The following is a 139,978-nucleotide window of genomic DNA, read 5'->3' as shown; positions in this document are numbered from 1 at the left end:
CTGAAGGATCTAGAGCCGAGAAAATGTTAAAAAACAGTACTCCAGATCTCCCGAATTAGAATTTACAGGTGGGTTGAGGCATCTGTCGTTTTTTTTATTTTTTATTTTTTTATCTCTTTCAAGAACTGTCCGGTGCACACCTCGGATCTCTAGACAGGCCCAAGGAGACCCTGAAACGCTAGCTCACAGGGCTTCCCTCCCTTTGCCCACCCCTGATCCCCCCACCTCCATTTTATGAGTAGTCACCACCCTCACCAGTCTCCACTGCCCTGAGAGAAATAAGGGAGGCAAGGTCAGAGAAGCAGAGGGGAAACTCAGGGACTTATGCAAAGACTCTGGAATCTCCTTCAGAGATGGGGTGGGTGGGAGCCTTTCCGCCCTAAGGCCGGAGGTCAGAACGGCCTGCGGGGTCCCCCGCCCCACTGCAAACCCACGGTCAAATTCTGGGAATTTCCAAACCAGTCGGCGGTGCTGCGGCAGATCTTCCCGGACGTCAGCGTGCGGTGCCGGCCGCGGCCGCTGGGTGGCGCGGCGCCGGGCGCCGAGCGTGGGAAGCGCGGGCGCGCGGGCGGGCTGAGCTCACACACCCGGGAAGCGGCCACGGCAGAGCCGGAGTCCGCAGCGGCTGCGCATCTCGCGCCTCCCGCGGGGCGCTCAGGGGGCGCCGAGGAGGTTGTGCGGTCCCCTGGGAGGGATGCGGACGCCGGAGGTAAGAGCGGGGCCCCGGGCGGGTGTGTGTGTGTGGGGGGGGTGGGCGCCGCGGCCGGGCCTGCGGGAAGTCTCCGAGAGCCCCGTGCAGGGGTGGGCCCCCTGGGGACGATGCCCCGGGCCCGCCGGACTCGGGTCGTCCCCCACCCCCGCTGCGGCGCGGCCTTCCCGCGCAGCTGCCCTCGCCGCGTGGGTGGGAGCGGATCCGGGCCGGGAGCAGCCCGGGCCGGTCCCTGGGCTCTGGGGCCGGGGCCAGCAGGGCGGGGGAGGTGGATGAGCAGCCCCCTGGGCCCGGCCCGGGAGGAGCCCCTGCCCGCTCCTCACCTTCCGTTTCTCGGCTCCGCAGTGGGCGTGGTGCCCCTCTGCTGCAGAGGGGGTGCCCGGAGTTGAGGAAGGCAGTGGGGGAGGAGAGCGCAGAGACAGGTGGTTGAGGGGGCGAGCGGTGGTGCGCGGAGGCTCGTGATATTAATGCGTATTTCTTTCTCCCCCCTTCTTCAGGGGGCGCGGAGGTGCGCGTGGAGGAGGAGGCGGGAAGGCCAGAGGCTTAGCTCGGGCGAGGCAGGCGCAGCCGGAGATGCCACTGGGCAATGTCTCTGTTCAGGCCCCCCCCCCAAATTAATAAAGTGGGTGTGGAGGTGCGGGTGGGGGAGTTTGTTGAACTGCCCCAGGCCTGCCGCCTGGCTCTCTCGTGCATATCTGGGAGCCGCTTGCATTGAGCACTCTGCAGAGGTTGGGGGTGGGGGCTGCCGTCGAATTGCAGAAGCTTCAGCAGCAGAGACAGTTGCAGAGATAGGGGCTGGGAGAAGGCCTGGGGGGTGGAGGGGCGGTGTCCGGAGGTGAAAGGGAGTCTCCAGGCCTGCAGACTAAGTTCATAGGTGCTGGGTTGGCCAGGATACGGTGGGAGGTGGGAGAGGTAGGGAACGAGGGTGATGTCCTTAGGACCCCCTCCTTCCAGCTTTGTTTGTAGCCATAGACCAGAATGTGGGATTCGGCATTTGCCAAATGTGCTTAATTTTTTTTTTTCTTTCCCTTTCGGTTTGTTTTGTTTTTTAGAGGAATGGCAAATGACAGAGCAGAGGGAAGGCTGGCCCAGCCAATCCTGGAGCCGCTGCAGCACTGGTTTCCCCAAACAAACACATTCTGGTGCAAGGACAGAGAGGAGGGGGCTGCTGGCCCACACCCCTCCCCTGCCCTTGGCCCCCTTGCTGCTCCCCTGTGAGAAGGGCAGCTGGACAGAGGCTGCCTTGGGCCAGGGTGGTGATGGTGCTGCGGCCCCTCCCTGCTGCCCAGCGTGGGAAGAAGAATGCAGAGCCAGGCAAGTCTCCCTCTGTGTCCTCTGGGGTGGAAGGAGCAGGTAGAGACAGGGCTGGGGCAGCCAGGGCCTGGCTGGCGTTGCTTTGGCATTGGTGGCGAGAGGGCTGTACCTCCGGCCCCTTGGGTTTGGTTCTCTCGGCCTGTCCCTGGCACTCGACAACTGCGTCTATGTGCTCATTGGTGCCACCATGTTATATAACGCTTATATAATCTCCCAGGGCGAGTGCTGTGTCTCCACTCTCAGGTCACACAGACACTGTGTCCGTGCGGAAGTCAGGATCTGTGGACGCTTCTACGCCGTCATCTTCAACCTGGCTCCTTCTCCTGATCCCGACTGCAGGAGGGGGAAATGGGAGAGCAGGGGCTCACTCTACCCCAGCTGTCTGGGGCTGAGAAAGAGGGGTTGGCTGGGCAGCCGTCCTCATGTTCTTGCCCAGTACACCTTCTGGTGGAGTGGATGCCATTCTTGTGCTCTGAGGCCAGTCTTTTGTTCTTGAGGTCCCCTGGCGTGGCAGATGGGTGTGGTGAGATGACCCCCAGAATGTTCCAGTGGAAGAATACATGGTACATAGGGTTGGATAAAGAGAGTGAGAAATTAACTCTGCCTTTGAGGTTTTGGGCAAGAGTGGCTAGAAGGATGGGATGGCGGTGGCATTCTAAGAAATTTGGAGCAGGCCTAAGGGCTAGAGGATGGTCAGGGAAGGGTGTACAGGGAAGTGGATCAGACAGCAAAGATAAACATGGTGTTCTTTTACTGTACTCTCCACTGGGCTGTCCCTGGTTACCAGGGCAACAGAAGCAGTGATGAAAATCATGCCTTTCGTTCAGTGGAAAAATCTGGCTCCTCCTCCCGCCTCTTCCTTCTCTAATTGTCTGCAACCTATTGGGAGGGTGATGGCTCTAGGGATCAGAGACCCCAGCGTGTTCATATCAGGCACCCCCCTTCCCCATTTTTTGTCATCTTCCGCCTTCCTGCATCCCCTTTCTCTCCCAGAGCTCAGTAATTGGCAGTTGCGTAGGAGTTGGACTGGATGGAGGGGGAAGGGCATGGACGTCATTGCAGGGCAGGGTGAGCAGAGCGTGGGCAGAGATGTGGATACAAGAATGACTGGCACACGAGGAGGGTCAGGCATTGATTAGCTGGATGGAGCTTGTTTCTGGGATGGTAGGACCTGGGGTGGGAAGGGTGGGTGAGATGATGGAAGGCCTGCAGAACCTGGCAGTCTGGGCTTGCAGTGGTGGTAGGAAATAGGAAGGCCCTGAGGTTTCTGGTGTGGTCGTGGGTCCTGAGGAAAGTTAGAACTCATTCATTCAGCACTTTTTGGGTGCCTACCATGTTAAGTAAGGTTCTGGGAGCTGGGAAGACACAAGTAAGTAGGACTGGGCTTTGACCTTGAAGAGATCATGGTAGATGAGAGGAGGATGGGTATATGGGGGAAGATCAGCTGGCATTGTTACAAGCCTAGAATCTGGGACTCCAGGCAGGAGATTGGCAATATTCCAGACTGGAGGTGATGGATTAGGGTGGAGCACATGAGAATGCGGAGGAAGAGGTAGTTCAGAGAGCCCCTTTGGCTTGGGGACAGGACATGGGGAAGAGAAGGCGCTGACGTTTTGAGCCTTAATGATTGACAGAAATAGAAAAATCAGGGTTCATACTTATTTGGGGGAGTCATGTTTGATTTGCTTTTAGACATATTGCCCAAGACAGTGGCAGAGTGTCTGGATGGAAATGGTTATGCTCAGGCAAATAAAATTTGCGATGGAAGTCAGTTCTGGGAAGAGGTTTGGAGGACATTGTATTATGAAGCCTTGAAGGTATGAGGTTGTTGAGAAGGTAGTGTAGAGAGAGATCCCAGGGCCTGGGGCATCGGCCTAGAATTGGGTGAGGCTGTATGCCTTGTACTTGTTTATTATCCCAGCGCCCGCCCAGACTGCTGGACCAGTTTCTGCTAATGCACACCCACGTCTTCTACCAAACCGCACCCCATTTTGAAGTTCAGGTTTCTGTTTAAGTTTTCTTCTCGCTAGTACCTATGTCCAGGAGGATATGTCCTGGAAAGATAGATATATGCATTTACCTCTCCAAGCTCTCTCCTTGACCTTTGCTATACCATTCACTTATAAATTACTGAGAGGCCCTGGGATGTGCTATAGGTCCTTAGCCTCCACCAGCAAGGCTGTTTGTTCTGGTTCCTTTCCAGTCATCACTCTAGAGGAATAAGAGCACTGGACAGAGTCAGGAGGCCTTTGCCAACTACCTGATCTTGGGCAAGTCACTTCCTTTTCCAGGCCTTAGCGTCTAGTCTAAGGGTCTAGTTTCTTCCAGCTCTAAAGCCTTCAGATATGATTTCCAAAGTTTTTTCCGCTTTTGCCCAGGTTTCTGATGCAGGCGAGGCTTTTGAAACCAGCAGCCCAGATTTCTTTGGAGTCTTGTGGGAGGGAGTAGGAGGAATGGAGGCCTGGTCCCTAGAGCAGGCCCCTGTCTCCAGAGTGGGCGGGAGCCCTCCAAGTAGAGGGTGACCCCTGTTCCTCTTGGGAGCTTGGGAATGCTAGAAGAGCTGGTTTTCCCAGTGTCCAGGAGTTGGCAAACTACAGCCCATGGGCTGATTGATGCCTGCTTTTGTAAATAAAGTTTTATTGGAACACAGACATGCCCACTGTTTACGTCTATGGCTGCTCTCATGCTACATTGGTATAGTTGGGTAGTTGCAACAGAGACTGTATGACTACAAGGTTAAAGTCTTTACTGTCTTGCCCTTCAAGAAAAAAATTGCTAATCTCTGTCCTAGACCACCAGAAAAGTGCTTGGATCACCACTGGGGATGCTTACTATGGCCGGATTCCTAGGGTTCTTGAAGATTCTGCCTTGGTCCTTCCTTTGTGATCCCATGACAGGATGATGTGGCAGTTGAGATGGTAGATTCTTAGAGTCAGCCCAAAGATAGTGGTCCTGGATCTGGGAAACCCCTTTCATTTTCATCTGTTTTCCTGAAGCCTGGAGGGTGCCTGTCCCCCCCGTCCCTCACGCATATACTTCTTTGAGCCCGGAGACCTACATTCCTCATCAGGGAAGGCTTGTGGCCTTGGTGTGACAAGCTACCCTTCCTCTCATTTCCCAGGCCTATGCAGAGGAGAATGGACCAACCCAAACCCAGTGTCTGGTGAGGAGAAGGAGAGGCTCATTGGTTCTGTCAAGTCCTGCAGCATACTTCCCTTGATACCTTTGCCTTGTCACTTCTGGCCTCACTATGCCCTTTAGTTCCAAGGCCCTGGAGATGCATCTGCAGAGAGAGCCTGCAACCCAGCCTGGTTTGTCTGCCTGAACTTGGCACTCATCCGCTGTCGGAATAAGGCCCCGCAGCCTGGGGTTTGTGGGGTGTGTGTCTGTGTTGGCTTGAGGCCGGAATCAGTACTCAGGATTCTTGCAGCCAACCTTACAGAGTCCCCCTGTGTCCTGATTTCCACCTTTTTTGACTCGGGCCTCATGCTGGAGTCTCGGTGAAACTCCTGGCTAGGAACAGGATGAATTTCAAGTTCTTGCTTTTATAAAACAGTAGCAGCAGAGCAGTTGGGTCACTTCTGCTCAGGGCTGAGGTAGGAAGTGAGACACTTTGGTAGCAAGAGGAAACCGCGTGCTCAGAGCCGTGCAGGAGCGGGGCAGGGGGTTGGTAACTGAGGTTTATTCCCATTGCAGCTGGAAGGGAGGAGGCTGGCAGTGAGAGGAGGGAGCAGATGACCCAGAATAGCAAAGGAGACAGAAGCTAAGCACACCCAGAGCTGCTTTTAGCTGGTAATGGTAAGCCTGGCTCTAGGAGCCTTACTTCTCACCTCCCCTACACACATTTTCCCCAGAGGCCGGGCCTCTGACTGTTCTCATCAAAGAAAAAAGTAAAAAGGTCTTCATCAGAAATCCTCTCTAAATACCTTTCAGTTTAGGGTGACCCCAGACTACACGGGTTTACACGAATGTTTAGACAAGTGCACTGACTTGGAGAAACATTCATTTACTACGGATTTATTAAGGATCTGTTCTGGGTTGGGCATTGTGCGAAGCTTGGAGGATACAGAGGTAAAGAAAGGATTCACAGTGTGGTCTGGAAGGTGTATGGGCAGTTGAACCAATTTTAATAGAACCTGTGCTAGATCATAAGCTTCAGATGAGCACATCTGTGTGTGTTGTGTTCACTGCTGTGGCCCCGGTGTGGGGTCCTGTGCTCGGCACATGGCAGGCACACACACGTTTAACTGGCTGACCCATCCCTGTTTGGTGTGTGTCCTGGAAATGTGCAGGAGGGATCTGAGGAGGTAGGTGGAGCAAGAGAGGAGCTCACGGCAGCGTGTGTGACAAATGTGGGCAAGGATGGACATACCTGGACGGACTGGTTATGTGAGTGCTGTTAAGGAGAAAGGATGTAGACGGGTTGACCGTGTGGGAATGAGAGATACTGTTGGCCTTAGGACAATGAGAAAGGAGGAGAATGACCTGGTACAAGGGGGTGGGTAACCAGCCCCACATCACTGGATAAAGCCAGGGGCTGGGGAAGAAAGAAGAACCAGCCAGTGGCAGGGAAGGTAAGATTGAGTCGGGAGAGTAGAAACCAGCATGAGAGGAAGCCTGGAGTCGCCTCAGGCCCAGGGTGGAAGCAGAGCTGAAGCAGGTGAGTCCCAGGTGAAGATGGTGACAGTGACTGTCAGCTCTGTCCTGCAGGTCTCCTCCGAAATGACCATGTCCAGGTATGACCCAGAATACCACATTTCCCCGCACTGGGGCAGACACAAGGAAATTAACTGAAGTTTGAGATTATGGTTATTCTCCTTTCTAAAATTCTTAGTATGGAAATTTTCACATATCTATGACGGTAGAGAGAGTATAAGAAACTTCAGTGTTCCCGTCACTCAGTTTTATCTTGTAATCAACACATGGCCCCTTTTGTTTCATTTGTACATTCATCGACCTTATTCCTTACTCCCTTCTTGGATTATTTTACAGCAGATCCCAGACATCATATTTCATCCATAAATACTTCATGATGAATCTCTAGAAATGTAATACCTTTTAAAAAACATAACCCCAGTAGTAGTATCACCCCCTGCAAAAGCACCGTTATTCTTAATGTCACCAATCATCCATTCAGTTATGTTTCCCTTGCTTGTTGCCATTTTTTTTTTAAATAGTTGGTTTTGTTTGAATCAGCCTCCAAACAAGATCCACATGTTTCATTGATTGATCTCAACGTCTCTGTTAATAAAGATTATGCTCATTCTGAAAAGAATGATGCTTTGCAATTCTGCCTTTAGATTTACTTAGCTGTCCCTGCTCTATCTCCAGTCAGCTGCCATCAAAAGCTTTCCTGAGTTTTGTTGAACCATTTGGTGATTTTTGAGCATTCTTCATTATTCCTCATCTTTGTGGTTTAATGTAACTAGTCGTTTTTACCTTCCTTCAATAAATATTTCTTGGGAGCCTCCTGTGTGTCAGGCACTGTACCAGGCACCGGGCATACTGCTGTGAAAAGACAGGCTGGGCCCTGCTCTCAAGGAGCTTACAGTCTGACCACATGAGAGCTGTTGTGGGTCTGCTTGTTGTCCCCCACCCCATGTTCATCCCAGCCAAGTTGGGTGACCATGACCATCACTTCTGTGCTGACACATTTGCCATGTCCTAGGGCTTGGTATTCATGTTCTCATGCTGTCCTTTCATGTGGTTGATAAGTGGTGTCCCCAGTACTGATGGAGAAGCCAGGTGTGGTTTCTGTGGCAGGTCCCTGTTTCATAGCCATGCCCATGGATTCTAGCAGTGTCACCAACTGACTTTGCGTGTGTCCATGTGACACTCTTGGGCTTGAGCCTTTATAACTAGGCGAGTTCACGTGGAGAGCTTGCTTAACTGGCGGATTTTAGAGGGGTTGAGTAAAAACATCTGGAAGGTGCTCAGAACTGTTAAAGAGCTCAGCGCATGCCATGGTGCTGGTATGTTCTTTGAGCAGGTCGGATGTTTCTGTGTCTTTGTGGACTTCCAGTTGCTTTGGGGCTTTTGCCCATAATGATTAGGCTACCTGCCTAATTAGGCCTGCTTTCTCGACCTGCTGTTTTTTTGCCAAGCAGTACGGTATTGGGTGACTGTGCCGCCTCAGTAGCAGAATCTAATGGTACAATTCAGGCCTGTCTTGTTAATAAGACATTTCACTGATTTGCATTTCTCTGTGAATAAATAATCAGACTTATTTGGACACTGTGACTTGATTTTGAGAGTAGTCCATGATTCTTATTGTATTTTTCCAGTTCAAATGCAGCTATATTGCAGTTCCTGGATTATACTGTCTGAGCCTTTTAACAAAAAATCTTAGTTAATAAAAATGAGTATATTCCCAGATACAAAGACTAGTATTCTTTCACCTTTCCTAGGTCTTTTATTCTATAGTTAAAATAATAATACAGAATATATGAATATGCCATGATATACATGTCCTGTTACTGAAGGCTACATAGTTTAGAGTTTGGTGTTATGTTTGTATTTTCTTCTAATTAAGTAATCTTTAATTATTTTGATTATGCACCGGTGTTGGTTAAAACTTTTGAACAAGTTTCCTTGCGTGTGTGTGTGCGCGCCTGTATGTATACAGCATCGCTGTGCTAATACATTATAAAACACAGAAAGTTAAAAATGGCTGGATATATTGTATTTCTGTCTGAACTACTTACGGTCCTGTGGGAGCCCCTCTTCTTTGCACTAAATTTCACCCTGCGACGTATTCAGGACGTCGCTCCAGCACCTCCCTCTCCTTCTTGCATCACCATTTCCCCCCTCTCTCCTGGATCATTTCCATATGCTGCTGTTTTTCTCATCTTAAAAAAGGCCTTCTTTGACCTCACCTCTTCTAGCTACTGCCCGTTTCTCTGCCCCAAAGAGTTTCCAGTCCTTGCTCCCTTCACTTCCTCTGTCGGATCCCTCCAGTCAGGCTAGTCCCAACCACTCTGGACAGCAGCGCTCTTGCCAAGGCCAGCGGTGACCTCCATGTTACTAAGTCTAGTGGCCCCTTCCTGGTCTTCATCGAGGTAGCTTCAGCGATATTGGCACAGCTGGTCATACCCTTTTTCTTGAAGCTCTTTCTTCACTTGACTTCCAGGGCATATATTTCTGGTTTTCCACCCGTCTCATTGGCCGTCCCTTCTCAGCATCTCGTCTCCCTGACTTCTAGATGTTAGAAGGCCTGGGGCACCTGCTGTCCATCTTCTTTCTCTTCGTGATCCTCTCCCAACTCATGACTTTACATACCACCTGTATGGATGTTGTCTAGAATTTACTTCAGAGTAATCCCACGAGATAAACAAGACTGACCATGAGTTGATATTGGTTGAAGCTGGGTGGTGGGTACCTGGGGGTTTATTCTGCTGTTCTCTCTGGTTTTGTTTACATTTGAAATTTTCCATAATGAAAAGTTAAAAAAAAATCTACATGCTGATGACCCCCAATTATTTTTCTCAAGCCCAGCTCAAGCTCCTGAAGTACAGTCCTATGTGTCTATCTGCCTACTTAACATTTCAACTTGAATGTTAATAGACATTTCATACTTAACATGCCCAAAACTGAACTTCTGATTTTTCCATGCAAATATATTCTTCCTGCAGTCTCCCATCTTGGTTATGAGAATGCCAACCTTCCCTTTACTCATCCAAAATGCCTATGGTCATGCTTTACTTCTCTCTTTTATGTCCTTCATTCAGTCCATCAGAAAATCTTGTTGACTCTACCTGCAAAATATACGTAGACTATGACCAGTCAGAACTGCTTCCACTGCCATCACCATGGTCCAAGCCACCATCATCTCTCACCTGCTTCTCCTTTGCGCCTTACAGGCTGTAGTCCTCACAGTAGTCAGAAGGATCCCACGAGACATAAGTCACATCATGCCTGCCATGCTCAAAACCCTGCTGTGGCTTCTTTCGGCACTCAGTGAAAGCCATGGTTGGAGTGGTCTGCAAAGACCCTGCAGCTTATGAACACTGTCCAATAGAAATATAATGAATTACACAGGAGCACCACATGTGTAATTTAACAATTTCTGGTAGCTAAATTTAAAAGGAAAAGGAAGTAGGTGAAATTAATTTTAATAATCTAACCCAGTATGTCAAAACTGTTTTCATTTTTGATGTGTATTTCGTTGTTCTTTTTGTACTACGTCACACCCATAGCACATGTCAGTTTGGACCAGCTACATTTCATGTGCTCCGCAGCCTCATGTGCCTAGTGGCTGCCTTATTGGGATTGCAGGCCTACCTAGTCTGGCCCCGCTTGGTTTCTGTGTCCTTCCCTCCTACTACTCGTCCCTTCTTTCACTCTGCTCCAGCCACACTGGCCTCCTTGCTGTTCCTCAGATAAACCAGGCATTTCCTGTGTTAGGGCCTTTACACCTCTTGTTCCCTCTGTTTGGAATACTTTTCCCCAGGGAGCCCCATAGCCGACTCTCGCTTCCTTTGGGTCTGTGCTCAGATACTACCTTCTCAGTGCCCTGCCTACCCACACACGCTTGCTAGCACTTCCTGCGTCTCTTCCCTGCAATGTTTTTTCTCCATAGCACCATCACCGTTTAACATAACTGTGCACTTCTGTTACTTCATAGATTTTCTCTCTCTCTCCCCACTGGAATGTGAGCTCCATGAGGGCAGAGGTTTTTGTCTGTGTTCCCTGCTGTATTTCCAGAGCATGGAACAGCGCCTGGCACATATAAGAGGTGGATTGATGTTGCTGAGGAATTAAATGAAACGTATTATTGAGAATGATTCTTTTTTAGTAAGAACCATGCAATTGAGTGTATTTTATTATTTCAGAATATCATGGGTCATATTTTGCAATATGGCAGTTTGAAGGTCTGGTTCAAGTCACGGTGTTTTGAAAGAGTCCTCTCTATAAAGATGTTATTATGGGTTCAACTTATAATTTAAATGGATTTAAGACCCCTGAAATACTGTATTTCGTTCACTTCATTGAGAGATTTGAAAACAAGTTGGTGTATCCTGTCTTATGGGTGTTCACAGGTACAAGGTTTTAGAGACAACGTCTTTCCGTCAAATTTGGTAATATCATCATGTAATGGTGGAAATGATTTCCAAATACCAGTTTTTGAAATGCTCTTTCCGTGACATAAGTCCCTTTCAAAAAGTAAAGGCTTTCTTACCCATTTTTAAAATGTCACTTTACCTTAAAGGGACAGATTAAAATGTCACTTTACCTTAAAGGGACAGATTAAATATTTATTTGTTTGTTTAAAAAATAGTCATTAATCGGCATTCTCCTGATAGGCACTCATTACAGAAGAAGTCAGCAAATTTTGGAACCTTGTTTTCCAGTTTAAAAAGAAATATAATTTCTGTTTAAGTTGAGCCACTCTTTCAGGTCTTCCACCATGAGATGATCATGGCAGTGTGGTCCAGTGCTTTGCAGATCCCACCCTCTCATTGCAAAGGAGTCATTTATTGTATTGAAGAGGATATCCTTAAAGTTGCTTGACTGGGCACATGTAAACCGTACTCAAGTACACAGACAACTGGGCTGCCCTTGTCCATCCTTTGGTGTTTTGTGTCTCCTACCTGGACCCAGGATGCAAAGGTGGTGGCACCAGCGTGTTGTGAGTTAGGAGGTAGGTGGTTGTGCTCAGAAGCTGCTCTGGAGGTGAGCATAGCAGGGATTGCTGGAAGAGATGGCCAAGGTAGCTAGGGTAGCTGGCTGTCTTCTTTTTTTTTTTTTAATTGAAGTATAGTTGATTTACAGTGTTGTGTTAATTTCTGCTGTACAGCAAAGTGATTCAGTTATACATACATTCTTTTTTATATTCTTTTCCATTATGGTTCATCTCAGGATATTGAATATACTTCCCTGTGCTATACAGGAGGACCTTGTTGTTTATCCATTCTATATGCAATAGTTTGCATCTGCTAGTCCCAAACTCCCAGTCCATCCCTCCCACACCCCCCCCTCCCCCTTGGCAACCATAAGTCTGTTCTCTATGTCTGTGAGTCTGTTTCTCTTTTAGAGATAGGTTCATTTGCATCATATTTTAGATTCCACATATAAGTAATATCGTATGGTATTTGTCTTTCTCTTTCTGACTTAACTTCCCTTAGTATGATAATCTCTAGTTGCATCCATGTTGCTGCAAATGGCATTATTTCCTTCTTTTTTATGGCTGAGTAGTATTCCATTGTACATATGTACCACATCTTCATTATCCATTCGTCTGTCGAGGACATTTAGGTTGTTTCCATGTCTGGGCTATGGTGAATAGTGCCAGCTATCTTCTTAGAGAGAGAGGTGGTATGCCTTTGAAGCATTGTGCCATGTCTTCCATCCATTCACCTATGTATGGAAAATGCTTGTGCAAGTACGCTTTCCTTCCATTTTGACAGTCTAGGAGGTATGTCAGCTGGATACGTGCACGTGGAGTTGTTTTTCCAACTGCTGTGACCAGAAGTGCGATTTAAAAGATGAGCAGCTGGATTGAGAACTGCAGCTCCGGCTGGGAACAGAGGCCCTGGTTACTTTCTGCTGCAGTAGAGATCATCTCCCGCGTGCCCTGGACCCGGCATCGATGAGCAAGGCTTGTCTCCAGTGGGCCAGCCTTTGCTACTTAGACCACCGGCCAACCCGTCAGCTTCTCTTCTTGCCACACGTTTGTACAGGGCCTCCTGTGCAAAAGGCTCTGTGTTTCTGGATGAAGTGGGGTGGGCACAGGAAAGGAAGGAATGTGCAGTGTGAATGAGACCTGGTCTCTGTCCTCAGGGAGCTAATGCTTAATGAGGGAGATAGACACCCATGCTAAATACAAGACAAAGCATAAAAGGGACATGGATGGAGTGTGAGAAAGTGTTCTATTAGCCAGAAGTGGGAATTGGAGGGGTGGTGAGGAACATGAGCAAGGAGATTTCATCCATCTGTTCGTGGCTGAATCCTCAGAGCCTAGCACAGTGCTGCATCCCTATCGGGTGCTCAGTAAATGTGTATTTGTTAATAGCTGGGTGTTGAAGGAATGGGGCTTCACCCCCAGGGACGAAGGAGGAAATGTCTTGTTGGGAGGAGCTGGCCATGTGCCCTGAGTGGGTGTGTGTGGCAGGAGAGGGGCTGTGTTCTGGGAGGGCCAGCCTCAGGGCAGGGCACCTGGACCAGCTTTTTCCAAGAATTTGATTTCGGTGGTTCTTAACCTCTTTTTGTGCCAGTTCTCATTAGGAATTGCATGGAAACTGTAGTCTCTTGCTCTAAGAAAAAAAAAATCATGACAGCACATGATTTGACATATACCATCAGAGGACTCACAAATCCCAAGGTATAAAGCCCTGCCATAGGCTGGGGAGCCGTCAGTGCTTATTGAGCTCTTTAAACACGGATAAGACACTTTTTTTTCCTGGATTCTTTGGGAATTGACACAGATGAGTATATACCGTGTAGGCATTCTGGGTTTTAAGGGCATTGGTAAGTGACAGCCACAATAGTGGCCCTGATGAGCTTAAGGAAGCAGTGGGGAATTGGAGCGGGGTGGCGGTTGGCGGGCTCTGTGTACTGATACGGAGAGATCCAATGTTTGCTCCACTGAGCAGGGGATGAAAAAATTTACCTGAGAGAAGATAGAAAAAAATTAACTTTTAAAACTTACTAATTCAGGGACTTCTTTGGCAGTCCAGTGGTTAAGACTCTATGCTTCCAATGCAGGGCGCATGGGTTCAATCCCCGGTCCGGGAACAAAGATCCCATATGCCGCTGCATGGTGCGGCCAAAAAAAAATAAATAATTTTTTTTTAAGATTAAAAAAAAAAATTAAACTTACTAATTCAGAATATGGAATGCTTATGCTAGTTTTTTTCTGTGACATGTTTTCCAGCTCAGATACCCAGCCAAGCAGTAATTACAGACACAGAGAGGCAGCGTGTTGCATTTCTGGGAACAGGGAGAGTGGAAGGGAGTTATTAGAGTTTTATATCACCAAGGTATTGGGTTCAGAGAACTCCTTAGCAATCCTGACCCATCAGGGAAGGCTGCCTGGAGGAGGAATGTGGCAAGATTTCATGGGCCCCTTGGAAAAGCAGAAAGAGTGGGCTGAGGACTGGGCTTATTTTAAAATTATATGGTTTTTGTTTCTGTTGTCATAAAAATTCCTATAGAGTATCTGTATACCTTCAGTTAAAAAATAAATTAAAAAACCAAACTTTCTGTCCTCTAGCAGTTTGTAGTGTATCTGCTGTACAGATAGGCTGTCTGGAGAGTTAAAAAACCCAGTATGGGCAGCACAGTGTTGCCATTTCTTCCTTTGTATGTCATAGGTAAGTTCATTCATGGAGGGGTGAGGTTGAGGGGTGGTGAGGCCATGCTTTGTCCCAGGGGACAATGTTGATTGAACACTGGCCCTGTGCCAGGCTGGGTTAGTCGCTGGCCGGCACCGGAAGGCACCGCTGGAGTGGGAGGGGAGAGCCCTTGCGCTCCTGCACCCGAGTGTAGCAGGGGACAGACTCGGGGGTCTTGGGAGTCGCATTGTCCGAAGCATATGGCGGGGAAAGGACTTGGTGGTTGCTGTGCAGGCTCTTCCACCCCTCTGCTGACGTCCCCCACTCATGGGATTTTGCTTTGTGGGAAGGTTAGTCTGTGACAGAGTTTTAAAAGTTCTTTCGAAAAGAAGAACCCCTCCTGTTTTCCCCAGAGAGGTGTTCAGACTGCAAGACCAGACACCTTAACGGGTGGTGAAATCAATTTAGTGGGTTGGGAACAATGTGGAAAAAAAAAAGACTGTAACAGAAAATATTAGATTGCATAGTGTGTAGTAAAGATGAGTATGATTTCATGAAAAGTCTCAGTCATATATATATATATATATATATATCTACAGATATATGTATCTGTATACACACAAGTGCACATGTATGTAAGTGCCAGGCCACCTTGTAAACTTTCTTTCTTACTGTGGGTTAGGGTCCAGAAAGTTTGAGAAACAAGCACTGGAAGGGTTTCTTTGCTCTTAGTGTAGAGAACGGGTTCCAGCCGCTTCCCCAGAGGCCATGTCTATGGAGACTTTTTTTTTTAAGAGCAGCAGAGTCAGGCTGTCACAGCATGATCTGAGGTTTGTCTGCGGCTGCTTACCCACTCCTGCCCCCACTTCCCTGTGCCTGGTGTTTCCTGCTGTGGCGAGCTGGGGAGAGAGGCCAGGCAGACCTCACCAGGGGTGGGAGCAGAGGTCACCTCCCCTCCCAAGTCACCAGGTGTGACCCCCTGGAGTGCAGCATCTCCAGCCCCATGCCTCTTCTCTGGCTTCTTGACTTGATTAGCTATTTCCATACCAAGGGCAGGGAGAGGAAGGCCATCCTGACTTACTACATTGCCCTGTTGTTCTCTGTTTCTCAGGGGCATTGGGTGGGGAGGTTAGAGTTCACACTATCTGGGAGGTGGATTCCTGGTAGGCTGAAGTGAGCCAGCTCTCCCCTCAGAATGACCACTTAGCTCGGTAATTCTCTGGCTCCATCTTTCCCACAGAGGAGAGGAGCCTTTCTCGGATCGTAGTTGCTTCTTCCATCAACTGTGCTGACCGGCCTGCAGAGCGCTGACCCACTTGTGGTACCTCAAATAGAGGTTTAAATTAGGACCTTTAATCTGTAAGAGGCTTACAGCATGTTGGGTGGCCAGCTGCTCTGGACTTCTCTGTGGGCAGAGCTGGGCTTTGCCAGGCTGTTGTTGGGTTGAGGGAATCATGGGGGTCGGTGGCTTCCTTGCAGGAGTGACCATACGTGTGGCCTCACTCATGGAGGCTTGGGAACAGCAGGAGTCCCAGGCAAGCAGAGTTGTTTGCCCAACACTCCTTTCGCTGTCGGCACTTACACACACAGTCCCTGGGAGTGGGTGGGTACCATCTTTGGTTATGGGAGAGGGTGGTGGTCTGTCATTGTAGTGATGGAGTGGAAAGCCCAGAATTCCATGGGCCTTGGGTGCTGGTGCTGCTTCTTCTGGGCACTGAGCCTGGCTCCTTGCCGATGTGCAGTTAGCTCTGCTGGCTCAGTGTGTGTTTCCATCCCAGAGATGCATATTAACAAAGAGCTGTGTGTCCAGTACGGTGCTGGGTGGCATAGGGGCACACAGAAACATGAGACTTGGGGCCTCCCCCAAATCGCTCATTGTCTTTTTGAGGAGACCCGACTAGTACATATCAAAGCATTCATTTGTCCCACAGACACATACTTACTTGGCTGGTAGCTGTTCACAGTAGCAAATTATTAAGTTCCAAAGTAATAGGCATGTGGGGAAGTTCTGTGGGAGGCCTGGGAAGGGAGAGAGCTATGGGGTGGTGAGAGCTGGCCCTGAGTGGTGGGATTTAGCAGGATGGGGAGAGGGGAGGTGGTTGAAGGTGGGAGGAACAGTGTGAACAGAGGCCAGGAGAGTGCGTGGTCCTCCTCTAAGTGCAGGTCGCTGGAGCCTCTTCCTCCCCTCTCGCTTCTTGAAATAGTCCCAGTTTCAGTCCTAGAGACTCTTACTCCTTCAATAAAGTAGAGACAGATCTCAGGTTCCCTCTTTTTTCTCCTGTCTATCATTATAACAACAATAATGACTCCTGACTTTTATTGAGCGCTTACTGCATACCACTGTTCTGTGTGCTTTACGTGGATGGTCTCATTGTCTTCCCAGCAATGCTCTGATATCACTGTTACATATTATTATGTGCATTTTACAGTTGATGAAACTGAGGCATAGAAAGGTTAAATGACTTGCCCACGGTCACATAGCAAGGTTGTGGTTGGGTCAGAAGTCCACCTGAGGCAACCTGAAAGCAGAGGCCATGCTCTTAACCCGCTGGTTCCCAAACTTGTCTGAACATTGAAATGACCAGGGAATCTTGTAAAATTTCCAAAGCCCCAACCAATTACATTACATGCAGACCAGTTACATCACAGTCTTGGGGGCAAGGGGGTGGGGTGGGGAACTCTGGTATGAGTAGTTCTTGAAGTTTCCCAGGTGATTGCAATGTGCCAGGTTTAGAAACCACTATCTTAACCTCTGAGTTTTAGGGCCTGTGAGTATTTGATTGAATACATTTTTATACTCAAGGCAGAGGGGCCTTCCCCCAGGCCTGTATCACCCACCATTCCATAGGGAGTAACTCCAGCTTCTTGTCTGAGGGAGCAGGACCCCTGTCACCCCACAGCATCTGGGACTCCCCAAGAGTGAAGCCTGGGTGGGCTGGAGTGGGCAGAGGGAAGACTGGTCGCTTGGCATCAGTGCCGCCTTGGGGCAGAGACTGCTTTCAGAGCCCTGGAGACCTCCGACCGTGGTTTCTCACGTCTTCTGCTCCCCTGGGCCCCTGACTTCACTGGGGAAGGGAGAGGGTCACATGAGGGCACATCGCTTCTCGACAAGTCTCGCTCCTCTCTGCCTGTCCCCGGGTGAACCTGAAATGGACACGAAGTGCAGAGTCCTTTGGGTGACTGGGAACAGCACTAAATTTAGCAAAACTGTAGCTGGTGGGTGGCCGGCCTGTAGTGAGCCAAACCCAGCCCCAAGTGGACTAGATTTTATAGTCAGCAACGCAGCCAGTGTAGTCTGTGCTTGGGCAAGTCTGTGGTTACACGGGGGGATCTTTCCATTTCTAAGGCCCGGCAGCTTGTCTGCCATCCTGCAGGATCCCAGGCTCTGCATCTGCGAGACTTGGGTCCACCCCCACCCCCCCTTGGGACTGGTCTTCCATCCGTCCCTCCCTCATGTGTCTGGAAGTCCCACTCCAGTACCTTTGCCTTGGCCTACACGTTCTTCTAGGCCTCTTGACCAGTGTTGCCAGCCTTCATTCCCAAGGCCCTGGAGAGCAGGTACTGAGCTTCGGTCAATTTTTCATAGGATATCTGGCATCTTAGGACACTTTTCGGTCGGGGTTGTTGAGTGGAGGCAAGGAAAGAGCTGGGATGGTTAGTTGAACAAGGTTGTGAGGGACTGAGATGTTCCTTCCTCCCGGAAGCTCAGTCAAGTACATGGCACCAGAGTGAATTACGATGTGGAGTGGCTGTGGGTGGGCTTTGATGCTCTTTGATGCTTGGGGCTCTCTTTGCTTGGCTCAGTCTTCTGCCCTGTTGTGGACCATATCTGGGAGGAGGTGGGTTTTGTGGAGTTGGGGAGTAGTGGTCTGCTGGTGACAGAGCATCTTCCCCTTCTGGGCCTCCTCCTCCCCCGTCTCAGATCTGACAGTGGCGGCTTGCCTGGCGGTGCCTCTATTGCCTTAACGTCCTAAGAAATAATGAGCAGGCTACGTTTTCTCAGCCCTTTCCAAGGCAGACCATTACACTTTGGCCAGGGCTGGGGTCTTGTCTTTGTGACATGATTTGTTAGTATAAGGCAGCAGTTCTCAACCAGGGGCAGTTTTGCCTCCAGGGGACATTTGGCAGTGTCCGGAGGCATTTTTGGTTGTCACGGCTGAGGAGCAGGAGGGGTGGTATTGGTGTCTAGTGGGTAGAGGCCAGGGATACAGCGAAGTACTGTATAATGTACAGGGCAGCCCTCCCCACAACAAAGAATTATCCGGTCCAAAACGTTGAAAAACCCTGGTGTAGGGGGACGGTCTTGTAGAAATGGCCCGAAGAGGTCATTTCATCCAGATCCCTGCTTCCATTGGAAATGACTTGAGACCAGGAGCTGTGTAGACATTGCCTTCCCCCTTTGCCCCCCGTCTCCCTCTCTCCTCAGCATGTACAGTGCCCTCTAACAATTGTGTTCAGGAGGTTGTTTCCAGGGAGTCGCTTAAACCGCATAATGGCCCAGTTTCCCATAAAATCCCACCGTTAAGCACCCACGTGCTCCAGGTGGTCATCTGGGAGGCTTGGTGCAGCTGTACCCTTGGTGCGCTTGCACGAGCTCTGAGATGAACTTCAAGCACACCAGGGAAGCCATTCCATGCAGACATCACGTGTGAGTGATAGGAGTCTATCCTGGAGCTGTTTTCCTTCACTCTTCTATCACTCTCCTTCGCTCTCTGCCTTGCAGAACCAAGTTCCACTTGCTAAAGTTCTCTTAAATGCAGGAAACACATACTCATTGCCCTGGAGAACATGATGTTGCTTCCCAGATAAAACATCCAATCTGTTGCCAGATACCTCAGCAGCCCAGTGATGGCTCATCTGCCAACACCATCCTCCTGTAGCTGGCAAGGCTGCCTTAAGGCCAGAACGGGGAAATGAGACATCCCCCAACGTGAGGACCTTAGCTCACTCTACATGATGCAGGGAGGGCAGCTGTGGGTGGATACGCTGGCTTTTTACATTTCAGGACAAGCCTCAGGGTTCTTCCCATGTGACTTCACTGCCTGCACTCTTTAGTTGTGATGCCAGAGAGTGAAGGTATGATGTGGGGGAAGAAGTGGCGGAGGAGATGGGAAGGGCAGAAGCCAAGGTAAGGCCAAGCAACCTGGGAGATGTACAGATGCTCTCCTGAGTGCATTTGACATCCTTGCCCCAGTCACTTCTCAGTGTTGTTCCCCTGCCCCTGACACAGTCCCTCAGTTTCCATGAGTTCGAGGGAGACCAGCATATTTTTGGATGGGCTCAAGCCAAACAGTGAGGAAAGTAATGCTACTTAGTGGACTAAATACCAATGATGTTGGAGTCACCTGCTTTTGGTTGTTGTTTTTTTGTTTGTTTTGAGTTTTCTGTCTCCTTTTGTTCATAGAAGTCACTTGGGGGATGGATTATCTGATAAATCCTGGTGTTCTTGGAGTTCACGTTCACTGCTTCCCTTATCCTCATATGAAGGACTAGGATGATGATTGTGGGCTCCGGAACCATGTTCTAGATTATTGCTGTCTGAGCCAGCAGCCAGGACAGTCGAAACCAAAAGCCTCTGAAGTCCTGTTCAGCGATGGTAAACATTTGAAATGGATTGAACGGATGACTGTGTGTATATTTAGAGAGTCACACCCAGTAGAGAAAGAACCTCCGGGTAAGCCCAGCTTGCTCATCCCAGCTGCAGGTCTGAGCACACCCAGGGTCACATCCTTTTATTCCATGATGGGCTGAGGTCACTTCCTTATGTACCCAGGGCTGCCCACACCCAGCCACTGTTTCCTGCACTGGGTCAGGGCGTGCACTTCATTCTCCTCATAACCTCTTCGGTGGCTTATCGTCACCTACCAGCCTTCTTTGGCCTCAGTCCCTGAGCGTCCTTTCAACTTAGTTGCCATCTTGCTCTAGGTCCTGAGCATGGCTTTGAGTCTTTGGCTTCTGTGTGGACTTCCTGGCTCCTGGGCCCAGAGCTACCTCAGTGCTCTGGCAGCCACTGGACACGTAAGCCCTGGGTTGCTGATTTGGAGCCCAGCTCCAAAATCAGTCTCAAAATCAAAATCCTCAGTCGTCTTGGTCTTCACTCTGTCAACCCTGGCCTCCACCACTTCTGTCTCATTAAAAAATCTTGTTTCTCATAAAAATTACTCCATATTTCAATATTCATCTAAAAAACCCAAATGCATTTTCAAACTCAGTCTCAGAACATGAAGCTTGACAAATTAATTTGGAGTTTTGAAAACGTGTTTATTTAGCATGGTTTTGAAGTGTTGTAGAGTAACATTTCTGCCATTTATTAAAAGGCAATAGGAAAGTGATCAGAAACGTATATGTATCTTTTAGATTTCATGAGCAGAGATGGCAGGCACTGAAATCTGTTGGTGTTGGGGTGACCACCCATTTGGATAAAAGTCCATTGTTCTTAATTTTTTTTTCTCATTAGCTATTTTTTAAGGAAATTTTTAATTGACATGTAACACACATACAGAAAAGTGAGCGTATCCTAAGTATTAGGCACAAAGTGCCCCCAGCCTGTAACCAGCACCCACGTCAAGCAAAGGAGCAGGATGTACCACACCCCGTTCCAGAATATGCCTTGTGCTTCTTTCCAGCTGCTGACCGTGCTTCTGAGGGTAACCACTATTTTGACTGCTAAAATTACAGATTAGTTTTGCCTGCTTTTCAGCTTTATATATATGGAATCAGACAGTATGTTCTCTCTTGTATTTGCCCTCTTTCACTTGTCATTTTATCTGTGACGTTCATCCTTGCAGTGTGCCGTTGTAGTTTCCTGTTCTTGTGGCTGTATGGTATTCCGTTTTATTAATAGAACACAGTTTATTATTTATTGTATGGTTGATGCATGTTTGGGCTGTGTGCAGAGTTTGGCTGTTTCAAACAGTGCTACTATGAATATGTTCGAATATGTCTTTTGGTGAATGAATGTATGCACGTACACACATATGTCTGAGTGTATGTATGCATAATTTATGTGTGTGTTTCTGTTGGGTATGTACCTAGGAGTGGAACTGCTAGATCATAGTTTTAGCAGATAGTGCCAAACAGTGATACCAGTTATACTTCCGCTAGCAAAGTAGGAAAGTTCTGGTTGCTCCATGCCCTTGCCAGTATTTGGCATTATCTTCTTTCTTCATTGTACTCATTCTAGTGGGTATGAAGTAATATTGTACTGTGGTCTGAATTTGCCCTTCCATGATATTGACCATTTGGGTATGCTCTTTTGTGAAGTGCCTGTTCAGGTCTTTTACTCATTTTTCTATTGCCTCTCTTTTTCTTATTGGTTTGCAGGAAGCTGTTCATACATTGTTGAATATATGCATTGCACATATTTTCTCCCTTCCATAGCTTTTGATGGCCATACCTTTAGTGATATCCCCAAGGTTAATCCACATGAAAGCAGTAGGATTATATGTAATACTTTGCATGGGGATCTTTTGTTCTTTGTTAGTGATATTGAAGTTGGGGCTGCAGTCTTTCAGTACTTGTCTACAAAGGCACTATTGCGGTATTAGCTGTGTAGAGTGGGACAGGGACTCTTGAAGTTCTTGGTGTATGTAGGTGTTGGCACCTTTGAGATCACATAAAAATAAAAATTGTTCATATCCAAGTGCTTGCTGTCCTCCATATACTGTTCTAAGCTTTTACATGGACAATCTCACTTATTCCTCATACATGCTTATCAGTTGTCACTCTTTCTTTTTTAGAGAGAGAAAGTCTTTTATTTATTTATTTATTTATTTTTATGACTGTGTTGGGTCTTCGTTTCTGTGCGAGGGCTTTCTCTAGTTGTGGCAAGTGGGGGCCACTTCATCGCGGTGCGCGGGCCTCTCACTATCGTGGCCTTTCTTGTTTCGGAGCACAGGCTCCAGACGCACAGGCTCAGTAATTGTGGCTCACGGGCCTAGTTGCTCCGCGGCATGTGGGATCTTCCCAGACCAGGGCTCGAACCCGTGTCCCCTGCATTGGCAGGCAGATTCTCAATCACTGCGCCACCAGGGAAGCCCCAGTTGTCACTCTTATTAGACCCATTTTCAAGTGAGGAAACTGAGGCTCAGAAAGGTTTTGTAATTACTGAAGGTCACATAACTGGGATTTTGGCTGCAAAACTCATGCTCTGTAATCAATTGTATTGCATAGAAAATTGCATTTCCTAAAATCGGTGTTTTATTAGAATGCCTGGCATAGTGCCTGGCACATAATAAGTGCTCAGTAAATACCTGTTGAGTGAAAGGATTTGACAGTGGTGAGTTGGATGATGTCTTCATTGAGTAGGGAAGTTTGTTCTGGCAGTGGGATATGTTGGTATGAGAAGCAGTTGTTTTCCATCCTGATGTATCTCTTCCCTGATGTATCTCGTGATGATGTCACAAGTAGACATCATAGTGGACATTTGTGGAGTGAATGACTCAGTCTCAGACAGGTTGTAAACCCTGCTTAGCGGAAGGGGTACATTCAGAGGACGCTGCAAGGAGGGCCCAGGGCCAAGACAGGCACATGAGTAGGGGCCATGGCCATGGCCCAGGGAGAATTCAGAATCCAGCTAGCAGCATCCTGGTTGTATAGCCACAGGGTAGCCCAGTTTGTGGAAGCAGAACAGGGTCCAGTGTCAGCAGGCAAGGCTGTCCCAGTTACAGGCTGTCGGGTCAGAAGAGGTCCCAGCAGCAGTGCAGGGCTGGCAGTCTCCAAAGTCAGGTAATCCAGAGTCACAAGGTTGCAAGCAGTAAAAGTTCAGGCAGGCAGGAAAGAGAGCCAAGGAGCGCTTGCAGGGAGCCATTTCCCGGTCGACAGGTATTTATTGCAGGGAGCCATTTCCTCCTGAATGAGGCCTTTCTTCTCAGGCCACTGAGGGCCTGTGAGGAATACATCAGACCTCAGGCCGGGCCGGGTGGGGTGACCCAGAGACCAGCCTGTGCTGGAGCCAGAAGGAGCTGTCATGAACGTCTTGTCAAACTCTTCATTTAATGGGCGAGGAAATTAAAGCTTAAGTGTGAGATTACTCAGAGCCAGGGGGAGAGCCAGCCTTGGAACCAGGCACTGCAGAGTGTTTCCTGCTTCCTCATGTTTTCCATCAAAAATTAAGAGGTGGAAGGACGAAGGACCATGGTGAAAGCCCTAAAGAAGCAAGATGGAGAGTCCTTGGATATGGGGGGAGAAGGAGGAATCAAGTGACTACAGTACAGAGCCTGGGCGAATGGCAGTTCCAGTGATGGGAAAGTGGGAAGGAAGCTGGCTGGATGATGATTGCGATCTCAAGTCTAGAATGTAAGTTCCAGGAAGACAGAGGTTTTTTCATTGTTATTGAAGCATAACATACAGAAAAGTACACAGAGAGCAAGGACGTTTTTTTTCTATTTTTTTTATTGTGGAAAATACATATAAAATTTACCATCGTAACCATTTTTAAGTGTACAGTTCATTGGTATTAAGTACATTCATATTCTTGTGCAACCATCACCACCATCAGAATTCTTTTCATCTTGCAAAATTGGAACTGTACCCGTTAAATAGTAACTTTCTATTCCCCCTCCCCCCAACCCCTGGCAAACACCCATCTACTTTCTACTACTCTAGGCACCTTATAAAGTGGAATCATACAGTATTTGCCTTTTTGTGACTGGCTTATTTCACTTAACATAATGTCTTTAGGTTTATCCGTGCTACAGCATGTGTCAGAATTTCCTTCCTTTTAAAGGCTGAATAATATCCCATTGTATGGATATACCACATTTCATTTATCCATTCATCTGTTGATAGACACTTGGGGCAAGAACTTTTATATGGTTTGCTTACCAATGAATGGAGTAGATCCTGGCCTTAGTATGTGCTCAACAAATAATTGTTGAATGAATTTTAGTTATGTTGAATGTGAACTGACAGTGGGCTACCCAGGTGGGCTGTCCAACAGGTGTTCCAAGATGACTCAGGACTAAAGGTGAGGTGAGGGATGAGGCCAGCAGTGAGAAGGTGCTCCCAGGGCACCGGGGCCGAGATGGGAGCAGGGGCCTGGGCTCAGTACAGGTGGGAGCAGAGCAATGAAAGATGCAGGAAAGGTGGTCTCAGGGAAGGGCCATGTACTTTAAAACAGGAGAGAGGTTTTAAGAAGGGGCTGCTGAGCACCATCCGAGTCAAGAAGGATGGGGTCTGAGGAAGGAACATTAGAGCTGGCAAATAGTGATGGAGCCAAGATGAACTCGGCTCCGTCTGATGTCATTGTTGGCCTCGGAAGGAAATTTCTGTAGCGTGGTGGTGGAGGTACAGGCCAGAACATGAGATAGGGGGAACACATGTGAAATAGCCAGAGCTATTAAATGCTGGGCACTAGGTAAGGCACCAGGATGAGCAGCAGGTGAAGCAGCAGCAGAGGAAGATGCATGAAGCACAGAGCGTTCTTAGGCTTCATGGAAGTCTTGAACTTGAGTGTGGCCTTGGAGTTGGGCTCTGTGCAATAAAGAGGAGAGAGAAGGGCATGCCAAGTAGATAAGCAATGAGGAAAAGAGCTTGATGGAAAGAATGGGGGCGTGCATGGGGACAACAAGGAAGCCAGATCGATGAGGCAGAGGATATGTGGGGGAAAGTGGGAAATGTGGTTGGCATTTCTACCCTTTCCTCCCTTTTAAAGTTAATTAAGAGATGGCCATTGGGAAGCTTGAGTAATCTACATCTAGACACTACATCTAGCGTAACTTAGTAGTCACACTTACAATTACTGGACACTAATCCCCAGGACAACCCCGTTACCCTGTAAATATAATAGAAGATTTCATCATGGACACTGGTAGTTGTAAAGAATTGGTTGCATGTGACAGATACACCTGGCTCAAATATGAGTGTAGCTGTTTCTGAGTTGTGTACTAGAGAATCAGAGCCTCCATTCAGTGTAACTACTGTTCACTAAGCTCCAGCTGACAGCCGTGCCTGATACTAGATGCTCAGATGTAAAGACAAAAAGGTTGAGATCTAAAAAGTAAGACTTGAGCCTGAACTGTGGCTAGACTTAACCTGAGTCTTAACCTGAGTCTTAAAGGCTTTCCTTTCCGCAGAACCTGGGGAGATGTTGAGCTGAAGACTGAGAAGTAGATGCCACATCTGCCACCATCTCACTCTTCAGCAGTTCCACACAAATGCTGAGCGGCCACTCCTCTTCCCTGGGGCCAGGCAAAAGCCTGTACTCTCATACAGAGCCCCCTCTGAAAAAGCAGTTTGGTAAATTCTTATGTACACCCAAAAGGTTGCCCCAGATCTCAAGGAAATATTTAGCAATGGTTTTTAAAGGTAATATCCAGCTAACTCCCCCAAATCCAGGATCCCTGGAAGCTATTTATCTCAAGGAAAATGCCTAGAGCATTCCCATAGGAGATAAATGAAGGATCCAAGTGTGTGGGAACACATATCCTCTGTACAGGGTACCAGTCAGATGCCACCCCCGCCCCCCGCCCCCAGTGCAGGAGCCAAGGCAGATGGCGTGAGGCAGGAGAGGCCAGAGTCCTTACCTGTTTCTGAGTACCAGAGTTTTCCTGGCAGAGCTGGGAAGCACGAAGCATCTCCCTACCTGCCTCCAGCTCTGAGTTGCTGAAAGGGAAACCAGGACCCTAAAGGAGGTTTTTGGATCTCTGCACGCTTGGCCTGCATTATCTGTGGCACCACTGCTTACTCCAGCCCCATAGCAGGTTCCCTTAGCACCCAGCCTAGTCTGGCCTGACATGGGTTTTAGGGAAAGTGGGAAACAATAAAATAATAATGATAGCTAAATTTACTGTGTCCAGATGTGGTTCTGTTTTCTATGTATTAGCTCATTTAAACCTTATAGTGACTCTGTGGGATAATTGCTATGTTTGACAGATGAGGAAACTGAGTCACAGAGAGGCATGGTCTCTTTCCTGAAATCACTCAGCTAGTAACAGGTGGAGGTCTAAATTGAACCCGTGTGCCTCCAGAGCCTGTGCTCCTCAGGGAAGACGGCCCCTGTGGGATGTGTAGGAGCCACCAGAGGTCAGAGCAGAGAGGTCAGCTGCTGACCAGTCAGACTCCGAGATCCGGTTTCTCCCTGTTGGAGCCGGCTGCCCCCGCTGCTTCAGGGAGGGGACTGCCCTGTTGTATTACCCAAGTTTGCCAGGAGGATTAGCCTCTTCCTCGTGTCAAAACAAGCCAAGCAGGAAAAAAATCAACAAACAACTCATGACTTCCAGCAGAAAAAGCTCTGCAGCTTCTCCAGCAGGAGGGAGATCTCTGCTGCGGAGGCTCAAATGTCCCAGGTTACGTCCTAGCTGTAGGTGTGTGCCGAGAGGGACTGAGACCCTTGGTTTTACAGGTCAGTGCCCTGAGGCCTGGCCCACTTGGTGCTCAGTCCCTGCCAGCAGCCCTCCTCCTCTGCTCCCCGTCACGCTACGTGAGATTTGCTGGTGTCCTGTCGCTGAACCTGACTGGTTCTGTTTCCATGCTTTTCTGCACATCATTCCTTGCCCCTTGGGTTGCCTTTGCTCCTCCATTTTTATTGGAAGTTTTGGATTCTTCAGAGCCCCCTTTAGCTTCTGCCTCCTCCATGGAGCCTCTTTGCCTCCAGTGAATCCTGCCCCCTCCAGGTTCCTGTTGCATTTATTAACTCTTTTAATCATTGGGCTCCCCAGTACTGCCTAGTGGTGGCTTCAAAAAATTTATGTGTGTATGACATTTGCATATTTGTGTATGCACACATCATATATTTGCATACACATTTGCATGTATGTATATATATGCATATTTCTTATTTATAAGGTGGGGGATGGTAATGCATGCCTTCCACAAGTAATATTTATTGAGTGCCTGCTATATTGCAGGCACTATTCTAGGCTCCAGGGATTTAGCAGTTTACAAAGCAGACAGAAGTCCCTGTTCTCATGGAGCTGACATTCCAGCCAGTTTCAGGAAGAGCCCCCGCCCCCTCCAGAGTTGCTGGGAGAAGAGGAGGAGGCAGAGGGTCCCTGCTGATTGGTCAGAGGTGGAACCACAACCTGGGTGGGACTGCAGCAGGATGGAGGCTGCTCTGGTGGCCTGCACGGGGCACAGGGACTCCCAGGGTGAGATTTCTGCTGTGAAAGAAGAGGAGGAGGAGGAAGGGCCACCTGGGTTGCCCTGAAGGGGCAGCATATCTCTTTCCCCCTCCCCAGTCATAACCCGTGCCTGACACTCCCACCCCCTCACACAGCCCCAGCGGGCAGGAGGAGTGGCACCAAGTAGAGGCACCCCGGTCTCAGGGCTGCAGCCCCAGAGCCCTGTGCCTCAGAGTTGTGCCACCTTCCCCACTCCAGCCCTCCCATGTGGTGGTGAAGGCTTACCTGGCACAGAGGCAGCCTGGCTGGCAGGGGCACATGGAGTCTTCCTGGCCACGCAAGGCCACTGAAAGAAGAGGTCATTCGACAGACCCCAGAGACCCCCCTCCCCGGCTTGTGCCAGAGGCAGGACTCTGGAGTCACTGAGCCCCCAGCAGATCTGGGGTCAAGTTCCCCCACCTAGTGGCCTGGGGTAAATGTAGATGTTGAGTGGATTTGCCATGGATTTGGGCTTCTCATCACCTCACGCTGTGACCATTGGCTATTGCTCATGCATAACATCCCTTCCTGCTTTCTGTTTTCTTCCTAGGATGAGGGAGGGCAACCTTGAGTGATGTTTTATCCCTCCATGCATCTCTTTTCCATGTGGGAAGTACCCATTTCCAAGGTATCTTTGGGAAGTAGAGAGAGGGGGCCATGGCTTTGGCCATCCCTGCATTTGGCTCTACCCGTGGCTCTGGTCACCTCTGACTGCCCTGCTGGGCCTCAGAGCCCACACCAGCCTCTCTGCGAGGGGCAGGGTGATTTTGAGTAAGTTTTACTTGACCTTTGCTTTGCTTCAGTTTCCTCATCTATAATATGGGACTGGTAATAACTGCACGTACCTCATGGAGTTATTGAAAGGATTAAATGAGCCTATAAATGAGCTTAAAATAGAGTCTGGCTCACAGTAAGTGCTCTATGTCTGTTAATCCTAGATTACTCACCAGTTTGTGAAGTGGTGGTGGGCTTGTTTGCTTAGCTCTGTGACCACTGAGCTCACTGTGGGCAGGACATGTCTTATGTGTTCCTGTAGTCTCAGTGCCTAGCGCACCCAGTGCCTGGCACTTGGTAGGCATTCAGCAAACATGTGTTAAGAGAACAGTGACCTCTGGATTTGGGCCAAGGTGAAGGGCAGACTCAGCATATGTGGAGGCATACAAGAGGGAGGCCTATGGAAGGGCAATTAAGCAGGATCAGAGGGTGCAGAATGGGAGAATGTGAGAACAAGTTGGAGGGATGGATTGGGACCAGATGTGAGGGGGCCTGGAACGCTAGGAGAAAGCCCCGGCAAGGCACTGGGGAACTGTGGAAGGTTTCAGAGCAGGAGAGGGACATGCAGGTCCAGGATTTCAGGGAAGATCCTGGTAGAAGAATCTAGACTACACTGGAGAAGAGAGAGCCTGGAGCTAGCAGGGCGACCAGTTAGGAGGTGCTGGGGACACACGGCTGAGAGTCACAAGCCATGTGGGCAGGCGGCATGCTATCTGCTCCCCTGCCCCCCTGGCTCCCGGCGCCACGAGGAACCAGGCCAGCCTGTTGCGACCTTCTCCATCCAGCCCTGACTGTTCCAGCCCTGACGCTTGTCTATTTGCAGCCTCCTCTCTCTGACACACCTTGCGCAGGTTGCCAGGTTACGGCAGCCCGTGCTGCGCAAGTCCTTGTGCCCCAGCTCCAATGCCACTTGCTTCCCCCTCACTCTCCAGCCTCTGGATGTCGGTGTTTATTGTTTTAATCTTAAAGTGAGAAACAGTGAGGTTGCTGGAAATAGGCCATGTGCTTTTATTTGTTCTTCTAACCAAGGACAGGCATGTTTCCCAATCCCAGGAGCAGGACCTGGAGCCCAGGATGGAGATGCAGGCAGAGTGCGGAGGATTCACCAGGGAGGGCCGAGTGCTCTGGGGGTCTGGACCAGGCAGTGACTATTTGGTCCTGTGGCGGGAGCCTGTGTCTGCCTGCTTGCTGGTCCCGGAACAGGTCCATCAGGGCAGATGATGCTGTTCAGAGCCACCATGGCAGGGCTGGGTCCCAGCCTGGCCGGCGGGAAGGCACAGGTCTTGGCCATTGAGGACACTGGCTTATCCTTGCGACCTGTGCCCTTGAATCTGGGCCACACTCTTATGAGGTGCTGGCTTGTATAAGGAAGTTGCTTGTAGCCAACCTGTGTTAATAAGCACCTGCTGCATAAGGTGTTGTATCTGGTCTCTGCTGTAACAGCCACCTGGGAAGCCAGGGGACACTGCAGGCCTGCCTGGGCAGTGGAGTGCAGTGACAGTCCCTGCCATTTAATGAGCGTTTACTACGTGTTGGCCATTGCGCTGAGCACTCCGCATACATTATCTCATTTAATCCTGAGGATAACCACATGTCACAGTTGTTATTAGCACTGTTTTTTGGATGAAGAAACTGAGACAAGAGGAGGTTAATTAACTTGCCCTGGGTCACACAGCCAGTAAATTTGAGTTTCCCTGAATCAGAGCCCCTGCGGTCGGTCCTGATGGTCATGCGATGGGCACCTAGAACTCGGGGCTTATCGTTGGGAAGACCTAGGGTCAGTTTTTTGCTCTGCCTCTCGGTTACTGGCTGGACGATCTTGGCCAGCTCCCCTCACTTTTCTCATTTGCCCATCTGTAAAATGGGAATAACTGTGTATACTTCACAAGGCTTCGAGGGGGGATAAAAATGGCATAATTTGTCATAAAACTTGTTTGTGCACAAGAAGGAGTTATACGTACATTACACCTCACTTAAATGAGTCGATAGTAAAAACTTAAAACTACTTACAGAAAAAGGTACATGTTCACGTGCCTTTTTTTTTTTTTTTTTAAGGAAATGTGGTTGGTCCCACCTTTGTCCCTGGAGTTGTCAAGCATGAAAATGGGGAGGAGTTCATCAGGGAAGGACAGAGTTCGGAGGAAGTCTCCTAAGAGGAGGATGTCACTAGCTTGCCTAGCACAGTGGTTGGGAGTCTGGTACTGGCTGCATCCCCTGCACAGGCTCCTCAGCCCCTAACCTGTAAAGTGGAGGTGATGGTCATCCCAGCTTCCAAGCGCTGTCGTGAGGACCGACGGAGCTGTGGTACATGCATGGGGCCGGCACCAGGCCTGATGCGTGGTGAGCGATTAGTGGATATTGAGGTCCACGTTCATGATGAGGCGGATGCTGTTTGGACAGGTAAGAGGGAAGGGACGTCCTGGTTTGGGGGCTTAGCCTTATTTGAAGGCTGTCTCTAAGGGGGACGGGGAGCACTCATGTCTGGTGGGAATGAGGACCCAGGCCCCAGAGCAACCTTGAGAGGAGGCCAGACCCTTGATAAGGACTCTAAGCCAAATGGAGGCTCTACGTCTCCTACCCCTCATCCCCCAAAGCTGGGGTCAGTGGGGGTCAGGGCTGTGGGAGAGCAGGTCGCAGTCCTCCTGCAGGCAGCGGGGAGATGGCCATGTCCTAGAGGTCCGCTGGCCGGCTTCCAGCTTGGGCCTGAGCAGGTTACCAATCAGCGGGAGGAGGGATGCATTCCACGGTGTAGCTTGGCTTTGTCGTCTCGGCTGAGGAACAAAGTTTATTCACAAAGGGTTCCTGCCATTTTTAAACTTGTTACTTGGTTCTGTGTGTGAGAGAGTGAAAGGAGATGGGAGGGTAAGAGTTGGGGTGGGGGTGAGAGGGAGGTTAACGTTGGAAGTGACCCGCTGAGGCCCCTTTATCTCTTTCTTGCATGAAGGTGATGTAGTAACTTTGGGTATAGCCTAAAGGTACACAGTGGTCAGTCAGTATCTGGGCATTTTATGATTTAGAAAATGAGAGGTAAACACTGATATTTCAGGTATTTAGAAGTAGGCCCCGAAGAAGTTGTACTGTGTTTCCACTCTTGCGTTCACTTGTTGGTTCGGCCAGCAGACGGTTACTGGAAGTGGGTGTGCCATCCGTGGTGGCGTGAAGAGCTGTAAGAGGCAGTCCAGGTCCACAAGAAGCTTCCTTGCAGTCAGGCTGTTTTATAACTGTTCCCAAATCATGTTAGCTCTGGAATCTATTTTAGGAACTCCTTTGGTTATGAACCATATCTTATATTTAATTTTGATTCTCTTTCTCCTCCTGTCCTGGATTCAGTAGCCTCATCCACGAACACTGTGTGCCTGGCGTTATCATAGGTATTGGAAGTATTTAGGAGAAGCAGAGATACTTGGTAGGAACGTGTTAACTAACTAGAGCTGCTGCCTAGAACGGCCTCCCGAGGACTTTAGGCCTTCTCTGTGCAGTCACCACTTCCATGTCGCAGAGGACCCTGGAGCCCACCAGTATTTGTGAGATGCCTGGAGCTGGGCATCAAGGCAGAGGGCGTTGCTCCCCTTTTCTTTGGTTGGTGAGTGTTCATAATGATAGTAGGAATTCCAACCCACCCCAGGGGGTGCCTGAAGGTAGGTGAGGCTCTTGAGATCTTTCTGCCTACCTCTGAGGGCTGCGATGGCCCTCCTTTGCTCCTTTCTCTTCATTTGTTCCTGTATCTGGTGAGGATGGCGTTCTGCTCAGATCTACAGTGAGTAGCCACGGGGCGCTGTTAGAGTCTCTGGTCTTTGATTCTCTGGGAGAGGGTGGGTTTGACAGTGCCTTCCCACCTCTGAGATGAGGACAGCTGGATTCTATCTCCTCCGTCCTCAGCATCGCGTGGGGCCACACCGAAAAGAAAACCTCATGACTGATCCCAAGGTCCAGAGTTGACACTGCACTGATTTCAGCCCAGAGCAAGCCACCCTTAGCATCCTCCGGCCAGAGGGTGTTTGTGAAAGCACAGGTCGGGTGTCCCTTTGACATTTGCTTGGGGATCCTTTCCAGAAGCTGGAGTAAGAGGAGTAAATTCATGTTTGACAAGCCTAGATCATGGGAAGGAGAGAGCAGCAGGAGCCTCACAGGACCAGCGTGTGCAGGGAAGGGACGCACACCAAGTGAACCCGTTTCCAGTGTGTTTGTCAGGGACTTAGGGTGGTGATGTTGACAGGGAGCCTGATCAGCCAGTCAACAAGCATAGATTGGGTGCCTCTGGGAGTTTCGCATTGGAGAGAATGAAAGAGAATTCTAAACCTGGCACAGGCCTTTGAAAAGTTCAGACTCTAGTGGGAGGCACAGATGAGCACACGTGACAAGACATGACAGTGTATTATGAGGCTCCAGACTGTAACACAGGGTTACACGTGCTGTTGGCATTTGGAGAAGGGAGGACAATCATGGCCATCTCTCCTGCCTGGGAAAGACTGGAGAATAAAGGTAGATCTAATGCTTCGTCTAGTAGAGACCGTGGGTCTCTGGTCCTAGCCCACATCAGCAGTGTCAGCACGCCTTCTCCTTGAAGGAGCTTGGTCAGGTGGAAAGGATCCAGCCAGGGAGCACTCAGGACAGGGACAGGGAGCTCTGGGGTCAGAGAACAGGGTTCTATTCCCAGCTAAGGAAAATTGAGCAGATTAGTGGACATAATATATGTGAAAGCATCTGGCTGAGTGTTTTTCATGTAGAAATAATTCAGCAAAGGTTTGTTGATATATTCCTAAGATCACGACTGAGAGATTCCCAAGGAAGATACCACAGCAAGGTTTAAAAAGAGTGTAGGGGGTGAGGGTGGGAGTGGAGGGGCGGGCCAGCTGCACTGGTGGAGAAAGCAGGAGGGAGGGAGGGAGAGCTCCTGTGGGAAGAAGGTTCTGCTGGAGGTCGGTCTGCTGTCCCTCCTGCTCAGGCCACTTTTGGAGGGTTGTTCAGTTCTTGATGCCAATGAGAAGGGAAATGTCAAAGTAGAACGAGTGCAGAGGAGGGCTGCTGGCATGTGAGGAATGGTTAAAGCATGGGCATATATACCCCAGAGAGGGGAAGATTTCAGCAGAACGAGTTTGCTGGGCAGAGTTTTGTGTATTGAAAGGACTGTGACGTGATGTGGGTGTCGGGCTTACTCTGTGGCAGTGACAGGGAGGCCGATGTTGATGCAGGGAGCTGGGTCATTGTCCCTCCCTTTGAGCTGCGAAGGACTCGAGAGAGGAAAGATGGGTGGCCCTCTGAGGTAGTGAGCCCCTTCAGCGGCGCTCTTGGTGTTTACAGGTAAGCTGAATGGCCACGATGCAGGGATGCTAATAATAAAAAGCCGTAATAGTTGCCACTTCCTGAATGCTTGCTGTGTACCAGGCAGTGTGACCCAGTGCTTTACTTGTATGGACTCACTTAATCTCCTACAACACTGGGCAGGGGTATGAGTAGCTTATTAGCCCTACTTTATAGATGAGAAAACTTAGCCTGAGAAATGAAGTAACCCACCCAAGGTCCCATACATTGGCCTCCAGCCCAAGGCCAGTCTTCTTGTATTGGTGAAGGGTGAGGCCGGATGACCTGTAGGGTGCCTTGCAACACCAGATTTCTAAGTCTCCATCTGGTGGGTCATCCCAGCCATTTGGATGGGGTTGGGCAGCTCTCTTGGGTCCAGGGCAGGAATGGCGGTTACTGCTCTCCTGGTGACCTCACTGGGACTGGGAGGTCAGCAGGGGTATTCCGTTGGCTGTTAGGAACTGGCCTTGCCAGGGAAGTGGCTGGGGAGCCCCCAGGCTTATCTGAGCATCCCAGCTCCTTGCATCCGGTGTCCTCTAACCCTCTGGCGACTCTGGGCTCTCGGAAGCACCAGTGGTCCTTTTTTGTGTCAGCTTCCCCAGAAGCTTCTTGACTGTGTTGTCAGCGCACTCAGCCTGCGGGTGTCCCCCCACCCCTTTAGCTCTGTCACTGCAGAAGGGCACAGAGTGATGTCCAGGGGCCAAGACCTACCTTGTTTTGGGGGGCCAGAGTGGGATTAAGGAGCCAACTGTCCTCCTACTGTCCTAGTTCTCCAGGCTCTGGCAACCGGGGAAGCCCTTGCTTCCATGGGCAGAGTTCCCAGAAGAGGGCCTAGCACCAAGCCTGACACATAGTCAGCCCCAGGCATGTTTTTTTTGGAATAACAAATGTGTAGGACTCACCTGCCTTCTCAGTGCTCCCCCTAGGCCCTGAGGACTTTGGAGATTTTAGAGGGAGGGTGTTGGAGGGTGGTTGGCTGCTCCTCTCACTCCACATTAAATGGCACTGGGAGAAGCTTCTCAGCATCATCCTTTGTGTTTTAAGGCTGTTACTGTTTCTCTGCTTCTGGGGCAAGAACACTGACCTTCCAGGCCTGAACCAGATCCTAACCTGAGAATAACGGCTGCCCGCCAGGCCCAGAGGCCTTCAGAGAGCTGAACCTTCATGTGTTGTTCCAACACCTTCCCTCTGTAAATAAAACACTCACAGGACTGCCCTTTATCCCATGGTTCTGGTCATCAGCCCCTCCCTACTCTTGAGCTCTCTGTATGCATAGGATGTACTCACATCATCAAAAATTTTGTGGGACCTTACTTTTGTTAAGGCTTAATATTATGAAAATAATGGAAAATGCATCCCCGATATCGCCCCCAAATATGACATTAAATATTATGTTTTAGACTGCCTCAACCCCTCGCCCACCCGTCAGATGAGAGCCTTGTCCCCGCTCCAGCTCCTGACAAGGCCGGCGCTTCGCTGAAAGTCCAGACCTGTGCCCTGGTGTGCACAATGGCTCCGAGGTCTTTCCTGTCCTTCTCAGGCTGTGGGCAAGGTCATGGGCATGGGCATGCCCCCTGTGTGGGGGAGAAGGCAGTATGGAAATTAAAGCGCAAGTCAGAGTTGTTTGGGGAACCCCCATCCTACTTGTGTTTGTGACAACTGCTCTCTAGTTCTGACTCAGCTGAGTGAAGCAATAATTGGTTCCGGGGCAGGAAAGAAACTCCATTTTTGAGACACATGGCACTCATGTGGTCATGCAGAGGTCAGTACAGCCCCGTGAAACGTCAGTTGCCCAGGTTCTCCATACCCTAGATATGTCTGCTCTTGCTCAGCACTTCCCTCTTTGATCAAGAACCCCAGGAGCAGCGGTAACATCTAAGGGTCCTAGCCTGTGCCTGGAGGGCATCTGGCCAAGACCCCTCATTTCCCCAGTTGCATCTGGCCGGTGGCACAGACGGCAGGGTCCGCCGTGTAGGGATGGGGTAGAGCTCCCTTCAGTCCAACTCACGTGGCCCGGCCACACTCCATCTCTCTGGAAATTATTTCCATCCGTTGACGGCCAGGATTTCAAGAACAGCCAGCCAAGAGTTGCGTTGGGTTACTCCCTGAGTCCCAAGAAGACTTTGCCCCCTGCATTTCAGGCAACCCTAGAAGCCCCTGGTTCAGGGGCTTTGGCTAGTGGAATGACCATGTTTACTGAGCCCCAGCCCATTGTCAGAATAGTAGGTGCCCATCCCATTGCCAGCCTGGGTTTTGCCTGAGGCTGAGCCATGAGCCCTCTGGGGCAGTAGCTTAGATTTAACGATCAGTGGCCTAGGGTAAGGCAGACATTTTGGCCTTACCCATTTTCCCAGGAGGTGGTGGGAGCCAGCTTGGGCAGGACACTTTGGAGCCTGGATTTTTGGCCTGAGAGGCAGACTGACTCAGTCTGCCCAGAAGAAAGCATCTACTTATGAATAGGGCATACTGGTCACAATATCTGCCACCCTAGGCCTGACCTTCCCCCTAAACAAACATGCCCCGTCACTACACTGCCCTTGGTGTATTCCACACGGGAGGCTCTGTCGGTGCTGGGGCTCACTTCTGCTTGTTAAGGAGCTGACTTGGCCCTCACTCATCTTCTTTCACCCTGTAGTCAGGGGAGTCCTGTGTTCTCAGGGCCAGCATCTGGCAGGCCACTTACTGTCTGCTGCCTGGTTCCAGCTCCCCGCCCGTGGCGGCATTCTGTGTCTGCATCTGTACCTCACCTCTGCCAGGACCTCCCCTCCAGCACAGGCTGTCCCTAGCCCTTGTCTCTCGGATTTTCACTTGGCACGTGGTGCTGCATTGTGTCCTTGGAGTGTTTGTTTTCACTGCTGGGGCCTTGTTTCACTTCAGCTCAGCAACCTGGGCAGAAGTGCCATGGCCCTTTGGGTTGGGAATTTGATGGGAAAAACTCCTCAGTGGTTCTGGGGTAGCTGTTTCTGGAGACTGACAAGATGCGGTCTTTAAGGCTGTTAGACGGACCACATCATGGTCATTATTGTTGATCGAAGCTATTAACGGCACGGTTCTTTCAGGAACCTTTTCCCCATGGATAACATCAGATGTCTAATCTACAAGTACCATTTCTGACACCCCCCCCCGCCTCGACTCGGCACATTTTCAGACTTTTTCTAATTGTATATATTTATAGATTGTGTGGTTTTATTTCTTCTTAAAGTTCCCTGAGATTAGAATTTCCTTACTAGGTAGTTAACTGTCCCAGCAACTTGGCTTTTACTTGGCTCTCAACCTTTTTCCTCAAAGCCCCTCCTCTGTTGTCAGCCTATCACCTCAGCATGCTCCACCTTGTCTACTTGGTCTTGTCAGTATGAAGCGAGGTGTGGTTGTGCCTGATTAGTACTTGGTTGAAAGACTGAGATTGCCAGGTACTATAGGTCTCTTGAGGTGTCACCAGGCCTTTTCTTCCAGTGCCTGGTATGGTACCAACCACAAAATCATCATTGTCCATCATCACCATCATCATCATAGTGATACTGGTACCAGTTGAACATTAACTCTGTGTTGGGCATTGTGCTGAACGCTCCTGTATCTCATACCATCCTCACCAAGAATACCCCTAGGAAGTATGGATGAAGCTGAAAATAGGAACTTAGGAAGGTCAAATAAATTGTTCAAGTCTGTATAACTAGTAGAGGCTGTATTAGGATGCACATTCAAACCTGTCTCACTTTAGAGTCTGAGTTTTTCACCACTATCTGTATTATCCTTGTTTAGTAGTATGTACTCACGAAATGTTTGTTGAATGGCAAGATTGTTCCCACAGTCTGGCTGGTCTCTGAGGTATCACTAACCATGATGAGGATAGCACCCAATATTTTTGAATACTTAGATTGCTAGGCTCTGTAATAACGTGATGTAAGTGACATACATCAGGTTAATCTATGTAATCTGCAGAGCTCAATGAGGAAGATTTCCCCCGTTTTGCAGATTAGGAAACCGAGGCTCAGAAAGACTGAGTTAACTTGCTCAAGATCACACAGCTAAAGAGTATATAAGTTGGGATTTGGCTGCCAGTTATCTCTTGAACAGTGTGAGTCTCTTCTCTTGATCACTATGTTATTGTCTACAAAAAAAAGATTAATTTCTTCCTCTGTCCCTTTCTTCTTGCTGCCCCCTTCCTTAGCTTGGGATGCTTTTTCTGTGCCTGTTTCTTTTCATCCTACTCTTTCTGAGAGGCCCAGGCTGGGCTCAGACTATGTCTGTCCACATTGAACGTTGCAAAATTAGTTCTTCGATTTATATTTTCTTAAACTTTACTTGTAGACATATCCTCATGTTAAAAATCACCTGATTTAAGATTGGTGCTCCATACTATAAGAGTAGATCTATTTGTCTATCTTATTTCTGACCAAAGGAATGGAACAGAGAGCCTAGTTATAGACCCATGTATATCTGGACACCTGATTTATGACAAAGGGGACACCGCTGGGCAGTAGGGAATGAACGGTCATTTTAATAATAAACAGTGCTGGGTCAGTTGGATGTCCACAAGGAAAGAAATAATCTTGACCACTACCTCACGTCATACACAAAAATAAATTCCAGAGAGATCATCAATCTCAATGTGAAAGTTAAGACAAAATAAAACTTCATTTACAAGGTCACATAGAGTATCTTCATAACCTTGAGGTAGCCATACATTTTTTTAAAGAAGACACCAAGAGCACCAAAAATAAAGGAAAAGATTGATAAGTTGGGTGACATTAAAATGAGGAACTTCTCATCATCAAAAGACATCAATAAAAGAGAGAAAAGGCAAGCAGAGTGGAAAGGATACATGTAATACCTACAACTGGCAGTGGATTCGTATCCAGAATACGTAAAGAATCCAACAGACACATAAGAAAAAGAGCCCCTCTCCCCCCAGAAAATGGGCAAAAGAATATTCCACACTTATAAACTGAGTTGTATACAGTTTTCTTCTCCCAATTCCAGGTTTTAACCAATTTGTCCTGGGTCATTGGCCCAGCCTGGTGGCTGGCCTTGGGAACTGTCTAATCCCCTGGCTCATCTTGACATTTTCTTTTATGTCTGGACTGTGGACCCTTCCTTTTGCATGTCCTGTGTCACTCAGCTGTTTTTCTGCCGCAAGTGCATCCTTTCTCATGAACACATAATACATAGGTCTCTTCCTCTTTTCCTTTGGCTTGTTAACTTTTGACCAGCTATTTTAAGGCTCTTTCTCTCCGGCTTCTCCCTCACCATCCCTCCTGCCTCCACCCCCACCCCTTTTTCATTTCCCTTTTTGTACCTCCTTGTTTAGCCTAAAGACTTGTCGTTGTAATGGTTATCCTAAAATACCTGAAAGCCTTTGGGGGAGCAGGCTCGTACCTGGGCTCCAGAGGCAGAGCGAAGACTTAAGGCGGGTAATTAGCTACCTTGAGAGTGATGTCATCTCAGTTATGTTCCATTGTCTGAGTCCTCCAGAGGTGGGCCGGGGGGGTTACTGAACGAAGTAGAGGCTGGGCAGTGCCTTGGTCTTAGTGTTGTTTATGGAGGGCCCTATGCCTTGGATGGGCAGCTGGATTACGATAATCCTTTCCAATCTTATCAACAAAGCCCCAAATAGAGCCTTTGAGGATGCCCAGAGCAGCACCTCTCATCTGGGAGAGAGGGCCTGTGTATTGGAATGATTGTTTTGTCCTTCTGGTGGGTCAGGATGGGGCACAAATACTAGCACTCTAATGGTATCATTCATAGTTAAAAATAATTCTGATGTACCCCTCCACCTGCAGCCCTCAACATGGGGCTGGTTGACAACCACTGACCTGAAGGGTAGGATTTCCCTTATTTCCTTCTGTGCCATTCTTTTCCTCCAATAGCAGCATCTGTGAGGTGAATCTTTTCGGTTATCTTCTTCTTTGTTTCTTTATTTTATTTAAATCCTCACTCGGGCAGTGCCTGCTCCTATAGCATATTTTGGACACATTACCACAGAGAAAACACAATGGAAACTCTGCAGGTACGTTTGGACTTTAAAAATTGGGGGACAATGTTTAAAAATCAAGAGTTTAATGTAGTAAATGTAGATTTTTGCCTTCTCCTGAAAAATTGGACGATCTGGGTCTCTACTCCCAGATGGCCCCAAGTGGGCAGAGTGGGGGAGGGGCTTGTCCCTGCTCCTGACACACTCCCTCCCCGTGGCTTGCATCCTTTGCTACCTGCCGAGTCCCCCAAGGCATTGGGGTTTGTCTCTTCCTGAAGTGGGTAAAATAGGCTTTTGTGGGCTAGCCTGGGAACCCAACCAGTACATTTAATATTGTTTCAGTGAAAAAATGAGTTCCAACTTTTAAAGAGCAGACTTTGGAAACGTCAGAAATGCCAATTTGGGAATGCTTGTAGGGTCCTCTAACAGAACCTGTATGTCTTGAGGTGATGGCCTGTGTCTCGTACTTCTCCTGCGCTGAATGTGGCCTTAGCATGTAGTAGGTACTTAATCAGTGATTTACCTCCTGGGGTTACTGAGTGCCCTTTGTCTGCTCCCTTCCAGGCGGTAAACAGAAACACCTTCTCCCTGTGGACCCGAACCTGTCAGCGCTGCCTGAGACCAGACCGCTGCCTGATTTATCTAGAACACCCACTCGAGCCCTTGATACTCGTGTAGAGTTTGGGATCAGTCCCCTGCACAGAGCTCCCTGTCTTGAGAGAAATGACTTCTTTCCTGATGAAAGATCCAGCCCCTGTTCAGGAAGCCCTAATGAGGAAATGGGAGGACAGAGAGGCCTGCACTAAGCCTGCGCTCTTGGCTGATGCCCGCCGAACTGGAGTTTGTGGCAATTACAGAGTGCTTGCGTTCCAAACTCAGGGCAAGGGCTGGGTAAAAGTCCAGCTCATCCCCTTTAAAGAAAAAAATTCTTCCTCTTTGACATTTCGAGGTTTTGACCCAGATCAGTAAGAGGCCACGGAGAGCTCGCAATGTCTGGAGAGTGTGTTTAGTTCCTGAGGCCTGGAGCTGCAGAGAAGCCAGAGCAAGGCAGTGACCTGCTGGGCTTGAGTTGAAGCCCTGCCTTTTCAAGTGTGCCCTGGCCCAGCCTCCCCAGACCTCACAGGGTGGACGGAAGGAGCCAGCACCTTCCCCTCACTCCAAAGTTATCTTTACCCCCTGAAATCAAACATCGCATGCAGCACCCTGTAAAACTGCTTCCTTGTAGGCTTGAGCGTGCTTGCTGAGTAAACATCCTCCCATGTTTTTGGAACTGAATCCATTTCTGCTTCCTGGTCATCCCACGTGGGTTTTTCTGTTCTGGGTGCCATGCAGAATCAGGTTAATAGAAGGCAGACCTAGAGTTGGGCAGGGGCACCTAAAACGACAGTTTCAACCTTAGTAAATTGTAAGGAGAGTAACAGGGTCGTGGGAAGAAAGAGAAAAGACTTAGATGAAAAATGAAATGAAACAGAGCCTCCCAAACATAGTGCTGCCATAATGCTTTGCAAGTCAGAGTTGGTTCCTGCCGAGCCCTGAGATGGGGACCTTCCTTTGCATGGGCTCAAGCTCCGTTGTGCTGTGGTTGAACCACAGTCAGCCTCCGTCTGTAGGTTCTGTGGCTACGTATGGCTCTCCTGACCCTAACTTGCTCCGTCTCTCGTGACTTATTTGCCTCTTCTCTCTCACTTCCACCCACCCGTGGCATCTCCATCGCCATGGCATTGAGCAGCCACGTCATTCACCAAGTTCACGGGGTGATGGGCCAACTCTGTGCTGAGCCCTACTTCCTTCTAGTTCTCCCTCCTGAAGCAGGAGGCTCCCTGGCAGAGCTCAAAGCCCTTTGTTTATTTGATCCTGGGCGTCTTGGATAAATCAGGAATGTCCTGACATGAACTTAGGCATGTTTTTCTTCCATGGAAAAGGGAACTACGGCAAATGGTATTTAAGTAGGCAGAGGACCATTCCGGGGGACTTGCGTTGGTGCCATCAAGGCCACATTCCTTTGGTCATCAGACCAGTAGGTGACTTCTTTATTGGCATGCTCTACTCTGGAGCCCAGAAGGTGTGAATTTGAAGCACTTTCTCCCCTGCTGAGAGCTTGGCACAGATGCTCTGGACTTCTTTTAAAGCCATGGAGTACCATGGTTGTCTTCCAAGTGGTCTTCGTTCTGCTGGATGAAACCTTGGCCCAGAGTAGTTGCTTGAAGAAGGCTGCTTGGGAGTTGGGGTACAGGATAAGGTTGCTGCCTGGCCTCTCATTCTCAAGCCATCTTGAAGTTGCAATGATCTCGATGTGATATACTTTGAGTCAGCTGCCCCAGGACCTAAGTACATCTCTCACTTCCGATCAGGGCTAGGCTCTTGTGGTACAGCTGGTCGCCAGAAACCTTTGCGGGTCTGCATTCTTTGGATGTGGCGTTGTGGGAACCCAAGACTTCCTGAGTCTGTCTAGGTATATGGGGTCCAGTGAGTTAGCATCTGAGTTGTTCTGGAACTTTTTTTGGGTCTGGGGGCAGGAAAATGTTGGGAGCTATGTGCTTTGCTGCAGTGGAGACCTGTCAGTATCCAAAAACAATCCCAGTCAGTCTCCAGAGAGTTGGTGGGAAACCCCCCCTCCCTGTGAGAGTTTCCAGGTGTGAATGCCCATGTGTTACCATGGCAGGGGCAGTGCGGGGTGGGCTTATGGGTGCTCATCTCACTTGGCCACCTGCCCTGGAGAGAAGAAGCCAGTCGTTGGCCACTGCAGGTCCAGGCTTGGCTGCTGCTCTGTTTTGCTGCTTTTCATGTTGTCAGAGGATCTTCTTGGGAACAAATGACTCAGCAACCTGAATCTCTGGGACTGAGTAGCCTAAGTGCCTTTTGAGAAGTGATTGGACCTATCTACACAGGCCCTAAAATTCTGAGCCCAGGAAGAGTGGAGATCCGGACTGGTTTTACTCTAGATTCTTCAGGCTGCCATTCAATTTGGTTTCTCCAATTCCTGCCCCAATAGAAGGATCTCACTCATGGGGTAAGCAGGCAATGTTTTAATTATGCTTTTTGTCCTTAGGAAATTCCAGGAAGAAAAAAGATCCTGGTTTGTGGCCAAAAAAGCAGAAAACAACAAAAATCAGCTACGGCTGTAATTCTGGACTTGTCTGTGGCAGAAAGAGTTAATAGGACGGTGGTCTCAGGGTGGGGGCCATTATATTCTCGGGTCCAGGAGAAGCTCATATGGTTCAAGAAAAGATGACGCCACATTTAGTGTGGGACAGCCCTGTCTGGGTTCTGGGCGCTGTCACTCAAAGAGTTAAGCTAGTCTTATGGCTGGGGAGCCCTCAGGGAAGGCCTGAGCCTGCAGGGACCAGGCCCTCTATGCCCCAGAGCAGTGTGGTCTGGGGTAAAAGAGGGGCTGAGAAGTGTGGCCAGGAAAGCAGAGTGTAGGCCCAACTTTTTTTTGCCTTGTTTGACCAGCCTTGGCACTGCCCTCTGGCTCTCCAGGGGAAAAGCTGCAGTTCTGCTCTTGCAACACAAGGAGCAGACTGGAGAATTTAGATCTGCGTCACAGAGCTCAGAGAGAGAGAGAGAGGAGAGAGGGGAGAGAGAGAGGGAGAGAGAGAGAGGGAGAGAGAGAGAGAGAGAGCGCGAGCGCTCCGTCGATAGGTCTGCTAGCAACAGCCGTGCTGCAGCAGAGAGAGAGAGAGAAATCAAGAAACAAGTCATAGCAACACCGGGCACCAGGTTCTGCCAGCTCACTTGCCAAGCGTTCAGAAATCTGTCAGGGGCCGGAGGCCTCTGGGTAGCCTAGGCTAAGGAGATGACACGCAAGGTGGCACGGGCGGTTCCCGCGGGGAGGAGGTAGGGTGGCGGTGGGGGGCAGGGGTGGGAGCAAGAGGTTTCGGGGCGATGGTGGAAGGTTTAATGGGACCAGTTTCTGGAACATTCGGGACTGCGGCACCTTACGGCCAACCGAGATTTGGGTCTGCGCAGGCGACGATGGGTGGTCCGATGGGCTTCAGGACTTGATGGCGTAACCCCCGTCTTCCCCCACGTACGTATTTGCTGGGATCGGGGGCGATGTCTCTGCGTATGTGGGTGCTCTGTCTTTCTCACCTTCTTTCTTGCTTTTTGCTATTTTTTTTTTTCTGAGGGAGGGGTTTTTTCCACTTTAATTTCTTTTCCCTTAGTGTCAGCTGCTCAAGCCTGACCGAGGTAGAGGAAAGAGGAGCAAGCCGTCCCTGGTGTCCCACCTGACCTCCCAGCCTTTACCCCCATTTCCTTCTATCGGGCAGACAGACAGACAGACAGGCTGGTTTTCCAAGTTGTTTGGGTATCAGTGTCTGTCCGTCCGTATGGTTCTCAGGTAGAAGGTACGGAGTGAGGAGGAGAAGTGTTGAGAGGAAGGCGAGAGGGGCAGCTTTCTAGGGGTTGCCTTGTTGAAACATTCGGCCCTGGGAATCTGGGGCTGTTGGGGAGCAGGTGGGCAGCATGGGGCGTGGGCTGCGAGAAGTGGGGTAAAGCTGGTAGGTTTGTCACTGCGTAGTTGGGGAAAGTGGGGAATGGTGACGCAGTCACTCTTGGATCTTGTTAGGGGCTCTGGGGGTACAGGTAGTGAGGGTCCCAGGATCTGTAGGGCCAGCTGAGAGGGGTTGATGATGAGCTGAGAAGGGAAGCTAGCATTTAGAGATTAAATGTCATCCTTTTGGCTTTGGAAAGTTGTTTACCTTGTGCTCTCTGTGTCTCCATGTTGGCACCCTTCCAGTTCACATGTGATGGCCTTCCTTGTACTGCTGCATCATTAACTAAGTGACTGAGCTGGCCTTCCATTGGCCAGGGGAGGGCTCTCACTCCAGACACTTCCTCTGATTGGTGGGTGGACCAATGGCAGGTGAAAACCTGTTTTTGATTGGCTGAGGGAAGGGTATCAAATCTGAATTTGCATTTCACTTGCTTAAAGGGGAGGGGGGAGAAGCCCAGCAGCTTTCTAAAATCTGTTTAGGGGTGTGCGTATGCTCCTGTGTCTGTGCCTGCTTCTGACTGACCAGTTAAAGCCTCTTCCTGTGCCTTTTTAACTTCATGCACTATAAGGAAGAGGAGCTGAGGGCTCCCCAAACTTTTGTTTTGGAGGGGCAGGGGTTTGGGAGATGGGCACGCAGAGGGTTGACCAAACTGGAAGAAAAGACTTGTTCTTTAGTGGGAATTTTCCGATCAGCCACACCTCAGCGTTGCGGCAAAATAAATCTTGGCTCCCCTGGAAACGCATGGGCAAGGTAGGGCAGAGCTGCTGCTGCTGTTGCCGCCACCCTGGGCTTCCTGCTGACTCCGGGCTCCTCCCCGGGGACATGAGATTTGCATTGACGTCCCAGGCTGTCCAGAGCTGAGATCATTATGGGAAGGACCTGCCTTCTGGAAGCTGCCGCTCCCCGGTGCTTGGAAAGGTGAGGACGGGAACGGACCCCAGGACGCTGCTCAGAAACTGCGTATTTGGTGGGATTTCCGGAAAGCCACGGGGCCACAAGAGGCTTGGAGGTCCCAGGTTAGAAGGGTTTGTCATCCTGGGGAGTGAGGAGAGTAAGAGCAAAACTAGGGCAGCAGGCTGCTCGCCTCTGGGGGAGGAGGACTTGGAAAAATCAGGGTCCCAGCTCCCCGTCTGGTCCTTGTTGCAGTCCCCATGTCTGTGGGGAGGGGGTTTCTGAGCCCTGCACCTTGCGCAGTGGCCCCCGCCCATGACTGCGCATCTGGGAACGCAATGCGCCCTGGGTCTCTGGCCTAGGACAGCATCGCCCTTCTTATTACATAACGGAGGGCACGGCTGTGCCTTCTCGGCCCTTTCTTGCAACCCTATCTCCTGGCTCCCCAGGGCCCACAGAGCTGGGGAGGGTCTGGTGGGTGAGCCGTGAAAGACTTCACTCCCTTGGAGGGCTAGCTCTTGTCCAGTCAGCGATAGGGGCTGGGTTTGAAGACAGAAATGGACTGCTGACCCCCATCTTGGGATATGAAACGCAGAATGTCCTTCTGAATGCCCTATGTCACCTATGGCCCCCAGGACCTCTCAGGAGGATGGGATGATGCCCTTCTTTCTCTCTTATGTTTTCTGCTTTTTGAGAGGAAGTTTCTGAAGGGAAAGATGTGACAATTGTGAGAGTAAGGGTTTTGCGGGGGGGGGGGCAGTTGGGAGGTGGTTGACAGTTCCCTCCCCTTGTCTCTGGCTTCCCTTTCCCTGGGTGGGTTGATAATATTTTTGGACTCCTTTTTATCATAAGGCTGCCATTTTGGAGGCATTTCTGCTGGTCTCCGACATGGTGGCGTTGGTTTTTCTGGTCCTGCTGTGCCAGTTCCGCAGAGTGGGCGGGGGGCGGGGGCTATGACGGAGGCGGCGGCGGCGAGGGGGGTGCGGGGGGGCAGAAGCGCAGCAGAGGCGGGCACAGCGGTGGCTGCCGCAGTGAAGGTGGCTCCAGGGGCAGGACCGCCCAGTCCCACCCTCGGACACAGCCCTGGCTTTGCCAGAGCGTGGGCATTGCTCACTGAAGGCCTGGGTCTCCCATGCCTTCATCGGCCTGAGGCTTAGAGCAGTCCGGGGAAAAGCCGAGTTTGGGGCGGGAGGGTGGAGGCAGAGATACGGCAGATCATCTCAGACGTGTCCGACCTGTGGTTTGTGTTCCCCAAATAGGTTCTGTCTCTGGCAGTCTCCCCGTGGGGACAGGGGGTGGGGTCCATGGCAGCTTTGAGGATTTGTTTGGATGGCCCTGCCTTTTTCCCGTTTTTTCCTCTCTGTTCCTCCGCACGCCCCCTGCCAGTGCCATGGTTCCAGCTGTAGTCCTCCAGTGAGGCTCCCTGCTGCCCGTCCCTCTCCTCTCCAGGCCCTTCTGCGTGCAGTGGCCATCTTGTCTTTCTTGCTCAGAAATTTAAAATGGTTTCTCATCATTTCCAGAAGGAGATTCCTTCCCTTTAGCAGGATGCTGGAGGCTGTCTGTAACTAGTCTTGTCTTAGCTTTCCTAAACTCAGTCTCACCTCTCTGAGTTTCCCTACGTGGACCACGTATTCCAGAAAAACCAGGCGACTTACTTTTTCTTGCTCTTTCTCTCTGTTCTCACTAGTGATATTCTCCACGCCTCCTCTCCACTGCACCCACCTGCGGCAGTCCCACCGTCTTCCGTGGACCTCTCCTGATTACCTTCACAAGAAGCAGTCCTCCTCCCATCCGGCCAGACTCCCATACGCTTCATGCCTCTTTTGTGCTACTGTAGATGTGCTGTGGTTCTTCGTGTATAAGTCTTATGTCTGTCACCTATTAGATTGTGAGCCCCAGGAAGCTCGGGAAAAGAAGGGAAACATGTACCTGTGTGGTGCTTTCTGTTTGCCAGGTACCATATCCATCTGGTTCACGGCGGTTATTTCATTTATTTCTCACCGCAACCCTGCGAGGAGTGTCCCATGGCTGGTAAGTGTTCTGATCGTGATTAGAACCCTGGTCTGTCAAAGCCTTTGCATTTTTCTTTTCTCAGCCTTCAGTGTCTGCAAAATGCCGCTTGCGAGGTAGATCCCCAAAATGTGTCTATTTCTGTGAGAGTTTGGGTGGCTCATCTTCCTGCGCCCAAGGTCTGGGTCACTTGGCTCTTCCATGCCACCCTCCCTGCTGCCTCATTAACTTTCTCCTCTTTCTTTGAGGCTAGGTTCACCCAAGACAATGGGGATTTTTTTGTAGCTGAAATTGATGGACTAACAAACCTCAGTTTTCCTGGTCTCCTTCCCCTCGAAAGAGGAGGCAGAGGTGGGATAGGTTGTAGCATCTTCAGAGCAGGATAAGCTCCGGAATCCAGAGATCAGTGGAGACCATAGAAGCAGAGACATGGCACTTGGGCAGACCTAGGTTTGCATCTTGACTCTGCCTTATCTTAAGTGGGTGGTTTTAGACAAGTTACTTGATTTTTCTAAGTCTTAGTGTCCTCCTCGGTCAGTGAGATGGAGCCTCTATACCTACTACACAGAAATGCCTAATATATTGCCAAGCAAATAGGTTCCCAAGAGAAAGTGATGCAGCTCCATTCCCCCTGCCCAGTTGTCTCGTGGGGACTTAAGAAAGGAACATAGCAGGTGGCTCGAGAAGAACTGGGGGAGAAGGAAGCTTATGTGCATTCAGTGGTATCATAAGCAGGGGCAGGGGAGGAGGTAACCAGGCAGTATGCACCTGAAGCCTGTGAGGTAGTGCCTTTCTCCCACCTGGAGTAAATACTCTCTATTGCATTAGGAACTTCGGCATCAGGAAAACACCATGGAAACGCCATGAGCATTGGTGGTGGCAGAGTGAGGGTTAAACAGTGAGCTTTCCTGGGATCCTTTTGATGCCAGGTTAGTTTCCCTTCTTTCTGAACGCAGCAGTGGCTGCCTGCTTCCTGATGCTGTTGCATCCCGTGGGAGGGGAGTTGGGCACCCTGAAGCCCCCTGTCACCAGTTCCAGGGCTGCAGAGCAGAGAGTGACGACAGCCCGTGAGTCGTCAGCCGACGGCAGCGGGGACCCTGGTGACGGCTGCTTTGTTGTTTTTTTCCTCTTCGGATGATGACTCAGTGTGTCGGGAGCTGGGAGATGGAGCACTCAGCCGAGTGGCCAGGACGTTCTGTCAACATGAAAGCAGCAAAAACAGTTTGTCGGGGCTCAGCGCTGACCCTGGGCTGGGGTCATTTTCAGGAAGGGCTTGGCACACGAAAGACCACTGCCAGGCACGGGATTGGGGGCGACGTCGGATAACTCAGTAGGACCCTGTAGACCCTTGAATTTTAGAATCTGAAAAGAAAATCAGCTGTTTGTGTTTTATTAGATGAGCTTGGCAAACAGGATCACTTCTTGAACTCCTCTCACCGGTCCCCAACAAGAGACATCTTCCCAGGTTCAGAAAACCCTTTGGGATTTCTCAGTTGTGGCTTATTGCCTTGGATGGAGGGCAGGTCCCTTCTAGGGGGCAGGGGTGGGCCTGGCAGTCCTAGTGCCCGTTATGGGGATTTGGAGTCGTAGGTTTCCTCTGCTGGCATCACGTGAAGATGGTGGATCCACATCACAGGCCTTGAGCTGAAGACCGGCTCTTGGGCAGCCCACTTCAGCCTCTCCTTTCCTTATTATCCCAAATCAAAGCCTTATCTTCTCCCCTTCATCTTCCTCATTTCCTTCTTAGGCGCAGTAGTGGGCCTGAAGTCCTTGACCTTTGCGGCTGTGTGTGCGTCATCATGGCGGCTCAGGGTTCTAGGCTTTTCTTGAATCTGCAGCATTGCGCTTTGTGCGCGTGACACCCCCTGCTCCGCCCCGCCCGTCCGGCCCCGCCCCGCCCCGCCCCGCCATGCCTTCTTCGGAGCAAGAGAGAACATGTGCCTCCATTGCCACTGAATCTCAGCCAAACCGTTATCCCCAGCATCTGGCCTCCCTTCTCTCCTCTCCCGCTTTCGGCCAGTGTCTGGGGGTGGAGGAGCAAACAACTTGTGGGAGGGGATGGAGGGACAGCCTGGCCTGGAGCTCTCTGCCTCCTTTCCTCGTGTGCCATTTTTCAGCCTCACGCTTTCCTGCGGATGGATGATGCCAGTACTGACATTTGTCGCCGCGCACCTCCTCTCCCCAAGGACTTCCCTGCGCGACTCTTTTGGGATCTGGAAAGAGTGGCTCTGGGGCCTCGGGAGCCAGAGGGGACAGGGAGACCCGGCCCAGGTCACAGCGGACTGTGCGACGGGCGAGGGGTGGGAGTTGGCCGACCCCACCCAAGCGCAAAGGCAGCCCCGGCCCCTTTGCGTCATATCTTTTTCAGCCTGAGTAGAGAGCGACTTGACCTAAAAAAATTGTATATATGTGGGTGTCGGATCCTTTGTGTCTCTTTGTCCAGAAGCTGTGCATGTGATGAGAGCCCAGGTTCTGTACTTCAGGGAACTGTTGTCCTTCAGGTTTGTTTTCAGAAAGATGTGATGGATGGGCCCTCCTTGATGAGACTGCGTGCCCTCTGGGACTGGCCTTTCTCCAGGATGCTGGGCCCGGCGTGGTGTTTCTTCTGTCAGTGGATGGTGAGCCACAGCGGAGGGCCATGTCTGGGGGCCCAGAAGGGACCCGGATTGGGGCTTGCATGTGCATTGCTTGGTTGGCCCTGGGAACTGAGCCCACCTTTCGCTTCTTCCCCACAGAGAACTCAGAGGAGTTCAGCTCCATGAGTAGGTGACAAACTCCTGGAGACTCAGCTGACGGTTGTGCTGGTGTGCAGAAGACAGTTGTCATCCTGTGGAATAAGTGTGTGCCCGTTTGCATTTATTTGGAACAAAAAAAGGAGCTGCCTGGCAGCCTGGCTTTCTGCAGTAAGTATTTTTTTGCATTCTTTTATCCCTTCAAACGTCGGAAGTGGATAGATGTTTATTGAACCTAGCCAGCTGCTGTGCCTTCTCCATTCTTTCCTGCACACTGCCGCCCTTGGTCCTCCAGAAGAGAGGACTGGATCGATTTCCTCGTGCTGCTGGAGAGCTGCAGAGAGGCTAGAACTCAGTGTTCAGCCCCCGCACATCCCCCTCACATTCAGGAGAAGTCGATTCTCCCTAACACAGAGCCAAAAGGCCGGGGCCCTCAGAGCAGGGTGTTCATGAGCTGAATGGAAGGGCCCTGCCTGCGCTCACTGCCCCCAGCAGGGAGGTGAGGCTCTCAGTTGGCTGGCTGGAGGAGCTGGGGGAGTGGGGTGGGCCTTGCCAGCATCTAGCATGGTTCTCTGCCAAGTTCTAGCTCCAGATCTCTAGGCCGCTAGGAACCTAGACTATATATAGCATTGTGCTAAGCAATTCTTATCAGACGTGTCTGCCCTCCCCTGCGGGAGAGGAGCGCTTCTATCAGAGAACCAGAACCTGGAGAGTGTGAGCCATCTCCATGGGGCCTTTTATACTGGGGAGGGTGTGTGTGTGTGTGTGTGCGTGTGTGTGCGCATGCACACACACACGTGCATATGTGTATCTGTGTATACGTGTCTGTGTCTGGTTCAGGGCTGCCAAGCTTTCTCTCCTTCCCCCTATTTCAGATGCTAGTAGATTCAGAATCTTGTGGAGGAGGGCGCTGATGTAGGCTGAGGGCCAGGAGGGGCTGGTGCTTCTCGAAGGATCCTGGATCCTGGGTTTGGAGGAGAGGCTGGGCACATGATGTGGCTGAAAGCACAGTGTGGCCTCCGGTGTGTCTTCCTGGTTTCCGGTTTGCCTTGCTTTGCCCGAGGATGTCTTTTGACCTCTCTCTTCCTTCTTTTGAACCTGCTGCCTTTCCTGCCTTCCTCCAGCCCTCCCTCGTCCTTTGATTTTCTTTGGGATATATGAGGCAGACCCAGCTATGGGCATCCGGGAGCTTGTCTGCTCCCCGCCCTCACCCTCGTTTGGGGCTTCCGGAAGTCTGGCTTGACCGGCACAAGGGGCCAGCTGTCCTCAGAGGAGCTGGTGGTGAACGAGCATGAGCGTGTCATGCTGGGAGGTACAGGGCAGAGTGGGCTGGGTCTTTGCCTCCTCCCTTTCAGAGGTGCTGTGGAGCCCCCAGTTTGTGTGGTTCTGTGACCACAAGTGCTGATGGATGTCATGCCATCCCAGTCTTGTCGGTGAACCATTACCAGGCTGCTTATTGGAAACCAGGTGCAACGAGGAAGATAGGATTCAACGCCCTCCTTCCCTGCCTCCCAGGTAAGTCAGGTGTGGGCCACCCGTTCCGGGCCCTCCCCCACCCCCTGCTCTTCCCACGAGGGCGTTTCCCTTACTCAGTGGAGAAGCCTCAAACTTCTCCATTCAGAATCTCCCAGACAATTGCTCCCTTCTTTCCATTCTCCTCCTCCTGGCTTTTCTGTGAATGGGGTTAGTAACCAGCGAAGGCTCGGGGGCAGGGCGGCCAGCCTAAGCGATCAGGCACTGGCCATGTGGGAGATGGCAGGGTGTGGTAGTTGGCAAAACAGCTGGGCCTCCCGCAGTAACTGACCAGCCGCTCTCCCTGACCCCCTATGAATAGCACGAGATTCTGAGTGCTGATCCCTCAGAGGGGCTGGAGCCTGCCTGGGAACTGGGCCTTCTCTTCCTGTGTCGTCTGGACACCTTTAGCCTCGCTTAGTCTAGGGCTGCGGTCTGGAGCTTATAGACTGTGGGCTGGGCAGTGGACTTTGGGGCTCTTTCCCCCTACTTTGGGTTTTTCTTGTTTTGTTTTTTTTTTGTTTGTTTTTTTGAGTGAATAACTTTTTTCCTCTAGGCCCTCATTGCCTTTACTTTAAAAAAATCCTGGCTCAGTAAACCATTGCAAAGATCTCCAGGCAGTTTGACGTACAAATGTTTTTTTCTCTGTGTCACCTGTTGCTGGTCACAATAATAGCGATCGTGATTAAAAACGATGAGGGCCTGCAGAACTGGGGAGGTCCGTCACATTACAGAGATGGTTTAGAAGGCAGACTGGAGGCACTTACCACATTACCAGGAAATCTTTCTCCTATCAAGTAGATTCCTGCCACATTCTGGGCCAATAGGCCCGGTTGGAATGAGCTGACAGCAGATTGTCTGGGGTCTAAAGATAAAAGGGATGGTGCTGGGTAATTTTATGACGCTCTCGGCTAATGTCAGGGGGCACCTGTGGGATGCCAGCTCTCTGCCGTTGCCTCGTGGATGTGGCTATTGTTTCCTCCCCACTCCCCCCGCCCACCCCTACCCAGGGAAGTCTGATGTACCCTGCCTCCCAGTGTTTCATCTTCTCCTCTTCCCATCTGAGATGAGTCTCTGAGTTGGCTGTGAGCAGCCTGAGATCCTCGCTGAGTGAGGAATCCAGGGCTGTTTGGAAGAGTCCGCTGTCTCTTCCTTCAAGGAATTTGACAAGTCTCAGCCCCTCCAGCAGTAACGAAGGGAGGGATGGCTAGGGGTGTTGGACCTGGAACATGAATAAAGCAGACAGATCAGCCTTGGTGCAGCTGGGGAGATGAAGAGGAGCTGGCCAAGTCCCTCAAGATGTGTCAGCTAGAGTCTGGCCAGCACTGGCTGTCAGGCTGGAGCCAGATGGAGCTGCTGGCCATGCTCGGGAGCCTTCGCTGTCCTGTGTGCAGTACGTCCCCGGGCCTGGCTCCAGGTGACCGCTGCCTCCATTCACAGCCCTGCCCTCGGCTAGATTGATATCACCAGGGTGGGGAAGTTGGTTTTGCTCCTTGAGATGTAGTAGCCTCTGTGGCCTCTGGTGTTCCCAGAATTGGGGTTGGTGCTCGCCTGCTGATTCTTCTACTTTTGTCCCTCATCTAGTTCTTTCCTTCCTGTTCACCAGCCTGGCTTCTCCAGACATGACATGGAACGTTATGTGTTAGAAGCCAGGCTAGCAGAATAGTTGGCATCCCCTGAGAGGGGTGCCAGGCGTAGCCGGCACTTCTTTCTCGACCTTTGAATCCCTGCAGTCTGGGAGCCAGGAGGCAGCGTGGCCTTTCCAGCTGGGGTCCGGCAGCGGTTAACAGAGCTGGTGGCACTGGAGCCGTGGTGGTGTGGCTTGGTCAGGAGGCATGGGGGAGGGGCCCTGCCAGAGGATGCGATTGGTCAGCACCTTCCTATTCCATTGAATCCTGGTCTGGTCAGGGCTGTGAATTGTTTAATGCATATCTTAGCTCTATCCCCTGGCACGAGTGCCCCCGAGGCTGCAGCTGCAGCTTTAGAGAGGATCTGTACCTCATGCTGGTCACTCTTTTGGACATGTTGCCTCCCTCTGAAATATGCAAGAGAGAGTGCCTTTTCCACTAGCCGGCTGTCTGTGGGAGGCCCGCATCTTGCGTTGCTTTTCTGGGACTTGGAGTGTCTGTGAGGAAAGCAGAGACTGGGTTTGGTTCCTTGGTAGCTCCTTCCACAGGAGCTGCTCGTGGGCTGATAAGGCCAGAGAACGCCTCCAGGCCCCGGGCCTTTGTGGAGCCTGATGCAATAGTGTGGAGCCTGGGCAGGGGAGGAGCAGGGGGACAAGGATGGAGAGAGCCATGCGGGGAGATGGTTGTACAGCGTCTGACCACAGGATCAAGGCCAGGAGGGGGTTAGAGGAGATGTCCAGCATTCAGCCAGGGCTGCCTGCTGTGGCCTGAGTGAACACGTGTGTGCATGGAGCCCAGAGATAGGCATCAGAGTTCTTGGTCTCAGCATGCAGACCAGGGAAAGGGAAACTGACCTTTGTTAGGGCCTCCTTTTGCTTATTTGATTTCATGCTCAGAACAACCATATGCAGTAGGTGTTAACTTCCCTTTTATGGTTAAAGACACTGTGATTGTTAGGTGACTTAACCAAGGTCACACACTTGGTAGGTGGCACTACTGAGATTTAAACTCAGGCACTTCTGAGTCCAAAGCCTGTACTTTTTCTTCACCCTCTTAGGCTGAAGCCAGACATTTTTGGGAGCTAAGACCTTCAGAGGATAGGCAAATGATGTGACCCAGAGTGAAAGGCCAGATACCCAGGGGACTCTGCTGTCACAGGGATGACTGCATTACATCCCTTTTGAGGGAGGCAGGGCAGGGGCAGATACCCTTTGGTATCCGTGGATAGGCAGGCAAATACATTCCTTCTACAAATATGTCTTCAGCCTCTGCTGTATATATGCCAGGCACTGTGCTAGGTGCTAGGGATGCAGAATTCAACGAAACCAAGTTTCTGCTCTTGTTGGGTGTATATTCTAGCGTGGGGAGAGATCATTAATAATAATAAATAGAATTTAAAAATAAAGTAGACATATATGGAAAAGAAGGACACTCCTACATAAGAAGAGGCATCCAGATGTTGGTCAAGGAGGGAATTTGAGAGACAGAAGGACCTCGGCCACCTGGGGAAGCCATATTGATTGAGCCTCCGAAGAGAATTGATACACAGACTAACCCCTCTCTTTTCCTAACAGCTGGGAAAATCCATCCAAGGTCCACAGAGCTCACAGGAACTTGGAGTGAGTCAGGAATCAAGGTGGCAGTAGTCTGTAGTTTCGTCACCAGCAGACTAGGGTTTTTTCCATTAGCCGTGGCTGCTCCTGACCTTCCATCTCCCACCCTCACCAGGCGCCAGCTGGCATCTGCACCTCAGCCTGGTCACCATGGCCACCTCTGGTCCACGCAGCACAGGGAGACACTCGGGTTCAGTCTTTGCCAAGTCACTGGTAAAACATATGTCTGCAGGAGGCAGACTTCAGCTGAGCCTCTCCTGCCAGAACACGTGGTTGCGAGATTTCGCAGTAGGGAAGTGACAGGCAGAGGCTAAGGGAGGGGAGTCCCCTTGTATCAGATGCTTGGACAAGCTCTGTGTCTTGAGAGGTAGGTGGCTGGGGACGGGGGAGGAGACATTTCCTGTGTGCAACTTTAGGGCTCAGGACTTGTTTACATGGTAGGAGTGCAGTGTCTGCTGGGCCCAGGGTGAGTCGGGCCACGAGATTCTCCATCTTTGGTGCCATGGTTCTTGCCGCCTGGCCCACCCTGACCGTGGAGACTGCCACCTGCTGGCAGGGGGCCGTGTGGGTCTTGGTGGCGTATGGTTGTGGGGGCCCAGGGAGCCTGTAGACGAGTCACCAGGCCTGGATTCTGGCTCCCTTGGTAAAAACTCACTCACCCCCTTCACCTCTTTGGGCCTCAGTTTCATTATCTGTAAAATGAGAGGGTTGAATCAGAATCTTTTTGGAGGTTCCTGCCAACTCCCATATGGGGGCTCCCTGGATGTTCATGGAGGTATTTCTTAGCCCGAAACTCAGGATCTGCATCACAAGAGAGGGGTGGGACCTTGAAGACCCGTCTGAGAGCAGCTGTAATCGTGTTTTCTGAAGGGACACTGTCGGCATGAATTAGGGCGGGTGGGTGGAGACAGTTTTCAAAAGACCCCTGAAAGCAAGTGCGAAGGGTGAAGATTGCACAAAGGTGGCTGATGAGGACCCTCCAGGTGACCAAGGACGTGGACTCTGGCTCCCACCAAGAGGCTTGTCTAGAGATGGGCCATGTGGGAGCTGCTGGGGGCTTGCTGTGCTGCAGGGGGTGACTTGACATGCCGTGCCCCAGGAAAGATGTGCCATCCTTTCTGGCCCTAAATCCTGGAGAGAAAATGGGACTGCAGGGCCCTTGTGTCCTGTGCATTCCCTGAGACTTATTCTCAGGGTCTGTGCCCCTTTGCTGTCAGGAAGTTTCCCTTTATATTTAGCTTTCTTTTCTCATGTGGTTGTTTAAGCCCTTCTATTTAAAAAAACAAAAACAAAACGATAAAAAGACAAGAGAAAAGAAAACAAAAACAGAAATATCTCAGAGCTACCAGTTCCATTTTGGCTTTTTAGTCTTGAGTCACTCTTTAAAAGACAGCAAAAATGAAACACATACAGCAAAGCCCAGGGTCCCAGGCCCTTCCGGGCTTTTGTGCAAAGCCAGGCTGTGGCCAGGAGTGGCCGGGTCCTGGCCTCACTTCTCCATGGCAGCCTCAGTCCCTGACGTCCACCATGTTTCCTGGGCTGCGTGGGTAGGAGCCCTGAGGTGGAGGCACACATTGTGCAACCCGCTAGACAGAATGCAGAGCTTTACAAATAGCTACATTTCTCCAAGATGCTGTCTGCTTGCCACTCTGCAGGACACTTACCTGGGATTTGTAACTCTGAGCTCAGCCTCCCCAGCTCCCACGAGGGTGGTGGGAAGAGGGATTTGGGCTAGGATGCAGGCAGGAGAGGAATTGACTAGTAACCATTGTCTCACATGCGCCGTGCGATGTTTCACAGTTCTTTTCACGTTTGCGAGCTCTTTTGGCCTCACACAGCCCTGTGAGGGCAAGTGGGTGGTATTAGCCCTGTAGTTGATGACACTGAACCAGAGAGAATCCTGCCAGGGTCTAACTGCTTGTATACGCTTAATTTTGGACACCCACCCAGGCCCCCTGACTCTGGTTGTCATTTCCTCGGGTTCTAGTTGTGGGACCCATGGAGCGGGGCAGGGATTGGGGTGGGTCTTGGGCAGTTGACTTGATCTCTCTAGGTCTTGGTCCCTTCTCTATATATTGAAGGGGCAGGAAACCTCAGAATATCTGGGTTCTCCCGTTCTCCGTTCTTTCAACTTCTTGGCGCTCTTGTGAAGACTGGCTTGCACTCCTTGGCTGGGAAGCCAAGCATGTGTCATGTGTTTCTGGTGAGGTTTCTTACATTTGGAAGCTTCTGGAATATGCAGTGCTTCAGACAGTTCTGACACGTCTATGGCATTTCATGCTTGTGCCTATGGTCATGCTTCTGCTAAGTAGCTCTCTTAGAAATGAGGCCTCACTGTGGGGTCTTTGAGATTTTACCATCGGATTTATAAGGTACACACGGAGCTTTGCCTAGGATGCACACTGTGTGTACGTTACCTGTTTGTTAGCTACTTAGTGTACAGCACCTGCTGGAAGAACTGGCTGACGTACAATGGTAAAGTAAGATACTGGAAACGCTGGCTTCAGCTCTGTTTGAATCACTATTGACTTGACGAAGTAGCCCTTTCCCACGGAGAAGGTGGTCAGAGAATTCTTGGTGTCAGTGTTTTCTGAATACTGAGCACAACCCTCACCCTTTAGAAGGGTGCTGAGGCAGAGTGAGAGCTGCGCATCTTCTTGGCCGTGTGGCCCTCTGTGTGATCTTCATTCAAATAGGCCAGAACCTCTTTGAAGGGGAAAGAAGTGTTTATTTACGACACATTTAGCCACGGTGGCTTAGGCTTTATCCCGGGGTGTTCCTTGAAGAAGGATTGGGATTGGACGTTTGTCCATTTGTATCCCCTGAATGCAGCCTCGGCTTGTAGAGAAACCCCGTGATGGGGAAGCTACCGGGGGATTGTTTTGGTGGATGCAGGCTTCAGTAACTTTACCTGTGAAGATTTGTCATATCAGACCCTGTTTGCCTGGAGGTTGGGAAAGAGGATGGCTGAACCTGTAGCAGGGAGGGTGGCTTAGGCTAGACTTTGGGAAGGACTGTGGCATCCCCTTTGCTGAGGGTTCCCAAGGAAAGATGAGGCTTCTTTATCTGAGAGGGGGAGGCTGGAGGTCCTGGACAGGGGCCTTTGGGCCTGAGTCTGTGAACTCTGAGGCCACCCCAGAACAGCATGAGTGTGGGTATCAGGATCCGGCGCAGTCTTCATCTTTCCTTTCTGCCTCTGAGGCACGCCTGAGCCTGGGGCGGGGTCGGGGGGTGGGGAGGGATGGACACATGAGCATTGTTTCTCCCTGCAGAGAGAGCTCCTGCCACTGACCGTATAGGACTGATAATATTTGAAAATAAAAAAGGGAGAAAGGCACATTGCCCCTTATCCCTGGCAGGAAAGAGCCCTGAGCTGCTGTAATCCTGATTTGTATCACCACCCCCCCGCCCCCGCCAATTCCTCCTAGCCCTAGGGATCTTTGATACGCATCAGAGATGTGAAGGAGCACGCGCACGCGTGTGTGTGTGTGTGAAAGAGAGAGAGGGGTGCATGAGGCAGGGCCATGCATAGTCGTTGGAGAAAGGCAGGAGATGGAAGAGGAATATCGCAGGGCAGGTCCACAGCTCTGGGACCACCAGCATTGCCTGCTGTTCTAAAGGCACGGGTGTGTGTTGAAGTGAGCATACTACTTAGAGGTGACCAAAGTCCAAAGTCAACCAGTTAATGTCTAAATGAGGGTTGTATTAAATACGGAGAATCATATATCCTTTTGTATTGTTACTGCCTGCAGATTTAGCATCGAAAGGCCTGACAGGTCAGGAACCTTTCACTGGTTCCCCCTCTTTGTAAGATCATGCTTATTTTATATCAGCTTTTTATCTCCCTTCTTTTCTGTTTCTCACCCTCACTCACTCCTTAGGTATACGGGAATTTTTGTCCATGCGTTAGTGTTACCATTTCCTTGGGGTCCAGTTCTTCCCGTGTCTCTGACATCATAGAATGTATCACTTTTATTTCACATGTGAACACAGCACAGGCTCACTGCAGAGATGAACCGTTTCTGAAATGGGGCAGCTCCCCATCTGGTCCTGGAGAAGGTCATCCAAAGCCCTGAGGAGATGGGAATCCAGGGTCTCCTTGCCAGGACCAGCTCGGCCCCATGTCGTGCTTCCGATCTGGGGTGGGAGTTGCTCAGGCATGAATCTCCCCCAGCCCTATTAGCTGTTTCTTCTTTTCAGCTTGAACCCTGAGTAGTGGCCTGGGAAGTCTGAGACCACATGTCACCTTGCTAGGTGAGGAGGGGGCAGAGAGAGAAGAGAGCGACAGGGACAGAGAGGAAGGGAACATGGGCTCCTGGCCACTGGCCTCTCTCCAAGACAGGTGAACTCTGCGTTCAGAAAGGAACTCATTTAATCTTTTGGCCCTAATAGCAGTTATTTGTGTTTTCTCTCCCTCTCTCTTTTCCCTCCTCCCTCTCCCTAACCTCCCCGCCCCCCCCCACCCCCGCCAACCCGCCTCCAAAAGAATTTAATCTGCTGGACAACAAACAATACTGTTATAAAACTTTGAAAACAAGAGGGCGCGGCCTCCCTGACAAGGAGAAGGGCATGCCGGGTAATGGGCGAGGGAGCCTGCCAGGCCCGAGATGGAGCCAGGCAAGAGCCCAGTTGGCTGGGCACCTGGGTGCCCGCCCCTGCCCAGCCCACCAGCCGTGCCATCCCCAGTCCAGAGGGGAAGGAACCGAAACGAAAGTGGGGGCAGCGGAGCTCTTGAAAAGGGGAAGTTGTACGTGTTCCCCTCTCCGATCTGATGGGAATGCACTAGACTGTGAAACTACCTCCTCCGCCTCCCTCCCTTCCCCCTCCTCCTCCTCCTCCTCCTCTCTCCCTCCTCTTCCTGCCTCCTCCCACTACGCACTGTTCCAGGTCCTGAGACTGGCAGACAGAGGTCCTGATAACAGAATGAGGCTGGCATAGCCGTGAAGGTACAGCCACCAGCCGGGCCAGCTGCAGGGGAAGCAGGAGAGAAAGGTGCTCCAAGCTGGCTTTGGACTCCAGACCTACCCTCTGTCTGCCCAGCCTCCCACCCCCCACCTAGGGAAGTGGAACCAGGTCATGGGCATGACCCGGTCCAAGTGCTCCGCCAGGTGTGTGCCCAGGTACTGGGTAGAACCGCCACTCGGAGGTTAGTGGGTACGCCCCGGGCTTCCTGGTGCCTGCCGGGGCTATGCTCCTGGGAGGATGTCTGACTTGGGGAGATGCTCTGCTCTCCTTCCAGGAGGAGTGGGGGCAGTACTGCAGAGGCTGGGCAGGCCTCTGGAAAAGTTCCTGGGGACAGAAACGTGCTTCACCCAGCAGGCAGGCATGCGGTCCTCTGAATGGGGCTCCTGGCGGCATACTGTGCCTACTAGTTACTCCTGGTGGCTGCAGGAGGGGGTGACCCAGCTCCTCCTTGGGAGGTGGGGAAGCTGGGCTCTGGGTGTCTCTCCCCCGACCTCCAGAGTTAGATTTCACCTGAGCCTGAAGTTTCACTTCTGAGTCCATCTTCACTGGGTCAAGTAGATGATTTGGGAGTGACAAGGGAGCAGTGTTGGTGGTTTTTCTTCGGATCTGCATTGGCTTGGACCTGTGAACTCTGGTGGGCATTGCTTGTGTGTAATAGACCAAAGGCACACTCGCTTTTCCTCTTGTGGAAAGCACCAGCTTCCCTGAAAGCAGTTCAGGGCTGTGCCCATCCTCTGCCCAGCCTAAGTCACTCTCTGGGAAACAGGGAGGCGTCCTTGATCCCGTCTTCACGCCACCCCTCCTGCTCCTCTTCGCTGCCCACTGTCCCCTGCTACCCCCCAGGCCCCATGGCATCCCCAGGGCAGGATAGCCATGTGCGTCCTCCCGGCCAACCAGTCATCCCGATTAGGGCCTCCATGCCCTGTCCTGAGTCTGGGAGGTTGGGAGATTTCCAGACCCAAGTGGTGTTGAGGAAGGGAGAGAGGCCTGGGAACCTAGGCCTCCATACCCCTGCCCCAAGAGAAACCAGAACTGCTGATGCTGGACCCACACAAGCTGAGAACGTGGTGATTTTTTTACGTCAGGGGTCATCTGGGGGGGTTTAGTGGGTCTGGAGTATGTCATCCCCACCTTGGGATCTAGGGCCTGCGAAGTGTGGTGGTTCCTGGATGCTGAGCCCTCATGGGGGTCAAGCTGCCAGAGAGAGAGAGGAAGAGAGAGAGAGCCAGCTCCACGTTCCCCTCCTCCACGGCCCCCTGTATATATACCTTTCATTTTATCACCCTTTCCTCTGATTCATTAACCACAGCTAGTTGGCAACAGGTCCCACCATGACAGCTTAAGACAAAATGTCCAGGACACTGGGCCAGGGCTAGAGCCGAGAGTGACAGGAAGCTGGGCTGGGCCTCTCTGTTCAGACGTACAATGGTCTGGGACTAACTCAAGGGCAGACTGTTCCCCTTTTTCAAAAGGGCCTTTTCTAGGCCCCTGTCTCACCAACATGACTCTTCTTCACTATCAGGAGCCCTGAAACCAGCATTCCCAGCGGCAGGAAGATGGATGATCTGGGCTCCACTTCCGGCGCTCCTCCCCCACCCTGGCTGGAACTTGCGTCAGTCATGTAAGTAGCTGTGACTCAGCACCCAGCTGGGTTGGGAGGGAGGGAGAAGCTGCTGCCTCGCAGGAACCTTCCCAAGCGTTCTGGATTTGAACACACTGTGGTAGCGCAGAACAAGCCAGCAGCATTCGGTTCCTGGAGGCAAATATCTGTTTGTTCCGTGGGTTTGCTTACGGATTTCATAAACAAGGATTCCTGTCCTTCCTGTTTTCCTTCCGTATTATTTTTTGGGCACCGTGCTGGGCATAGGATTTTTAGGACTTTAAATGACACAGCATCATTTATAGAATGCAGTAGAAGCTCTCTTTGCAATCTGCAGACTATTCTTTAAGCAACGGCCCATGAACTGTATTTAACACTCAGGTGTTTTTGTTTGGCCTGTGCAGAGTTTTTGTTTCTTTTTTTTTTTTTCGGCTGTATCTGATTCTGCATGCCTTTAGACTAAACACGGCCCCTCCGGGTCCCCATACTTCTGCTGCACACTGTCTCTGCTTCTCCGTCTTAAGTTTCCTGCCTGACCCCTCCACACACTTGAATGTGCAGTGACCAGTCTGCACCAGCCCCTCTCTTTTCGGATGGACATTCCGAGGCCTATTCCAGGAAAGTGCAGGCCCCAGTTCTCAGAGCCTGGCCGAGCAGGAATTAAAGCCACTGTGTTCTGATTCACTGTATGGTGACCTTTCCTCCACCCTCGGGTCCCTGCCCAGGCAGAGGAGTTTCGTAGGCATGAGGGGGTGGAAAAACCTCCAAATAGAATGTGGGCACAGACTGGACTGGTGCGGCATTGTGGCCCCCAAACCCTCTTCCTGCGCTGTGGCACCTCCCAGGGCTGACATACCCGCTCCTCAGGGGCTGATTCTCCTTCCCAGCAGCCCTCTAAGCCCTTCTCCACTGGTCAGCTTGCATGGGGCCGCTAGGCTGAGGTGGCAGGATCCAGCGTCCCGCCTTTGGCGACAGAGCCCTTAGCAGGCTGGGGTTTCACCAGGCTGCCTTCTTACAGATCGAGGAGGCCCTCGGGTTGGGTGCCACGGAGAGCAAGCTGCTTCCAGCTGCATGAAATCACCTGGCTACATGCAACTAGGGGACAAAATCAGCAGCTGGTTTCAGGTGAGTCGTTCATTGCTCGGCTGACTTCAAGAGAGAAGCCTGGTTCTGTTGGGAGGTCTGAGACCTCAGCAGACCCTTTTATCTGGCGGGATTGGAAGGGTGAAAGGTTTGGATACTAAGATGACTTTTACGCCCTCTACTCTTAGAGTGTTTACAGCAATGCATTGCTAATGATTTCTTGTCTCTTCTTCCAGAGAACTGAGAGTATTTTAGAACTCAAGAGTTGGAGCCCACACTCAGGTTCATGTCCCTTAGTTCCCTCGGTGACAGTTGCTCCTCTGCTGTGTGCATCCCCTCCTCTGCACTCAGAGCTGACGCTTCCTGGGTAGCAGGAGAGACATGGATTAATCACTCTCATGACTAGATGACCTGAGTGTGTTCTGAAGGACAAGAGCTTGATGGTGTGAGAGGGGAGCTTAACCCAAAGCCAGGCTAAACTGGGGAGCTTTCCTGCGGACGGGGTGGCCCAGCTGAGACCTGAAGGAGGACTTCAGACCACCAGGCTTACTTGGCGGGGAGGGCAGTGATTGAGGGTTGGTAGTTATGGGAGAGTAGATGCAGAGTGTTCCAGAAAGAAGGAACAGCCTGTGCAGAGGCCTTCTGGTGGAGAAAGAGGCAGTCTGGATCACCGAAGGACTGCTGTGACGACACCTTAAGAAGGGGTTTGTGGAGAGTGGCAGTTGGAAGTTACAAAGGAAGAAGAGTTTGGCTGAAGTACAGAGCAGCAAAGCTGAGAATTAGCAAATGTAGGTCTCCAAACCCCACGTTTTATAGGGTTCATATTCTACCGGAATGACTATCATTAACGCTCAGTCATGACCTTAAAGCCTTAGATTCACCCCCCCTGCCCCCTGCACACCGACCTCCCCTCCGCTGTTGACTGCAGGTGTCCTTACTTAGAGCCCTTGCAGGCAGCGCTGATCCCCAGCCCTGGCTCTCCCATCTGTGGCCGAGGCGCCGCAGAGCCCCACCGGCCGCAGAGCCTAGTGCTGCCTGCTGTCTGGATCGCTCAGGCGTCCAGCACAGGAACTGCAGGGCAGTTCATCCCCAGCGTCTTCCCCTCCCACAGCCATGCAGTGGAGACCACAGAGGCACCAGGGTGCTGGAGAACAAAGCAAGTATCGAAGCACTGGCTCGTTGCAGAACCAGGTGTGCTCTCATCTCCACCCAAGTTTAACATGTACAGTCAGTAATATCCACCCCCATCTATGCAGAAATATTGCCTAGGACTACCCTCACCCTCAATCTTGCTCATAATTAAGTTCAAGAACAGAATGAGACGATAGTCAAACTACAAAGCAGGCAGCAATGGGTAGAGGGGTAGGAGCACAGACTCTGGAGTCAGACCTGGAATCGACACCATTCACTAGTCATGGGACTGTGGACAAGTGTTTGAACCACACTGAGGATCAGTTTCTTCTCCTGCAAAAAAGGAATAATACCTACTTCACAAGACTGTTGTGAGAATTCAGGAGCACAACTTGGTGTTCAAATTTTATTTCCTTCTCTTCCCTAGAGCAGCACATGATGTTATTTCCAGGAGGCATAAAAAATATAAGGGTTTATCTAGAGTACTGAAGAATTGGTAGGGAACCTGAGAGATACAGATTCTTCTTTCTCTTGGTTATGGTATCAGAGGAAATACAGACATATTTTCTTAGCTTCAAACAACCAAAAAAGATGGTGCCATTAGGAGATGGGAAATCTAATTTGAACACCATTTGCAAACCTAATTTTCAGGCAGAATTTGAAAACAACACAAAACAAAACTCCATTCTTTTATTAGAGGATTATCTACTTAGTACAATTATAAGACACTAATCTTTTTGTGTCACAGTAGAGAATAAATAAGATTGGCAATTAACGGGGTCATATTTGAATGTCCTGACCACTCACCTATGGCTGGGAAGGAGGAGCCCATGATCTTCCTGACTAGGGCACATGGAAGAGTTGCCCTGGCTCAAGTGAAACCCACCTTTGTGTAGTGGCTAGAGCCTCACAGGCAGAAAGTGTGCTTGTTTCCTGATGACGTGAGATAATATCGGAAAATGCTTTGCATACTGTGAAATAGTTTACAAAGCAGGGCAATACTAATGTAAATATTAACCCAGTTTAGTAACAGCTTTGGCTATTTTATTTTGTCATATATATAATAATATGTAGGGACTGGTTATGGAATTAAATAACCTAGAATTCATGAGTTTTGTATTGCGATTGTCTGTAAATTATCAGCTTTGACTTTCATGTTCTTTGAGCATCACTTTGTAACTCTTCTCCGTGCCTTTCTAATGGATCCATATATTATGTCCTGTCACAAGTGGAACTGCAAGAAGACACTTCTGCTGGGATCAAAGGCTGGGTCTTCCAATCGCATCTCCCTTCTTTCTTCAGTGAGATCCTCTTCTTCTGGAAGCTGGTTTCACATGGTGGCTTAGATTTTTCCATCTTTGTATCTAGCACCATTTGAAATCAGTGTTTTAGGAGTAAGAATTGCAGCACAGCAAAAGGCCAACCACAGAGGAGCTGCTGCTCGTGGGATCAGCTCCCCTCATCCTGCCACCTGAGCCGGTTCAAGAAAGGAAGAACTTGAGAAGCAAAGTACACTCTTGAGTGTGTTGGGCTATGGAGGGGGACAGGGCAGGGATGGGGTTGTGTTCAAAAGAAACTCAGAGGCTTGAGCAGAGCCAGACGTTGTGATAGTCTTTCTGTTGACAGGGAGCGGCAGCCACCAGCAGTAGCCTGTTGGTAGGGCCTTTGAGCACATGCTTGGGCAATGCTGGGTTGGGTACTTGATTGCAATAGGCAAGGGGAGGGCTGTGTCCCAGGAGGACTATCTTATCATATCAGCACTGTCCACCTGCTCCTAGATGCCGTGGAACATTCAGCTGCAGTTGCCGAGCAGCTGAAATCAGACTTGCCACCTGCACTGTCAAGGTGCCGGACCCCACACAGCACCACTGGACCCATCTCTTACACAGGCTGACCGATTTCTCCTGGTGTTCAGAGTCTGTTTTTGTCTAGCACCATTTGAAATCGGTTATGATGTAGGGGGAAAAGCAGCAGCCTCGAGGCCTCATGCCAAGTCTGGTCAGCAACAGCCTGTGGCTTCCTGGAAGATGGATGGGCAGAGAGAAGGGGAGGAAGGTTATGCTTTTTCCTACTAGCTTCTTTAACTACATCTACAATACTTTATGCATGGATAATAGATCAGTTAATGGATTTTTAAAAACAAATCACTATAATTTACCTAATGTCCTCAGTTTGCTGAAATATGGTAGTGATGTAAACTATAAATTGGTTGCTGTTAAATTATCTTTCTGTCATGCACCCTGACCTTAATAAATGCTTTACTGTATACAATTTATCATGTCTTCGTTTTTCATAGATTATTTTCCATTCATAATTGTATGATGATGATAAGTGGGGTCCTGAAAAGTTAATTTGCTGTGCAGATCTTACCTATTTCGTAAAGAATTTGAAGTCGGTTACAGCAAACATATTAAAAATGTAGCCTATGAAGACAGGAATGAAATTCTATGAGCCAAGAAATAAAATGAGAAAAAAGAATTACAGAAGAGAGACATGTTGCAGACCTGGGCTGAAGGATGCTGCTTATTGAACGGGAAACTGACCTCGGTTCCCAGTGGGCTGCAGCCCTGGAGCCTCTGCAGTGAGTGAGCCCTCAGAAACACTGGCATAACTGAGCCTGTACTCACATGGCCCTTGGAGGAGCACTGATGAATTCAGCTGCATTATAAGAGATGCAGGAGTATTGCTACTTTTGGTTCTTAGTTTCTATCAACTCTTGAAGACAGAGTGAACCAGTTCTGTAAAGGTATTCAGGGATGAGCCAGGCTTGATTTCACAGGGGATTAAACTTGGGGATTCTTCAGGTAGGAGGGCTGTGTCCCCTTGATTGACCATTTTGCACAGGAGATGCAAGGCCAGACCTGACCTACCTGCAGGACTTTTGTTTCATGCCAGTGGTTCTCCGTAAGTGGTGGCATCTCAACCACCTGGGAAGCCTTTCTAAGTCCACCTCCTGCCCGTCTTCCCCCAGCTGGCTGCCCTGCCCAATCGGGTGGAGGTGGGACAGGTGAAGCATCTGTTGGGGGAACTTCCAGGTGAATGGGATGCATCCTTTCACTGCAGCTGCAGTGCTGTTTCAGGCTGTTGACTGGAGAATTCATGTTCTAATCCCCAGGATGTGGTGGTGGGAACAGTTAAGACCCTGAATTGTTTTATTCACTTCTTTGCTGAGGTAGCTACAATAGACCTATGGGCATAACAGCTTTGGGTCAGTTGTAACAAACTGAACAACTTTTGATTCACCTACTGTGTCCCTAGCTCCAGCCTGTGTATTCCAAATAAAACAAGTAACTCATGGATTCTGCCAGCAGGTTGCTGTGATTCCAGTCCCCAAATAAGAAAGTGCCAAAAGATGGAGTTTAGCATCAAAGCACAAAAACAATGACTTGAGACATCTTTTACATAAAAGTACTTTCTGGTGCTCCCATGAATACTTAAATAGTGCTTATGGCTGGGTTATGAGATGCACAATGCACACCCCAAGTAATTAACATGCCCCTCATTTAGGATCATTTTGCTTTATTCTTCTGGAGGCTGACAGGTCTTTACCTAAAGTTGGCATTCCAGGGTGGTCTTTCTTTATAAATTGCTAAGCAGAATGTTTCTTTTGGAGACATCTTGAGTCTGGTTTTTGAGGCCATGCTTTCCACCCAGATATAGAAAATGCTTTGTCAGGCATGGAGCTCGCTTCCCTGAGTTTTGCCACCCATTTACTGTAAGCATGTCAGTGGAGAGCGAGTTGGACTGAAGGCACCTCCAGCCTCATGCAAGTTGTACTGGCAAAGAATTCCCACCTGTGGAACTAAGTGCTGGTGAATCTTAATAACTATGAGACAAGTCAAGTCTTTTACCAGCTTAGGGTAAACAACGTGTTAAATCTCCAACCTGGTAAGTCTTCATGTAAGATGTTGGCTCAGCCCTGCGCTTTGAGAAGCTGGTGTATAGTTTCATGGAATTGCCTAGCAGACTGGTGTGTCTACATTTTAGGGCAGTTTAAGAGTTTTCCTTGAACACAAGGAAAGCGATGTTTTGTGTTTATTCTAATGTGATACAGCTCCACCCACCTTCTGATTACATTCACCCAAGGAGCCATTAGAATAGTGATTTTCAGATCCCACCCCTACAGGTTCTGGTTATACTGCTGTAGAAATGGGGTCTGGACATGTGTTTTTTGGAAGTTTCCCAGGGGATTCTACTGCGCAGTCAGGGTTGAGAGCTCCCCCTCTGGGTCTTACTTCTACACAAAATGTGACCTGAGGACTCGTGGCGTCGGTGTATTAGTTTCCTGTGGCCACTTTCACAAGTTACAACAAACTTGGTGTCTTAGTCTCTTCGGGCTGCTATAACAAAACACTACAGACAAGGCAGCTTATAAACAACAGATTTACTTCTCATGGTTTGGAGGCTGGGAAGGCCAAGATCAAGGTGCTGGCAGATTCAGTGCCTGTTGAGAGCCAGCTTTCTGGTTTGTAGACAGTGCCATGTAACTTCCTGGGGCAGGGGGGTGAAGGGATTTGGGGTCTTTTTTTATCAGGACACTAATCCCATTCATGAAGTCTCCACCTTCATGACCTAATCACTTCGCAGTGGCCCCACCTCCTAATACGGTCACCTTCGGGTTAGGATTTTAAGGTAGGAATTTGGGTGGGACACAAACATTTACACAATAACTTGTCTAAAACAACACACCTGTATTCTTTTAGTTCTGGAGGTCAGAATCTGAAATCAAGTTATAGGCAGGGCCATGCTCCCTCCAGATGTACTGTCCGAGAATCAGTTTCCTTGCCTTTTCCAGCTTCCAGAGCTGCATTCTTTGGCTTGTGGCCCCTTCTTCCACCCTCAAAGCCAACACCATAGCATGCTGCATCAGTGGTCACATTGCCTTCTGCTGTAGTCAAGGCTTCCTCTGCCTTCTTCTCCTGAGGATTAAATGTGATTACATTCAGGGCCCCACCTGGGGGGGATAATCTCCCCACCCAAAATCTCATCTGCAAAGAAAGACCCTTTGCATACAAAGCCACATTCACAGGTTCCAGGTACTGCTTTCCCCTGGTATCTGAAAGTAGAATGTTCCTATGCAAGCTTTCATAAACAGATTTGGCATAAAGCATTGAAGCAAATGCCTAAGGGCATACCTTGCAAAGGGATGCACAAAATAAATGGATATAAAGCACAGATACTTTTAGACCTATGGCAACTTGATGCTGAGATGCTGAGTCTAGTTCCCAGGAAGGAGCTTGGGGGGTGCCACCCTCACCTCCTGTGTGGCTGCCTGTATAACAGCTCGCTGCAAAATAAATGCTGAACGATATTTTCGCTTTTCACTTTTTTTTTCATAAAAGCAAAAATCCTCTTCGGATTTCTTTTGATTAATGAAAACAGGTACCAATGCAGGTCTTTTGTAAAAGCACTAAGTGGCATAAAGTGGATTTTAAAAAGTAGGGTGATACTTGTATTATGACTCCAGTATCTCTGGAGGCCATTATACAGCCTCCACAAACAGCAGTATGTGGAACACATACAAATGCAGAACCTCGGGCCCCACGCGAGGCCTACTGCTTCAAGAATCTGCATTTTAGCAAGATCATCGTGTGAGTCACCTGCACACAAAAATTTGAGAAGCGTGGTTGTATGGGATCCTACCCTAGGATTCTCCAATAATTGAGTCCACGTCAAAGACAGATTGAAAGGAATATTTTCCCTTGGATCCTTTTCAGGTGGCAGTGGGTGATCAGAAGACCAATCATTTTCCTGAACACCATGGATAGTGCTCATATAAATGATAGTGGTCTCCAGAATTCTCAACGAAGCCACAAACCCTAAGCACCAGGATGCCAGGTGCCCTGATTCTTTCTGCTAGTTCTGCACAAGGCCTGTCATTGTGTCATACGTACGTACCATAGTTGTTTCTAAAAGCTACGTAAAGGTGGTGAACGATAGAAACTTAAGTGACTGCCTGGCAAATATGTTTTACTATCCCAAACAAGTTTTCTTGGGCTGATAAGTCAGGAATCAGGGTGGGTAGCTTTCTCAATGTGATGCATACTTAAGGCAATTTTGGTCACTTTCTGCTGGTATTTAAGCTGGAGGGAAGGAAAAATAGTTACTGACCGCAGACCCCAATATTATGCTCCTCCATATGTATGCCATAAGGGACAGAGGTTAGCTCTTTTTCAAAAGTTAATTCCCTAGAAGGCAAGCAGAAAAGAGCTAGTGAATTAAAATGAAATTAAAAACGGTTTCTGGGACTCAGCAATGACTAAAATCTCTGAATAATGACAAAGTTTGAAAAACTAAGAAAGGCATGGTCAAATGCCCTAACAGTCCACAGGAGGGCAGCAGTGCTAATACTATAAAGGCGGACCACTTCATTCTAAGGTAACCTTTTCTGGATGGATGAGCCTGGAAATGACGAAAGCAATGCAGCTTAGAAGACAAAAAAAATATGTGTACGCTCTCTCAATTTTGCATTGTTTCTGAAAGTCAATAGACTACGTTAAATCCTACTCTTGAGTACAAATATATAAAATGTTTAATATGCAAAAATATTCATTCTTGGTTACAATATTGTCAGCAATTACTAAGTTTTAGAATACCAGAGTTGCCTATTTTCCTTAAACCTAGAACATTCTTGAACAATTTAAATTTAAACTCCTGCCTACCTCAGCTGTCTTCAGAATTCTTGTAGAGGACTTTTATTGTTAGTCACCTTAAAAGCTCTCCCTGTTTATTTTATGCCAATTTTAAAAATATACTATAGTCTCAAGTTAAAAGACAAAATTTGATAAAATGCATTCTTTTGTTATAGTCAAACTAATTTTCATCCAGTGTTGATATTAGAAAGATTGCTTTTTGTTTGTTTTTGTTTTGTTTTTAAACCACAGATAGCCTGTTTTGGTGAGGCAGGCAATAAGACCTTAATTCAAGTTTTAGATATTTTCTGATTTCTTTATAGGCTGAATTACAAAACCATGATTTTATTCTGTAAGTGTAAGCATTCACCTTATGTCTTTATAAGTTCATGTGTAGAAGTGGACTCTGAGACTGGAGGACCACTAATGCAGAGGTTCTCACACTTAGCTGCATATTAGAATTACTTGCCCAGGCCACACCCCAGGTCAATGACATGACAAATTTTGGGGGCGTGGGACCCAGGCATCAGTAAAAGTCTCCAGGGGATTCCAGTGTGCAGCCATGGTTCAGAAACATGTTATGCTTTCATGGTTGGAACTTGGGTTTTTCATTAGCCACACCCACGCATTAAAGTGATGTGGAAGATATGTCTTCTCCCACACACATGGATACAGATACTTGAATGTGGTGAACTCAAGGCCAGGAAATAACGAAGGCTGAGAGCTGGGCAGAAATCAGGAAGTGCTGCACAGAATGGGCTCTGTGAGCTGGGCCCTGGAAGATGCCCAGGATCAGACAAGACCAGAGGTGCTTCAGCCTATAGTGAACCAGGAATACAGCAGAGAGCACAGGACGGATTGTCTGGCTTGACTGAGAGCAGGTTATCTGAAGTGTTGCAGAAAGAGAAGGCTTGGGAAGAAAAGTTGGGAATTAACTGTAGAAAGCTTTCAAGTATCTATCATGAAATGGACTTTATGCTGTGGGTAACAGAGGTAGGACTGAGCACCTTTGAGCAGGGGAGGCACATGACCGCTGCGGAGGGGAGAAGCCTGGACATGTTTAAGTTAAGGCTCTGAGATGGGAGGGGCAGGAGTGGTGATTGTTGGAGGGGAATGCTTACAGAAGGTGGGCCCCGATTAGAAGCATACTCCGATTTGAGATAAAACACACTGGAAATAAATGCATTATCACAAATGAAACTTCTCCATAACGACATTTTATTTTTTTAATAGATCTGAAGGTCCAATTCTCAAAATGCAGTTTTAAGAAACCTTTAAATTCAAATACACTTTTCCCTCTCTCATTTAAATAAACATTTCTAGAGAAAAATGGTGTCCCCATATATTTAATTGACAAATTATTTGACAAACAGAACATAATTTATATGTACACACATATTTCAATCTTACATATAAATATATTAAATTAGAAAAACTAATTTTGAAGTGGAAACTATACTATGAAAGTCAATTTATTTTGGTAAGCATAATAATCTTTGGTTGAAAACACTTCTTCGAGGGTTTTAAAAATATGTACTAGAGCCACCCCCTTGCTTCTAAGCAAGTGCTAGATTCTCGAAAATTATGTGGAAAAGGGTACAGCAAAACTTCAACTCTATATTTATCTCAGAATTCCTGAATTTATTCTCCTCAAATTTATCTTCCTAAAGTGCCTCATCAGAGACTACAAAGGGAAGGACCACTTACATGGCCTTACAAACATGTCCTTAGGGAGTAAAACAATATTTACTCTGGTTCACTCTTGATTCTTTATTCATATATTTCTAAGGCAACGTTTCTTTGGCCCAATTTGTGCTACTAACTATAAAAGTGTGAAACCAAACATGTAAAAATGTAATTGGAGTTAGAGAGACAGTCCCTCCTCTTTGGCCGCTGGCTCATTTGAAGGAGGCGCTGCCTGGTGTGAGGACAGAGAAGAGGGCTGGGATCTGTCCCACCTGAGCGTCAAGAGCTACCTTTGCTGTTTCCTCTTCCTGTCCCTTTGCATGACCTACAGCAAATCCACAGAGTTAAGTTTGCTTTTCTGAAATATGGGGCTTCATTTTTACTCTGCCCTTTGCAGATGAGGTGAGACTCAGATTCTGATGCAACTTGAGGTTATCTGATGAATTTATTCCCTACAAAACTGCCTACATTCAGATGACATGTTTAAAGTAAGACATCTCTTTATTCAGGTGGGGAGAGAAAAACAGAATTTAGAGTGGATTCTAATTCTCTTAAAGAGTGGAATTCTTTTTAAGAAAACTACAAGCCCACAGTGTTCACTTTGTCCTGAGCTGGCATTCCTGCTATGGGTGTTAGGGCCTCTAACTTTGTACAGAAGCATGCAACTGATGCTGAATTCTTCTTGATTTCTTAGACTGGTTTATTGTTATTAAAAGGGGCGAAGAACAAATGCCAGAAATAAACTTTATAGCGTCTCTAAATCACCAAGAGGTTACAAATTTTTAAAAATAGTATTTTAACCTATTAACTGTAAGAGTATTTTCCGGTAATATTCTTAGTTAAGGAAATCAAACTTTTATAATAAACAATATATAATGCATATTTTGGGATTGTTGAAGAATGAATCTTAAGAGTTGGCAATCATCTTTGAACAGAAAAGATTTCAAAATCACTTTCTTTACAAATGAAATGTAATGTCATTTTGAATTATATTTCTCTGAGTTTGGAGATTTTATAGAAAAAATATTTCCCCACCTTAACACTAGTGGGGATACTGTGTTGACTTGCCCTATAAATACAAGCGTTATTTAAGGAAAAACAAGCAAGATATTCAAACACAAATTCATACACATTTCAAAGAAGCATTAAAGGATGGTGACTATACTTAAGCCACATTAAAATGTTAGCACTATGGCTTAACAGTTCCATTCCTGACAGTGTAAGAAACTAGCAAATAATTTTTATAGATTTTTTTTCTTTCAGTATTGAGATATAATTGACATATAACATTGCATAAGTTTAAGGTGTACAGATGATTTGATCATGTATATATCGCAAAATGATTACACGATAAATTTAGTTAACATCCATCACTTCACGAACCTACAAAAAAATTTTTTTCTTCCATGTGATTAGAAGTTTTAAGATCCACTTTCTTAGCAACTTGCCAGTATACAATACAGTGTTACTAACTGTAGTCACTACGCTGTACATTACATCCCAGTACCTTTTTATCTTATAATTGGAAGTTTATATTTTCTGACCGCCTTTACTCAACCACCACCCCCAGCCCACCACCTCTGACGAAGGCAAATCTGATTTCTTTTTCTATAAGCTTGGTTTTTTGGATTCCACATATAAGTGAGATCATACAGTACTTGTCTTTCTTTATATGACTTATTCACCCAGCATAATGCCCTCAAGGTCCATCTGTATTGTCTCAAATGGCAGGATTTCCTTCATTTTCATGGCTGAATGATACATGGGTTTGTGGAAACCATTTAGTTCATCTACTCTGCTGGAGTGGTTGCCTTATCCTGGTAAGCGCTGTATGTAGCAATACCTTCTTTCCTACGAAGCAAGGTAAGAAAATAGGGTCAGAGGTGAACATAATTAAGTACATAAATTAAATTCCAGAAGCCCATTTAGAACATGGACAATCAAAAAAAAAACTATATACTAGTAAGAGTCACTGAATTAGGAATTAAATTAAATTAAAATAATTCCAACGTTCAACCAGTCTCACTCTAGAAACCCTTTGTCTATTGCTGTATTATAGTTTTGATTCCCTCCAAGACAAGAAATAGAGCAGTTGCATATACTTAGTAAATATTTCCTTATCTTAATTTAGGGCTAATGGGGAAGACTACAGAGAAACACACATTTTCCTAATATTGCAATTTAAAATCTAACTCTGAGATGAAACCTTTAAACAGCTAATGATTCCAGCAGCGTTCAAGATCAGTGAGTAATGCCTCATTTACCCCTCACAGTCAAGGAAAATCATGTGTTCTGGTTGGAGAGTCTCCTAAGTAACTAAAACTCACATAACACTTTTTTTTTGGTAACAACAGACATCTTTCTAAACTCTGTTATTCAAGTCCAGTGTTTTCCAAAGAAATGTAATGCGAGTCACACAGGTAATTTTGAATTTTCTAGAAGCCACATCAAAAAAAGGATAAGCAGGAAACTTAGTTTTAACATATTTTACTTAACCTGATACCCACGGATTGTACATTTCTTTGCACTAAGTCTTTGAATCTGGTGTGTAGTGTGCACTGAAGCTCACCTTAAGTAGGATGAGCCACTTTTGACGTCCTCGCAGCCACTCAGGGCTACTGACTCTGGAGCTGGAAAACGCGGTTCCAGTCCCTGCTTAGGAAACTGACTACAATAGACAGACTACAACCAAATGTGGACCAGTCGGTTGTTTACAGTATGCCTGCCCCAGCAAACACTTCGGGGTACCTACCCCATGTAAGAGCTAACCGTGTTAATTCTGGAGACTTTCGTATTTCTCTTGGTGGGGGAGGCATCACGATGAACCAGCACTGTCACAGCACAATACTTGTTATATAGCAGTTTCCTCAGGACTATTCTGGAGAGTGATTCAATACTTAGGCCTATCCTGAATCCTCTAAGACTATTATATTTTACTAGTTTTTGAGGTCAGTACTTTTTTTTTTTTTCTGTAGTAGTGAAATGCTTTTCTTTAAGTAGAATTTTAAATAGAAATCCAATATATGAGAAGGATAAATAAGCATTAATATAAAATTTTTCTTTTTTTTTTCAGCAACACCCCTCAGGTTTCGGGATCTTGGTTACCAGACGACGGACTGAACCCATGCCCCCTGCAATGGAAGTGCGGAGTCCTAACTACTCGACCACCAGGGAAGTCCCTGCATTAATGTAAACTTAAAGAAACATTAATTTGATACAACAACAAAGCTATTTGAAGATGATTAAAATGTGAAAGTGAATTATTGTACTAATTACAGTTATGTCATATTACCTTCAGCATTCATTAAGTTAACTTCAAGTGTTTACAGACAACTTGAAGCTCACGGCCCATCTGAAAACTACTTTCCTGGTTGGCTTTAGCCTCAAAGGAATCCTAAGAGAACCAAGCAGATACATAGGGCTGGGTAGGCCCACAGTGCCATTCTAGTTGGTATGTTTTGTCTTCCCCTTTGCCCCTGTGATCAAAGTCACCACTTTGCTTTTACTAAGAAATTGCCCTTCTTATTGGCCATTGTAGAATCTGCTCCCAAACTAATGACTGTAACCTAGGGTAGCGCCTCACATTATAAGTGGTGGGAAACATAACTCCTCTTTTCCTGGCCATGCAGACACACATTCTGGCACAAAAGGAGGAACTTCCAATTCATTTCATTCAGAGACAGAAGGTAGAGGGGGTTAAATGACTTAAGGCAATGCATTTCATAATTTTCCAAAATCTGATGATTTTTTGTTGGTGGTGGTTTCTCTTTTATATGCTAAAAATATCCTGGTCAGGGAAACAGATAAATGCCTTTACAGACTTAATATTTACAAGTGGAAATTGAATTTCTTTACAAAATTAAGTGAAATGTATTTTGGTTTCTGTCGAAAAACCAAAATGAACTTAAAATGAACACATTCTGTGATTATTTCCCATTGGGCTAAAAAATTCCCCCAGCTTTGGATTCATAGCTGCTAGAAGGTAGAGCAGCTAGACAGTCTGATGAAAGGACAAGAGGGACGTTACTCTGTTGGCGCTTATATCAAAGCAAGAGCCTGTCAATGCACATTATTTTACATTAAAACAGGGAAGGTAGGAGAAAACATCAATAATCTAGCAAAGGGAACAGGAATTCAAATGTCCTCTTGGATGTCTACTGCCCACTTATCTTAGTTCAGTTTATCAATATCTAAATATTCATTGAATATTTTTCAGAAGAAAGGACATCTCTAAAAAGAAACGCAACAGAAAGCAGATACCTTTTAATGATAAAAGCAAACCTTTCTCTCATCTTTTCTCAGAGAGAAATAAAATTTACTTGTCTGTGGCTCTCACCAGTTAGGGTGTGCTGAACAAAGGAAGGGAACAGGGATGAATAAAATAGTGACGTCAAACCAAAAGGAAGCAAGAGTGGCATAAAAATGGGATAAAATCAATGATGGAGGAGAAGGGAAGTAAAGCTGACAATTGGGTTCATAAATTATGGCTCTCTTGATTCTCATTAGGAACTTGAAACAGGAATTTGGTGCAAGAAGCTACTTTACCTTTGAAGTCTTACAGATCATCCAGCAGATAAACAGATTCTAAATTTGTGTGCAATCTGTTTACCTCTGAAACCTCTTAGCCTGAAGTGAATAATGTAAACTCTCTTTCACAGAATAAGATTGTATGAGGAGAAATGGTCCTGGTCTCTAGCACCTTAGATTTTGAGGCAATACACAGAGCATGTATTAATTCCATGTAATACTGTCTCAGAAATCGATTTTATGACATCATACATTTTCAGGTGGATCTTTTGCATCGAGGACAGTTTCTTCCTGTGGCACAATTGTTTTCACCTGAGGGAAGATCTCTGTAAAACTTATTACATGACTTCCTATTTTTCTAGGATGGATCTAAATTTTGTAAATATGCTCTCTCAACTGTTACAACATCTTTGTTATTTACTAGTTTCTGTTTAAAATTTTTTAAAGCCTTTGTTCAATGCTCAAGAATTTGAGAACCAGGTAGAAAAATGTTCAAGTTAATTTGACCATTCAAGTTTTTACCCATGTCATTATACTCCCCACCACCTGAACTGGATTCACCATTTATATTATATCCAAAAAAGCTTCAGTAATATTAATTTAAGCAGACAGCTTAAAAATTACAGTTACTGGATCAGTCATTATTAATATAACATGAAAATATTTTAAAATTACAACAAATAATAAATATCCTTAATGGAAAAAAAGAAAAAGTACTCAGTCACTGTTACTAAAATACATAAATTATTGCAATAATTCTAATGAACTTAAAAAACTCTCACTTATCCAGTGATGATTTAACCCGAGTAGAGAAAATCATGCATTTATGAAAAAAATATTCACAACAAATAATTGAAAACATTAATGTAAACAAAAGGTATCTGTTTTTTGGAACCACACAGTCGGGACATGCAAGACAGGACTCAAGCAATAGCAAAGGAGAGGCAAGGGCTGTGGATTCCAAGGCTGGAAAGTTTGGTCGAAGAGTTAGTTAAGAAAGGAGACTGCAAGGGAAAAGGAAGGAGGGTGTAGATGGAGCCCATCAGACCAACTGGGATCCTATTCTATTCTTAGTTGAGAGCTAAGAAACAGGAAACTATAACAGAGTACTTTAACCCTGTGGCCATATTTCATCATAATTTAATGGTCTTAAAAATGACTACTTATACTATTTTCATGCTTTGGTATAAATATTGTAGCAGGGTAATTGTGTTCCCAAATTATCATAAATACAAGTTTATATCAAATCCATTTTGTATCAAGTTTTAACAGCAAATTTGTGTTTTTTTATTTTTGTTTTGGCCACGCCACGAGGCTTGCAGGTTCTTAGTTCCCCAACCAGGGATTGAACTCCAGCCCACAGCAGTGAAAGTGCTGAGCCCTATCCACTGGACCACCAGGGAACTCCCATTAACAGCAATTCTGGATTATTGTGCCTGGTATCCTGCTTCCAGAGTTATCCCTAGGAATAGAGAAGCAACTGCATACATTTTACAGTCTTGTAAAGGAGTTTCTAAAGCAACAAAAGCAATTTGGGGGGGAAAATATGGACATTAAACAATGCAAAGAATATAATAAAAATATTTACGTTTTTAAAAGAAAGGCAAACTAAAGCTAGGTATTACTTCACATTCTTTTAAAGAAGCATACACATAAATGAGGAGTCTTTAAAAAATCCAATAATCTTAAACAGGTAAAACATTTCCCAATAAGCTTGATGGTGTTTCTTCAGGTTAAATAGCACGGGCACATCAGTAATGGTCTACACCCTGGTTTCTCAAAGTGTAGTCCAGGCCCAGCAGCATCATCACTTGGGAACGCATTAGAAATGGGATCTCAGATCTCTAATGCTACTGAAACTTTAAGCTGGGGGATACGATGCTCAGATAATTGTTTGCCTTTAAAAGACTCATTAACTGGTAGCTAGAGAGAGTTTTTGGTTAATACTTGTTAGGGAACCTTATTTTGGTGTAGTGATGTTTTAAACAAAGAAGGAGAGTGAGGAGCAGAAAGCTATTTTGTTTTGCTTTCTTTAGAGGTTATTTCTAGATAAACCTTTTAGACTTGTCAAATATTTCACTGATAGTACTTCCTTCTCAGATTGCTGTGTACATGTAATTTAAAAAATATACTGCTGATAGAGAAATCAAATATGCATACTATGTGTTCTACAAATATAAGATTTAAGATTCAAATGAAGGCACTGTGGATATTTTTAAAAGATAACTAAGAAATATAAAAAAAGTTTTAGCTCTTTATGAGTGATGAATGTACTTTTATTATGTAGTCCAAACCCAGTGATTAATATAAAAGGAATATATATCATAAAGCCATGAATACCAATTGTTTTTAATTATTAGTTTGATTTCAAAGCTATTTCCAAAGCAATAGGGGGAAAAAAAATCAATAAAAGTCAGAAATATCAAAGCACCTAATCTTGGTCTATGCTCCAGTTTTATTCTAAGTCTTTCATTAGATTTTAAATTATTTCATTAAAATTTAAGATGTTTAAAAACTCTATTCTCCTTAGAAGATATGTATTTGTACCTTTTTTTTCAATTTTAAGTCCCCCCCCCTTATTTCATTTTTATAGATAAAAAGACAGAGTTCATGAAGTGCCTTATAAATCTTACCCTCTCAGCAACTTTTAGTTTAACCCCATCAGTTTTACTGCAACCTAGTAAATTAAGAGAACATAAGAGGGAAATCAAATAGTGTTGCTTTAAATTCCCCAGTTTAACTTGTATAAATAACAAATCTAAAAGAAAGCAAACTGGGTATCTGAATGAGCCATCTATGTAGCTTCTTACTACTACCTAAGTTATACAGACAACTGAAAACTTTCACCATAAAAATTACAGTGACTACAGCTGTCAAAGTCTCCACAGTGAACCATTTTATAATATTTAATCTTGGCCATTAGTCCAATCTAGGAAGTTGGGTACACCTAGGATAGAGAAAGCCCCAAAACAGTCCATGATTTACTACAGCACTTAAACCTCAAATCCCACAGAAATTTTTCTTACATCATAATTAGCTGAAGCAACCTGCACAGATTACTCTTGTTGCAATGATATTGAAAGCAGCTGAAAACATTTTTAGTAAAGAAATGTAATTCAGACAACACACTCATGCAGGTGCATTTTTTGAAAAAACAACATGCAATACAGACTACAAACAAAAACTGCACAAAACTATGTCAACTGTGAGAAGGACCAATAAATTAAAAAACATGCTTTAATTTACCCTTTCTTCTTTTTGCAAAAAGAGAAGTAGATGCCGCAGACAACTACTCCAACGCCAAAAACTACAAGAAATCAGGAAACAAATGATATGTAACTGTGAAAAATCATTGCCAAGATTCAAAATCTAGCAGAAGAAATAAATGATGGTCAGATTTCCATGGCTAGAAAATGTTATCTTATTTAAGCACATATACATTTACATTCCATCTGGACTCTTCAGTATCAATCCAGTTCTTTGCATTAAACAGTACAGAGTAAGTCAGAGAAGAGTCCTTGATTAATCGAGAAAATTACCCAAAGCATATTTGGGATGCAAACTCATATGAGCAATGATCTTGAAACAACTTGTATTATTTAGGGTTTGTTAGTAACTGGACATGTAGAATACAAAGGAATATACAAACACTAATACAAGGTAGTGTATTATATAAAAGGTCAGGTTTTTCCTGTTTTACTTAATTTCAAGGTATAAAGCCACAGAAATTGAAAAATCTTTTAAAAAACGATTGCACTTCTTCAGAGTAATGTCTTGATTTAATTGGTATCAAAGTTTGGGATACGTACGTGCACCAATGACAATTACAACAATGATTCCTGCACCTGAGAAAAAATGAAAACAGTTTGGGAGATAAGTACCTAGGGGTCTCCAGGTAGAAGCTGCATTTTAATTTGATCAGATCATCTATAACTACAAAGAAAAAATTATCAATCTAGTTTTAGCATGACTGCTAGTGCTTCCAGGTTATTTTGATCACAGAACCCTTCTAATCACATTCCAGGGTTAGGACACACCTTGTGATACTCCTAACAGGAACCTCACTTTTCATTGTTGTATGCTGTAGCTACCACACCAGGTTATTTAGTAAAGGTAACTAAGACAATTAGAATTTACTAATTTAGAGGAAAATCATTTTAGAAATGTAGTAGCCCACTATAGTTCGTTTAGTTCAACATTCAGTCTTTTATTACTTAAGATTTTGTTAGAAATTTAACATATATTTTTTTCCCTAAGTGGGTCTGTAGAATAAGTCATAAATAGAGTGCTATTAATCTATCATATAGATGTTATTTGCAGAGTCTTCACAAACAATACATCATTGTATCATCACAGCTCCTATTCCCCTTTCCCCCCAGATTAAGACATAGTCCTACAAGGAGATTTGCTCTAAGAATGTAAAGGGAACACCAGGGCACATGGATAAAATCTATGCACAGAAACGTAAACATGCATTTTTGACTATCCAGAGAGCAATAAATAATACTACCAAATCTTAATTCTTAGAAATGTTTGTCAGTAGTACCTCTGCTTCTAAACTGCCATTACTTTTATTATCTATAACTCATAGCATAAAATGTCATGTTCGGCTCTGTTCTTTTTATTTCATAAATATTATCAAGTGTAAGCATCTTGAGATGGCACTGGATTCACTTGACACAGTGGCAATTTGACCAGTTTTCAGAGGGAAAACATAACAAGCCTAAAGTACATTTTATAAAAAGATTAACCTTACTAGTCTAAAGTAAAGTAATAGCTATTTTTCTTCATTTCCTTATCAGTAAATCTTTATATTTCATTTAACTGTCACAACTATACTTCATCAAGTTCTTTAACACATATGTGTGAACTATGTGAGCCAACATTAAGTGTGCTACCCCAGCTTGATATGGAAAAACTAACCCAACTAGTAGTACTTTAAGGCTTGTACATACAAGGTACCAGTAGAAAGAAAATTTATCTAAAAATTGCCATTACATAGTAACACTATCACATGGAAAACAAGCTATGTTTTATATATATTAAACTACATATAACCGTATTATTTAAGAAAGTAAACTTATCATGCTAGGAAGCCTAAATTGGGGAACCTCTTAAAAACTGTATTACCCACATGTGCCTATACATAGTACCACTTATATTTGTCATGGTATCTTCACCTTTAAAATTACTTAAAATGTACAATTTTACAATTACACATTGAACAATTATCACCAATTTGTGACATGTTGTCTCTTTTCTAACTACAGATAACAGTAATATTTCCATGTTGAAAACTAGGGCCTCATGATGCAGGGTTATTAACAACCAAAATAATACCTAAACTCTCAGCATCTTTAGGTGGTGTTTCATCACTGGGACTGGGATATCCTAGAAAAAAAGAAAAAAATGGAAGTAAAAAAAAGAAGGAGAAAAAACAATAAAGCTTAAAGTCCTCTAAATTCATAGGTTTTGATTTTTTGACTTTGTACAAAAACCCTTATAATTTCATTTTCCTTATACAAACTATATTAACATTTCTCATTAAAAGTAGTATCAAAATATTATAAATTTATATTCAGTATCAAAGGATTCTTCTTCCTGTCCAGTAACATTTCCTGGGACAATATTCTGTGGTACAGCAAACAAATTTATCATTAGTGTGTTGTCAGAATTATCTTATGGATTCAATGTGATTATACTTAAAACTAAAATTAAGAAAACAATCCCTGGGCTTCCCTGGTGGCGCAGTGGTTGAGAATCTGCCTGCTAATGCAGGGGACATGGGTTTGAGCCCTGGTCTGGGAAGATCCCACATGCCACGGAGCAACTAGGCCCGTGAGCCACAACTACTGAGCCTGCGCGTCTGGAGCCTGTGCTCCACAACAAGAGAGGCCACGACAGTGAGAGGCCCGTGCACTGCAATGAAGAGTGGCCCCCGCTTGCCGCAACTAGAGAAAGCCCTCGCACAGAAACAAAGACCCAACACAGCCAAAAATAAATAAATAAATAAACAAAACAAAACAAAACAAAAAGAACCATCATCCTGTGGTTAACATCCTACTGATTATTAAAAAAAAAAGAAAGAAAAAAAAAAAAAAACAATCCCATTTACAATCAAATCAAAAAGAACAAAATACCAAGAAATAAGTAGGTAAAAGACCTATATTCAGAAAACTATAAGACACTGATGAAAGAAATTGAAGACAACACAGATGGAAAGATATACTGTGCTTGGACTGGAAGAATTAATATTGTTAAAATGACCATACACCCCAAGGTAATCTACAGATCCAATGCAATCCCTATTAAAATACTAGAAAAAATAATTCTAAAATTTGTATGGAAACAAAAAGACCCCGAATAGCCAAAACAATCTTAAGAAAGAATAACAAAGCTAGAGGTATCACACATCCTGACTTAAAACTATGCTACAAAGCTCAAATAATCAAAACAGTATGGTCCTAGCACAAAAACAGACACATAGAACAATGGAACAGAAGAGAGAGCACAGAAGTAAACCCACACCTATATGGAAAATTATCTACAACAAAGGAGACAAGAAAACATAATGGGGAAGAGACAGCCTCTTCAATAAATGGTGTTGGGAAAATTGTACAGCAACATGAAAAAGAATCAAACTGAACTACTTGCTCACAAAATATACAAAAATAAACTCAAAATGGATTAAATATTTAAATGTAAGACCTGAAACCATAAAACTTGTAGAAGAAAACATAGCAAATACCCTTTTTTTACTTTAGCCTTAGCAATATTTTTTTGGATGTCTCCTCAGGCAAGGGAAACAAAAGTAAAAAAACCAAATGGGACTACATCAAGCTAAAAAACTTTTACACAGCAAAGAAAACTATCAACAAAAAGAAAGGCTACCTATGAATAGGAGAAGATATTTGCAAACAATATATCTGACAAGGGGTTAATATCCAAAATATACAAAGAACACATACAACTCAACATCAAAAAAAAACAAAGAACCCAATTTAAAAATAGGTAGAAGATCTGAATAGACATTTTTCCAAAGAAGTCATACAGATTGCCAACAGGCACATGAAAGATGCTCAACATCACTACTCATCAGGAAGTACAAATCAAAAGCACAATGATATATCACCTCACACCTGTCAGAATGGTTATCATCAAAAAGACAACAAATAACAAATACCAGTAGGGATGTAGAGAAAAGGGAACCCCTGTGTACTGTTAGTGGGAATGTAAATTGGTGCAGCCACTATTGAAAACAGTATGGAGATTCCTCAAAAAATTAAAAATGGAACTACCATACAAGCCAACACTGGGTATTTACCCTAAGAAAATGAAAACACTTATTCGAAAAGTATATGCACCCCTATGTTCACTGGCACATTATTTACAATAGCCAAGATATGGAAGCAAACTAAGTGCCCATCCATAGATGAATGTTACTTTGTTAAAGTTTCCTTCTATTACAAATTGGATCCTAAATTGGTTTTAAGCCCTCCTATACACACGCACTACATCTTCTTTATCCATAAATATATATATATATATATATATATATATATATATATATATACACACACACACACATTCACACATACCATGGAATAAAAAAAGAATGAAATCTTGCCAACTGCGACAACATGGATAGACCTAGAGGGTATTATGCTAAGTGAAGCAAGTCAGACAGAGAAAGACAAATACTATATGATGTCACTCATATGTGGAATCTAACAAAACAAATAAACATAACTAAACAGAAAGAGAGTCATACATAGAACAAACAGGTGGCTGTCAGGAGGAGAGGATTCGAGGTACGGGGAGGAGAGAAATAGATGAGGGAGATTAGGAGGTAAAAACTTTCAGTTACTAAATAAATGAGTCATGGGTATGAAATGTAAGGTACGGGGAATACAGTCAATAGTTATGTAATATCTTTGTATGGTGACAGATGGTAACTAGACTTACCATGGTGATCATTTTGAAATGTATGAAAATATTAATTATGTTATATACCAGGAACTAACATAGTGCTGTAGATCAATTATACTTCAAAAACAAACAAACAAACAAACTCATAGAAAGAGATCAGATTTGTGGTTAAGAGAGTCAGAGGGTGGGAGGAAAGGGGAATTGCATGAAGGCAGTCAAAAGGTGCAATCTTCTAGTTATAAGATAAATAAGTACTAGGGATGTAATGTACAACATGATAAATATAACTAACACTGCTGTATGTTATGTAAGAAAGTTGTTAAGAGAGTAAACTCTACGAGTTCTCATCACAAGGAAAAAATTTTTTTTCTATTTCCTCAATTTTGTATTATATGAGATGACGGATGTTCACTGAACTTACTGTGGTAATCATTTCATGATGTATGCAAGCCAAATCATTATGATACACAATGTAAACTTTATACAGTGCCATATGTCAGTTATATCTCAACAGAACAAAAAAACTAAAAGGTACAAGAGGGCTTAAAAACAATTTAGAATCTGATTTGTAATAGAAGGAAACTTTAACATAATAAAGACTATTTATAAAAAATCCATAACTAACATCATATTCAATGATGAAAAACTGTAAGTTCTTCCCTTAAGATAAGAAACAACCCAGGATGCCTGCATTTGCCATTTCTATTCAACATAACACTGGAAGTTCTAGACAGAGCAATTAGGCAAGTAAAAGAAATAAAAAGCGTCCAAATTGGGTAAGAAGAAATAAATGATCTCTGTTCCAGATGACATGATCTTATAAAAGGACAACTCTAAACATTACACACACATACACACACACATACACACACACACACACCTGATAGAATAAAAGAATTCAGCAAAGTTGGCTGCAGGCTACAAAATCAACAAACAAAAATCAGTTGCATTTCTATACATGAGCAATGAACAATCCAAAGAGGAAATTAAGGGAACAATTCCATTTACAATAGTATCAAAAAGAATAAAATACTTGGGAATAAACTAACCAAGGAAGTGCAACATTCATACAATGAAAACTATAAAACACTGCTGAAAAAAAATTAAAGACATAAATAAATGGAAAGACATCCTGTGTTCATGGATTGGAAGACTTAATATTATTAAGATGTTAACACTACACAAAGCAATCTACATATTAAATGCAACCCCATCACCATCTTGAAAATCCATTTTGCAGAAATAGAAAAATCAAACCTATAATTCATATGGAATCAAGGGACTAGCAATAGCCAAGAAAAATCTTGAAAAAGAAGAGCAAAGTTGAGAGAGCTCATACTTCCTGGTTCCAAAACATACTAAAAAGCTACAATAATCAAAACAGAGTGGTACTGGCATAGAAACAAACACACAGACTACTGGAATAGAGTAGAAAGCCCAGAAATAAACCCTTGCTTATATAGTTAAATGACTGTCAACAGGGTGCTAAGAACATTCAATGGGGAAAAATGGGGAAAGGACAATCTCTTCAACAAATGGTTCTTGGAAAACTGATATCCACATGCAAAATAGTGAAGTTGGACACTTACATCATATACAAAAATTAATTCAAAAAGGATCATAGAACTAAACTTAAGAGCTAAAACTGTAAGATGCTTAGAAGAAAACATAGAGGACAATCTTCATGATATTGGATCTGGCAATGATTTCTTGGATGTCACACCAAAAACACAGGCAACAAAAGAACAAATAGATAAATTGGAATTTACCAAAATTAAAAACCTTTGTGCTTCAAATGACACTACCAACAGAGTGAAAAGGCAATACACAGAATGGGAGAAAACATCTTCAAATAATGTATCTGGTAAGAGATTAATATCCAAAATACATAATGAACTCCTAAAACTCAACAACAACAAAAAACCAATTCAAAAATAGGCAACGGACTTGAGTAGACATTTCTCCAAAGAAGATCTATAAGAGAACAATAAGCACATGAAAAGATGATCAATTACTAATCATTAGGGAAATTAAAAAAAAGAAAACCACAATGAGATACTACTTTACATGTATAAGGATGGTTATTATCAAAAAACAGAAAAATAAGTGTTGACAAAGAGGTGGAGAAATTAGAACCTATGTGTATCACTGATTAGAATGTAAAGTGGTGCAGCCACTGAGGAAGACACTAAGTTTGTTCCTCAAAAAGGGAAACAGAATTACCATATAACCCAATGTGTTATTCAGAATAGCCAAAAGGTGGAAACAACCCAAGTGGCTATCAACAAGTGAATGGATAAACAAAATATGGTATATACAAATAATGCAATATTATTCAGCCATAAAAGGGAATACAGTTCTGCTACATGTTACAAGAGGGACAAACCTTGAAAACACCATGCTAAGTGAAATAAGTCAGAAGTGATTCTACTTCTTGACCTAGAATAGTCAAATCCATAGAGATAGAAAGTAGAATATTGGTTACCAGGGCTGAGGGGAGGGAGAATGGAGGGTTATTATTAAATGGATATAATCTTTCATTTTGAGATGATGAAAGAGTTGTGATGATAGCTAGTAGTGATGTACTTAATGCCACTGAAATGTACACTTAAAATGGTTGAAATAGTCAAAAAAAAATTTTATCTAGAAAAATTAACATAGAAAATAGCCTGAACATTTCTGAAAAGGATGTCTTCTGCCAGATATTAAAACATATCATAGTACCGCCATCAAAAAATCGACTTAGTGGGGGCACAGGAATGGACAGAGATCAAGGGAACAGAGAGAAGATTAGAACACCTATGACTTTATTTAATGTATGATAAAAATTGGCACTTCAAAACAGCTGTAGAGAAGACAACTTATTCAACAAACAGTTCTACTTAGCCATTAGATGGGGTGGGTGGAATGGAGATGAACCTAATCTCATTCCACATACCACAATGAATTACAGATAAAACAACGATGTAATGCAAATAATGCAATCAGGATGTATGGTTAAGATGTTCATATAATTTCAGCATGGGGAAGTCCTGAAGCTTTTATAAGAAGGATACACAGTCATAGCCATTAGGGAAAAGATCAATACACCCAGCTAGCTACCTATCAATGTAAAATGCACATGTAAATGACCACTAATAGGAGAGTAGTTAAATATGGTATATATTAAAGTCATCATTGAAAAGGATGGGAGTAAATCTAAAAACAACCCCAATTCAAGACATTAAATGGAAAAAGTGAACGTTTCAGAAAAATATGAGCAGCATAATGCCATTTTTGGTTAAGAAAAAAAAAATGCCAAAATATGTATAAGTACACATATAAAGATGTTGATGTACAGAAATAAAAAGATACCCTAAACTATTAAGTGATGATTCAGGAAATGGACTAGAGAAAGAGGAGGAGAAGTAATCTTTTACTCTGTATGCTTTCATAATGTTTGAAATTTTACAAATTCATATTCATATACTATTTATGTAATTAAAAGTTATAAAAAGCAATATATATACCCAATAATATAAAATTTTAAAAGAAAACTGACTAGTAAATATAAGGCAAAAAAAAAAAAACCTAGAAAAAAAAGTTCATTTTAAACAGGCTTTGATGAGTTCTGACAAATCAACAAGAAATATTTTAGAAACCAAATAGAAAAATGAAAAAAGGACAGGAATAAATAACTGTAGATGAAAAAAGCTCAGCTTCATTGATAATTAAATAAATGCAAATTAATATGTGACATTTTTCACTCATCACTCTAAAAAGTTCTAAGCAATATATGTAGAATAAAGAACTGCTGAACCTGGATGACTTGATCCCAGAGTCGTAGTTGGATGAGTAGGCTTGGAATCTGGAAAAATAAATGATTCAATTCTTCAGACTTATCAATACAAAATTATGGATTTACTTTTGATTTTTTAAAAAGATTATTTCTCAAATTGAATTATTTCTCAAAATGAAAAATACACATACTTCCTAAACTTTGCAATTCTGCTTCTGTGAAGTTAACCTAAAATATATATTTACACAAGTACATATGAATGTATCCATAAGAATGTTCACTATGGGATGTTCACTATGGCTTTATATTATATAATGGAAATCCTAGAAGTTAACTAATAATAAACCATAAAAATATGTGTTCAGAATAAAGATATGAATCTTTAAAAAAATACCATCCACATAGTATCCTATTACATAATTTGTATCCTTTTCTTTTCCACTTAGTATTTTGTCCACATTTTTTCATATTCGCATAATCAGATCTACCTTATCACCATTATATGTCACTAACGATCCTTTTCATACTCTCTAACTGATGATAAAAAATGATTGACAGTCTCATGAGGAATTTGGATTTTTGATATTTAAAAAAAACTCCCGGGCTTCCCTGGTGGCACAGTGGTTGAGAGTCTGCCTGCCAATGCAGGGGACACGGGTTCGAGCCCTGGTCTGGGAGGATCCCACATGCCGCGGAGTAACTGGGCCCGTGAGCCACAATTACTGAGCCTGCGCGTCTGGAGCCTGTGCTCCGCAACGGGAGAGGCCGCGATGGTGAGAGGCCCGCGCACCACGATGAAGAGTGGCCCCCACTTGCCACAACTAGAGAAAGCCCGTTCACAGAAACGAAGACCCAACACAGCCAAAAAAAAATTAATTAATTAATTAATTAAAAAAAAAATATATATATATATGGTATTTAAAAAAAAAAAAAAAAGGGCTTCCCTGGTGGCGCAGTAGTTGAGAATCTGCCTGTCAATGCAGAGGACAGGGTTCGAGCCCTGGTCTGGGAAGATCCCACATGCCGCGGAGCAACTGGGCCCGTGAGCCACAACTACTGAGCCTGCGCGTCTGGAGCCTGTGCTCCACAACAAGAGGGGCCACGATAGTGAGAGGCCCGCGCACCGCGATGAAGAGTGGCCCCCGCTTGCCACAACTAGAGAAAGCCCTCGCACAGAAACGAAGACCCAACACAGCCATAAATAAATAAATAAATAAATAATTTAAAAAAAAAAAAAACTCCCTGTAGTTCACCTTCTTTATAAATTTGTCCTCACAATTCTCTCTTCTTCAAACACTAAACTGTATCAGTGTTTTATAAATCCTTTATAAAATGCTTATGGTCAATTCTTTCAAAAGAACCTATCAACAAACATAGTATACCACAGTGCATAGTCCCAATAGGACCATGTGAGTAAACAAGGATGGGTCAATATCATCCACCAAAGAAACATCTTTTTCCCCCCAAAACTTCACAGCCCTCACCAAGGTACTCAAGGAGATTACTGGATACCAGGTTTACAGGAATTATAAAAAGGTGTTCTAATTACCATGTTAACATGAAAAATTCCCCTCAGTCCTTAAAATATTAGGACAATAGGAAGTAAACAAATTAAAAGCCAGTAGATGACATTTGTTTGAGTCATTAAACAATGGGACACTGGAACCTACAGAAATGATGTTACTTTAGTGAGCAGAGCCACACTGGGACCCTGAGTGCAGTCTGCCCAGGCTAATGCTCTTCCTCTCTTCCTCTTGTCTCTTGCTTCTGCTGCAACCAAAGAGAAGAAGCCAGAGATAGCAGCCCTGAAATCAGGAAGATAATTCCTTCCACCATATCAAAATAGTCTCTCAAGTCTTAGGCAGAGCAGCTAATCAATAGTCCCTGCAGAACCAAAATGGTCACGGTCTGGGAAAAGAAACATAGTCCTAGACCCAGAAGATACCCTGTAAAGGTGTCAACAGATCACTTTTAAAATGAATAAATTATCAATGTCGATGACACAGAAAACATACATGTTAAAAAACAGATGCCATGGACCTTCCTCTGCATTAATATTAATTTGAGTTATGCTGTAATGCATACAAGCTACCTTTAAGAGCTTTCTAGATACCAGGCACTGTGCTAAGTGCTTTAAATGGATCCCATTTTAAATTTACTATCACTCAGTAAGGAAGGTTTTAAATCATCCACCAAAAAAACCATCTTTTAATCATTTTACATGTAAGTAAACATGTTTAAAGTTTACTTAACTTGCCACCTGCTTATATCTGCAGACTACTGCAAATAATTTTTTTTTTTTAATTTTATTTATTTATTTATGGCTTTGTTGGGTCTTCGTTTCTGTGCGAGGGCTTTCTCTAGTTGCGGCAAGCGGGGCCACTCTTCATCGTGGTGCGCGGGCCTCTCACTATCGCGGCCTCTCTTGTTGCGGAGCACAAGCTCCAGACACGCAGGCTCAGTAATTGTGGCTCACGGGCCCAGTTGCTCCGCGGCATGTGGGATCTTCCCAGACCAGGGCTCGAACCCGTGTCCCCTGCATTGGCAGGCAGACTCTCAACCACTGCGCCACCAGGGAAGCCCCGGAAATAATTTTAAAGTCACTAAATGTAACAACTAAAATGGCTGTTAATATGTTCTTCTTCCTTTCATTCCTAAAATTGATGAATGAGTATAAATCATAGGAATTTAAAAGATTTTGAAAAAAATCACAAGGAATGTAAACGATTTTGAAATCTATAAGCAGGAAGTTACTAGACCTGAGACACTGGGAATTGGAGGTTGGGAACTGGGAGGAGTTGACACTGGAAAACAAAAAAAGTGTAGATTGGATCAAACACTTGGGAGTTACTGCTGGCATTTTCACCAGGAATTTAAAAGACTTTTGAAAAAATATATGCAGGTAGTTATTAAACCTGAGGCACTGGAAATTGGAGGCTGGGTACTAGGAGTAGTTGACTCTGGAAAACAAAATGATGTAGACTGAATAAAAACTTGGGCATTATTATTTTCTTTTCATTAATATGAATTATGCCTTTCACTCTTATTTAGGTAAAACTTCCTATGCTTCAATTTACTCTGAAAAATGATTGCTATTCATTTTTACATGTAAAAAATGCCAAACAAGAGAAATTGATAACGTGTGTGATGTACATGAAATGCTAAGACCCTATAAAGACATCCAAAATCGCAACAGCAGATTTCTTTGTGAATTTGAAGTCATACAACTATCATAGAAATGAATACAAGACAGTTAAATATGAAAATTGTTTCTTTTCTATTATTCTGTATCATTGATATTTAATGTCAAAGAAAAAAAAAAACAACAAAGGAAAACGACAATATTTATACCTTTAATACATGTTGGTATCTCAGGCTCCCAAGTACTGTTCGCACTACAGACAATTTTGTTGCTGCCATTAAGCTTAAAACCCTCATTGCATCTATATACAATCGTCGCTTTGTAGTAAAATTTTGGTCCGAGTCCTGAGACTATCACTCCATTTTCAACGTATGGATATACACATTTGACCACTGAAAAATGGAGAAATTCCAGAATTAATGGAAAGCTGCTTTCACATAGGACCAGAAAAACTAGTGCAAAGTAATAATTTCCAGTGGAAAGAAAGAGGAAAGGAATGAAAAGATGTTAATTGAAAAAAAAAAAAAAAAGACTTTGTGCATTTGAATTCCAGGTGAACAGATCTGGAGAAATCTAATAACCTTTTCCCACCTAAAACAGGCTGTCATTATAGTTGATTTGCTTTCCTACATTTTCTTTCCATTATTGACAAGTTTTGAGAAAGGTCTGAGTACCAGACACAAATTCAGGGTAAGTTCAAAAGAAACTTTCAATGCTCTTTAGCTCTAGGATTTTTTTAAGATCATGCTGACACTAACTGCGGTACCCTGCTCTTTTAGAAAGGCAGCAAAAACTTTTCTTAGAAGGTAATATTTGAGCTCAAATTTAAAAGTTGAAAAGAAGCTAGCCATGCCAAGATATGAAAAAGAAAGTTCTCAGGTGACAACAACACACAGGAACTGGGATGTTCAAGAAGTACAAAGGCCAGTGGAGTTAGGGCAGTGTTTTCCAAACATTCTGGACTGTAACCCAGAGATCAAGAAATACATTTTGGGCTTCCTGGTGGCGCAGCGGTTGAGAATCTGCCTGCCAATGCAGGGGACACAGGTTCGAGCCCTGGTCTGGGAAGACCCCACATGCCGCGGAGCAACTAGGCCCGTGAGCCACAACTACTGAGCCTGCGTGTCTGGAGCTTGTGCTCTGCAACAAGAGAGGCCGCGACAGTGAGAGGCCCGCGCACCGCGATGAAGAGTGGCCCCCGCTTGCCGCAACTAGAGAAAGCCCTCGCACAGAAACACAGCCAAAAAAAAAAAAATATATATATATATAAATTAAAAAAAAAATAATAAAAAAAAAAGAAATCCATTTACATTGTAAACCAGTATATAAACAAACAGGCTTGAGATAACGTTAAAAGTTACTACTTAGCCCTCAGACCAGTGTACTCTGATATTTCCCATTCTACTCTACTTCTTAAAAAGTAAAATACTCATCCTGACCCTCTAGGATTCAGGATCCATTAATGGGTTTGGCAGAATTTAGGAAAAAACAAAATCAAGAAACACTGGGCTGGGCAGTGAGTTCAAGAGAATATCTTATGAGATTAAATCTGAGTAATAGATGAGGGCCAGATAATACACTGCCTTTTAAACCAGAAGAGTGTCCTTTCTCCTTTCTTTTGGGTCTGAATTTCCATCAGGTATTATTTCTCTTCAGCCAGGAGAACTTCCTTATCAATTCTTATAGTCCAGGTTGGCTAATGACAAATTCTCTTAGCTTTTGTTTATCTGAAACTGTTTTTATTTCACCTTCAGTTCTGAAAGATTTCTCTCTGACAGAGAATTCTAGGCTGTTTTTTCTTTCAGCACATTAGCAGAAATTATTGCCTTGTAGTTTCAACAGTTCCTTAACAAAAGTCAGCTGTCATGTCATTCTTACTTTGGGGTGAGGAGAGGGAGGATGTAATATGTTTGTGTTTTGTTTTTTGTTTTTCCCTCTCACTGGCTACTTTTTCTTTTGTTCTCAGTAGTTTTACCATGTTGTGTTTAGTTTAGTGGGGGTTTCTTGGTAAATTTTTGAAATTTATTCTGCTAGGGTCAGTGAATTTCCCAGACCTGTGGGGTTGTTGTTTTGGATCAAATTTAGATAATTTTTGGCCAGTATTTATTGAAATGATTGTCTACATTTTTCTCTCTCCTCTCTTCTGAAACTCCAGTTACACGTATGTTTGACTCTGCTTTTTCTCCCAAAGGTCTTTCTCTCTGTTTCTTATTTTAATCTTTCTTTTCAAATCATGGTGGATTTCTATTGCTCTGTCACTGATATTTTTCACTGTTGGGCCAATATGCTCTTAATTGTACCTAATGATTTTCTTCTAAGTTAGGTTTACTAGATAACAAAGTACATACAGTAAATCTCACCCTTTTAAGTGTACAGCTGTATTAGTTTTGATCAATTCAAATAATCATGTAATTACCTGCACAATAACAAAAGTTCCATTATCTCCAAATACTTCCTCATGCCACTTTGTAATCAACCCTTCCCACCTCTCGACCACCTTATCCAACCAGCCAACCACTAATCTGTTTTCTGTCCCTATAATGTTGCTTTTCCAGAATGTCATAATGGGATCACAGCCTCTGAGTATGGCTTATTTCACTTAGCATAATGCATTTGAGATTCATTCCTGCTGTTGCACGATTCAGGAGTTCATTTCTTTTTATTGCAGAGTATTACTCCATTGTATGGATGTGGTATAGGCTGTTCATCCATTACCAGATGAAGGACATGTGGACTAATTCCAGTGTGGAACGATTATGACTAATGCTGCTGTGAATATTCTCATGCAGGTTTCTATATAAACATACCTTTTTATTTATGTTGCTGAGTTGTATGGTAAATGTATATTTAACCTTATAAGGAATTGCCAAACTGTGTTCCATAATGTTCATACCACTTTGCATTCTTACGAGCAAGGTATTAGAGCTCCAATTGCTCCATATACTTGCCAGTTAATGGTATTGTTAGTTTTTAGGTTTTTTTTTAAAATTTCAGCCATTCTAATAGCTGTTTAGTGATACCTCACTATGGTATTAAATTCCATTCTGTAATACTAATGATATCAAGCAACTTTTCGTGTACTTTTTTGGCATACATATGTCTTCTTTGGTGAAATAGATCTATTCAAATATGTTGCCCATCTAAAAAAAAAATTGGGTTCTTTTCTTATTGTGTTTTGAGAGTTATTTATATATTGTATACAAGTCCATTAGCAGATATGTATTTTGCAAATATTTTCTCCCAGTCTGTGGCTCATTTTATTCATTCTTTGAACAGTGTAATTGAAGCAGAAGTTTTGAGTTTTTAATAAGCCCAATTAATATTTTTTCTTTAAAGAAGAAGGATCATGCTTTTAGCATTGATTTAAGAAATCTTTGGCTAAGGCAGAAATATTTTCTACGTTTTCTAGTAAAAGCCGTATGGTTTTAGGTTTTACATTTAAGTCTTTGGTTCATTGTGAGTAAATGTTTGTCTATGGTGCTAACATAGGTTGAGGTGCTTCTTCTTTCTGTGCATAATGTATATCGAATTGAGCCTGTAATTTTACCATTTTTCCAATGAATTGTTTGTATATCTGTGATGAAATCAAGTGCACATATTTGAAAGGGTCTATTTCTGGACACTATTCTGTTCCACTGCTCTACATGGCTATCCTTTCACCAATACCACACTGTCTTGATTATATTCCTCAGAGCATGGTTTATAAGAAGTCTTGACATCAGGTAGAATGAAACGTCTATAATTTTTTTTTCAAATTTATATTGACTATTCTAGTTCTTTTATCTTTCTAAATAAATTGTAGAACCTGTTTGTCAAGTTCTGCTGGGATTTTATGGGATTGTGCTGAATTTACAGGTCAATTACTGACATCTTTATTATATTGTGTCTTCCAATCCATGACCACTGAATTTTCTCTATTTATTAAGGTCTTCTTTAATTTCTTTTATAAGTGTTCAGTTGTTTTTACCATTTAAATATTTCACATACGTTGCTAGATTTATATGCAAGTATTTCATGTTTTGGAGCTGGTATAAACAGTACTTGAAAAATTTCAATTTCTAATGGTGTTTTAGTAGTATATAGATATACAGTTGATTTCTGTATGTTGATCTTGTATCTTGCAACCTTGCTAAAACTTCAGCCATTCAAGTTTTCTACAAAAACAATCATCATAAGTGAATGAAGTCTATTTTATTTCTTACTCTCCAATATGTATGCCTTATTGTACAGTCTAGGAACTCCAATACAATGCCGAATAGCATGGTTAACAGTAGATATCCTTGTCTTGTTGCACTTTAAGTAAAAATAAACTACTCTTTTACTATTAAGTATAATGTTAGCTGGGGAATTTTTATAGGTGCCTTTTGTCAGCTTCAGGTAGTTCCCTTATATCCTTATTTGCTGAGTTTTATAATGAAAAGATGATAAATTCTGTCATATACTCTTTTTTTTTTACATCTATTAGTGTGATCATGTGTGGTTTTATTTTATTTTTGTTTTTTTGGCACATGCTAGAAGATTTAACCTTTAAAATAAACATTACATTAGGCATTCTATTTGCAGCAGAAACTGACATTCAAAGAAGTTAAATAACTTACAGAGCTAATGAGAAGTGGAGACAGAATTGTCCAATATATTCAAGGGAAGGTTTGTCTAAGCAAATGGCTCTGGGCTCAAATAAGGGAGGATATGCAGCATACTCTAAGCTCTCATTAGTTCCCTTTTATTTTTATTTATTTTTTTTATACAGCAGGTTCTTATTACTTACTATTTTATACATATTAGTGTACACATGTCAATCCCAATCTCCCAATTCATCACACCACACTGCCTGCCTCCCCCCCACTTTCCCCCTTTTGTGTCCATACTTTTGTTCTCTACATCTGTTTCTATTTCTGCCTTGCAAACCGGTTCATCTGTACCATTTTTCTAGATTCCACATATATGCGTTAATATATGATATTTGTTTTTCTCTTTCTGACTTACTTCACTCTGTATGACAGACTCTAGGTCCATCCAGCTCACTACAAGTAACTCAATTTCGTTCCTTTTTATGGCTGAGTAATATTCCATTGTATATATGTACCACATCTTCTTTATCCATTCGTCTGTCGATGGGCATTTAGGTTGCTTCCATGACCTGGCTATTGTAAATAGTGCTGCAATGAACATTAGGGTGCATGCGTCTTTTTGAATTATGGTTTTCTCTGGGTACATGTCCAGTAGTGGGATTGCTGGGTCATATGGTAATTCTATTTTTAGCTTTTTAAGGAACCTCCATACTGTTCTCCATAGTGGCTGTATCAATTTACATTCCCACCAACAGTGCAAGAGGGTTCCCTTTTCTCCACACCCTCTCCAGCATTTGTTGTTTGTAGATTTTCTGATGATGCCCGTTCTAACTGGTGTGAGGTGATACCTCATTGTAGTTTTGATTTGCATTTCTCTAATAATTAGTGATGTTGAGCATCTTTTCATATGCTTCTTGGCCATCTGTATGTCCTCTGGAGAAATGTCTATTTAGGTCTTCTGCCCATTTTTTGATTGGGTTGTTCGTTTTTTTAATATTGAGCTGCATGAGCTGTGTATATGTTTTGGAGCTTAACCCTTTGTTGATTCATTTGCAAATACTTTCTCCCATTCTGAGGGTTGTCTTTTCATCTGTTTATAGTTTCCTTTGCTGTGCAAAAAGCTTTGAAGTTTCATTAGGTCCCATTTGTTTATTTTTGTTTTTATTTCCATTACTCTAGGAGGTGAATCAAAAAAGATCTTGCTGTGAGTTATGTCAAAGAGTGTTCTTCCTATGTTTTCCTCTAAGAGTTTTATAGTGTCCAGTCTTACATTTAAGTCTCTAATCCATTTTGAGTTTATTTTGTGTACGTGTTAGGGAGTGCTCTAATTTCATTCTTTTACATGTAGGTGGCCAGTTTTCCTAGCACAACTTATTGAAGAGACTGTCTTTTCTCCATTGTATATCCTTGCCTCCTTTGTCATAGATTAGTTGACCATAGATGTGTGAGTTTATCTCAGGGCTTTTTATCCTGTTCCATTGATCTATATTTCTGTTTTTTTTTTTTGCCAGTACCATATTGTCTTGATTACTGTAGCTTTGTAGTATAGTCTGAAGTCAGGGAGTCTGATTCCTCCAGGTCCACTTTTTTCCCTCAAGATTGCTTTGGCTATTCGGGGACTTTTGTGTCTCCATACAAATTTTAAGATTTTTGGTTCTAGTTCTGTAAAAAATGTCATTGGCACTTCGATAGGGATTGCATTGAATCTGTAGATGGCTTTGGGTAGTATAGTCATTTTCACAATTTGATTCTTCCAATCCAAGAACATGGTGTATCTCTCCATCTGTGTCATCTTTGATTTCTTTCATCAGTGTCTTATAGTTTTCTGAGTACAGGTCTTTTACCTCCTTAGGTAGGTTTATTCCTAGTTATTTTATTCTTTTTGTTGCATTTGTGAATGGGATTGTTTCCTTAATTTCTCTTTCTGATCTTTCGTTGTTAGTGTATAGGAATGCAAGAGTGGTTTTTTTTTCTTCTTCAAAGTTTATTGATATGGTAAATTGCACTGATTAATTTTTAAATTTGAATCATCCATGCATTCATGGAATAAATCCTACTTAATTATGATGTATTCTTATTTTTTTATAGGCGATGATTTGATTTATTAATATTTTGTTAAGAAGTTTTAGTTCTATGCCCATTTTGGATATTGTCTGTAATTTTCTTGCAATGTTTCTGTCTGTTTTTGGTATCAGAGCAGTGCTGTCCTCATGAAATGAGTTAAGAAGTATTCCTATCTCTTTAGTTTTCTTGAAAACTTTGTGTAGGGTTAATACTATTTATTCCTTAAACGTCTGGTATAATTCCCCAGTGAGGACATGGGGCCTGCAGTACTCTTCATGAAAAGGTTTTTTATAATTTTTTATTGAAGTATAGGTGATTTACAATATTGTGTTAGTTTCAGGTGTACAGCATAGTGATTTGTTGTTTGGTTTTTCTTTAGATTATATTCCATTACAGTTTATTACAAGATATTGGATATAATTCCTTGTGCTATATAGCAAATACTTGTTGCTTTTTTATTTTACGTATAGTAGTTTGTATCTGTTAATCCCATGCCCCTAATTTGTTGCCCCCCTCCCTTTTCCCTTTGGTAATCATAAGTTTGTTTTCTACATCTGTGAGTCTGTTTCTGTCTTGTATATAGAATCATTTGTATTATTTTTTTGATTCCACATACAGCTGATATCATATAGTATTTGTCTTTCTGTCTTACTTACTTCACTAAGCATAATATTCTCTAAGTCCATTCATGTTGCTACAATGTAACTATTTTATTCTTTTTTAACACTAAGTAATATGCCAATACACACACATACAGACACACACACACACACACACAAAACATCTTCTTAATCCAATCACCTCTTGATGGGCACATGGGTTACTTCTATGTCTTGGCTATTGTAAATAGTGCTGCTATGAACACTGGGAGTGCATGTACCTTTTTGAATTAGAGTTTTCACTTTTTCCAGACATATACCCAGGAGTGGGATTACTGGATCATAGCTCTATTTTTAGTTTTTTAAGTAACCTCCAGACTGTCTTCTTTACTGGCTGCATCACTTTACATTCCCACCAACAGTGCAAGAGGGTGCCCTTTTCTCCACACCCTCTCCAACATTTATTATTTATAGACTTTTTGATGACAGCCATTCTGACCAGTGGCAACACCTTGTGGTTTTGATTTGCATTTCTCTAATAATTAGTGATGTTGAGCATCTTTTCATATACACGTAGGCAATCTGTATGTCTTCTTTAGAGAAACATCTATTTAGGTCTTCTGCCCATTTTTTGATTGTGTTGTTCATTTTTTTAATATTGAGTTGTATGAGCTGTTTGTGTACTCTGGATATTAACCTCTTGTCATTTGCATCATTTGCAAATATTTTCTCTCATTCTGTAGGTTGTCTTTTGGTTTTGTTGATGGTTTCCTTTGCTGTGCAAAAGCTTTTAAGTTTGATTAGGTCCCATTTGTTTATTTTTGCTTTTGTTTCTTTTGCCTTGGGACACTGACCTAAGAAAATATTGCTACAACTTTTGTCAGAGTGTTTTGCCTATGTTTTATGGTGTCATGTCTTACATTTAGGCCTTTACACAATTTGAGTTTATTTTTGTATATGGTGTGAGGGAATGTTCTAATTTCATTGTATTACATGCAGCTGTCCAGCTTTCATAGGACCACTTGTTGAAGAGACTGTCTTTTCTCCATTGTATATTCTTGCCTCCTTTGTTGTAGATTAATTGACCATAGGTGCATGGGTTTATTTCTGGGTTCTCTACTCTGTTCCACTGAACTACAATGGAGTAGGTTCTCTACTCCATTGATCTACATGTCTGTTTTTGTGCCAATACCATGCTGCTTTGATTACTGTTCCTTTGTAGTATAGTCTAAAGTCAAGGAAGGGTTATACCTTCAGCTTTCTTCTTTTTTCTCAGTATTGCTTTGGCAATTCTGGGTCTTTTATGGTTCCATATAAATTTTAGGATTATTTGTTCTAGTTCTGTGAACAATGTCACAGGTATTTTTATAGGGATTGCATTAAATCTGTAGATTGCTTTGGGTAGTATGGCCATTTTAGCAATATTAATTCTTCCAATCCAAGGGCACAGTATATTTTTCCATTTCTTTGAATCATGTTCAGATTCCTTTACCAATGTTTTATAGTTTTCAGTGTATAGGTCTTTCACTTCATTGGTTAAGTCTATCCCTATGGTTTTTTTGGTTTGTTTGTTTTTAGATGCAATTTTAAATGGAATTGTTTTTTTAACTTACTCTTCCTGACCTTTCATTATTAGGGTAAAGAAACACAACAGATTTCTGTATATTCATCGTGTATCCTCCTACCTTGCTGAATTCATATATTAGTTCCAATAGTTTTTGTGTAGAGTAGCATTCTCTATATAGAGTATTATGTCATCTGTAAACAGTGACAGTTTTACTTATTCCTTTCTATTTTGGATAGCTTTTATTTCTTTTTCTTTTCTGACTTCCAATACTATGTTGAATAGAAGTCGTGAGAGTGGGCATCCTTGTCTTGTTCCTGAATTTCAGGAAGGCTTTCAGCTTCTCACCTTTGAGTATTATGTTGGCTGTGGGTTTGTCATAAATCACCTTTATTATGTTGAGATATGTTCCTGCTATACCCACCTTCATGAGGGTTTTTATCATGAATGGATGTTGAATTTTGTCAAATGCTATTTATGCATTTGACAAAATTTCCTTCTGCACAAGGATGGTTCAACATATGGAAATCAATCAATGTGATATACCACAATAACAAAAGGAAAGACAAAATCTACATGCAAGAAGGTTTAAGCTGTCAAATTTACAGGCATAAAGCTGTTTGTTTTATTCCCTTACTGTTCTTTAAATGTCTGCAGTATATTTAGTGATATCCTCTTTTTCACTTTGTCTTTTTTTGTTTGTTTATTTATTTATTTTTGGCTGTGTTGGGTCTTCGTTTCTGTGCGAGGGCTTTCTCTAGTTGTGGCAAGCAGGGGCCACTCTTCATCGCGGTGCGCGGGCCTCTCACTATCATGGCCTCTCTTGTTGTGGAGCACAGGTTTCAGATGCACAGGCTCAGTAGTTGTGGCTCACGGGCATAGTTGCTCCGCGGCATGTGGGATCTTCCCAGACCAGGGCTCGAACCCTTGTCCCCTGCATTGGCAGGCAGATTCTCAACCACTGCGCCACCAGGGAAGCCCTCTTTTTCACTCGTGATACTGGTAATTTGTATCTTCCGTTTTCCTGTTAAACTACCTATAGGTTTATCCATTTTATCAATCTTCTCCAAGAAGCAGGTGTTGATTTGATTCTCTCTATGTTATTTCTTTTCAATTTCAGTGATATTTTCTCTGTCTTTATTATTTCCTATTGGAGTTTAAGTTGTTTTTTTTTTTTTTTTAGTTCCTTATGATAGAAGTTCAGATTATTGATTTGAGACTTTTCTTTTTCCAATATAAGTATTTCATGGTTTAAATATCCTTCTAAGCAATGCTTTTTGCTGTATCCCACAAGTTCTGATATTTTGATATGCTGTGTTTCATTTTTATTATATTCGAAGCACTTTCTAATTTCCCTTGTTAATACTTTGTCTTTGATTTATTTATTAGTTGTAAGTGTCTGCATAATTTTCAAATATTTGGGGATATTCTAGATTTATGTTTTGATTTCTACATTCATCCCAGTTTGATCAGATAATGTACTCTGAATGATTTCAATTATGTGAAATTTGTTAAAAATTATCTTATTGCCTAGAATATGGTATTAGAGAATGTTCCATGTTCACTTGAGAAGAGTAAATATTTTGCCATTATTCAGTGGACCCTTTCTTTCAAGAGTAAAAATCCCTCCAGTGTCTCCCTGCTTTTGATCATGCTCTAATGCCTTAAACATTGTTTTTAAGTAAGATTTGCCCAGAGTTTATAAATCATATCTGTAAGACAATTAATCTTTTACAATGTACACTATGATTTCCTGTAGCCAAAACTGTCAGACTTCTTGTAATACAAGATAACACTTTCTCATGTTTAAGAAAGTGTGTGTTGAATTTTTTGATGCTTTTCATGGAAAAAAGTCCTAACTCATGCATGTACACAGTAGTTCACAATGTATAAATTGGAATGCCAAGAACCTGTGGGGTGAGAGGGGGGAAGCTCTACAAGTAGAAGCATTTTTTACTTGATTTGACTGATATTAAATTAAATTAGAAACCAATTTAACAGGAGGATCAAGCACATATGGCTGTTTTTACTTGTACATAAAACAATTTACAAAGCATTTCTACAGTATTTACAAATTAAGAAGGAAATAAATGGAAATATTATTACCTTTACACTGAGGAGGGTCACTACTCCATTCGTCCTTTCCAATACAAACAAGCTTGCTCTCTCCAACAAGTGAATATGGATCTGTTCCATTTGAAGCATCACAACTATAACCTACTACTTCACTGTACTCAAATACATCCTTGTGGCTATTTGTGTATTTTCCATTTAGAATTTTTTCAGGTGGTTTACACAAAATCTCTTAGAAAGGGAAAAAAAGAAGACATAAAAGGCAAAAGGAAAGGTGAAAGATTAAACAGCAATCAGTAAAGGTCTATGAATTGCCTTCAATAAATTCATTAACATATGATTTCTACAAGCTAGTTGTGAACCCAATATCCATTTAGAAGGTTTCTATGAGAAAGTGTATTATCCTAAATTCAAACTATTAATTTAGAAGTGAATTATTTAAAATAAAACTAATTTTCTTAAATAACGACATTAAAAATCTATATGAAACACATTTATTTATCTGTAAGGCCATACTAAGTTTTGTTCTCATCATAAGAGATGGTGACAATTTAATGATATAATATAATTATGATTAAAAACAGAACTCAGTGCTGGTTGAGAAACACTTCATAATTTATAAATATATCTATTCACTAGATCAGTTCTTCACATTAATACCAAGTATTATCGTCATTTTTCACTTTCACCCTTACAAATGTATGGTGAAATTTTCCAGAGGCTATAAATTGTGTGATTTTGCAAGAGACTGAATCCAGATGTCTTCTTTTAAGCCAGATATTGAAGAAATTTGCAAAATTGTAAAACAATGCCACTACTTGTTTCGGAAATTTTTGATTTTTCATAAAAGTATGTTGTATATACTAACAGGTATTGTGCTTACTCTTCTTAAAAATGAATAATAATTATTTTAAAAACTTTTCAGTTTTAATTCCAATATAATAATAGCAATAGGCATAACCCACATAAAGAAAAGTTCATTGGTGTCTATGTTAATTTAAAAGCATAAAGGGGTCCTGAGGCCCAAAGTTTGAGAACTGCTGCTCTATATTCTAAAGAGAGAATATACTTACTTTCACATATTGGAGGATTACCACTCCAGTCCACAGTACTTCCAGAAATGTCACAGTATCGAATACTTGGTCCAATTAAGAAATAACTAAATGAGAAAAGAAAAGTTACTATGTTCTTTAGTAGTTACAAGATGGACATAATAATGAAAACAATTTTATATGGTTGTTTTCCTGCACTACAGTAATTTGAAGGAAAAGTTCCTTAAACAAAATATAATGTAAGTGCTAACTAAATATGCAACTTAATTAAATAGAGTTTCTGCATGTGAGCACACATTGGCCCACAGCAAAATGTCTAAATTACTCTGTCATGTTGTCAGTGTAGCCCCTCTGCTATCTCTGGCAAATGCATCACACGTTCACTTCTCTACCGTTTTGCTCACACCATTCTGCTCAGTAAGGACTGAGCAGAGAGATCAGGCCCTAGAGCTTGCCTGCCTGGATTCAAGTTCCAGCTCTAAGACTGACTTATTTGAGCTTGGGCAAGCCCCTTAGGCAAGGTTCTCTTGCTCAGTTTCCTCATCTATGAAAGGGGGGGGGGTAACAGTACATACCTCATGGGACTGTTTTGAGGATTGGATGAGTTAGCATCTGGCATGTAATAAGTACTAGGTAAGTTGTAGCTTTTTTAACATTCTTTAGGTAATATTCTTTAGATTCTTTACTAATATTCAGAATACAGGCATACCTCATCTTACTGCTCTTCACTTTATTGAGTTTTTAACAAATTGAATGTGTATGGCAACCCTGCATCAAACAAGTCTATTTGTGCCATTTTCCCAAAAATGTTTGCTCACTTCATGTCTCTGTGTCACATTTTGGTAAATCTCACATATTTCAAACTTTATTACTATTATTATACTTGTTATGGTGATCTGTGATCAATGTCTTTAATGTTACTACTATGACTCTGAGGCTCAGATTATGGTTAGCAATTTTTGGTAATACAGTATTTTTAAATTAAGGTATATACATTTTTTTTAGACATAATTCTATTGCACACTTAGCAGACTACAGTATAGTAGAAATGTATGTAAAAAACTCATTTGATTTGCTTTATTGCAGTGGTCTGGAAATGAACCTGCGATATCTCCAAGGTATGCCTGTAACTTTCTAGTAGTAGTTCAGGAATACTACTCAATGAAATATTCTCCAATGATTTAAATTCCTAATACACTCTTCTCCTTCTGGACTCTCATTGTAATGATCATGAATGATTCTATCTATTTGGTACTTTTCATTTACTATTTTGCTCTGATGCCTCTCTCTATATACTGTGTTTCTCAAGAGGGCTACAACTTCCTTGACTCTACATCTTAAACTTTTGGTGCCTAATAGCCTCTTCTATATGTTCCAGTGGAACATTCACTGGATATTCCGCTATTTTTACTTAATCAAGTTAAAAAATACTCAGTGTAACTGCCTGTACCCACTTCCAGAGGACTTTTCCCCAAAGGCTAATTCATTGATTCTAGATTATAATGCGTTAGGAGAGGATTCTGAGATGATGGCAAAATAAGTGGCAACAGGAATCTGTCTCCCCACCTTGATGACGACACTGACAGAATCTGCCTGATATCACTATTTTGGAAGTCTAGAAGCTGTTCATGGCTTGCAATTACTAGGAGAAGACTTAGGTAAATTAGCTTGATTTCAGTCAATTTTAGCTCTTAGCACAGTGGCAGCTACCTATCCCCCCACCCCAGCTGGCATCTGTACACGTGTTGCTAGAGCAGCTTATAAGTAGCCTGTGGGAGCTACGGTGGGCAAAAAGGAATCTGCCCTCCAAGTATCAGGGATTTGTGTTCTTATCACTGCTGCTTCTGATCACAGAGAAGCAGAAAAAGAGGTGGGCAGCCTTTGTTGTCACACCTCCCCCAACTTTTTCAAGCTCCTTCAACACTGGACAAATGATATCCAAGGGATTTAAAATCCAGCATCCTTCGCCCCTCTCCTTCACTTTTACTTTTTTTCCACTAACAGAAGCCAGACATTAAACACTAGGACATTCAAAAATAACTGCTATGTGGAAAAAAATTAGAAAATGATTCCGCCCGCCCAGAGAAAGGCTCAGAAAAAAACTGAGATGACCTTCAAGTTTATATGTCAGGCTGCTCCTCAGCACAGAGACACCATACAACAATCAAAAAACCAAACCAAAACAAAAAAACCCATAAAACAGTAAGCTCTAGGTAGGGGGCAGAATCTGATTTCCAGAGTTACCACATTATTAGATTCAAATATTGATTCAACAAAAAAGCTGTAAGGCATACAAAGAAAAGGGAAAGGAAAAGTATGGCTCATACAGTGGAAAAATACATGAACAGAATTTTTTTCTGAAGGAGACCTCATGACAAATCTATCAAACAAAGACTTTAAAATAAATGTCTTGTGAAGGCACTCTCAATGGAAATTAATGGATGCCAGTTCTGCCACCCCATTTTTCTTCAATGAAGCAGCCAAACAGCAGACACAGAGATGCAGATCTTTGTGAAGACCCTGATGGGCAAGACCATCACTCTTGAGGTCAAGCTCAGTGTCACCATTGAGAATGTCAAAGCCAAAATCAAAGACACTGAGGACATCCTGCCTCACCAACAGAGTCTGATTTTTGCAGACAAACAGCTGAGGGTGGCCGTACTCTCTCTGACTATAATATCCAGAAAAAATCCACCCTACACTTGCTGCTTCACCTGCAGGGTAGTATCATCAAGTCTTCCCTCTGCCAGCTTTCCAAGAAGTACAACTGTGACAAAATGATCTGCTGCAAGTGTTATGCTCACCTGCACACCACTGCTGTCAACTGCCACAAGAAGAAGTGTGGCCAAACCAACAACTTGTGCCCCAAGAAGAAGGTCAGATACATCCTCTCCACTGGCTCTTCTTCTGCCCACAGGGTTGCCCCCTACCTAAACCCAACCCTGGAGCCTCAGTAAAATTTGAAAGAAATAACTGGATAAAGATGCACAAAGACCTAAAGGAAGAAATGTAGAAAGTCAAGAGAACAATATGTGAACAAAATGGAAATATCAATAGGAGCTAGAAAACCTAAAAAGAATCCAAAAGTAAATGCTGGAGTTGAAAACTACATTAATGGAAATGAAAAAGTCACTGGAAGAATTAAAGGCATATTTGAGAAGAAAAAAGAATTAGTGAAATTGAGATAGGGTAATGGAAATTATTGACTCTCAGAAACAGAAAGAAAAAAGATTGAAGAAAAGTGAACAAAGCCTAAGGGATCTGTGGGACACCAACAAGCAGACCAACACATACACTGTGGGACTCTCAGAAGGAGAAGATAGAGCAAAAGGGACAGAGAGAATACTTGAAGAAATAATGGCTGAAAACTTCCCAAATTTGATAAAAGAAACAAATATGCCAAAAGCTCAAAATTCTAAGTGCGGGTCTCTTTGTATTCATCTTACTAAGATACATGATAATCAGACTTTCAAAAGGCAAAGAATGCTGAAAGCTGCATGAGAGAAGTGAATCATCACATACAAGGGATACTAATTAAGATTTGTCATTAGAAATTCAGAGGCCAGAAGACTGTGGATTGATATAGACAAAGTGCTAAAAGAAAAAAAAACAACAAAAAACTGTCAACCAAAAATCCTCTATCCCAGCAAAACTGAGCATCAAAAGTGAGGGAGAAATTAAGACATTGCCAGAATCCCAGAATTAAAAGCTTAGCAAGTCTGTGACCACTATGCTTCTCAAGAAGAAATACTCAAGGGAGTACTGAAAAAGGAATGAAGGGACTCAAAGCCCTATGTATAAATAAATATCTCAGTAAAAGTAAATACAAAGGCAATGATAAAAGCTAGCATTACTGAAACAGTGGTTTGCAAGTACAATTTTTGTTTTCTATATGTGACTTAAAAGACTAAATTTTAAAATAAATAAATAAATTATTAAAGTAGAAGCTAGTATACAATTATTTGTGTAGAGGGTAGTATGATATCAACAACTAAAAGGGGTAAGGATGGAGCTGTAAAGGACTGTTTTTGTAATTTATTGAATTTAAGCTGGTATAAATTTAAACTGGAGTGTTATAACTGTACAATTTTGTTTGTTTGTTTTGTTTTGTTTTGTTTGGCCTCCCTGTGAGGCTTGTGGGATCTTAGTTCCCCAACCAGGGATTGAACCCATGCCCCCTACAGTAGAAGTGCAGAGTCCTAACCACTGGACCGCCAGGGAATTCCCATGTACAATGTTAAATGTATAATAATTCCCATGGTAACCACAAACAATATAACTATAGAATATACACAAAAGGAAATGAGAAAGGAATTTAAACATTTCACTACAAAAATCAACTACACACAAAAGAAAACAGTAATGCAGGAAATGAGGGACTAGAAAAAAGCTATAAAGCATATAGAAAACAAGTAGCACAATGACAGATATAAATCCCTCCGCATCAATAACTATATTAAGTGTAGACGGAATAAACTCTCCAATCAAAAGACAGAGATTGGCAGAATGGATAAAAACACATGGTCCAACTATATGTTGTCTACAAGAGACTCACTTGACATTCAAAGACACAAATGGGGTGAAAATGAAAGGCTGGAAAAAGATATTTCACACAAATAGTAACCAAAAGACAGTAGAGTAGCTATACTAAAATCTGACAAAATAGACTTTAAATGAAAAAGGTTACAAGAAACAAAGAAGGAAATTTTATATTAATAAGGATTCAGTACTGAAGATATAACAATGATAAACATTTATGCACCTAATGACAGGCTATCAAAATATATGAAGCAAAAAATGACAGAATTGAAGGGAGAAATATGCATTTCTACATAATATGCATTTCTACATAATAGTTGGGGACTGCAATACCTCACTCACAATAATGGATAGAACAACTAGACAGAAGATAAATAAGGAAACAGAGGACTTCAACAGCACAGTAAAACAACCTGATCTCACAGATATATACAAAGCACTCTACCCAACAACAACAGAATACACAGTCTTTTCAAGAGCATGTGGGACATTTTCCGGGATAGACCATATGTTAGGTGACAAATTAGAAAACAAATTAATGTTATTCAAAACATAATTAATTATTTAATAAATAATTAATAATATAATTGTTTTATGCCACAAATTAATGTTAATAAATAGATTTTAAAAGACAGATATCATAAAAAGTATATTCTCTGACCACAATAGGATGAATTTAAAAATCAACATCAAAAGGAAAACTGGAAAATTCAAAAAATTGTGAAAATTAAACAATATGCTTTTAAACAACCAATGGCTCAAAGAAGAAATCAGGGCAATTAGAATGTACTTTGACATGAATGGAAATGAAAACATAACATACTAAAACTTATGGGATTCAGCAAAAGCAGTGCTAAGGGGGAAATTTATAGCTATAAATGTTTACATTAAGAAACGATAGCTCTGAAAAAACAAACTAAGCTTACAATTTAAGGAACCAGAAAAAGACAAACCCAAAGTTAGCAGAAGGAAGCAAATAATAAAGATTAGAACAGAGATAAACAACAACAACAAAAAGAGCCAAACAAGAGAGAATATCAATGAAACTAAAAGTTGGTTCTTCAAAAAACATGACAAAATTGACAAACCCTTAGATTGACTAAAACAAAGAGATTAGACTCAAATTACTAAAATCAGAAATGAAAGCAGGAACATCACTATAGATTTGACAGAAATAAAAACTATTAGGAGAGTACTATGAACAATTTTATGCCACAAATGGATAAACTAGATATAATGGACAAATTCCTAGAAACACAAAACCTACCAAGACTTAATCACAAAAACAGATAATCTGAATAGATCTGTAACTAGTAAGGAGATTGAATCGGTAATCAAAATTCTCCCAATTAAGAAAAATCCTGGATCTGATGGTTTCACTGGTGATTTCTACCAAACATTTAAAGAAGTAATACCAATCCCTCTCAAACTTTTCCAAAAAACTGAAAAGGAGGGAAGTCTTCCAAACTCATTCTATGAGACAAACATTACCATGATAGCAAAATTCAATAAAGGTACTACAAGAAAAGAAAGCTAGAGACCACTATCCCTTAAGAACACTGATGCAAACAACCTCAACACAATACTAGCAAACAATTTAGCAGCATTTTAAAAGGATTAAACATCATGACCAAGTGGGAATTATTCCTAGAATGCAAGAGATGGCTCAACACATAAAAATCAATCAACGTAATATGCAACATCAAAAGAATGAAAGGAAAAAAAAGCACATGGTCACCTCAATTGAGGCAGAAAAAGCATCTGATAAAATTCAATATTTTTCATAATAAAAATACTTAACAAACTAGAAACAGAAGGAAACTGCCTTAAGATAATAAACTCCATACATGAAAATCCAACAGCAAACATCATGCTCAATGGTGAAAATCTGGAAGATTTCCTCTAAGATCAGAACAGGCATGAACAACTGCTTTTACCACTTTTATTCAACATGGTACTAGAAGTTCTAGTCAGAGCAATTAAGCAAGAAAAAGAAATATATTTCTAACTTGGAAAGAAAGAAGCAAAACTATCACAGTTTGCAGAGGATATGATCTTCTACATAAAAAACCCTAAAGATTACACACATACACACACACACACACACACACACACACACACACAGTGTAAGAACTAATAAATAAACTCAGTAAACTACCAGGATACGTAGACAATATTAAAAAACCAGTTGTGTTTCCATAGCATATTACATTTACCTTTTAAATTCACATTTTTTATAAATGCTCAGTATCCCTAACATATGCTATTAAAAGAGCCCTGTAAAACAAAGGCTATTATTAAATCCTCAGTACCTCTTTTTGAGATGCTTCACTCCTTTGTAGTAGTTTCAAAAATAAGGTTTTCCAACTAAGAGATCTTGATCAACATTATTGTCTAAGCTTACCAGGTCACTTTTGGTCTCGTGACATCTTACAGATTACTTTGATATAAGAATATCTTCAGTTGGCAACTCTACCTCCCAGTTCCATAAACCTATTTCACCTCTGAGAATTGGGCATTTTAAATAGGGTGCATTGTGTTGTCAAGGATAAAGTCACCATGATTAACACATGTTTAATGCTTATGAGAGGTTTATTAATACATATACTAAGTATTATACAATTTTACTTCCCTTCAATTTAAATTTCTTTCTACTAGTTACACATCTTTTCAGTCGCCATAAAAAGCCCAAGAGTTATTTGGCTACAGTATGACTTGTCACACAGAAAGCAAAATGAAATCAACTTTGTGGGAATGCTTAAGAAGAGAGGCAAAATGAAAATGGATTTAGTAACATATAACATTATTTCCTCTAAGGAGCATCCTACTTACCCATCGTTACAAACATAGTGAACCTGTGAGCCAAACAGAATATTTCCATTTGGGTACTGTACTTGGCCATTTATGGGATCCCCTGGGTTAGGACACTGTTTTCCTAAAAGGAAAATTTCAAATTTGTTGTTTTATACCAGTTTCAAAACAGATTTGAATCAAATTCAAAATTCTACATTGCTCCCTTGAATTCATGGGAATATTATTATCTTTTATTATTTTCTTTCTTTAACTATTATAACATCCAAGAAGATTCACATTTACCCAGGCAACCAATTGTGAAAATAAAGGTTCCCTGGAGATTTTTCAAAGCCTGAATGCACTGCTATCTAAAACCTACATTCACATGAGAAAACCATCATTTCAGTTGTAAAATATGAACCCTAAAATGTGTGGAAAATCTCTAGAGCAATAAAAAAGTTTTTTGAATTAAAAAAAAAAAGTTTTGTTTACTTACTTGTACAGGCCTCCTGGAGAAGTGACCACGTATTATTAGCCTCACAAACAGCAGAGGTGGAAAGAGAAGGATGCTTGGGCTGGTAACCTGGGCGACACTCATAATATATCCTGTCCTCAGGGTTATAACTGGGTTTAGAAACATTCCGGAGCTGCATAGTTCCAAACCTTGGTGGCTCACCACAGGCATCTAGGTATAAGAGAATAAGAGCATAAAAATATTTTATCTCATTCACCAGCCAGGGACTATGGCCCGGCATCAGGTAGGTAGTACAGAATAAATGGAAAGGTTCTTAGCAAGATTTTAAACGACTGTGCCATGCTTTTACCCAACTGGTGGTAGTAGTGGAGTATGTGCCTTACTTACATTAAATAACAATCTATTAGCTTTTGGTTTGTTAGGGAATAAGATGAATTTTTATTCAACAGTAAATTGAAGAGATAGCATCAATGTTTTTAGTTTTGAAATATAAATACATTTTAGGTATGTATCCTTCCCCACTTTTTTCTAAATTCATTTCAAAACTCACCTCTCCTCTAAGAAGTCTCCTACAGTATACAGCACTCTGCTCAGATTACTCTTCCATGGTTTGAAACACAAGCATATGATCACTTGTCATTTCAGGCTCAGTTTCCTCTCAGAAGGCAAGGTCCTAGAGGGCAGGGATCATATGCCTTCTTTTTCTACTACACTCTATACTCAGCTGATACTCAAGACATGCTATGGTAAGAGATGAATATAATATGTGCCTTGTGGGATTCATAAATCAAAATAATTATGGACCGAAGTATTTCAAAAAATAATACTTTGTTTCATTTGTTTCCTATTAGTGAATTGAGCATTTTAAAAGTGATGAATAGACACCATTTAAATATCAAAATGTACTATCTGAAAAGCATTACATGAAAAAACAACTTGCTGTCTTCGACATTACTTTAAATATAATTTAACTTTCCTTCACAGATCAATGGATTGCTCATTCCTCAGAAGCTCCCTGAGGTAGCTGTTTGGGTTGTTTATCCAATATATCCCAACAGTAAAGCTATTATATTGCTATGCTTTTAGAATTTTTTACTTCTGGGATTTTTTCGGGGGGTGTTGAGGGAAGGAGTTTTTTACTCCCTAGAATAATGTCATTTCTACCTCAGCAAGTCCTCTTGCTTTTAACTATCTGGGCACTTTGATAACCTAACAAATCTGTTAGAAAAATTATGTAAAATAATGTGATGGAGACATATTAAGTCCTAAAGGACTAAAGGAATTCAGAGGCCTCTCTTATAAAGTTAAGAACCTAAGGAGGAGATGGGTGCGAGCTACGGTTATCAGCGCAGACAGCAGAGAGGGGCATGAAATGCTAAGGCTGCTGCCACCACCACCAAGAAGCCTGTGTGCAAGCACAGGTCACTATCCACACCTCCCCTCCTGGGAGCCTGTGCAGCCCGCCACTGCCAGGGTCCCGAGATCCAGGGACAACTTCCCGGGGAGAACACATGGCATGCCTCAGGCTGTTGCCATGTCACGCTGGCCTCTGCCGCCACAGGCTCGCCCCACATTCCATACCCCTTCCTCCCCCCACACCAGCCTGAGCGAGCCAGAGCCCCCGAATCAGCTGCTACTTTAACCCCGTCCTGGCTGAGTGAAGAACAGACGCCCTCAGGCGACCTACACGCAGAGGCGGGGCCAAATCCAAAGCTGAACCCCACGAGTGGTTTGAACAAAGAAGAGAAAGGGACATTTCTCCCAGCAGCCTCAGGAACAGCGGATTAAATCTCCACAATCAACTTGATGTACCCTGCATCTCTGAAATACCTGAATAGACAACGAATCATACCAAAATTGAGGCGGTGGACTTTGGGAGCAACTGTAGACTTTGGGTTTGCTTTCTGCATCTGAGTTGTTTCTGGTTTCATGTTTATCTTAGTTTAGTATTTAGGGTTTATTATCATTGGTAGATTTGTTTATACATTTGGTTGCTCTCTTCCCTTTTTTTATAAAAAAAAAATATATATATTTTTTCCTCCTTTTTATTTTTTTCTGAGTGTGTATGTGTATGCTTCGTTGTGTGATTTTGTCTATATAGCTTTGCTTTTACAATTTATCCTGGGGTTGTGTTTGTCCTTTTTTTTTTTTTTTTAGTATACTTTATAGCACTTGTTATCATTGGTGGATTAGTTTTTTGGTTTGGTTGCTCTCTTCTTTCTTTCTCTTTTTTTTCTTTCTTTTATTACTTTAAAATTTTTTTAATTTTTAATATTTTTATTTTAATAACTTTATTTTATTTTCTTTCTTTCTTTCTTTTTTTCTCCCTTTTCTTCTGAGCCGTGTGGCTGACAGGGTCTTGGTGCTCCGGCCAGGTGTCAGGCCTGTGCCTCTGAGGTGGGAGAGCCGAGTTCAGGACATTGGTCCACCAGACACCTCCTGGCGCCACGTAATATCAAACAGTGAAAGCTCTCCCAAAGATGTCCACCTCAACCCTAAGACCCAGCTCCACTCAATCACCAGCAAGCTACAGTGCTGGACACCCTATGCCAAACAACTAGCAAGACAGGAACACAGCCCCATCCATTAGCAGAGAGGCTGTGTAAAATCATAATAAGACCACAGACACCCCAAAACACACCACCAGACGTGGACCTGCCCAACAGAAAGACAAGATCCAGCCTCATCCACCAGAACACAGGCACTAGTCCCCTCAACCAGGAAGCCTACACAACCCACTGAACCAACCTCACCCACTGGGGTCAGACACCAAAAACAATGGGAACTATGAACCTGCAGCCTGTGAAAAGGAGACCCCAAACACAGTAAGTTAAGCAAAATGAGAAAACAGAGAAACACAGCAGATGAAGGAGCAAGGTAAAGACCCATCAGACCAAACAAATGAAGAGGAAATAGGCAGTCTACCTGGAAAAGAATTCAGAGTAATGATAGTAAAGATGATCCAAAATCTTGGAAATAGAATGGAGAAAATAGAAGAAACGTTTAACAAGGACCTAGAAGAACTAAAGAGCAAACAGACAATGATGAACAACACAATAAACGAAATTTAAAATTCTCTAGAAGGAATCGAGAGCTGAATAACTGAGGCAGAAGAACGGATAATTGACCTGGAAGATAAAATAGTGGAAATAACTACTACAGAGCAGAATAAAGAAAAAAGAATGAAAAGAGTTGAGGACAGTCTCAGAGACCTCTGGGACAACATTATATGCACCAACATTCGAATTATAGGGGTCCCAGAAGAAGAAGAGAGAAAGAAAGGGACTGAAATAATATTTGAAGAGATTATAGTTGAAAACTTCCCTAATATGGGAAAGGAAATGGTCAATCAAGCACAGGATGCGCAGAGAGTCCCATACAGGATAAATCCAAGGAGAAACATGCCAAGACACATATTAATCAAACTATCAAAAGTTACATACAAGGAAAAAATATTAAAAGCAGCAAGGGAAAAACAACAAATAACATACAAGGGAATCCCCAAAAGGTTAACAGCTGATATTTCAGCAGAAACTCTGCAAGCCAGAAGGGAGTGGCAGGACATATTTAAAGTGATGAAAGGGAAGAACCTACAACCAAGATTACTCTATCCAGCAAGGATCTCATTCAGGTTCGATGGAGAAATCAAAAGCTTTACAGACAAGCAAAAGCTACGAGAATTCAGCACCACTAAACCACCTTTACAACAAATGCTAAAGGAACTTCTCTAGGCAGGAAACACAAGAGAAGAAAAAGAACTACAATAACAAATGAAAACAATTAAGAAAATGGTAATAGGAACATACATATCGATAATTATCTTAAATGTAAATGGATTAAATGCTCCAACCAAAAGACAAAGACTGGTTGAATGGATACAAAAACAAGACCCATATACATGCTGTCTACAAGAGACCCACTTCAGACCTAGGGACACATACAGACTGAAAGTGAGGGGATGGAAAAAGATATTCCATGCAAATGGATATCCAAAGAAAGCTGGAGTAACAATACTCGTATCAGATAAAATAGTCTTTAAAATAAAGAATGTTATAAGAGTCAAGGAAGGACACTACATAATGATCAAGGGATCAATCCAAGAAGATATAACAATTGTAAATATTTATGCACCCAACAGTGGAGCACCTCAGTATATAAGGCAAATGCTAACAGCCATAAATGGGGAAATCGAGAGTAACACAATCATAGTAGGGGACTTTAACACCTCACTTTCACCAATGGACAGATCATCCAAAATGAAAATAAATAAGGAAACACAAGCTTTAAATGATACATTAAACAAGATGGACTTCATTGATATTTATTGGACATTCCATCCAAAAACAACAGAATACACTTTCTTCTCAAGTGCTCCTGGAACGTTCTCCAGGATAGATCATATCTTGGGTCACAAATCAAGCCTTGGTAAATTTAAGAAAATTGAAATCGTATCACATATCAAGTATCTTTTCTGACCACAACGCTATGAGACTAGATATCAACTACAGGAAAAAAAGTCTGTAAAAAATACAAACACGAGGGAGGGGCAAGATGGCGGAAGAGTAAGACGCGGAGATCACCTTCCTCCCCACAGATACATGAGAAATACATCTACACGTGGAACTGCTCCTACAGAACACCCACTGAACGCTGGCAGAAGACGTCAGACCTCCCAAAAGGCAAGAAAATCCCTACGTACTTGGGTAGGGCAAAAGAAAAAAGAAATAACAGAGACAAAAGAATAGGGACGGGACCTGCACCAGTGGGAGGGAGCTGTGAAGGAGGAAAGGTTTCCACACACTAGGAAGCCCCTTCGTGGGCAGAGACTGCGGGTAGCAGAGAGGGGAAGCTTCGGAGCCACGGAGGAGAGCGCAGCCACATTGGTGCGGAGGGCAAAGCGGAGATTCCCGCACAGAGGAGCGGTGCCGACCAGCACTCACCAGCCCGAGAGGCTTGTCTGCTCAGCCGCCGGGGCGGGCGGGGCCTGGGAGCTGGGGCTCGGGCTTCGGTGCTGGCCGGGAGGGAGTCCGGGAAAAAGACTGCAGCTGCCAAAGAGGCAAGAGAATTTTTCTTGCCTCTTTGTTTCGCGGCGCGCAAGGAGAGGGGATTCAGAGCGCCGCCTAAACGAGCTCCAGAGACGGGCGCGAGCCGCGGCTATCAGCGCGGATCCCACAGCAACAGGGACGCAGAGGGAAAAACGGAGAGATTCCCGCACAGAGGCTCGGCGCCGAGCAGCACTCACCAGCCCGAGAGGCTTGTCTGCTCACCCGCCGGGGCGGGCGGGGGCTGGGAGCTGAGGCGCGGGCTTCGGTCGGATCCCAGGGAGAGGACTGGGGTTGGCTGCGTGAACACAGCCTGAAGGGGCTAGCGCACCACAACTAGCCGGGAGGGTGCACGAGAAAAAGTCTGCAGCTGCCGAAGAGGCAGGAGACTTTTTCTTGCCTCTTTGTTTCGCGGCGTGCAAGGAGAGGGGATTCAGAGCTCCACTTAAACGAACTCCAGAGACGGGCGCGAGCCGCGGCTATCAGCGCGGACCCCAGAGACGGGCATGAGACGCTAAGGCTGCTGCTGCCGCCACCAAACAGCCTGTGGGCGAGCACAGGTCATTCTCCACACCGCCCCTCCCGGGAGCCTGTGCAGCCCGCCACGGCCAGGCTCCCGTAACGTAATCCGGGGACAACTTCCCCGGGAGAGCGCACGGCGCGCCTCAGGCTGCTGCAACGTCACGCCGGCTTCTGCCGCCGCAGGCTCGCCCCGCCTCCTCCGTACCGCTCCCTCCCCCCGGCCTGACTGAGCAAGAGCCCCCGAATCAGCTGCTCCTTTAACCCCGTTCTGTCTGGGCGGGGAACAGACGCCCTCAGGGGACCTACATGCAGAGGCGGGTCCAAATCCAAAGCTGAACCCCGGGAGCTGTACAAACAAAGAAGAGAAAGGGAAATCTCTCCCAGCAGCCTCAGAAGCAGCGGATTAAAGCTCCACAAACAACTTGATGTGCCTGCATCTGTTGAATACCTGAATAGACAACGAATCATCCCAAATTTAGGAGATGGACTTTGGGAGCAGGATATATTAACTTTTCCCCTTTTCCTTTTTTTTGTGAGTGTAGATGTGTATGCTTCTGGGTGAGATTTTGTCTGTATAGCTTTGCTCTCACCGTTAGTCCTAGGGTTAGGTCTGTCCGTTTTTTTTTTTTTTTTTTTTTTTTTTGGCTTAAAATTTTTTTTTTCCCTAATAAATGTTTTCTTAATAATTTTTTCCTTATTTTCTATTTTTAAAAAAAATTTTTAATAAGTTTTTTCATATTTTTTATTTTAAAAAATTAAAAAAATTTTTTTCTTAATAAATTTTTTCTAAATAATTTTTTTCTTATTTTTAGTATAAAAAATTAATAAATCTATTTTTAAAAATTAAAAAAAAATTTTTTTTCTTAATAAATTTACTCTTAATAATTTTTTTCTTATTTTTTATTATAATTGCTTTATTTTATTTTATTTTATCCTCTTTTTTTCTTTCTTTCCATTTTTTCTCCCTTTTATTCTGAGCCGTGTGGATGAAAGGCTCTTGGTGCTCCAGCCAGGCATCAGGGCTGTGCCTCTGAGGTGGGAGAGCCAACTTCAGGACACTGGTCCACAAGAGACCTCCCAGCTCCACGTAATACCAAACGGCGAAAATCTCTCACAGATCTCCATCTCAACATCAAGACCCAGCTTCACTCAACGACCAGCAAGCTACAGTGCTGGACACCCTATGCCAAACAACTAGCAAGAGAGGAACACAGCCCCATCCATTAACAGAGAGGCTGCCTAAAATCATAATAAGGCCACAGACACCCCAAAACACACCACCAGACGTGGACGAACCCACCAGAAAGACAACATCCAGCCTCATCCACCAGAACACAGGCACTAGTTCCCTCCACCAGGAAACCTACACAACCCACTGAACACACACAACCTTAGCCACTGGGGACAGATACCAAAAACAACGGGAACTACGAACCTGCAGCCTGTGAAAAGGAGACCCCAAACACAGTAAGATAAGCAAAATGAGAAGACAGAAAAACACACAGCAGATGAAGGAGCAGGGTCAAAACACACCAGACCTAACAAATGAAGAGGAAATAGGTAGTCTACCTGAAAAAGAATTCAGAATAATGATAGTAAGGATGATCCAAAGTCTTGGAAATAGAATAGACAAAATGCAAGAAACATTTAACAAGGACGTAGAAGAACTAAAGAGGAACCAAGAAACGATGACAAGCACAATAAATGAAATTAAAAATACTCTAGATGGGATCAATAGCAGAATAACTGAGGCAGAAGAACGGATAAGTGACCTGGAAGATAAAATGGTGGAAATAACTACTGCAGACCAGAATAAAGAAAAAAGAATGAAAAGAACTGAGGACAGTCTCAGAGACCTCTGGGACAACATTAAACGCACCAACATTCGAATTATAGGGGTCCCAGAAGAAGAAGAGAAAAAGAAAGGGACTGAGAAAATATTTGAAGAGATTCTAGTTGAAAACTTCCCTAATATGGGAAAGGAAATAGTTAATCAAGTCCTGGAAGCACAGAGAGTCCCATACAGGATAAATCCAAGGAGAAACACACCAAGACACATATTAATCAAACTATCAAAAATTAAATATAAAGAAAACATATTAAAAGCAGCAAGGGAAAAACAACAGATAACACACAAGGGCATCCCCATAAGGTTAACAGCTGATCTTTCAGCAGAAACGCTGCAAGCCAGAAGGGAGTGGCAGGATATACTTAAAGTGATGAAGGAGAAAAACCTACAACCAAGATTACTCTACCCAGCAAGGATCTCATTCAGATTTGATGGAGAAATTAAAACCTTTACAGACAAGCAAAAGCTGAGAGAGTTCAGCACCACCAAACCAGCTTTACAACAAATGCTAAAGGAACTTCTCTAGGCAAGAAACACAAGAGAAGGAAAACACCTACAATAACAAACCCAAAACATTTAATAAAATGGGAATAGGAACATACATATCGATAATTACCTTAAATGTAAATGGATTAAATGCTCCCACCAAAAGACACAGACTGGCTGAATGGATACAAAAACAAGACCCATATATATGCTGTCTACAAGAGACCCACTTCAGACCTAGAGACACATACAGACTGAAAGTGAGGGGATGGAAAAAGATATTCCATGCAAATGGAAATCAAAAGAAAGCTGGAGTAGCAATTCTCATATCAGACAAAATAGACTTTAAAATAAAGACAATTACAAGAGACAAAGACGGACACTATATAATGATCAAGGGATCGATCCAAGAGGAAGGTATAACAATTGTAAATATTTATGCACCCAACATAGGAGCACCTCAATACATAAGGCAAATACTAACAGCCATAAAAGGGGAAATCGACAGTAACACAATCATAGTAGGGGACTTTAACACCCCACTTTCACCAATGGACAGATCATCCAAAATGAAAATAAATAAGGAAACACAAGCTTTAAATGATACATTAAACAAGATGGACTTAATTGATATTTATAGGACATTCCACCCAAAAACAACAGAATACACATTTTTCTCAAGTGCTCATGGAACATTCTCCAGGATAGATCATATCTTGGGTCACAAATCAAGCCTTGGTAAATTTAAAAAAATTGAAATCGTATCAAGTATCTTTTCCGACCACAACGCTATGAGACTAGATATCAATTACAGGAAAAGATCTGTAAAAAATACAAACACATGGAGGCTACACAATACACTACTTAATAACGAAGTGATCACTGAAGAAATCAAAGGGGAAATCAAAAAATACCTAGAAACAAATGACAATGGAGACACGACGATCCAAAACCTATGGGATGCAGCAAAAGCAGTTCTAAGAGGGAAGTTTATAGCAATACAAGCCTACATCAAGAAACAGGAAACATCTCGAATAAACAACCTAACCTTGCACCTAAAGCAATTAGAGAAAGAAGAACAAAAAAACCCCAAAGCTAGCAGAAGGAAAGAAATCATAAAGATCAGATCAGAAATAAATGAAAAAGAAATGAAGGAAACAATAGCAAAAATCAATGAAACTAAAAGCTGGTTCTTTGAGAAGATAAACAAAATTGATAAACCATTAGCCAGACTCATCAAGAGAAAAAAGGAGAAGACTCAAATTAATAGAATTAGAAATGAAAAAGGAGAAGTAACCACTGACACTGCAGAAATACAAACGATCATAAAAGATTACTACAAGCAACTCTATGCTAATAAAATGGACAACCTGGAAGAAATGGACAGATTCTTAGAAATGCACAACCTGCCGAGACTGAACCAGGAAGAAATAGAAAATATGAACAGACCAATCACAAGCACTGAAATTGAAACTGTGATTAAAAATCTTCCAACACACAAAAGCCCAGGACCAGATGGCTTCACAAGCGAATTCTATCAAACATTTAGAGAAGAGCTAACACCTATCCTTCTCAAACTCTTCCAAAATATTGCAGAGGGAGGAACACTCCCCAACTCATTCTACGAGGCCACCATCACCCTGATACCAAAACCAGGCAAAGATGTCACAAAGAAAGAAAACTACAGGCCAATATCACTGATGAACATAGATGCAAAAATCCTCAACAAAATACTAGCAAACAGAATCCAACAGCACATTAAAAGGATCATACACCATGATCAAGTGGGGTTTATTCCAGGAATGCAAGGATTCTTCAATATACGCAAATCAATCAACGTGATACATCATATTAACAAATTGAAGGAGAAAAACCATATGATCATCTCAATAGATGCAGAGAAAGCTTTCGACAAAATTCAACACCCATTTATGATAAAAGTCCTGCAGAAAGTAGGCATAGAGGGAACTTTCCTCAACATAATAAAGGCCGTATATGACAAACCCACAGCCAACATTGTCCTCAATGGTGAAAAACTGAAACCATTTCCACTAAGATCAGGAACAAGACAAGGTTGCCCACTCTCACCACTATTATTCAACATAGTTTTGGAAGTGTTAGCCACAGCAATCAGAGACGAAAAAGAAATAAAAGGAATCCAAATCGGAAAAGAAGAAGTAAAGCTGTCACTGTTTGCAGATGACATGATACTATACATAGAGAATCCAAAAGATGCTACCAGAAAACTACTAGAGCTAATCAATGAATTTGGTAAAGTAGCAGGATACAAAATTAATGCACAGAAATCTCTTGCATTCCTGTATACTAATGATGAAAAATCTGAAAGTGAAATTAAGAAAACACTCCCGTTTACCATTGCAACAAAAAGAATAAAATACCTAGGAATAAACCTACCTAAGGAGACAAAAGACCTGTATGCACAAAATTATAGGACACTGATGAAAGAAATTAAAGATGATACAAATAGATGGAGAGATATACCATGTTCTTGGATTGGAATAATAAACATTGTGAAAATGACTCTGCTACCCAAAGCAATCTACAGATTCAATGCAATCCCTATCAAACTACCACTGGCATTTTTCACAGAACTAGAACAAAAAATTTCACAATTTGTATGGAAACACAAAAGACCCCGAATAGCCAAAGCAATCTTGAGAACGAAAAATGGAGCTGGAGGAATCAGGCTCCCTGACTTCAGACTATATTACAAAGCTACAGTAATCAAGACAGTTTGGTACTGGCACAAAAACAGAAATATAGATCAATGGAACAGGATAGAAAGCCCAGAGATAAGCCCACACACATATGGTCACCTTATCTTTGATAAAGGAGGCAAGCATATACAGTGGAGAAAAGACAGCCTCTTCAATAAGTGGTGCTGGGAAAATTGGACAGGTACATGTAAAAGTATGAAATTAGAACACTCCCTAACACCATACACAAAAATAAACTCAAAATGGATTAAAGACCTAAGTGTAAGGCCAGACACTATCAAACTCTTAGAGGAAAACATAGGCAGAACACTGTATGACATAAGTCACAGCAAGATCCTTTTTGACCCAGGTCCTAGAGAAATGGAAATAAAAACACAAATAAACAAATGGGACCTAATGAAACTTAAAAGCTTTTGCACAGCAAAGGAAACCATAAACAAGACCAAAAGACAACCCTCAGAATGGGAGAAAATATTTGCAAATGAAGCAACGGACAAAGGATTAATCTCCAAGATTTACAAGCAGCTCATGCAGCTCAATAACAAAAAAACAAACAACCCAATCCAAAAATGGGCAGAAGACCTAAATAGACATTTCTCCAAAGAAGAGATACAGATTGCCAACAGACACATGAAAGAATGCTCAACATCATTAATCATTAGAGAAATGCAAATCAAAACTACAATGAGGTATCATCTCACACCGGTCAGAATGGCCATCATCAAAAAATCTAGAAACAATAAATGCTGGAGAGGGTGTGGAGAAAAGGGAACACTCTTGCACTGTTGGTGGGAATGTAAATTGATACAGCCACTATGGAGAACAGTATGGAGGTTCCTTAAAAAACTAAAAATAGATCTACCATATGACCCAGCAATCCCACTACTGGGCATATACCCTGAGAAAACCATAATTCAGAAAGAGTCATGTACCAAAATATTCATTGCAGCTCTGTTTACAATAGCCAGGACATGGAAGCAACCTAGGTGTCCATCATCGGATGAATGGATAAAGAAGATGTGGCACATATATACAATGGAATATTACTCAGCCATAAAAAGAAATGAAATGGAGGTGTTTGTAATGAGGTGGATGGAGTTAGAGTCTGTCATACAGAGTGAAGTAAGTCAGAAAGAGAAAAACAAATACAGTATGCTAACACATATATATGGAATCTAAGGGAAAAAAAAAAAAAAAAAGAGGTCATGAAGAACCTAGTGGCAAGATGGGAATAAAGACACAGACCTACTAGAGAATGGACTTGAGGATATGGGGAGGGGGAGGGGTGAGATGTGACAGGGTGAGAGAGTGTCATGGACATATATACACTACCAAATGTAAAATAGATAACTAGTGGGAAGCAGCCGCATAGCACAGGGAGATCAGCTCGGTGCTTTGTGACCACCTAGAGGGGTGGGATAGGGAGGGTGGGAGGGAGGGAGATGCAAGAGGGAAGAGATATGGCAACATATGTATATGTGTAACTGATTCACTTTGTTGTAAAGCAGAAGCTAGCACACCATTGTAAAGCAATTATACTTCAATAAAGATGTTTAAAAAAAAAAAAAATACAAACACATGGAGGCTAAACAATATACTACTAACTAACCAAGAGATCACTGAAGAAATCAAAGAGGAAATCAAAAAATACTTAGAAGATTAGGATAAGATGGAGGAAGAGTAAGACGCGGAGACCAACTTCCTACCCACAGATACATCAGAAATACATCTACATGTGGAACTGCTCCTATAGAACACCTACTGAACGCTGGCAGAAGACCTCAGACCTCCCAAAAGGCAAGAAACTCCCCACGTACCTGGGTAGGGCAAAAGAAAAAAGAAAAAACAGAGACAAAGAATAGGGATGGGACCTGCACCAGTGGGAGGGAGCTGTGAAGGAGGAAAGGTTTCCACACACTAGGAAGCCCCTTCGCGGGCAGAGACTGCGGGTGGTGGAGGGGGGTAGCTTTGGAGCCATGAAGGAGAGCGCAGCCACAGGGGTGCGGAGAGCAAAGCGGAGAGATTCCCGCACAGAGGATCGGTGCCAACCAGCACTCACCAGCCCGAGAGGCTTGTCTGCTCACCCGCCGGGGCGGGCAGGGGCTGGGAGCTGAGGCTCGGGCTTCGGAGGTCGGATCCCAGGGAGAGGACTGGGGTTGGTGGCGTGAACACACCCTGAAGGGGGCTAGTGTGCCACGGCTAGCCGGGAGGGAGTCCGGGGAAAAGTCTGGACGTGGCGAAGAGGCAAGAGACTTTTTCTTCCCTCTTTGTTTCCTGGTGCGCGAAGAGAGGGTATTAAGAGCGCTGCTTAAAGGAGCTCCAGAGACAGGTGCGAGCTGCGGCTATCAGCGTGGACCCCAAAGGCGGGCATGAGATGCTAAGGCTGCTGCTGCTGCCACCAAGAAGCCTGTGAGCAAACACAGGTCACTATCCACACCGCCCCTCCCGGGAGCCTGTGCAGCCCACCACTGCCAGGGTCCCGTGATCCAGGGACAACTTCCCCAGGAGAACGCACGGCGCGCCTCAGGCTGCTGCAACGTCACGCCAGCCTCTGCCGCCACAGGCTCGCCCCGCATCCGCATCCGTACCCCTCCCTCCCCGCGGCCTGAGTGAGCCAGAGCCCCCGAAGCAGCTGCTCCTTTAACCTTTAACCCTGTCCTGTCTGAGCAAAGAACAGATGCCCTCAGGCGACCTACATGCAGAGGCGGGGCCAAATACAAAGCTGAACCTCGGGAGCTGTGAGAACAAAGAAGAGGAAAGGAAATTTCTCCCAGCAGCCTCAGGAGCAGTGGATTAAATCTCCACAATCAACTTGATGTACCCTGCATCTGTGGAATACCTGAATAGACAACGAATCATCCCAAATTGAGGAGGTGGACTTTGGAAACAATGATATATATATATTTTTTCCCTTTTTCTCTTTTTGTGAGTGTGTATATGTATGCATCTGTGTGTTATTTTGTCTGTATAGCTTTGCTTTCACCATTTGTCATAGGGTTCTGTCCGTCCTTTTTTTTCTTTTTTTTTTTTAAACTTTAAAAAATTTTTTTCTTAATAATTATTTTTCATTTCTTATTTTAATAACTTTATTTTATTTTATTTTACTTTATTTTATTTTATTTTATCCTCTTTCTTCCTTTCTTTCTATTTTTTCTTTTATTCTGAGCTGTGTGGATGAAAGGCTCTTGGTGATCCAGCCAGAAGTCAGTGCTGTGCCTCTGAGGTGGGAGAGGCAACTTCAGGACACTGGTCCACAAGAGACCTCCCAGCTCCACGTAATATCAAATGGCAAAAATCTCCCAGAGATCTCCATCTCAACGCCAAGACCCAGCTTCACTCAACGACCAGCAAGGTACAGTGCTGGACACCCTATGCCAAACAACTAGCAAGACAGGAACACAGCCCCATCCATTAGCAGAGAGGCTGTGTAAAATCATAATAAGACCACAGACACCCCAAAACACACCACCAGACGTGGACCTGCCCAACAGAAAGACAAGATCCAGCCTCATCCACCAGAACACAGGCACTAGTCCCCTCAACCAGGAAGCCTACACAACCCACTGAACCAACTTCACCCACTGGGGTCAGACACCAAAAACAATGGGAACTATGAACCTGAAGCCTGTGAAAAGGAGACCCCAAACACAGTAAGTTAAGCAAAATGAGAAAACAGAGAAACACAGCAGATGAAGGAGCAAGGTAAAGACCCATCAGACCAAACAAATGAAGAGGAAATAGGCAGTCTACCTGGAAAAGAATTCAGAATAATGATAGTTAAGATGATCCAAAATCTTGGAAATAGAATAGAGAAAATACAAGAAACGTTTAACAAGGACGCAGAAGAACTAAAGAGCAAACAAACAATGATGAACAACACAATAAATTAAATTAAAAATTCTCTAGAAGGGATCAATAGCAGAATAACTGAGGCAGAAGAACGGATAAGTGACCTGGAAGATAAAATAGTGGAAATAAATACTGCAGAGCGGAATAAAGAAAAAAGAATGAAAAGAACTGAGGACAGTCTCAGAGACCTCTGGGACAACATTAAATGCACCAACATTCGAATTATAGGGGTCCCCGAAGAAAAAGAGAAAAAGAAAGGGACTGAGAAAATATTTGAAGAGATTATAGTTGAAAACTTCCCTAATATGGGAAAGGAAATAGTTAATCAAGTCCAGGAAGTGCAGAGAGTCTCATACAGGATAAATTCAAGGAGAAACACGCCAAGACACATACTAATCAAACTATCAAAAATTAAATACGAAGAAAACATATTAAAAGCAGCAAGGGAAAAACAACAAATAACACACAAGGGAATCCCCATAAGGTTAACAGCTGATCTTTCAGCAGAAACTCTGCAAGCCAGAAGGGAGTGGCAGGACATATTTAAAGTGATGAAGGAGAAAAACCTACAACCAAGATTACTCTACCCAGCAAGGATCTCATTCAGATTTGATGGAGAAATTAAAACCTTTACAGACAAGCAAAAGCTGAGAGAGTTCAGCACCACCAAACCAGCTTTACAACAAATGCTAAAGGAACTTCTCTAGGCAGGAAACAAAAGAGAAGGAAAAGACCTACAAAAACAAACCCAAAACAATTAAGAAAATGGGAATAGGAACATACATATCGATAATTACCTTAAATGTAAATGGATTAAACGCTCCCAGCAAAAGACATAGACTCGCTGAATGGATACAAAAACAAGACCTGTATATATGTTGTCTACAAGAGACCCACTTCAGACCTAGGGACACATACAGACTGAAAGTGAGGGGATGGAAAAAGATATTCCATGCAAATGGAAATCAAAAGAAAGCTGGAGTAGCAATTCTCATATCAGACAAAATAGACTTTAAAATAAAGACTATTCCAAGAGACAAAGAAGGACACTACATAATGATCAAGGGATCAATCCAAGAAGAAGATATAACAATTGTAAATATTTATGCACCCAACATAGGAGCACCTCAATACATAAGGCAAATACTAACAGCCATAAAAGGGGAAATCGAGAGTAACACAATCATAGTAGGGGACTTTAACACCCCACTTTCACCAATGGACAGATCATCCAAAATGAAAATAAATAACGAAACACAAGCTTTAAATGATACATTAAACAAGATGGACTTAATTGATATTTATTGGACATTCCATCCAAAAACAACAGAATACACTTTCTTCTTAAGTGCTCCTGGAACATTCTCCAGGATAGATCATATCTTGGGTCACAAATCAAGCCTTGGTAAATTTAAGAAAATTGAAATCGTATCAAGTATCTTTTCCGCCACAGCGCTATGAGACTAGATATCAATTACAGGAAAAGATCTGTAAAAAATACAAACACAGGGAGGCGAAACAATACACTACTTAATAACCAAGTGACCACTGAAGAAATGAAAGACGGAATCAAAAAAACCTAGAAACAAACAACAATGGAGAAACAACGACCCAAAACCTATGGGATGCAGCAAAAGCAGTTCTAAGACGGAAGTTTATAGCAATATAATCCTATCTTAAGAAACAGGAAACATCTCAAATAAAAAACCTCACCTTGCACCTAAAGCAATTAGAGAAAGAAGAAAAAAAAAACCCCAAAGTTAACAGAAGGAAAGAAATCATAAATATCAGATCAGAAATAAATGAAAAAGAAATGAAGGAAACAATAGCAAAGATCAATAAAACTAAAACCTGGTTCTTTGAGAAGATAAATAAAATTGATAAACCATTAACCAGACACATCAAGAAAAAAAGGGAGAAGACTCAAATCAATAGAATTAGAAATGAAAAAGGAGAAGTAACAACTGACACTGGAGAAATACAAAGGATCAGGAGAGATTACTACAAACAACTCTATGCCAATAAAATGGACAACCTAGAAGAAATGGACAAATTCTTAGATAAGCACAACCTGCTGAGACTGAACCAGGAAGAAATAGAAAATATGAATAGACCAATCACAAGTACTGAAATTGAGACTGTGATTAAAAATCTTCCAACAAACAAAAGCCCAGGACCACATGGCTTCACAGGCGAATTCTATCAAACATTTAGAGAAGAGCTAACACCTATCCTTCTCAAACTCTTCCAAAATATAGCAGAGGGAGGAACACTCCCAAACTCATTCTATGAGGCCACCATCACCCTGATACCAAAATCAGACAAAGATGTCACAAAGAAAGAAAACTACTGGCCAATATCACTGATGAACATAGATGCAAAAATCCTCAACAAAATACTAGCAAACAGAATCCAACAGCACATTAAAAGGATCATACACCATGATCAAGTGGGGTTTATTCCAGGAATGCAAAGATTCTTCAATATATGCAAATCAATCAATGTGATACACCATATTAACAAATTGAAGGAGAAAAACCATATGATCATCTCAATCGATGCAGAGAAAGCTTTCGACAAAATTCAGCACCAATTTATGATAAAAACCCTGCAGAAAGTAAGCATAGAGAGAACTTTCCTCAACATAATAAAGGCCATATAAGACAAACCCACAGCCAACATCATCCTCAATAGTGAAATACTGAAACCATTTCCACTAAGATCAGGAACAAGACAAGGTTGTCCACTCTCACCACTATTATTCAACATAGTTTTGGAAGTTTTAGCCACAGCAATCAGAGAAGAAAAAGAAATAAAAGGAATACAAATTGGAACAATAGAAGTAAAACTGTCACTGTTTGCAGATGACATCCTATACATAGAGAATCCTAAAGATGCCACCAGAAAACTACTAGTGCTAATCAATGAAGTTGGTAAAGTTGCAGGTTACAAAATTAATGCACAGAAATCTCTGGCATTCCTATACACTAATGATGAAAAATCTGAAAGTGAAATTAAGAAAACACTCCCATTTACCATTGCAACAAAAAGAATAAAATATCTAGGAATAAACCTAACTAAGGAGATGAAAGACCTGTATGCAGAAAATTATAAGACACTGATGAAAGAAATTAAATATGATACAAACAGATGGAGAGATATACCATTTTCTTGGATTGGAAGAATCAACATTGTGAAAATGACTCTACTACCCAAAGAAATCTACAGATTTAATGCAATCCCTATCAAACTACCACTGGCATTTTTCACAGAACTAGAACAAAAAAATTCACAATTTGTATGGAAACACAAAAGACCCCGAATAGCCAAAGCAATCTTGAGAACGAAAAATGGAGCTGGAGGAATCAGGCTCCCTGACTTCAGACTATACTACAAAGCTACAGTAATCAAGACAGTATGGTACTGGCACAAAAACAGAAGTATAGATCAATGGAACAGGATAGAAAGCCCAGACATAAAGCCATGCACATATGGTCACCTTACCTTTGATAAAGGAGGCAAGAATACACAGCGGAGAAAAGACAGCCTCTTCAATAAGTGGCGCTGGGAAAACTGGACAGGTACATGTAAAAGTATGAAATTAGCACACTCCCTAACACCATACACGAAAACAAACTCAAAATGGATTAAAGATCTAAATGTAAGGCCACACACTATAAAACTCTTAGAGGAAAACATAGGCAGAACACTCTATGACATAAATCACAGCAAGATCCTTTTGACCCACCTCCTAGAGTAATGGAAATAAAAACAAAAACAAACAAATGGGACCTAATTAAACTTACAAGCTTTTCCACAGCAAAGGAAACCATAAAGAAGACGAAAAGACAACCCTAAGAATGGGAGAAAATATTTGCAAATGAAGCAACGGACAAAGGATTAATCTCCAAAATTTACAAGCAGCTCATGCAGCTCAATATAAAAAAAACAAAAAACCCAATCCAAAAATGGGCAGAAGACCTAAATAGACATTTCTCCAAAGAAGATATACAGATTGCCTACAAACACATGAAAGGATGCTCAACGTCACTAATCATTAGAGAAATGCAAATCAAAACTACACCTCACACCAGTCAGAATGGCCATCATCAAAAAATCTACAAACAATAAATGCTGGAGAGGATGTGGAGAAAAGGGAACCTTCTTGCACTGTTGGTGGGAATGTAAATTGATACAGCCACTATGGAGAACAGTATGGAGGTTCCTTAAAAAGCTAAAAATAGAACTACCATACAACCCAGCAATCCCACTACTGGGCATATACCCTGAGAAAACCATAATTCAAAAAGAGTCATATACCACATGTTCATTGCAGCTCTATTTACAATAGCCAGGACATGGAAGCAACCTAAGTGCCCATTGACAGATGAATGGATAAAGAAGATGTGGCACATATATACAATGGAATATTACTCAGCCACAAAATGAAACAAAATTGAGTTACTTGTACTGAGCTGGATGGACCTAGAGACTGTCATACAGAGTGAAGTAAGTCAGAAAAAGAAAAACAAATACCGTATGCTAACACATATATATGGAATCTAAAGAAAAAAAAAATGGTTCTGAAGAACCTAGGGGCAGGACAGGAATAAAGACGCAGATGTAGGGAATGGCTTTGAGGACACGGGGAGGGGGAAGGGTAAGCTGGGACGAAGTGAGAGAGTGGCATGGACATATATACACTACCAAATGTAAAATAGATAGCTAGTGGGAAGCAGCCGCATAGCACAGGGAGATCAGCTCGGTGCTTTGTGACCATCTAGAGGGGTGGGATAGGGAGGGTGGGAGGGAGACGCAAGAGGGAGGAGATATGGGGATATATGTATATGTACAGCTGATTCACTTTGTTATAAAGCAGAAAGTAACACACCATTGAAAAGCAATTATACTCTAATAAAGTTGTTAAAAAAATAAAAAGAACCTAAGGAGAAAGGAGAGAGACCTATTCTGGTCCCTGAGGAACTTTTTCTTTCTTACTCCCTGGTCTTGGTCTTCAGATTGAGACTGCTCAAGAGAGAAATCTAAACAAGTGAAATATTTTACATCTTATTCTAAATTCTAAACTCCTGTCTCAATACACTGTCCAAAATTTCATTTACATCATGTGCTGAAATTGTTTCAGCATTTAGCAAATGTTTTGAACATTTCCACTATGCTGATCTTGTTACATGAATGCTCCTCAATCAACTGCCCAAAACAAGGCAAAAGCAAAAAACAAACAAAAAGCCATAGTTATTAAAAGCATTTTAAAAAAGATTAGTAAAGAGTTGAATTTTATTAATCACATTAAATTTACTGAATACCCTGAGCCATACATTCTCATTTTACATTAGGAAAAAAAATGGGCTAGAAATGCTATATAATTCCATTTTAGATAAAAACACATATCATTCTAGAATATCCTGGAAGCACCAAGAAAGAAATCAAGTAACAGCATGCATGTGATTAAATTATACAAGTGTTCTTTGTTTTATGCATTCAATTTCAGTAACTGTCTTTTTTTTAATAAATTTATTTACTTTATTTATTATTTTTATTTTTGGCTGTTTTGGGTCTTCATGGCTGCGCGCAGGCTTTCTCTAGTTGCAGCGAGTGGGGGCTACTCTTCGTTGCAGTGCGCAGGCTTCTCATTGCGGTCGCTTCTCTTGTTGCAGACCACAGGCTCTAAGAGCGCTGGCTTCAGTAGTTGTGGCACGTGGGCTCAGTAGCTGTGGCTCATGGGCTCTAGAGCGCAGGTTCAGTAGTTGTGGCACAGGGGCTTAGTTGCTCCGCGGCACGTGGGATCTTCCTGGACCAGGGCTCGAACCCATGTCCCCTGCAATGGCAGGCAGATTCTTAACCACTGCGCCACCAGGGAAGCCCTCAGTAACTATCTTGAAGGCATAAAAAGAAGAGAGAATTCCTAATATGACTCTCACATACAGTGCTGTGTATGGAAAAAGAAATGTCAACTGGATGGTTCAATCTATTCAACTAACTTGAAGTATTTCTTCCCAATAACATGCATCACGAAAGACATGCCTTCAACAATGTGCAGTTTAGAACATTTGCTTTGGAAATCAGTTGATTGCAAGCTTTATATACTGTAATAACTGGGTCCAATATAATACTTGTTTTATAATCAAATATCTTCTTCTCTTGCTCAGAATACTGAATTCTTTTTTCCTATGAGGATTTTCAAACTAAACATTCCCAGCATCAGAAAAATAGTATCTGGACTGAGTTTTTTTCTAGAGAGTTTACAATGTAATTATTATTAGGCTGCAATGCTATACTTTAATAACAGATGCCATTATATCATATGATAGGCTGCATTCAGAAAATTCCCCAGTTTTCCAGATGAGATTCAGGAAGGTGAAATAGTCTCTAATATGGAACAAGAAAATTGTTCACCTTCTGTACACTTACAAAAATTATGCAAGCACTTTCTACCTGCTTGCAAAAATTAAAAATAACTCTCTGACGTAAGCACACACCCACACCCCTGCCCAGGTGGTACCTTTAGAAAATCAGGGTCTCTGACCCAAACCAGAACCTCAGTGAAACCTGACGAATCTTCCCCTTTTCTCACTCTACACAACCTTTTTTAAAATTTTCTTTGCTTCCTCGAAATGGAGGCTCTAACATCTATACCTATCAATTTTATTTCTCACGTTCCACTCATTTCTCGGCCTATAAAAAAATCACATAAATCATGTTCGAAGTAATTAAGTACCTCCTTCTAAGTAAATTCATCCTGACACTCTCTCCCTCAGTAATTTTAATTACCCTGTCTATAACATCTGGAGCTATTGATCATTCTCTCTTTGCTCTCTTGTGCCTAAAAAGCTCTTTTCCTTGGTTTCCAGGTAGCAAACCAGCGTGGTTTTCAGCCTGTCCTCTGGCTGCTCTTCCTTCTCTGTCTGATTGCATAATGTGACGTTCCTCATGGGTTATTCTACGAGCTCTCCTTATTTTCATTCTGCAAATCCGCCTGGGTCAGAATGTATACTCTCATGACATCATTACAACTGACGAGAGCTGCCTCCCAAATCCCTCTCTCCATCCTAGATCTTAGCTGGGGTGCCAAGTCTATGTGTTCAACTTCCTCCCCACAGCTCCACTTGGAATGTGTCACCCTATCTCAAATAACATAATGAAGCCAGCAAACAAGATACATGGTTTCCACAACTGAAATGCCTGTTCCCTCTCTCTGTTTCCACCTTTACTTCTAATTCAAGCCACTATCATTTCTTATCTGGATTGCTACAAGAGTTTCTGAATAGGTCTCCTTACTGGTCTTGCCACCTTTCATTCGGTTCATTTTCACACTGCCACCAGAGTAATACTGATATGATACTAGGACCAAGGCCCTTCCAAGTCAGATACGTTTCAATGGCTCCCTGTTTCCCTCATGATAATGTCTAAGGCTCCTTGACATAACTAACAGAGCTTTAATATCTGCTCACTCTTGCACACTCTTCTAAGCCACATTCAATTCCACTAGTAGTGCTCATTAAATTACTCAACTTACTGTAGCGCTCTAGACCTCCATGCATCATATTACTTCAGCTTTGACCAGAGACCCTGCCATTCCTCCCACCCAGTCATCCTTCAGTTTTATCTCAGATTCCACTTCTTCCTGGAGGCTCTTAACATCTCTCACCCAAAAAATTCAGTTAAGTGTCCTCATGAGCCCCAACTTACTTCTTTCATAGCAATTTTCATGCTGTAATTGTTCATTGTTTACACTCCCTAGGAGACGGTAACCTTCTTGAGGACCATGTCTCATTCTTCACTGCATTTCTAGTTCCTAGTGCCAGAGCTGAAGGAGCACTGTTACCAGTTCTATAAACTCTTGGATCAAAATTCAAATTCTTTGTACTGTTCAGCCAACCTGTTCCAGAGATATCTGCAAATCATCATTTTTCTTTGCTTTTGTATGCCTTTCCTCAAATTTTTTCCATTGGTTTAGTTACAGATGTTTCCCTTTATCAGAGTTTTTTTTTATGTCAAAATATTTGTGCTTTATTTATTTGAACCCATTCTCCACTACTGCTATGACTAGAAATGGCATTTTAACATTCTCAAAGGAGAACTCCAAATACTGTGGGTTACATTTTTTTCCTAAAGTATGGTATGAAAGATCCCAGAACTTGTTTCTAACAACAAAAGAGATGATATTAATTATTTTGGAAATAGCACATTTAAGCACTACCTGTACCAACTATATTTTAAGTCCTTTTTAACTAACTTACTCTTCATAAACATCCTATGAGTTAGGTACTATTTCACCCTCTTTAAGATGAGCAATCTGAGCCATGAAGTAACTTGCTTAAGAATACATGCCCAGAAAGTACCAGACCCAGTAGTGAAGCCAGGCAGCCTAGTTCTACTGCCAACACCATTTCCCATCACTGTCTCTAACCTGGAACCCTTGCATGGTTACACCAATACACTCTGCCTGCAATTTAGTCCTCAAGAAATGGTCTTATACTGAGCCTAGGGAAATTAAAGCAACCCTAGTTTAGATTTGCATTCTGCTAAGTCAAGGTGCCCAAAAACAATAGGTGATTTTTATTATGATGGTTGTTCATTGCTACCTATCCTGTTCTTTTCACAATGATTCACTCTGTGATCTACACCGCTGCCTTCCTCTTGCCTCCTTTGCTCTACTGCTGCCACACAGGGTAACTAGGCAGTCCATGACTGCCCTGAGCCATGCCACATCTCTGAGCCTTTGCTCACAATGCTCCCTCTGCTCTGAACACCCTTCCTCCTGCTCAGGAGCAACTCCTGTTCAACTCTTGTCTTCCTTGGCTTAATCCACTCAACATCTCCTCTGGGAAGTACCTTCTGCTTCTCCTGGGGAGGCAGTGACCAGTCCCCTTCTCTTGGACTCTCCTCTGCATGGATCTCTCAGCTCACCAGTGGACTCCAGCCATCCATGTGGCCACAACACCTCACACAGTATGTCCCTCATAGCTGCTATTCAAAAAACTTTGGTTCTCAAAGAACCACTGCTGTCAAATAGAAACCAATGGTAAAGAATATAGTATAATGAATCTAATATTGAAAATAATCATCTTAAAGCATTATGCACTGGAGAAATATTTGACCACCTAATTTCTTTTGTCTCATATCTCCCAGTATATGTAACCTAGCAACTGACCAGATAAGGCCTGTTCTCCCTGCACTGTAATATGTAGAGTAAGAAACTAAGAAACTACTGTGTAAGCACTTATTGATCTTGGCTTCTTTCATTAGGAAGAAAGAAAAGACCTAAAACAGGCAGAAGAGACCACCCATAAAAGGAAATTGTAGGTTTTGTTCCAAAAAGCAGACCCATTCTGGAGGAATGACACTGGTCCCTTCTGTGATCCCCTACCATTTGGCAACTACCTCTGAGATGGCAAGCCTCCCAAGCACACACTGCCCACTTACAAAACCTTCTCCTCATGAGCTGCTTCAGTGAAATATTTATTTTATCCACATACTTTCCCTGCCCAGTATAGTAAGTTCTCACTTGTACCTCATCTATGTTTCCCACCTATACTGATTTTTCCTTTCAGCCTTAAACTTCACCTTGTTTTTCCTCCATTTCTAGTTTTGTTACCTTCCACAATATGTCCTATTCATTTTATTTATCTATTTTCCTCTATTTTATTCTTTAAATTTTTATTTTATTTTCATTTATTTTTGGTTGCATTGGGTCTTCATTGTGCACGCAGGCTTTCTCTAGTTGCAGCGAGCAGAAGCTACTCTTCATTGCAGTGTGTGGGCTTCTCACTGCGGTGGCTTCTCTTGCTGAGGAGCACAGGCTCTAGGTGCACGGGCTTCAGTAGTTGTGGCACGCGGGCTCAGTAGTTGTGGCTCACGGGCTTAATTGCTCCGTGGCATGTGGGATCTTCCCAGACCAGGGATTGAACCCATGTCCCAGATTCTTAACCACTGCGCCACCAGGGAAGTCCCTCTATTTTCCTCTATTTTAAATAGTTCTCATCATATCCTTCAACTTCTAGCTTTAAGCCTATTGTAAACATTATTATTCTTTAAAAAAATTCCTTTTAATTTCTTGTTAGCACTGCTGTTCCATTCCCCACACCTCTCCAGCATAGAAATAAACTTTTAAAATGATCCGTAATAAGCAAGACGAGTATGGTGAGACCTGAGGAGTCTACAGTCAGGAGAAGATAGATTGACCCCCAGCTGCTCCTGCCTTAGCTTTTTGGGCACCAAAGAAAGGCCATCCTAAGCATGGCTCTCTTGCTTCCTCCTGGAAGCAAGAGAAGTTTTTCCTGGGCTCTAAGCCCCAGCCGAATGTTACCTTTAATTTTCTGGTACTTGAGAGTTATACAAGAGTGTTGACACTTAGGCAAAAAATTGGGCACTTGGAACCACAAGTGTGACAAGACAGCCAAGATCTCTGCATTCTAGTGAGGAGAGAACAGAAAACAGTTTGGGAGAGTGACTACCAGTTAGGGGGGGAATTGAGCTGGAACATGTGTGTCTACTGGAAATAGTGGATCAGAGAAGGTCCCTCTGAGAAGGTAATATCACAAGTGAATTTGAAGAATAAGAAGGAGCCAACTATGCTAGAGGCAGGAGAATGTCCCAAGGCCAAGGGAACAGCAAGTACAGAAGGCAAAGTGGCAGAGTTTGGCCTGTTTGATGAACAGAAAAGTCTTCCCTTCCACCAGTCATTTGTTAAATGCTGTCAGAGAATCATGCTCCTTTCCTCCTGGGTACTTCTCTTGGGTTATAACATATTCATTAGTATTATGTTTTGGCTACTGTCTACCACTCCCAATAAATTGTAGCAAATATTTGATTTCCTGATGTGTGCCTGGCACTGGGGGTATAACAGTGAGCAAAACACAGTCCCTGCATATATTCATGTGTGTATGCAGACAGACAAATAGTGAAATAAGGATCATGAAAATAGGAATGGTGTGTTATTGCTCACCAGTGCATCCTCAGGACCAGTACAGGACCTGGCATTTAGAAGGGAAGTATTTGTTGAATGAATGCTGCTAATGAAACCGTATATGTGATAGGATCCTAAAAATAACTTGGGCATGAAAACATATGTACATATAAAAACAAAATGAAATCTACCAAAGTATTAAAAATGGCTGTCCTAAGTTTTATACAGTAAGCATGCCTTTTTTAGAATATATGTACTTCAAAGTGCTTTCTGTGAAACATGAAACAAACTTAGTGGTTGGGCCTTCAGGTCTAGTTTTTGAGCTATAGGAGAAAACCAGATTACCACCATTTCTGGTTCATTTCTTAGGATACTCATTTTTCGGTAGATTTGGCTACCAGTGTTTTTTAGGTTGCTTCGGATATCCCCTCAAACATGACCCAACCTTCAGAAAGAAGGAAAGCAATGCCAAAAAGCCATTCGGTAATAGAACTGAATACTGTGTATTGGATGAGAACAGGAAGATAACTCTATTGCAAAAAAAAAAAAAAAAGAAGAGGAACCTTCAAATCAATATCAATACGATCTCGAGTACCAAGTTTCCTGTTAACTTTATTTACAAAAAGCACCTTGCCCGCCGCCAAACCCTCTAAACCCCAGGCTCCCAGAGCCTGCTCTCACCGGAGTGTTACAGGCACAACATCTGCTCCGCAGGCCCACTTAAAGCAAGTAGTAAGCTTCCCTGTCCCACACTCGGCTCGGCTGCGCTGGCCATTTCCTCAAAGCACACACTTGAGTACACCTGGCCTGGGCTCCCCTAACCACGCCCAGCAGGGCACAAGGCATCATCCCGCCCAGGGAACACAGGGCAAACTCTCCCCACGAGCACAGCACCAGCCTAGCAACATCCCCAGGCACGTGGGCAACTCAAGAGCAAGCCGTCACCACCAGCCCCGGGTTGGCGCTCCCTTATCGACGTGATCAGTCCCGGAAACACCCTGCAAGCTTTTGCTAGAGACCCAGCTTGGCCCCGGGTAAACCCCAGCCACGCCACCAAGCAAGCCTTCTCTGCGGCCACTACGTGCTCCCCACCCCCCGGGGTCCCCACACGGTACGAGCCGGGGACACTCTGGCCACGCCTTCTACCCTAACTCCTTACGACCCCGGGTGGACTCAGCCCCGCGCCTCCGCCCCGAGCCACCAAGCAAAGCTCCCCCGACCCTCGGCTCCAGTGGGCCTGCCCCCCGACCCGGCCTGCCCCCCACCCACCCGCTCCAGTTCGCCGCCTGTGCGGACACCCTCTCCAGGCTCCTACCGGAGGATATGGGAAGCAGGAGCAGTAGCGCCACCAAAAGAATCCCAAAGAAGCACCTAGAAGAAAAGGGACTCTCGCAGCGGTAGGGGGGTGCCTTGCGAGAGGAGCAAGACGCCGTCATTTTCGGGAGATCAGCGAGAAACCTGAAACAGCTCAGCAGAGATCTTCCTGAGTCCAGTTACCAGAGATAAGAATCCGCACACTCACAAACCGTCAACCGCGGTCACGCAGCTGGGCGTAGCCTGGGCCGTGCCCAGGGCGGAAGTGACTCTTTGGACGGGGCCTGCCGGGCCAATAGGCGGGCTGTAAGGCGGGGCCTCGGTGTTGGGGGTGGCCCTTAGGCCTGGAGAGGCGGGGCGTGGCGCTTGCCAGGGTCTAACAGTCCCTGTGCGCGGGCCGCTTTACGCCTCACTCTTGGACCCTGGCTCCGCCTTCTGCAGACCTACACGGAAGCACAGTTGCGGTTTGCGAGAAATGGCTTGTTCACTGCCTGTTCGTAAAGACTGTTACCACCCTATGCAGGAAGGGTGGAAAGGAAGCAAGGGTTGGCGAGGTCAGCATTGTCAGTTTTCCGGAACGCTAGATTAAAGAATAAAACGCATCGAGCTGAAGATAGAAACCTAGAGCCCAGGCAGTGGGTCACTGTGGGGCAGACACCCCTCAGGACTCCAGTCTGGACCTGGGGCACTCCAGACTGTCCGGATACCTGGGCCCTTGCTCAATCTTTGGCATTAGTCAGGCATAATTCGGGACAATAGTTGAGATTTCCGTGGTTGAGCCTCTGCTACTGAAGCCTCTCATGGCCTGATAGATTTCAAAAACATGGAAGGTTTGGCTGTTGCTCTCCCAACTGCTAAAGTCAATTAGTCTCACCTGTATTCCCAGGAGAGCACCCCTGGGAAGGTAAATTATTAAACAACACCGGGCCATTAGCATATTGGGCCTCAACTCTACGGCCTTGCCTTCGAACGACTAAATGTTTTATTGAAGATGACATATACATGCATGAAAAGGGTAAGGACAAGGGTGCATTAAGTGCCATATTTCTGGAAGCAATGAATGTCGTTAGAGTTGGGATGGGTAGGAATTGATGAATGACAACTTTTCTGGTGAACCAATCTCTCAATGCTGGAAAATTAAGAATGAGTAAGATTTATTTGTAGAGTTGTGAGTAAACCTGTATGACTAGTAAAAGGAAAGAAAAGTAACATGATCGGTATTAAACAGCAAACAAAGGAGCTGACATTCTCTTCGTATTAGCTGGCAAAGAATAAAAACATCAACCAGTGTGTAAACATATTGGGGACGGGGTGGGGTGGAGGGCAGCACCCTCAAGGTTTTAGTTTACATAACTTTTTCATGCGTTACAATTTTAAATGGACCTGACTTTTAAACCACTAGTTTCATTTAGAGTTTATCCCAAAGATATCATCAGAGCTGTGAGCAAAGATGTATAATTTTGGACAAAATATAAACTCTTAAATGTCTAGCAGAAGTATAAGAGTTTTTGATAGGCAGCTTTATGGAATGAATTTCTATGCAGCAAGCAGTGTAAAAAAAAATATGAGAAACTATGGTATATTTGTAAGTAGAAAAAGCAAACTCCAAATCGGTGTGTGCCTTTTGTCATTACTTTTATTAAAATAGTATATTGATACACTTAAAAAGAGATTAGTTGGAAATAAGTCAAAATTAACTAACAGTTCATAGGCTTATCTATATTTCATTTTTGTGTGCTTTTTTTTTTTCTGTATTGACCTTTGTTACATTTGGAATCAGGTAAAGAAACATTTTTTTAAAAAGCCAGCTTGTATATTACCTGCTCTTTTGTTCATAGAATGGTGGGAATAGAACCTGTATCACATAGGGTAAAGGTATGAGAGGATGGTAAGGAAATGGAAGCTCTTCGTGTAAACCTCAAATGCATCTTCTGCAATTATAGAACTTTATATATATTTAAACAACTTTATATCTGAGATGTACTAAAGATTTTCTGGGTTCAACAAACTATGGAATTTCCGTTTCCTCCCAGACCGACACAATGTTTGGATTCTTGTATCTAGCATACAAGATACTAAGTGTGGAGGTGATGTATAAAATAAACACCTTAGTGTCTTGGATTATGAAATCCAGACACTCCATGATGACAATTAAAGGAGGTACAATTAAGGAGACAGTGAATAGAAAACTCAATGAGGGGGACTTATCATTTCTGTTATTTCTTATAGTTGTAAAACAGTGATGTAACAGAAATGTTCTGTGGTTCAATGTTGGCACTTAAAACGGATCTATTTATGTTCTCTGTAACTATTGGTACATAATGTTATATGTCAGTTATATCTGAATAAAGTTGAAAAAAACTTTCCCATCTATTTCTAGTCTTGGAAGTAAGTTTTTATTTCTCATGAGAACATTTAAAAGGGAAAAAAATATGACTAGCATTTGGTTTCCTAGTTACAAATGCTAGATTAGATTCAAGAACTGGGACTTTACTGGAATTTTATTTCAATCAGTGAAATTTCTATACCTGTGTTTTATCAAGCCATTCTTAATATAATTGAAGACTTTCACATAGATTTCTTTAACTTACTTTGATTAGACCCAACTGAGGCTCCATTTGAAAGGTTTTGAGCCTTATTCCCTGTTTTTCTGGACTAGCTCCATGGGGCAGGGATAGTTTTCTTGCTCCAGTGCTGAAACAGTTCTAGACCTATACCAGGT

General features: G+C 43.7%; 2 protein-coding genes across 5 annotated transcripts; one reads left to right on the top strand and one right to left on the bottom strand.

Annotated features, from left to right (window-relative positions):
- Positions 1–70,938: 70,938 nt before the first annotated feature.
- On the bottom strand, positions 70,939–137,536 carry LOC133089167 (membrane cofactor protein-like). Of its 4 annotated transcripts, XM_061187484.1 has the most exons (13): positions 137,258–137,536; positions 110,551–110,739; positions 110,094–110,196; positions 102,744–102,829; positions 101,704–101,901; positions 91,009–91,191; positions 90,417–90,461; positions 87,679–87,726; positions 81,291–81,341; positions 79,760–79,795; positions 79,197–79,257; positions 78,584–78,627; positions 70,939–73,274 (listed from the first exon to the last, which is right to left on the bottom strand). In XM_061187484.1, the coding sequence occupies exons 1-12, from the start codon at positions 137,376–137,378 to the stop codon at positions 78,618–78,620; spliced, it is 1,131 nt and encodes a 376-aa protein (XP_061043467.1). In that variant the 5' UTR covers positions 137,379–137,536; the 3' UTR covers positions 70,939–73,274; positions 78,584–78,617. The 4 variants fall into 4 exon arrangements, with proteins under 4 accessions (XP_061043467.1, XP_061043464.1, XP_061043465.1 ...); XM_061187481.1 differs by lacking the exon at positions 78,584–78,627 and having other exon boundaries at positions 137,258–137,535; XM_061187482.1 differs by lacking the exons at positions 78,584–78,627; positions 90,417–90,461 and having other exon boundaries at positions 137,258–137,534.
- Positions 105,222–105,679, top strand: LOC133088517 (ubiquitin-ribosomal protein eL40 fusion protein-like). Its single transcript, XM_061186483.1, has 2 exons — positions 105,222–105,324; positions 105,411–105,679. The coding sequence occupies exons 1-2, from the start codon at positions 105,222–105,224 to the stop codon at positions 105,677–105,679; spliced, it is 372 nt and encodes a 123-aa protein (XP_061042466.1).
- Positions 137,537–139,978: the final 2,442 nt, after the last annotated feature.

The sequence above is a fragment of the Eubalaena glacialis genome, chromosome 3 (genome assembly GCF_028564815.1).
Source record: "Eubalaena glacialis isolate mEubGla1 chromosome 3, mEubGla1.1.hap2.+ XY, whole genome shotgun sequence".
Lineage (NCBI taxonomy): Eukaryota > Metazoa > Chordata > Mammalia > Artiodactyla > Balaenidae > Eubalaena > Eubalaena glacialis.
This window is presented reverse-complemented; position numbering and strand designations above follow the sequence as displayed.

Coding starts and splice junctions, on each gene's coding strand:
- LOC133089167 (XM_061187481.1), bottom strand. CDS start 137,378: ATGACGGCGTCTTGCTCCTCTCGCAAGGCACCCCCCTACCGCTGCGAG. Junction 90,462..91,008: donor GATACCAACATGTATTAAAG/GTATAAATATTG, acceptor TTTGTTTTCCAG/TGTCAACTCCTCCCAGTTCC. Junction 81,342..87,678: donor TCTGGGATCAAGTCATCCAG/GTTCAGCAGTTC, acceptor CTTTTTTTCTAG/GATATCCCAGTCCCAGTGAT.
- LOC133088517 (XM_061186483.1), top strand. CDS start 105,222: ATGCAGATCTTTGTGAAGACCCTGATGGGCAAGACCATCACTCTTGAG. Junction 105,325..105,410: donor CAAAATCAAAGACACTGAGG/ACATCCTGCCTC, acceptor ATATCCAGAAAA/AATCCACCCTACACTTGCTG.